The sequence below is a fragment of the Sphaerodactylus townsendi genome, linkage group LG06, assembly GCF_021028975.2.
Source record: "Sphaerodactylus townsendi isolate TG3544 linkage group LG06, MPM_Stown_v2.3, whole genome shotgun sequence".
Lineage (NCBI taxonomy): Eukaryota > Metazoa > Chordata > Lepidosauria > Squamata > Sphaerodactylidae > Sphaerodactylus > Sphaerodactylus townsendi.
This window is the reverse complement of record NC_059430.1, coordinates 74,295,368-74,411,340: the sequence shown is the minus strand read 5'-3', so window position 1 is coordinate 74,411,340 and position 115,973 is coordinate 74,295,368. Positions and strand designations below refer to the sequence as shown.

The following is a 115,973-nucleotide window of genomic DNA, read 5'->3' as shown; positions in this document are numbered from 1 at the left end:
AACCAACAAAAAGGGTGGCACCAACATGGGGTGATAAATTTGCTTCCATCTGAAATAATGTTTGTTTTTGGCCCAAAAATCTGTTGTGCAAAAAAGTGATCATTTGAAGTAGTCATTTGTATTGCAGTTGATGGTATAATGTGATCATTTAGTTGATTAATCAGATTTTAAGGTGCATTATTAATGAACAACTGATACTGATTTGTACCTATAGCCTGCAGGACTGAGATAAACCACAGACTAACAGAAAGCAGCTGGTTGCAAAATTGCTAATATATGACTAATGCTCTTCTTTTACTTTATTTTCCTCAATCATCAACATTTTCCTGGGCCTTCATCTGAATATTTTTATGTGAAATAAAGTAAAATGTTGACATGCAAGGAAAATGCAGTTTGGTATCTCGTGGCTGTGGAAAAATTAATATCCCTGTTGAAAAGCAACTGCATAGATTTCCATTTATATACTGCTCTGAAGTTAGCTGTTTGTCCTGAAATGGGGGAAATAATCATAATGTCTTTAGATTACAAGAACTTAAAGTTCTGATGATGTTTAAGATGATTTTCTTCATGGATGAAAAGAACCCATGAAGCTGCCTTATATTGAATCAGTGTAAACATGAGGAGGGGCTCCAAAAATATAAAGTCAGAGCAGAGGAGAAAAATGACGGTGCAGTTGGATTTTTAAATCTCTCTCTCTATATATATATATTCCACACAAAGAGCCCTATATATTTTGCATGCTGCTTCATCAAGGAATCTGTAAATCAATCTTCTGAGGGATGTTCCCAGAGAAATTCTTATTCTTCTTATACTGAATCAGACCATTGGTCCATCAAGATCAGTGTTGGAAATACATGGCAATGTACCTACTTTTGTCCTCAGAAGACAACTATGCAAGGTCTTTTTAAGCATGCAATGCCCCTCACAAGTACCATACATCTCACCAAGCTGCTTTACACTGAATCAGACTGTTGGTCCATTTTGGTGAGTACTGTCTACTCAGAGTGACAGCTGCTATCCAGGGTATCAGATGAGGCTCTTTCACATCCTGCTTCATCCTTTAATTGGAGATACCAGGAACTGAACCTGGGATTGCTGCATGCCAAGTAAAGGCTTGGCCCCAAAAAGAGAGAACCAAACCAATAGCTAAAGTAGCCAAAGATTCAAGCTTAGACACATGTATCAAACAATTTAAAATTATACCAGCTTTCTACAGAAAACGGGATCGAATTCCCACATTCTTCTCCAAATAGCTGGCAGATAGAACCATCTTGACTGCTTATTCTGGGGACAAATTGCCAGCATAGCATCCATCTCCCTCCCTCCCTCCCTCCCTCCCTCCCTCCCTCCCTCCCTCCCTCCCTCCGTGTGTATCTAGATGCAGATACATACACAAACATTAAATGCCTGTTTCCATGTACTCAGGGAAAATGTGATTCTTTCCTCTGAGTTATAGAATGGCTTATAATTTATTCCCGCTGCTCAAGTTTGGGGGCAAGCAGCCACCAGTAGATCTAAAAAAATAGATCTTAAAATATTAAGTGGTTTAATCAGTAATCAACAAAATATTTTATTGGTTAATTGGTAGGGTTTCACTGATGTCAAAATATAGTTGGTTGGTTGCAAATTAAAAGCATTTTTGTTTTCTGTTAAAGTTATTAATGAATGCAAATATTAATGTTTTTCCTTTTTTAATAAAGCAATAATTTTTGTGCATTTATTCATAAATTATCTGTCCAGTATTTTTACAATCTATACTGAAGTTTTGATCGTGAACAAAAAAAAATCACAAGGCAAAAGATTGACCAGAACACCAACCTGAAAATCCAATTAGTAAAGAATAAAACTAATTGGACAGAGCTCTGGCCTGGAATTTGGAAGGGATGGCCATTTTGACCATGTGCTCACCAGCAGGCTTTTATGCTGGCTAGCTTCCTACAACTGTCTTCTCAGGAAGGTTCCAGAATGTCCATTGGCTTTGTCCTTGCAAGAACAGTTGTATTGATTCTATTTCCTATGCAGTGGCGTAGCTAATGGGGTACCTTTTCAAATACACCCCCACCCTGCTTCTAGCCCAAGCCCCACCTTGGGCTCTTTTTCCCCAGGCTCTGGCCTGTGCTGCCACTTGGTATGTGTCATGATAACTGTTTAATGTTCTTACTCCCCCTAACTTTAGACCATGGCTACGTCCCTGTTCATATGTTCTCTTGGACTATGTTCTCTATGTTAATGGACATGATTTCTATATCAGCCTTTCCTTCATAAATTGAGAGGATTCCCTGCTGGAAAATGGGCATCTAGAATCTACACATGACCAATTCGGTTGCTAGATTTCTCCTTATAGCCATGAGGATCTGAGACCATAGGACAGAAAACATTTATTAAAAAATATGTTCTGTGTCTTCAAAGTTTTGAACTTGACTTATGCCAATAAAGACTGACTGACAGACTGACTGCATTCTAGTTTTCGGTCATCATGCCAGATGTTGAGATGACTGAAAATGCAGAGTTCTTCTGAGTGTATGTTCAACCCACCACAAACAGACTGCATAGATCCCTCCCCTCCCTTGCGTGCCACCCTCACTCTCTGTCCCCTCCCTCACTTCTCTTCCCTTGCATGCCTCCTCCTCCATCCCTTCCCTCTCCCTCCGCTGAATGTGTATGAAAGTAGGTATGTTGTGTGGTAGTAGTGGGTGAGGCACAGAGAGTGAAAGGTACCTGCGTGTGAGAGGGGGGAACCCCATTATTCACTCAATTTATTATTTTGCATATTTAAAATACTTGTATGTTGCTCTTCCAAACAATCAAAACAGCTCACAAAACTCAAAACATGATTAAGATAACCAAGTTTTGATATGAAAATAATGCAAACATGTCAAATGCAGCCAACGTGTTAAAAATACAACCACCTTTTAGAATAAACTAAATTTGTACTGTAAAGGTATTACAGTTATTTACAAAAAGGATTGTAAATACCCCATTATTTTCTACCAGGAGCCCTGTGGTACAGAGTGGTAAGCTGCCAAACTATAGTAAAAAAAAATCTTCTCACAACCCAAGTTTGATCGCAACAGAAGTCTGTTTCAGGTAGCCGGTAGGCAGACATCTTAAATTGGACTTAGGAGCACATAGTGCAGTTAACCTAATATGAGTAAAATATGATGATCATGTGAAGAAGGATCTGAGTGGTTCATACGTGTGAACCACATTTTTGGTCACAACTAACTTAACACTGGATTATACACATTCTCACTGTCTTTGGATCGATATGGACAAATTGAATACTCAAATGTTACTTTATGAATAATTACTCAAAATGATGTTGTAAAGAAAGTTCCTCTAGAACATCTTGAGCATGCTTCCTTGAAAATATGTTTTACTGAATTAATGGGAACTATCACCGATTTATTACTTTTAGCATTCATGTGGGCAAAGATAATAATAAAATGTAGACATCATAAATGTGGATTGGTGCCATTGAAAAAGACATTAACTTTTTCCAATCTAAAAAAACTGAAATCCAAGAGACACAGTTAAGTGGTCAGTTCATCTGAGCTATGTATTTAGTGTATTCATATATCAGCATACAAAAGAAAGAATGTTACTAAATAATATTTTGCATCATGTGCTACGATAATCTACTTCTTTATTCTATAGGTTTGCCTTGCTGTTACCTATCTGAGGATCTGATCTTGGAAACTGTTGGTCCATGTTACCTGTTAAATTAAACATTCATTGGTTTGGATGTTACAATGATAACTTTATATAAAATGTAACTATAAAATATAACATGGAAAAATTGTTTTCAGAATAGCAACATCTGAGAAATATTAAAAAACACAATGAATAATAGCATAGAAAACTCATTTCATAGTGAATATGCACACACTTAATTGCACATTTGCCAGAGTGAACTAGCACATGACCAGAATTTGACCTGTTTTTTAAATTAATACTCAAGCTCTTTGTACAAAGGTATTAACAAAGTCAGCCCTTCTCCATTTCTAATTTTATCACAAGGACATCCAGCATACAGAAAACTAAACAATATTCAATAGGAAAACCTTAAACAAACTAGTACAATTAGAATGTAGAAATACTGAAGCATTATAAAAAATAGTGACTTTAAGACTTCAATAAAACATCATACCTTTGATACCACAGAATCCGTCACTTTTAGTACACATACATGAGACCAATGTAAACCATTGTTGAAAAATCATTGGAAAACACCTACCCAGAAGGGATACAAGGGCACACTTTGTTACAGGAAGTCGACAGATTGGGCAAGACAAATTTTGAAATCATCCCAGGAAAATGAAAATATTACCCTCTTTCTGTGCATGACTATTGATGTCACATATTTTACAGGCTACTAGTGAGAAATTTACAAATATCCATTAAAAATCTAAACCCAATCTGAGCAGATGTTGAAATCCCAAAAAGTTGTCCAGTGAGCTCTGCAGGTGGCCATCTGGGCTTCTAGGATATCTAGCATGCTGCTTCTGACCTTTGGGACTGACTTCTGATGCTTCAGAAGAAGCTGCAGTCAGAAACAAAATGGAGTGCTGAATGTAGCATCTAATAGTGAGAACCTAGAACTGCGTGGTTTGGATCACAGCTATGAACTTGCTTCAAGCAAGCTGATCTCCTTCTCAGCTTTTAGTTCATGTGCAATTCAAAATGTGCCCACATTCCCTCTCTTATTTTAAAGTTTTTGTTGGGCCCAATAAAATTTGTGGCTTGGGTAACAGCACACATTAAGTAAATTTAAAAAAAAATAGCCCTGACCCTATCCTAAGAAGAAGAAGCATGTATGCCCAGCAAATGCACAAACTGAAGTGCTGAGGAGAAATGCCAAAGGCAGAGGAAGCAGCAGTGTAACAATGGAACGACACTTGTGTGATTGTCTTCCATCATGCAAAGGTCAAAAGTACAAATCTGGTATTATGGCTGACATCCTAATACCTTCTTTCAAGTGCATATTCTTATTTTGCTATATCAGAAAGTGGAATGAAGTTTTTATTTACAGATGATGTCATATTATATACTGTAGCCATACTTGAGTAGTTTCTGCAAAATTTATACATACACACATGCATAGTAGTTTTTTTATTTTTCCAATCATATACATATGCTTAAGTTACAATGATTTTAATTTTGGAAATATTTCAAGCAACTCTTTCTCCTTCCTCTTTTTTAAATTCTCTGTCTCCCATTCTGAAACCACAGATGCATGGGACACATCTTGATTTTATAAGGCTTTGTGGAAACTGCCACATGTCTTTAGTTATGCTGGTATGTTTACCCACTAAGAGAAGTATGTAATAAATCTGGTATGGCCTTTGGATTGCCATACAGGAAAGTTTGCAGTCTGTAAGTCTATGTTTCTGCCAAATGAAGCTATATTCCAACAACTTTCCTATGATTTGCACAGATCCTGTTGAGAAGGATTTCAGAATAAACTTGGTTTACTGGACCTCTCACATGATAAGGGGATTGAGAATTTGATGAGTAGGCTTGCAGCTGCATCAAACTGCTTTGGTTGCTGAAATATTTTCCCAGTGTATAGGGCTTTGATAATGTCATTGTCATAGGGGAGCTTCCTTCAGATGTTTTGGATTTCACCACCTGAAAAAAAATGCTTGTGAAATTATCCTATTGACACTTAGGTGTAACAAAAATAGGTTTTCCAGTCAAACTGTACATGTTGTAGTGACAAGTAGGGTATAAAAACCAACTCTTCTTCCATATCACATAGATTTCCATCATTCAAGCATGCTATCTAAAACCAGTGCCAGGGGAAGAGAGGCAACTGGCTACTAGATTGCTATCTCTCCAGGAGAGCAGAAGTGCAGCAAGCCATTCCCATGGTAACCAGTAGTTGTATAGTAGGAGCCAGGGGCACTGGGCTGAAACTTTAAATGACATTGCAGATAGAGTGCTGGGAATGCTGGCACTCTTAGCATGTGACTGGCTGATGGCAGTAGAAATACCAAAATGCAGCCAGAAAACTTATCTGAGAATTGGGCAGACTTGAGAGAGCGATGCATTGCCAGGCAGGGACTTGGAATGATCACTAAGTTCTAGATGCACCAGAGGACTGAAAGAGGATGGGCCATTTTGCAACAAGTCTCATTATATGTTACACAACTGTGATGTCTGCCTTGTCCTTTGTAACTATGTGGCGGGGCCTAGTAACCTGTGTTTAAGAAATTAATGAGTGAAAAAAACGATTTGTGTTTTTCTGAAACTGAATTATAATTGCAAAGGGGTAGCTGTCTCAGTCTGCTATAACAAAATAAAACAAAGTCCAATGGCAACTTAAACGAGTAATATTGAAATAAATGCTATTAGTTTATTAAGGTGCCACTGAATTTTTGTTTAATTGGTGTTGCCACTATTTTAACTACCCTCTAGTTATTGGTGGTTCATACAGCAATTAAATCCATTATCTTGTTACAACAGCTGCTGGAAGTCTTACTTAGGGCATCCAAACATCATCTTCCATAATAAGAATAGCATTTTAAAATATTTAAAGTCATGATGTGATATGATGCTAAAATCATAGAAGAAAATAATTACTATTTTGATGTACTACCCTTTTGACTCTGGTTTGGCTAGTGATTTCCTCATCCATCACATGAAACAATAGGAAGAATAGCCTCCCTCCTGTTGCCACCTTCTCATATGTGACTCTTCTGTTCTCTTCCTCATTAGGGCCATAAAAGAAACAGGATCCAACAGAAATCACATTTACTGTGCAATGAGACCATAAGATGAGCAGATGGAGAGCAAACAGAGCACTGCCCATATCTAGGGCTGTTGCAGCCAGAGGGAAAGATTCCTGCCAGTTTCTCTTTCCCATGGAAGAAAGAAAGTATTTATTATGTATACTTAAGGTTCAGTAGGATTACTTTCGAAGCTGCTTCCAAAACTTGAATGCAAATTCCTTTGTTTTTCAGCAACTGGAAACTGAAAATGCCACCTTAATTTCTACCTTAGTGTCACCTTAATGCCACTGCATATTGCTATTCTTCAAAACACAAAGATCTGTTGATGTTATTTCCTTTTCACTGAGGATCCACCTAAGCATTTTTTTACATTGCTGCAAATTGATTAATCTCCTCTGATCCCAAAAAGTTTGTTCTTGAAATGGCTCAAAACTGATCATCTCTGAGTGCATCTTGCTTATCTCATTAGGAATCATTCTGGATTGAAGTCAAACACCTGAAACCAAACAAGCTGATGCAGCTGCCTTTTCTCTTCAATGCCTTGCATCAGATTCAGACAAAGCAATCCGCTGAAATGCTTTGAAGTGGTATCATATATTCCTCACTAAGGCTCTTTTAAGAAGCACAATGTTTCCATGGAATGTTAACTACACATGTTGAGGATGCACACATTCTCTGGGCACCAACATATTTTAGAAGGCTTAACTGCTTCAAATAGTAGTCAACTCTTCTGTGCTGATTTCTGCTTTCTTTTGAGACAGCCACTCTATTCTTCTGAATTTGACCAACCCTATCTCTCACTGGAATAGTGGTCAGAGTCTGTAATAAACTGGGTACTATCCCAATAAAGGATTTCAAGGAACTCAATCATCCCATTTGCTCTCTTTTGTAGTGTATTGATTGTTTTGAATTTATAGGGGGGCGTTTAAAATTTATTAGATCTTGATTATGCTTTTATTCCCCCTGTGAAAATTATTGTTTTATTGACTTTATTGTTTTTACTGTGCTGATTATTGTAAGCCATCTTAGTGAAGGGTGGTTTATAACCTACACAAACAGATACAAAATAAAATTAAGAGATGTAACAGTAAAGATATAATAGTAATTTATCATGGTTTATTATTGATACTGTTATTATCATGGCATTGACAATTTCATAGTTAATTTTTCTTTTACTTTGTAAGTCAGGCCAGGCTCCAAGGGCTGGTCAAAAATGGGTGATCCACCTTAGCCCCTCACTGGGAGGGCAGCCCAGATAGCCTGTATAAGAAGTCCCCCTGGTCTTGAAGCCGGGTCCTTGGGACGGGCCTTCTAAGTTACTTCACTTGTCCCCTGGCTCCTCCAAAGTTGGCAGAGGTCCAGCAGGACCTACATATCAACATTTGGCACGCAGGGGACATGCCCATTGGTACCGCCCATGGGGACATGGGGTATAATATGTTTCCGGGTACATGCCATGTAATCATGCGGGGGGGGGGGTGCTGGGCCTGGGCTACGCTAGCCAGCTCTGGGAGATAGACCTGGGTGCTGCCACCGGCTCTGGGAGGTGGACCTGGGTGCTGCCACCGGCTCTGGGAGGTAGACCTGGGTGCTGCTGCCAGCTCTAGGCGGTAGACCTGGGCGCCATCACCGGCTTTGGGCAGTAGACCTGGGCGCCATTGGGGGGGGGGGGAGTGGAAAGATTTTGCCCCGAGCTCCATTTTCCCTAGATATGCCTCTGTCAGCACCTCTTCCTGAAAAGCCAAAAAGCATATGAGGATTCCTACTTGGGAGGGTTTCCAGGGCCACCCAATCACTGCTGAGCAGGCATCACTCCAGGCTCTCTGGGTGGAAAGCAAAGTATATTTCATGGTGCCTTTTTAAATGTGCTTGCTTCCCTAAATTTAGAACCTAGCTAAGCCCCTGTTTCTAGCGCTAATGAGGACACTGGTAATGGCAGGTAGTTCAATTACACTCAGTGAAACCAGTGGACATGGACTTGATCTGGGAATCTACACAGCAGCTACTAGCCACTGAGAAGATTCAGTGGAAGCTCTCTAAATGTCTTTCTGTTGGGACCCAAAGGGGGCCACACACCCATTTCCAAAATGCCCCAAATCGCTATTTAGTAGTTTTCATACTGGCTGATCCCACCAGTATAGTTAGGTTGCAAATATTTTAACTAATGCATGACAACTCAGAGACTCTTTGAATTATTCTCCAAAACAAGCATTAACAATCACCTCATGAAAATGGCATCCACACTTCCCTTGCAAAAATTCCTTGTACCGTCCCATAGTAATAATGAAAGTGTCAACCACTTCATAGCCATATTGTTTTGCCATCTTCAAAATAGCCTGGTTCTCGTTCCACAGTTTTTGTACTTGTGCCTGAAAATTACATACAAGAAATCAGGTTATTTTATCTAATTTACTGATTTTACAATTTTTGCCAAAATAAAGTTATGTTATTTATAGAGCAGTAAAATATGAATAAATATAAATACAAAAATTAGACCAGAAAATAAAATCTCCAATTTTTTCAAGAACTAGGCAAATTTTTCAATGGTGGCCATTCTGGCACAATTCTGTTGAGGTATTCTGTTCTAATATGCTGACCAACGGTGATTTATCACGGATAGATTATATTCTAGTATATCACCATGCTCCTCCCTCTTTATTGCATTTTTTGATTCATGGGTTTGTATTTTAAATTTTGTTGTATTTGTGTACTTACTTGCTTTGGGGATCACACTAGTCCATTCTGCACAACACAAATAAAAAGTCCTACTGGCATTTTAAAAAGAACTGTTTTGGCTTTTTGTCTGCTTAGCATGGACAAATAAAGCATTTCACCCCAAAATGGTTCTTTCTACCCACCTCCCACCCCCGTTAGAGCTCTCACTTCCGCTTTGTGAGTAGTTTGCACCTGCTTCAACATTGTCCATGCTACCCACCATTTGCAAAAGGTTCCCACTGCTTGTCACTCATCCGCTGACAATTTCCATGTAAAAAGTACATTCACTGCTGATTCAGCACAACTGTTGTTTTTTATTTTGTTTTGAAGGAAGTGTCTTTGAATCTATGACGATGTGATATGAAAACCAGCGGCATATGCATATTTCGAATAATCATATCTTTGAAGATACCTCCCTCAAAGCCAGCAAACAAAAACAGGAAACATGAATTGTGCACCAAATTGGCAGAGAAAACTAACTTTATGCATGTACTTTTTACATGGAAATTGCAGGTGGATATTCTGAAAGCCGAGGAAAAGTCTGTGGGAACCTTCTACAAATGGTAAAAAGCACGAAGAATCCCGCAGCAGCAGAAAATGGTGAACACAAGCCAAGGACGTAGGTAAGGGTTGTTTTTTTCCAGGTTCAACCCCCCCCCCCCATAACATGTCTGAAGCTCCACCCCCGTTTGTGGTTTTTTTGTATTTGTTAGTGTGTTTTTTCAGTTTTTGGCCTGCAGGGGGTGCAGTTTTTAGGCTAGCAGCACCACAATTTCAGGGATTTTTTTGGGAGACTCTCCTGATGATACCACCCAGGTTTGGTGAGGTTTGGTTTAGGGGGTCCCAAAGGGAGTGCCCCATCCCCCATTGTTTCCAATGGGAGCTAATAGAAGATGGGGTCTACACATTTGAGGGTCCATAACTTTGGATCCCCTGAACCAAACTTCACCAAACCTGGGTGGTATCATCAGGAAAGTCTCCTAAAGATACCCTGAAAGTTTGGTACTGCTAGCTTAACAATTACATCCCTGACAGCAGGCACCTTCCAAATTTCCCCAGATTCTCTTTTTAAATCCACCCCCTTCAGTATGGATTTAAAGGGAGAATCTGAGGTCCCCAGTTTAAACATTGAAAGTGATACTGCTTCAGGGTGGGGGATAATCCACTCCCAAACAGCATCACTTTTAGTGTTTTTTTAACTGGGGAACCCAGATTTTCCCTTTCAGGTGGATTTAAAAGGATAATCTGGGCCCCCTGGTTTAAACACCATTGAAAATGATGCTACTTTGGGGGTGGATTCCAGCATCACCTCAATCGCACATGGGGGGCACAAAACTCAGAGTTTGCATCGGGCTCCATTTTCCCTAGCTATGCCTCTGCCCAGAGGGGAGGGCAGAAGGGACTGCTGGCTGCTGGCTGGGAGGCCAGCCAGTGGGTGGGGGGGCAGAGCAGGGGAGTCTTCTGTCCTTGGCCTTGGAGAGCTGCTTTTATAAGCACTGAGGCCGGGGGTGGGGCTTGGGGAGGCATGGCCACACCACTGGGGCAGGTGGGGGTGTAGCCCCACCCTTCGAACCCACCCCATAAAAAATCTATACCTACGTCCCTGTGATAGATGCTTCCATTCTGGGCAGCCCAGGATGCTTGCGGGAAGACAGGGCTGGATCTGGGGAAATCTGCAAAGTGCCCAGTCTCCACAGCTGCCAACACCAGGTAAAAGAGGATTCCCCCCCCCCCCCAGCTCCCTCTCTTGATATAGGAAAGGAGTGGCTTGCAGCAGAATAACCTTTCTTGCTCATTCTGTTGTATCCAGCTGTGAGAAGATGATGAGCAGCTGTAGCTGAAGCTAGGCTCTGAGATCTCACTCAGAGATATCCCAATGATACAAAAAACACATGCCAAGCATACCAACTTTGTACATATTATGCACAGCTGCAGAGCAGACAAAACTTCAGTCTGTCGTTTCAGTTACAGTTGGAATAAATGTAATTTCTCAACAGTTTCAAGCAACCATTTAGGACTCAAATGTAGAAGCTCATTCCAATACCCTTTCCTGACCAAGCACTACGATTTAGAGCCTGATACACAAGAGATTAGTAGCTTCACCCCAAATTTTTGCAATTAACCTTGTTGTATTTCGGATATGGGGCTTATCAATAGAGCCTGACATTTATCTTGGGTGGACACAGTAGAAGTATGTTCCATAGATCAGCACAATTCTTAAGATACCAACTAAAAACATTAAGGCCTGAAAACATTTCCAGAGTCAAAAGGTGTCTTACCAGCGACAAAGAATGCACTCCATCCACTGGGAGATGAAAGCCCATTCCCAGAGATTTTATCACTACTAGGATATTTGAGAGATTCGCTCTGTGGATAGGTATATTTTAGAATAAGCACATCTTATAGATAGATTTAAAAATGACCAGAAACATTTTTACTGTTGTATTGATGCAGAAGAAGAAAAAATCATCAAGGAAGCTGCCAGTTTAAATACCAAGTGAGAATTCAAGACATCAGAGGATTTATGCTTCAGCATATTTTAATCTAGCACTGCCTCTATCACAAGCATAGTGGAAATTCAGGAACCACACCTCCCAACAGCCCTGATTCTGACTAATGAAATGGAAATAGAGAGAGAAAGGCATGGAAAGGAGAAAGTGAAGGTATGAAAGAAAACTGCAATGAGGAACAGGTCTTTGAGAGCTGGCAGTGAGGTTGTAGAGGTTAGGGGAAAGATTGAACTCTTTACTTAATATTGGTTTTATTAGGAGAATCCTGAGAAATAAGTCTAAGTTAAAAAAAACTCTAAGCATAAAAGCCTTAGTTAAAGACTTATTCTTACTATTCCCTGCCTTAGATACAGAATCCCTGTTACGAATTTTTTCCCTCAGTTTACTTTTTGTATTTATAATCAAGTAATGTTGGTATTAATATATAATGAAATTCAGAATAGACTAAGGTTAACAAAAACCGTAGGAATAAAATACACAAACTGTGATGCCTTCTTCATGGGTCTGGAAGTGAATTCATCTTGAGCATAATATTATAAATTGCTTCCAGGGCTAATGCATATGAGGTATGCAAAAAACAACAATAACCTGTCAGGTTAAAGCTTACCGCTTTAGCACCTTTTGAATAATAGCCAAATGATTAAAATTAAGCCAGTGGACACCACCAACAACTAATACAGTCTGTCTTGTATTCGTGAGTGGCTGTGATCTGAAATAAAAAAGAAAGCCAAAACCAATTCTGCCTCAGAACAGATGTAAACTTTTTAAACAAAATTACATTACACTTCAGTCAACCATATTGGTCATTTCTGGCCATCAAGGCCTAGCTGTGTATATTTTTTTTAAATGTGTATTAATTATTTTACTCACTTTAATGTCACAAATGTAATAGATATATGAGGTCATATGCTATGCCAATAAAACAGAGGACCACTGTAGCATCAGAGAAGGCTATCTTCATTGTACAGGCATGCGGTGGGTAGGGGAGGTTTACAGAATTATTGTGTGTGTTGGAGGGGTGGAGGAGGAACTCGTGCACCTTTTTCTGTTTAATTCCCTATATCCACAATGCTCAGAGAATGTTTCTGAATGACAAATTTGGACATGGAGAAAAAGATGTGTCCTAGATTTTTAAAAAAATATATAGGTATAGAATGCTGTAAACTGCATTATTTTGTATGAAATCCCACAAGGAACACTGATTCTCACACAAAGTCCTTTCCACTTTTGGCTAACATGGAGCATGCAATAGATCAGTAAGAGACAGTGTTCTATAATGGTTAGATTTTTAAAGAAAGACAAAGCAGACCTGGGCTGAAATCCCTATTTGCCATAAATTTATTAAGATAATTTGGGCCAGTCTTATCATCCCTTACAGGGATGCTATAAGGATAAAATGGGGGAGAGGAAAACCATAGTTATTACCTTAAGCTGCTTAGAGGCAGGTAGAACAAAAATGCAGTAAATAAATTAACTACTGTGAAAAGTGCAAAAATATTCCAGGAGTAGGAGTCCTTCCATACCTGCGTAGCAGCTGTTCTAGCGCTTCTTCAAAAGTTGGTCTTTGGGTTCCACTGATCCAAAATTGGGGATAATATGAATAACTGATAAATGTGTTTCTATTATTTATATTATAATAAAACTTCATATCATGAGTCTTTTGCCACTCTTGAAGGGTCTTGTTCACTCTTTCTATCAGGTAATACATCATCCCTCTGTTAGTTGAATCACCAATGAAAAGAACCTTTAAAGGAAAAACCAGGCAGCTTTTAATTACTGTTAAACATCTTGTCTATTGTCAAGTCCTGAAGTAGCTTAATATCTATGCATGATAATTTCATTGAAACAAATTACACGTTAAATTTAGCATGGGATCTGCATGGGGACTGGAGATCGGATGATTTCCTTATGGGAACTCAATTTTCAAACATGTGGACCCATGATTCAGACTGAGACCCCAACAAGTGGGAACACACATTATTTTTGTAACCCAATACAGCTCCAGAGGGTGATATTTCCATGTTGGCTGTACATGTACTAAGGTGCTACCTGTGCAATGGCACACAGGCTAGGTAACATCCCTTGGGACTGTTTTGGATTGGGGAAATGAACCAGGGAGAAGTTACAAACCTTTTCCCCTGTACAACATGATCAAAGTCTGAATCAAGGACCTGCACACTTGAGAATGGAGTTCCCGAGGAGATCCTGCAGCTTGACTGTAAGTCCTCATGGTGGTCATGCGTCAACTGTAACATGTAGTTTGACGCTAGATATACAAATACATGTAAGTGCTATTGCTTAACTGAGTTTTGCATCTTGCTGATATGCTATAAATAAATGATGTTAACTTTTCTGGTGTTCTGCCACATGTAGCATAAATATGCATACCGTATTTGCATTCAGTTTCTAATACAAACGAAGCGTAAAGACCCTCAGTGCATATGATCTGTGATCTATGTACTTTATCCTTAACACTTGCTTGGTTTGAAATAACAGAATATGCTACTTAAGTGAAATAAAAGAGTAGATAAATTCAGTAGATAAATTCAGTGATATAATGACACATAGGATTCCACAGTCATACTGAATATGTGCAACAATGATATGGGTAGATTCATGTACATGGAAGCTGCTGTAGTCACTTAAATGCTTAATATATGGAGAATACATAATATATTGTTCTAGTCAAATGGTTAAATCAATGTTTACTACTGCTCTATTCTGAACCTCTTGATAAGGAGAGTTGTAACACCAGGTTTAAGTGCACAGTCAGAGACTTCGTTTTCATACAGCTTCAGGTACTGTACAAGATAATATTATTACTTTATAAAATTGTGTCTTCTCCGTACATTTAGTAAATGGAGCAGAGGTTTAGTGCTTCTTGTTATAAACACTGACCATGAGATATCACTTGGAAAATGTGCCTTGGTTACAAAATTACAATGGACTTCACTTGCTTAGCCAGAATCTGTTGCTATAAATTAGTTATTATGAGGAAACTGAAACACCCTTAACTCCCACTCATGTAGGAAAAATAATGCAAGTTCCTGTTTTAACAGGTGAAATTTAAATACTTCAGCAAATTTTATATTTAAATTTTTTTCCTGTTCTTAATCATGAGAGGCATTTTATTACTCTATTAAAATGTAAATTGCTTTTTAGAGGGAAAAATAAAATGTATGTTTTGTCACTTTCACTTCTACTGCAGTTGTGTAATGATATATGCCCAGCTATATGAAAAACTACTTACAATTTAAAACCAGTTTCCCATTACCATTTTCTGAAAAATTTCCTTCTATAATAAGTAAAGTGTTATGCTTCAGCAAAGTCACAGATGCATTACAGTAAAAGTTAATTAACCATAAAGTTGTATGAGGTTTTGTCATGCAGATGTAAAACAAATCAAGCCACTTTTTATTTGGATTTCACATCTTTTTGATACAGTTAAACCCATGTCATTTCCCAAGCGGTTATCATCTAACAAGTGCAATACAGTTTCCCTTAGTAAGGAGTTCAAAGTCAAGTTGTTACATGAAACTAACTTTCAGAACTGTGCTGTGGCAACCAGAGGTGGCGCAGTGAAGGCAGCACTGAACCGTCTCCAGAGAGGCTTTGGGCAACACAGAAGGGAGGGAAAACAAAAAACCTTCCCACTGACCGAATTGCCCCAGAGGCCAAACAGTCTGCGATCTAGGGGCTAGTATTCCTGAGCTAGAATGTCAGTGGAAACCAAACTAATATCAGCTCCACACCTGGGAACCCCCCCTCCCATGTTGGCATCCAAGCAGATGGCAGCATTGTTCTGTGGCAACCTAGACATCTGGATTTTGCCTCCATGGAACGAAAGGGTGGCTGGCTGCCAGTGCCTTTGCTCCCTCCTTCACTCCACATAAGCATTCACCCCCACCCCCCATCTGGATTGGGCTGCCCATAAAAAAAACTTTCCAGCCTTAAATCTCCTGCAGTCACCACATATGACTGACTTTGCTAACACACCATAAACCCAAATAGATCCATCTATAAAATGCTGTGGGGAATTTGTATCCCCGTTTTCATGTCTCAGCCAATCTGGATCTATTCTTCCACCTCAGGTGGTTCAAAATTAGTCCCATCAGAAATAATTTAGTCTACTGTAAGATCACTCTCACATGCATGAAAGTAAAAAGCAGTTTGGATAAAAGTAGTTACAACTATTAGTGAGAAACAAAATGGTGCTGAGCTGTCCCTACAATCCTGAATGTACTCCTTGATTCCTACAGAACTTAATTTTTCATTCACTGGGAAGCTATTTTCTGTTATGTGTGATATAGGCTCATTCCGCACATGCAGAATAATGCTGTGCGGAATAGCAAAATACACTTGCAAACAGTTGTGAAAGTGGTTTGAAAAAGCATTATTTTGCGTGTGCAGAAGGGGCCATAAACAATTTAAATGGGTTTTGTTTGCTCCTCTCAGTATTATACTATACAGTCTATATGCAAATGCTATTTTCTCAAGTGGAACAGGGACAATGGTGGCAGGGAAAATGGTGCCAGGGTCAGGCTCTCAAATTGTGCCCTTCCCCAAACAATTGGTGGGGAATTGGCCTGAAAGTGCTGGCCTTTCCTGATTTCTCCTGGGTGACAGGAGAGAAACCGTCACAAACAAATTGTGATGCAAGTTATGCTGCCTGGCTATGAGCTCTGGGCTGGCCTCTCCACCCCTGCTTCCACATCAGTCAGGTTTCATTTTTCAAGGGTTTTTTTTAGGGGGTGGCTATTTAACCAGTTGAGTGGGAAAAGGGAGCCAAGAACCCCTCCAGCTGACTGTTGCTGCCTCCTATGGCAAGAGCCCCAATCCAGGGCAGGGGTGGGAATGGAGCTGTTTGACCAAAAGCAAGTAGGAGTGTGCCAGTTCATGCAAATGAGAGAGTGTCTGTTTCTACACACAGCTGGTTTGACTTGAAGGTGGTAGCAACATGATTGGCTGCTGGCTTGGCGGTGCTATGACTCTCTTACACCCGCAGCACAAAACTCAGCTCTGGAGCCCATGAGGCAGGGGGCAACAGACGGCACTCACCTGGGTCCAGCTGCTGGGAGAAGTGTGGGGAGACAGCATCATGTGCACAGTGTTTTCATTGCATTCCTGGGAGTCACTGCCGCTCTGATCACTTGGACCATCACCTCTTCATGAGTGGCCCATGCCTGGCCCCACATGTCAGAGCCTTGCCCACTCTAGGAGGCAGGAAAAGCCCTCCCAGTTGGAAGTGACCTTGGAACCTTGGGGAACGGCTGTGAGGGGACGATCTGACATGTGAGTGGATTGCGAGTGGGATGCTGCTCCCTGCTGGGCAAGGGAACAGTCTGGGTTGGTGCGGCCAGAGTCAGGGCCCACTTGGAGCCTTCTGATGGGGGGATGAGGAGGAGGTGGCAAAATGCACCCCCATGTGACTATTCATGTGGCACCTGGGTTGTTTACCCCCGTATCCCCCCTAAATACACCCTTGCAGGGGAACTTATCTGTATAGTTTGGAAGTCAATTGGCACTCCAGGAAAACTCTAGGCCCACCGGGAGGTTGGCAACCCTACCATGTATTTGAATTGGGCTATTTTTCCCTTTCCCTTTCCTTTCGCCTTTTATATCATGTCTTAGTCTCTCTCTCTCTCTCTCTCTCTCTCTCTCTCTCTCTCTCTCTCTCTGTGTGTGTGTGTGTGTGTGTGTGTGTGTGTGTGTGTGTGTGTGTGTAAAACAACTGAAAAAGAAGGAAGGAGAGGTATATGTATCTATATCACGTATTTATAGCAGCATGCTCGTTTCAGTTGTTCATTTACTAGATAGATTTGGTCCTAAGTATATTTTTAATCATGGGGACAGTATAGAGCAAACGTTTTCTAATGTTTTCTTACTTCTTCTGGAAACTCATATCAACAGAAATTGTAACTGAGTCACTGACCTCTGTCAATTGTTAGACAGTCACACCATGCCTACTAAGAAGAAATGTGTTTCCAAGCAACCATCTTAGACTCTTCACTATCAGAAAACTCAGCCTAGTGAGGTCCGTCTGAGACCTGCACAAGAATGTGAAAGAAGAGTTGGTTTGATTAGTGGGCAGAAGCATTGCCATGCATTAGGTATACAGCAAAAGAAACAGAGTGCATGCAGAGTTTGTTTCAAGCTGTTACAGACAGAAACGTTTTTCATATGAAACACATTATATACAGTACATAGATACAACTGACTCATTTTAGAATTAGATATTAGAATACTGCCATTTGAAAAGCTGTTTAGAGTGGGGAGGGCAGGCACAGAAAGTTCCAACAAAAGTTGATAGGGCTGGTACTTTCTGTGCCTACCATGGTGACCTCAGGTAGCAGAGAATCAGGGGCCATTTCCCCACTCACCTTTTGTTGCACAGTACTTGCAGCAAATAATCCAGGGGCCTGCTGAATTCCCCACTACCCCAGCGGTGACAACGCAGCGACCTCGATTCTGCCGCTCTCCTTCCTCCTTTGTGTGCATCATTTCTGTTGCTGGATGGCCAAGCACCTTTTTGAAAACCCCGCACCAAGCGCAGGGGCAGCAGGGGAGCGGGGAAGCCCGGGGGGTGACTCCGGGTTTAAGTTTCCCGCTGTTGCTGATGACATAAAGCCATCCATCCATCCGCAACGGCTGGTTGTGCATGCAGCCTGGGTTTTCTTTTTTTATTTGTAATGCTAAAAATCCACATCTCCATGTCGTTTTGAGTGCTCAAATAGTGGATTTGAGTGCTTTCCTCAAACGGATTGCTTTCAAAGCAATGGTGCATCTCCCTTGGCAAAGGGAGTGTGAAGGCGATGGATTCATCCTTTAGTGAACACTGAAAAAAATCCTTCGCCTCAGAGCAGCAAGCAGCGAAAGCCAATCAGGACAGCCCCCCCTGAGGAGGGATGGTAGTGGGAGTCCTGTGTAGCCAGGCTCTTGCTGACTGACAGCATTCATTTGAACAAAGGGAAGCTGCAGTTCAGGGACTCATGGAGCTCATGCGTTCAAAAGGTCCCGCAGCAAAGGAAACCGCAGCGTATCATCCACCATTTTGTAAGTGGGGAAGCGGCCAGAGTTCGATTCTAGAGAGAGAGCCTGAGAAACAACTACATTGGTGTATCTAGATAACAATGGGCAAGGCTACAGTTAAATAGGGCTAATTTAGATGCAAAAATAAAAACACTGCCTTATGTTTCCAGAGTTTCCTCCCTCCCATGGCAGCCTGAAATGCTCCTGAAATCTTTTTCCTGGGAGAGATACAGGTACCCAGGATCGGGGAAGTGCATTTTAGGATGCTGCAGAAAGTGGGAGGTAAATAAGTTGCCCTCCGTGATTGGATATCCTTCTGCCCATAGAAAATTCCAACAGAACTAGCAATATCTAGTGAAGTTACTATTCTAATCTATTGCTAAACTACAGCAAATATAGGTGTTCCCTCATATATATATGCAAAATAAATTCAAGACGATTCCATGGTGTGGAAAATCTAGTTTCCTATTAATACATGTATTTTATACCAAGCATATGTACCTTTTTGTTTTCCAGACACTGCTGAAGTTCCGGCTTGTTAATGACAGGATACTGACAATTGTGAGGCTGCCATGCTATTTGTCTCCAGTCACAGGTTCTGTTGTCAGAACAACTAAGACAAGGGACAATCCATTGTCCTGGAAAACAGACCACCACCATGGGTTTTTTTGTTTATTTTCATTTGAGTATTTATTAGTAACATATATATTTGTTGTTAACATGAAGGGCATGGAGAATTTCATGAGTATAGAAAGCATGGATATGAAGGTGTCCTCTTTGGGAAGAAATTTGCATATGTGCATGGACTGTATAACTATGTGCTTGGCAAAGAAGAATGTTCCCTTCCTCCCAAACAGGAAGGTAATATTTGAAAACACTGGGGAATGTTCCTCAGTGTAATAAACAGAAAAAAGAACTTTTCTGCATTATTTGTTTACAAGATATCTTGCTGCCAAATGCTATAATTTTTTCTCTTTTAATTCTGCATGTTTTTCTTTTGTTTATTTTCAGAAACATTTTACCTTCATTGCATTAGCAATGTAATGTTGGGGCATTGACATAATCTAGATAGATTGTATCAGATTTGTCAATTTCATCTTGAAGTAGTGATATAACATGAAGGCGAAGAAACACTCCCCCTCAGCCATTTTCTCTTCCCCCTTCCCTTTTGAATTTTTCCCCTGTTTCTCATATCCATGTTGAGGTAGAAATACAAACTAGCAGGGTTGATTGGATCAGCTTTGCCAATTTCATATCAAACTACTGATGTAACTTTAGGGCAGAGAATAATTTTGAAGCCAGGGGTGATTACATCAGCGATAAAATTTGAGATGCTGGGGTAATTGAAAGTACTAGCAATAATTTCTGAATATAATCAGGGACAGCTGCACTAACAGTCATGTGTTTCTACAGGCCAAATTTTGCCAAAGAAAATGTGGTTCTTGTGGGAGTGGGTGCAGGCTATGTGTTTATGTTCCTTCAGGTAATAGTGCCTACTCCAAGGGTTGTTTGAGCTTCCATTTTGGATCGGTAGTTCTCAATAGTAGAAATAGAGATGGAAACATTTTTGAATTGCTCCTTCAAAATGTAACTGAGCAGTAACACTAGAGCATCTATGCAAAAGAAAAAAATGAAGTGTGTTGTTCTTTTGCATCATGGATAACATCCCATTACCATCAGGAATAATATGTTTTCAGAAGTAGCATGTGGAATAAATGCAACTGAAGAGACAAGGGGGAAGAACGCCCAAAACAATGGGGAGGGGGAGAAAAGGTGTGCAGAATGATTTCACAGAAAACATTTTCAAGACAAATGATTTGACCACTGAGAATTATCGTGGTAAGCAGTGCATATAAAAAGGCACATATTTCATGTTTACTACTCTAAGTATTTATGGATCTTTTACACAGTTGCAAGTGTATTGATTTCATTAGTAGAAAAGATTATCTAATCTTAGTAAATGCAATATTAAAAACATAATTATATATGACATTCTCATTTATGTTGTGATTAAACATAAACACATTTTGTTTATTTTTTTGTTTTGACCTAATGGTGTCACATCTTAAGAATCAGTGTCATTACGGTATCTGTCGTTGTGATCTTTTTTTTAAACTTAACACAGGTTCCTCTAGCAAGCTCAAGAATCTCCGTTCTTGGATAGACAGGGAAGAATGAAACTCTGGCAAGTAGCAATCAAGGAGGAGGGAAAAATGTTATGTGACGCTTGTATCATCAGATGGCTGCAATTTTAAAACAACAGTTAACAAAGGAAGGGGAACACTTGAAGAGTATAACAACTTTTGAGCAGTTATTACTGGCAATACAAGACACTTGCTAGGGAAATTTTACAGATTGTTTTTACAATATGACACAGAAACAGAACAAGTAGAAGACTAGTTATCCAAACTAATTGTTTACAAGGACTATATGGATAGGGAAAATTATTGAGCCTGTATTTGAATTTCTTGAGCCCAGAAAATTGTGATTGAAATTTAAGATGTAAAATCAGATAATACATAAGTACCGGTAAGTATGCAGGCATCACAATAATTGCTATGTTTTATTTTAATTCCTTGTAAAAATTAACTATAAACAGAATATCTATTCTAGTTGGAATAGAATGTATTTTCAAACAGGTAGAAAATGTATCAGGCACAAACCTTGTGTGTCCCCCGTTTCACAGGTTTTCAGCTGTGGCTGTGATATGGTTGACAAGTATTCAGCAGACAAAGGCTGCAACCCACAGGATTCCTCAGGATGAATCAGCAAGCCACATTCCTAATGTAAAAAAAATATATAAACATGTTGATTAATTTAATGTCCATTAGTCAGTCACACAGAAAATATGCAGGACAACACAAGAGGTTGTAAAAGAAGAATGGGACAGGGAAGTTGTTTTAAATCCATGTTGTTGTTGTTTGGTTCCTGCTGTCCTGCATACATTTGTTTTAACTTAGGTAGCCCTGAGAACATAACTTGATGAAATTTTAGGGATCTATTAGATCAGCCATCTTATTAAACTTCTTTAGGCAGCAGTCATAGAGGAAAGGAAGGGTCTACTTTGGATTGAGACTGTGATGATCAGTTTAGCCCCTTTTCTCTCCCCCCTCTTTATGATTAAAGTCAAATAGCACCTGGTGGGGGTGGTTCCCTCTATTTTTTTCCCTGCTGGGGCAAATAATACTTCAATCAGAACAAGACATGGAAGGGCAAAAACTTCATCACCCCAGTTGCTATTTACCGAAGTTTAATGAGACAGGGGATTCAGTCACAGATATCCTATGTCTCATCTAGTTTGACTTTGAATCATAACCAAAATCAAATATGACTGGTTGATTTCGGATGGGATTCCAGGGGGCTCCAGGTGTGCACTGGGCGTTGGCTCCCTGCTGCGCACCAGGAGCAGAAGAACATCAGGGTAAGATTTCTTGTCCCTACGTCCTTCCTCCCTGCCGCAGGCCAAGAGAGGAAGTATGTTGGGGCAAGATTTCTTGTCCTGATATACTTCCTCTTGTCTTGCTGGTGCTTCTCACTTTCCCCACAGAAAGCGAGAGCACTTCTAGCATGACTCTTCACGCTAGAGTTGGGCAAGAGCTGACTGTGGGTAATTGGCCACAGTTTTCCAGATCAGCATCAAAACAATTTTCTATCAAGGTCCATTCTGTGTATCCAGTCATAATTCTGTTGCTAAGGTAAATTGCCAAGGATCCATTATAGAACACAGACAGTCTTTCCTTGTGGTTTACAAATGCCTTCTCAAGATGAAGAAAGCCATCAAAGGACAGGATCTTTGAAAGGGTGATTCAACATTTTCCCAAGGGAAAAGAAACAATTCTATTGATTTCCTAAGTAGAACATTATTATGAAAATTGCTTTAAGAGGACAGGGAGCATTTCAAGATTTTTACCTGTTTAAAACAGAATGCTCATGAAAAATACGTTATACTAGCAGCATAGCCCATTGCAAAGGGTGGGAGAGAAAGCATTTCCCCCTGCAATGGGCTTTACTGGGGCTGTAGCCAGTGGCGTAACGAGGCAGCCCTGGGCAAACTGTAGCCCTGGGCAAAACCTGAGTTGGATGCCCCCCCCCCCATGGGCGGCCACTCCACCACGACCAATTTTTTTTTGCACCAGGACATTGGTGCCTGCAGGGGGCACAGTTTTTAGGCTAGCAGCACCAAATTTTCAGAGTGTCATCAGGAGACTGTCCTTATGCTACCTCCCAAGTTTGGTGAGTTTTGGTTCAGGGAGTCCAAAGTTATGGACTCCCAAATGGGGTTCCCCATCCCCCATTGTTTCCAATGGGAGCTAATAGGAGATGGGGGCTACAGTTTTGAGGGTCCATAACTTTGGCCCCCCTGAACCAAACTGCACCAAACCTGGGGGGTATCATCAGGACAGTCTCCTAATGAGACCCTGAACATTTTGAGACTGTGCCTTCAGAAATGTGCCCCCCCAGCCTACAACCCCCATGGACAGCAATACAGAAAACTCAATGCAGAACAAAGATTCTTGGGAAAATTTCTGGGATGTTCCTGCAGGGGGCGAATTTTTGGATATATCGGCACCAGAATTTCAGGGTATCATCTGGAAACTGTCCTTATGGTACCCCCAAAGTTTGGTGCAGTTTGGTTTAGGGGGTCCAAAGTTATGGACCCTCAAAGGGGGTGCCCCATCCTCCATTCTTTGCTAAGGAGATAGGGGCTACCCTTTGAGGGTCCATAACTTTGGACCTCCTGAACCAAACTGCACCAAACTTGGGGGGTGACATCATCTCCAGATGATACCCTGAAATTTTGGTGCCGATACATCCAAAAATGCACCCCCTGCAGGAACATCCCAGAAATTTTGCCCAAGAATCTTTTGTTCTACATTGAGTTTTCTGCATTGCTGTGCAATGAGGTATTACAGGCTTCAGGGGCATTTGACCTCTGAGAAGAGCACAGTCTCACAACCTGCTCAGGGATACTCATCGTGGGAGACTGCCCTAATGATACCCCCCCAGAGCTTCTTTGAGATTGCAGTTTGGTTCAGGGGGGGGGGGGCCAAAGTTATGGACTCTCAAAACTGTAGCCCCCATCTCCTATTAGCTCTCCCATTGGAAACAATGGGGGATAGGGGCACCCTCTTTGGGAGTCCATAACTTTGGACTCCCTGAACCAAAACTCACCAAACTTGGGGGGTAGCATAAGGACAGTCTCCTGATGATACGCTGAAAATTTGGTGCTGCTAGCAGCTAGCCTAAAAACTGCGCCCCGTGCAGGCCAAAAAAGGAAAACCACTAAAAATACCCAAAAACGAACCCAGCATTTTGATGCCCCCCACAAGGTGATGCCCTGGGCAGCTGCCCACCTTGCCCAATGGGCATTACGCCAGTGGCTGTAGTGCCCCCTCCCTGGGTGACAGTTCCCAAATACATGGCTATGAGAAGTTGGAAAGGTGTGACTTGGGGTAGCTGGGAAGTTAAGAATTGGGGATGGGTGGAAAGTGGAGAGGGGGAGAGTTGAGGAAAGTGGGGTGGGGTAGGGAAGAGCAGAAAGGTGAGAGTTAGGGTGGGGGAGGGTGGAAAGGTGAGGCTTAGGGTGAAGGTGGGTTGAAAGGTATGGCTTGCGGTAGGGGAGAGTTGGAATGTGAATATTGGGGTGGAGGAGGGTGGAATAGGGATGCTTGGGGTGGGGGGGGAGGAGAGCTGGCAGAGCACTATGTATCCAGATGCCGCTGCTTCTTCAGCTGGGATGGGCTATTGGGGTTGGGAGTAAAGTGAGAGTGCTTTGTAGGGCCAGTAGAGCAGCATGTGGCCAAGCGCCACTGCTCCGTTGGCTGGGATGAGCTCCTGGGGGTGGGGAGGCGGGAAGGCTTTGGCAGACCAGCAGAGTAGTGTGCCTCCAGGCACTGCTACTCCACCAGTCAGGTTGTGTTGGGGGAGGGTGGGCAGGGGAGGTGATGGAATATCGCCCACTAATTAGTGAGCAAAACTCACAGACTGGTGGAGGGTCCACCGTCGTGACATTCCATTGCTTAGCCATTTATTGGTTAATATAAAACTCATAAATACAATATAAAACTCATAAGATTTTTGATCTATGCTGTTCCAATTGAGATTTGGCCCAATAATAGTTTGTTCTCTGTCTTTTTAAAATTATATGGATAAGAGAATGCTGCAGTGTGGTATCGGACAGTTGATGTTTCTGTGGCAGACTGAGCCCAGCAGTATCATCAAAAGACTTCTACCCTGCAGCATAACAATTTGCACAAGGCTTCACAGGAAAATTCCAAATTCCTGAATGAACTGCAACTGCTGTCAACAAAGTGCCAAAAAATAACTGAACAGGGATTTTCTTCTTCATTTCTAGTGAACAGTGCGGGCATTTATGTAATGTGAAATAATCTTTGTTTTCAACTGGATTCACGACCAACACCATTATTAAGAGTGTATTTGTGAAAATATCCTCAATTTGCTTCCAAAACAAATGAAATAATTTTTGAAGATTATCTGAGTTCCAATCTCCTGCAGAAGATGAATGTGAAAGTATGCAGTACACAAGGGAAGATCAGTGTTTTATGATCAAAGGCAGTTTTAATATTGCCTAGCAAAATAAATTGGCCAAAGGTCAGACACTCACATTTACTTTAGCTTCACTTAAGATACTTCAAGGATTTTATTAACAGTGTGTGGACTCGTCAAGTTCCTCAGAGGTTCTTGTGGTACTGCCATTACCCTAAATATCTAAAGATGAAAGTTGACAAAACTTCACAGAAGTATCAATCACTCTAAGGAGAAGAGGCAAACAAAGGATATTTCTTCCTTTGGGCCGGTCGTTAAGGAACCTTTGAGATGGCTGGGCAATGGAAAAAAAATGGAATTCAAGTCATAGTGAAAAAATCGCTTCAGTAAACTTTGTATTGTTTAGATAATTACACAATATGCTGGATGTGCATCTGTGTAACTGGAAGGATTAGGATTTATGCTTGCTTAATCATGCTGGGACTGGTTCTGAAGACTAAGCAAACTGGACATGCCCTGTTTCAGTTTCTCCTCACCCCCAGTTTATGTTCTAAAGCACTGGGGTCAGGATGGATTAGTGTGGGAGATACAAAAAGGAAACTATCAAGTCTGATGAGGATATCCACGTATTGTTTCACTGGATTAAGGCAACTGATTTTAGCAGGACCCAAATTAGTAATGAAAAGGACTTTGATTTAACTGTGTAGGAATTTGGGTTTTAAAAAGGCTTACTTTTATTTCTGGTAGCATTTATGAAGATCACTTAAAAACAGTTCTGGTGAATTGAAGGGATAGTATAAAAAAGGCAAGCAAATCATTCTAGGTTGCCTAGCATGATTTCAACCACGCCTTTCATTTATGAGTTAAATAGAATGGAAACCTGATTGTTCAGTCTTGGCATGAATTTTCAGGTAGGTGTGGGGGATGTGGTATCTGGGCCTGACCTGACTGCTCTCAGCCTGCTTACTTTCGATTTTCTATCTCTGCTGCTTTGGCAAAATATGCTTGCTTCAAATGGCCTTCCCATGGGATCTTCTGAGACAGTGGTTATCTGGTCTTGGGAGAAACTGTTGCTGGCTAATTAGGCCTGGGGAGAGGGGCTGTTGTAATTTTTGTTGGAAGTTCCCTGCTTGAATTCAGAATGGACAATGATCCTTTTCCACTGTACATCTCTACAGATTCTCTGTCAATAAAGAAGGTTTTGTTCACACTTGAGTCTGCTTTATTGAAAGATTTAGAGGACGTGACAGGAAACCAAAATGATTGTTTCTTGAGATCCACAGATGATAGGCCAGCATTCATATGTTCTCCTTTCTAATCCACCACAGTTGTTTTCATGGTTCAAGGATGCTGTCTGAACAATATCAGCACCCTTCAGGTCAATCCAAGACTTGTTCTTCAAGGCAGAATATGACCAAAAAAATCAAGAAGTATGTAAAATAATAAAAGACTTAATGTAAGATAGACCATGGAAAGCCTTATTGGGGGAAAATGGCTATGTGCTTTTTTGCTTTGTTTCTTAACAATATGGTGTTAGCAAGAATGGGTAGCAGCTGCAAATACTAACTGAAGTTGTCCATACTTTCTTGATAGTGAATCTCTGACTCTGACATAACTTCAAATCAAAACACATGCATGTAATCACATTATCAAAATGGGATTTGAAAGCACTAATAAAAACAGGAACAACACCAAGGAAAATATTTGGATAAACATTCATAATAAGCACTAAGTGCTTTTTGATCTGACCTTGATAGCTCGGGCTAGCCTGATCTCATTAGATCTCAGAAGCTAAGCAGAGTCAACCTTGGCAAATATTTGGATGTGAACGTGACACCTCCAGGAATTCCAGGGTCATGATACAGAGGTAGGCAACGGCAACCACCTTTGTAAGTCTCTTGTCTTGAAAAGCCTACAGGGTTGCCATAAGTCAGCCTCTAATCATGAACTACTATATTAGGTACTGCATTTTGGATGAGGTCCTGCTATCTCATTGGTTTGTGTCAGTGACCTTTTGTACTGGGGGTGACCTGACAGGCTTGATTCAAATTCTTAGTTGGGTCAATGTTTGGATGGAGGCCACCTGAGTACCTTATGCATATCACTGAGAGTTCACAGAGGAAAAGTGAAAATAGGTAATTGAGAGCCTGATGTTAGCATAATAAATTAAAACAGCCACTTGATATTCTTATGCCCTCAAATCTTGATAAGGTAAAGACACATAATTACAAAAGAGTACTCTAATTTCATGGGATCAGAAAGTTACTCACGTTAAACACAAACAACAGTTTTAACACAGTTGCAGATGACATAATATGCCCTCTCCTCTGGTATTTAAAGTTTCTAATGAATGACAACATGAGCGAGAAATCGGAGTGTATGGTGTGAAGTGCGATAGCTCCATAATGTTTCATTAAATTTTCTGGAGGGAAATAAGTATTCTAGCTAGAGATGCCGACTGCAGATCTGAAAATTCCTGGAAATTTGATGGTGAAGCCTTGGGAGGGCAGCATTTAAGGAAGAAAAAGAGCTCAGGATGCTCAGGATGCCATATAGTCCACCCTCCACATCTGCCATTTTCTCCTGCCATTTTCCAAGGTGGAGAAGACTTGTTGGCAATGACAACACAAATTACATTTGATGGTAAATTGCTGGCTATAGCTTTTTTAATGATACAATAGGTCATAGGAGCAAAGATGCAACATGGGGATGGATCTAAAGCCCACGCTATCACCCCCAGCATGCCTGCTTAGGGGGACACACAGGGGTGGCAAGTGCCTGGGAGTCCATGTGGGTGCTGGCTTCTACTTGGCACTTTCCTTACCACCGGGGGGATTTAGGTCATTTACCTGCCCATGCTTGGGCCTGTTACTTAGAGGTCTCACCCAAGTCCCCTATGGGAGCCCCAGACTGATGGGGAGGCAGGCACACAGGCACCACCTCCCCCCAAAAGGATCCATCCCCATGACCAGTCCACCAAGCTATGACAAATTGAAACAACATAACAGCTGCAACTGTTCCATACAATGCTTTCAAATGACAACTGAAAGAAGAGGGAAGGGTGGGTGGGAAAGTGAGTAGCAGACTGCAAAAGAGGCTGGGAAGCAGCGCAACTCACTTTTTAAAGGCTACGCTGGGCTGCCTGTGGGCCCGCCTCCTGGCAGCTACCACAACCAGGCATCCTCAAACCAGCCTCCTCACAGTTTGCCCCAAGGGCAACATGTGGCCACTTGGGGCCACCTTGCCCTCTCCCATACCTTCCAAGTGGCAACCTGCAACTGCAGGTAAGTCTGTGCCATATTTATCTGTAGTCTGGAGACAGCTGTACTTCTGGAAGTGTTCCATAGACTGGCAACCCTGATTCTAGCCTCAGTGTAATGGGGTGCAGGTATTATCATTCTCTGTCTCTTTACAGTTTAACATGTAAGGTTTCTAAGCCAACCTGGCATGCTAGTTATAGCTAAAGATTAGAGGAATGTTATTATAATTTGCACACTTGAATTGTGAATGTACAACCCTATCTCACTTATTCAAGGATGAATTAAATCACCAAGTATTTCACTGCAACCTCTGTAAATAATTGTATCTTTAGGACAAAAAATGGATCTGCATTGCTCATTAAGTCATTTCAGTGTTTTTAGTCAATCTCTGTTTCATATGTAGCTCAAGTATGATGAAAAGTGATAAAAAGGCCTATGAAAATTATACTAATAAAATTAGTCAGTGAGCTCATAAAAGAGCAAAATGGTATCACATCACAATGAAACAAATTATGAGCAGATGGATTAGCTCCAGTCTATCAAAATGACTAATGCAATATAGCAAATGAGAAGCAAATGCCACCTCAGTCAGCAAGATGGCTTTTACTCAGCTCCTTTTGGCACTGTGGTGCCTTGGAGTTTGTTTGAGTGAAAATGTTTTCCAATTATATTTCGGATTTTTCATAATTATTTCACAAATCCCTATCCAAAAACAAGCAGTATGATATATATTCCCAAACTGAAGACATATAAGCTGTACTGCTGTTTGCCCCTTTTCAAAGGAAAACAAATTAAAACAGGTATGAGCCCCAGCACTAAAAAGGTAAGAACATGGCCATAAAAAAATAAAGAAAAATAGCTACTTAAAAGGAGGTAAGTTTTGAAAAGATGAGGTATTCTGGAGTAGATGAACATAAGAACATAAGAACAAGCCAGCTGGATCAGACCAAAGTCCATCTAGTCCAGCTCTCTACTACTCGCAGTGGCCCACCAGGTGCCTTGGGGAGCTCACATGCAGGATGTGAAAGCAATGGCCTTCTGCGGCTGTTGCTCCCGATCACCTGGTCTGTTAAGGCATTTGCAATCTCAGATCAAGGAGGATCAAGATTGGTAGCCATAAATCGACTTCTCCTCCATAAATCTGTCCAAGCCCCTTTTAAAGCTATCCAGGTTAGTGGCCATCACCACCTCCTGTGGCAGCATATTCCAAACACCAATCACACGTTGCGTGAAGAAGTGTTTCCTTTTATTAGTCCTAATTCTTCCCCCCAGCATTTTCAATGAATGGCCCCTGGTTCTAGTATTGTGAGAAAGAGAGAAAAATTTCTCTCTGCCAATATTTTCTACCCCATGCATAATTTTGTAGACTTCAATCATATCCCCCCTTAGCCAGCCTCTCCAAACTAAAAGAGTCCCAAACGCTGCAGCCTCTCCTCATAGGGAAGGTGCTCCAGTCCCTCAATCATCCTTGTTGCCCTTCTCTTCTGCACTTTTCTATCTCCTCAATATCCTTTTTGAGATGCGGCGACCATTGGTGAACTGGACACAGTGTACTCCAAGTGCGGTCAGCACTCACTACCGTTTATATAAGGGCATGACAATCTTTGCAGTTTTATTATCAATTCCTTTTCTAATGATCCCCAGCATAGAGTTTGCCTTTTTTACAGCTGCCATGCATTGAGTTGACATTCCCATGGAACTATCAACTAAGACGCCTAAATCCCTTTCCTGGTCTGTGACTGATAGCACTGACCCCTGTAGCGTGTATGTGAAGTTTGGATTTTTTGCTCCTATGTGCATCACTTTACATTTTGCTACATTGAACTGCATTTGCCATTTCTGAGCCCACTCACCTAATTTATCAAGGTCCGCTTGGAGCTCTTCGCAATCCTTTGTGGTTCTCACCACCCTACATAATTTGGTATCATCTGCAAATCCTTACAATTACACTAATGCCTTACCCTCCCCTACTTCCAGGTCATTTATGAATAGGTTAAAGAGCACTGGTCCCAAAATGGATCCTTGGGGGACACCACTCCCGACATCTTTCCATTGTGAGAACTTCCCATTTACACCCACTCTTTGCTTCCTGTTTCTCAACCAGTTTTTAATCCATAGGAGGACTTCCCCTCTTATTCCTTCATTGCTGAGTTTTCTCAACAGTCTCTGGTGGTAGGTGGTAGCCTAGCTAGGTGGTAGCCTAGCTGGCTCCAGCCAAGATGTTTTCCAAGATTATGATGCTACCAATTTTTCATAGTTAGTTACACATTCTTGTCAATTCATAATAACTCTGACTATTGTAATCTTTGGACATTCCAGGGCCAAATTACAACTTTTCTGGGGGAAAACAACACAGACAACTCTGAGGAGCTTCAGTAAGCAACAAGCCAACGTGCCTGACAACTTGATACATTCAAACAGGGTTGAGGGAGATAAAAGCACTGTAGTTCAGAATAAGCCTGAAAAGGGTTCTATAAACATTTAACAGGCCTATTGTTTTCAGTTTTGTGGTTTGCAGTACACAATAATAGGCAGTAGTCAATACCCAAAAGCCTTCAACAATACCATACACAAAATGTTTGGAGGGATAAGTAGATAATACAAATTAGAACATTTTATGTATTTATTTGGAAAATGTGTCTGCTTTCTCTCCAGAGTCCTGTTCACAGCACCCAATGAGGTTAAAAAAACACCAGTACAATAAAATCATTACAAAACCCCCAGTCATGTCCACAAAGCAGCATCTAATGCTTTTTGTCGCGTGGGTTTGTCCTAAACTGCAGAGGACTTCATAAAATGAGTCCTTTGCAGAACAAGATGTCTTAGATCCCACTTTATTTCAGTGCAAAGCCAGCCATAGAAGTTGAATGCTGATGCTAATATCTTGGTGACTTCTTGGGAAACAAGCAGGAGTTAACTGTTTATTAGATCATTCTGATTAATTACAATTGTATCTTTAATTGTGCATTTTTTAAAATTGTTTCATTTATACACAACTGTTAGCAGACTGCTAGTACCTTGGTGTAGCAATCTGCACTGCAACAACTTTCAACCCATTTTAAAAGTTCTGGTGGCCATGCCTTTATAGGTTTTGATGTTCCACAGTCTGCTAAGCCAGTAGCTTGCAGCATCTCATTGTGAACCATGTTAATTCTACATCTGGGAAAATGCTTGCTGTCTGACAACCAGATATTATTTAAATAATGTCTTGTTTTGGTGAGCTCCTGTACAACCAGTTAAAAGGATATTTGGGTTATTCCTCTGGGCTTGTTAGCATCTGGGATATTTCCTTTGAACTGAAAATGTTCTGCTAAAAGTTGAAGAGGAAGCACATAAAATGTTGAAAACATTAATGGGATCAGGCTGCTCTGAAGTTGTTTTCCCACACAATGCTACAAACCCAGTTATGTTCCATCCCTTCATGCAAAGGCGGAGGTTATATATGTGTTGAGAAAATAATACTAATGAAAAACATACTTGACTCATAATCTACAGCAGGCATTTCCCTTTGTTCACGTTGACAGTCTGCACTCAAATATGCCCTGAACAGATCCAAACCAGGGTTCTTTGATGTTTTTAATTTTATTAATATCATAAAGGAAAGGAAAGTCTGATACCAAACACAGTGATGGTATATGAAAAACCCAACTGCACAGAATTAAGCCATATGTTTTTTTCCATTTTGGAACATTTAATAAGTCACATGTAAATACCTGGTTGGTGACAGCACACACATGCTTGTACTGGAGTCCTAAGTCAGCTTCAACCCCTCAGAGAAAAGTGACCAGGAACTGCATAGCTAAACACGTGCTGTTATACTTGTACTATTTAGGGCAGTGAACTAGGAGGCACAGTGGCTCAGTAACAAAACATTTGTATGGAGGAAGTACCAGGCTTAACCATGGGCATCTTTGGGTAAAATGATCAAATATTAAGGGTGGATAAATACCATCAAGTCCCAGCTAACATATAGCAACCCCATGGATTTTTCAAGGCTAGAGATGGTTTGTCATTGTCGGCTCGGAGTAACAATCCTGGGCTTCTTTGGTTATCTCCTGTACAAGAGCCAACCAGAGCCAATTCTGTTTAGCTGCTGAGATCTGATGAGATCAGGCTAGCCTGGGCCATCTGGGTCATGGAATAAGAGGTGAAAGGATTAGATGTTAGATGATATGAAAGACTTCCACCTGGAGACCCCCAGATAATAGTTGCCAATCACAGCAAAGAATACTCTCCTTGACAACGTATGGTCTGATTCAGACCCCTTCTGCGAAGCATATGTATAATGGGTTGCAGTTAGGAAAAATAACTCCTTTTCCTGTGTTCACATGAATCCGTGAAGGCAGTGATTGGAGCCCACGGAAACAATCTGGGTTGCTGTTGCGCATTCGCATGTAGATGTGACTATTTTTTAAATTTACTTCCCACTGATGCTTAGCTACACAGGCATGCACAAATGAACCCCCACAGCCATGCTGATGTCTCATGATACAGCTGTCTGGACCTGTGCAGCTATGCAGATATAAGCCACAACATTTTTAAAAAGGAAAATGGAGGTGAATAAAATGCCTCCTGCCCAGCTGTCCTCTCATGAGTGGCTGCAACCCGGGATTTTAAAAATGATTCACTAGTAGTGCGATTCTCAAAAAAGCCAGTTTGGGGAAAATAGCACAGGGCAGACTGATTTTAGGGGTCTGTGCAAAGTACCTCCCCGCCCCCCCCACGAACGGGTTTTTTTTTACTGTCCTATGCCCATGTTTATTGTCCCGTGTGGAATAGGCCTCAGTTAATACAAGCCAACTTCAAAGCTGATTTGAGATTTTTTTTGTGTTGCTAGAGCTGACAATATAAGGAACTGGAGTAAGTCTTGATTAAGCATGCTCAAAATTATAGATGAGCTTTTGAGTGCTTTGTTGAACAGATGATATTTTACAGGGTTAACATATTTTGTTTAATAAAAGCAGCCTCAGTAGACTGTGAAGTCAATGGAGATACTGTGGTGTTGGATGTCAAGTGCACTGAGGAACCAATGAACACATAGAAAGTGGCTTTGGGGAACAATTTTGAAGGGGAAAGCACCTGGTAGGAAAAAGCATCTAGGGGGGCAATTTGTGCAGTTCATTTCCTTGAGCACTCTATTGGGAAAGTTCCCAGCAGATTGCGCCCTTTGCTACTAGACTGAATACCAGAGACCTCCTCCTGGACCAACCATTTCATCAAGCCATTCCATTCATGCTGTTCATGATTACCATGATCTTTGGAATAAGAGCATTTTCCTTCAAAGACTATAAGCTATCTCAAGCGCTTCCATCTCAAGGTTATTGAAAGATAAAAGCATTTTTCCCCATCATATGTTTGTGTGTGGCTGCCCAAGACAACCATCTGACCTACATGCAGAACAACTTCTGCATAAACATTCCTCTGTTAATGACCTCTGGTTCAATACCTTGATTGGGTGACAAAGATTGGTTGTTGTATATATGATCCAAACAGACAAAGTATCTTACAGCAACACCTTTGAAAAAAAAAGTTTCATTTCCCCAAAAGAATTCAAACCTGAGCAAAAGTTGAGTGGAATTCTAAAGATAACTCAGTGTACTGTCATATTTAGTTAGTCTTAACAAAGGTACAGTACCATCACATTGGATGGATGATCAAAAGAGGTGCTTTAATACATTGATCCCTTGCAATAATATTGGTGGGTATTTTTTTCTTGGTAAAAAGAGCCAATAAAAAGTAATGCCAGCCCCTTACATTTGATCAAACTGGTAGGGATGGTGGCATTGTAGTAGGGATGCTAGATGGGTCATGTTTTGCTTGCTTATCTCAAGCATAGAGCCAGTTCTTGGACAGTTCAGCAGTTCATGAGCAACTCAGGGCACTTTCACAGATGCACTTTTAATCCACTTTACAGCTGGATTTTACTGTGCGAAATAGCAAAATCCACTTGCAGACAATTGTGAAAGAGGATTGAAAGTGCATTATTCTGTATGTGTGAAAGTCTCCCCAGCAGGTTACAGTCATATATTTAAAAGTACAGTGCAAGTGAAATGGCAGCATTCCATACATAATCACAGTCTGGTGGGAGTCCTACTCCTCATGTCTCACAGACTGATAGTTACTGCACACCTCTCAGCAGTGAATTATTTAAATAAAGTGTGAAGAAGCCAGCTGGCCAGTAACTTGAAAAGAAACACTGTGTTTTGCTCCTGAAGTCTTGCAGTTTGGGTAGATTGTCTGTATGTGTGTGATTAAAGTAATTTTGCACAAGCTAATTTTTTTGTACTTAAGGGAGCCACTGTCCCACCCGCATCACAGCTGAAGCTGGGTTGATCAACCAAAGAGGACTGTCACACCCATGGCAAAATCCAACTCTCTGTTAGCATGTACAGTGTTAGCATGCACTACTCTTAATATGTACAGTGACCATGCTTCACATATCAAATAGGATGCTTAAAGTGAGGCTGTACAATGTTACCAATGAACAAGTGTAGCACTCTATGCAAGATTCTCACATCCTGACACAAGATCAGTTGCATTTCAAAGGAAAAAAAATCACAGGAATTGATATATAGCTGGTCCAAGTCACCAAAGCAATTATTGCAGATTTCCTCAGTGCCACATTCCTCTTGCTTTCTCTCCTGTGGAAACTGATTTATTTCACTAATAAGACCTACAGCCCACAAGAGGGAAAGCATTTCCATATGGGAAATGCCTGCTTCTAGAAGGATAAAGTTTATTGTCATTGCAATAATAATTAACTCTAAATGTCAAAAAGAAAAAAGTGCTGTAGAAATGATGACTTCAAAAATAATTTTCCCCTACTGTATAAAATGGCCTCAAGCTAATTTTCAGGCATTCAGCTTGTAGGAAGCAAACTGGGGGAAGATTCATTCATTTCTAACACTAAAATAAGTGTTGGAAAGCTACTCTGTTTTCAATGGCTTTAAAAGGCTCCCGCGTCGCAAATGCTGGTCTTCTTGCACATGCATGTATTTTTATATATTCTTTCTTTAGTTTACCATGAATTCCAGATTTTCCTGATAGAATTAGAATTGTAAACCACAGTGGGGCAATCTTCTAACTGATCTGCCCAGATAAGCATTTTATCATAAACATTTTTCTTTTACAATTATACGTCATCAATGCAATGATCGAGAAAGTGATATTTTTTATGGAAGTCACTGAATGCTGTTTTGTTTGTGTTGCATTTGAGTACTCTGAAATATGCATTTGCTATCTAAAGTCATACTGAGAGAGGATCCTGTGGTTTGCATGCAGGCATACATTTCCTGTAGAATATATGGTCCCTGTTGCTATTTATTTCACACTGTGTATTTTTATTCCATCTTCTGTGAAAATCATTCCCTGCTGCTTTATACCAGTTTTAAGCACAGTATGACTCCTGATGGTTTGCTGGAATAAAGTTATATTGGGGGTAAGAAATCATATTATTCATTGTGGGAAACTCAATATCTCTGTACTGAACATATTTGGTTGAAAGCAAGTTTCATTTATTTAAACGGGACTTGCTTCTAAGGAAGAGTGGTTAGAGTCCCCGTCCGCCCCGGGTGTTATTTGGGAAGCAAAATCATAGAGGCTGAAACAAATTAGATCTCCTGCTTGATTGGATTAATTTCTCGCATAACTGGTTGATAACTCAGCATTAGTATGATTGGGATTCCCACTCCCCTGCCCCCCATTTTAGTTTCCAGACACATCCACGTAGGAAGTTTTCCTCAGCTCTTTATTATCCTTTTTGCTGCTCTCTTATTTCATGACCTCTCCACTAATCCTGCTATTGTTCCTATTAGCAAGTTTAAGCAGGCAGGCTTCAAACAGACTAGTGGTGGGTCACAAGGTTTAATGGGCACCCATATAATCATCTAAATTACATTTCTAGGCCTGATGGACCAGACAGGCTTAGAGAGTAACTTAACCAGCTTTCACTGTTAATCAGAACAGATTGTGTGCCTCAGTGTGATTCTGCCTTTGCCTGCCTCCCAGAGGGTCTGAGCCACAAGTGACTGATTAGCAAAGGCAGCTGCATTCACTTTCTTCTCTCCTGAAATTCAGTCAGGAGGCCTGAATGGCATAAAAAGCAAAATGCAGCCACAGTTCAAACACCAAGCATTCATCACTGTGAAATTATCCACCCTTGGCTCACACAGGACTATACTCAGCAAAAGCAGTTGTTGCCAATTTTCAGGATCTGTTAACACTTAGGAACTTGCCTACTGATGGATCCTCTTTCACGTTTATTGTGCATATCATCAAGGGGAAAGTGCCGTGGCTACTTCATATTGTCTATTGAATTCAAGAGCTATGATTTGGGACAGACTCAAAAGGTTTCAATGACTCCACATTCTAATTAATAGAAACAGCTTTTATTTCTTGAGAGACCAAGCCAAAAGGATGATATAAGTGCAGTTCAGACACTCTACAAACGATCACATTTGTTTCTTGCTAATTGCTTCTGAAAATGTTAAATAAAAGCTAAAATGCCCCAATGATGTTGAACCCCAATAGTCCAAATCTCCACTCTCACATTTTATTACTAGTTACCTTTTCCTGTTCACATTATGCCCAGAAAGGTTATTAATACACCTTGCAATCCATTTAGAGGCCATGAAAACTATGCGGAGTTTTTCCTCATCTTCTCTGGATTTTTCATTTATTTACTGCAATAAATCCTTTTGATCTGTTCAAGCTACTGTAAACAAAATGATAATTCTATGGGTCATATGGATGCCATTGTGCTTTCTTTTGGTTTGTCTCTAGATCTATCACACTGTCCCTGCTTCAGCCAATAAGATGTTCCAAGGAACGGTCCATCAGTGCAAACTTAAACTAAGTTGCACTCTTCTAAGCCAAATGACATCAATGGACCAAGAAGTATGTAGCTCTGGTCAGGATTCTGCTGCATATCCTGTTAATGAGCTTCTTATAGTCTGCCGTAGTGATGTCTGGATTGACACTTTCCACTCTACCAGTTTCCAGTCCTTTCTTATTTGTTTTCATACCACAGGAGTAGTTTTATGCTTTGTACAATGCCCTGTTGTTCCAGCAGACATCTAGTGCATAAGATCCAGCATGGCACAGCAGATGGATAGTTGGACTAGGATCCCTACTTCTTTCATGGAAGTTTGTTGTGTGACCTTGGGCCAATCACGTGGTCTCAGCCTGCACTACCTTTTACCAGGCGTTTCAGAAAATGCAGTAAGGGAGAATTACGTTCTCTAAGTTGCTTTGAAGTTGTGCGAGAAAAAGAGTTTGAACTTATAATTCTGCCTTTATACTTCGTATATTCTTTCAAGATGACTTACAAACTCAATTTCTTTTCCTCTCCCCACAACAGACACTTTGTAACATAAGTGCAGCTGAGAAAGTTCTGAAGAACTGTGACTAGCCCAAGGTCACCCAGAAGGTTTCATGTGTAGAAGTGGGGAAACAAATCCAGTTCATCAAATAAGAGTCCGCAGCTCATGTGAAGGACAGGGGAATTAAACCCGGTTCTCCAGATTAGTCCAACTGCTTTTAACCATTATACCATGCTGGGTTTGAGTTACAGCTGGCAAGAAAAGTGGGATTTCTATAAATACAAATGCATGTGAAACATGTGGAAATCCTCACACTAACTTTACATTTCAAACATAACTACTTTTCCCAAAAGTAATATGGAAGCCTAGGGCTTATTCTGAATATAGGCAACTACATTCAGTTAGGTCTTAGAGGTCATTAGACCTCTTTTAGTACAAGCATACAAAAAAAGCAGCCAAGATTAGGAAATATTCAGGGGAAATGACAGATGTAAGGTACTGAATCCCAGCATGATTAGGACTCCATTATCATTGTTTACTGTTGTATGCTACCATTGTTTACTAAGCTCTGCCTTCCCTGCTCCCCTAGTGGCTGCAGAACTGAACTACATTAAAAGTTTTAAAAATGAAAAGCCTTGCACAGGATTGTTGCTGGCTTCAGGAATCTTCCAGCTGAATTGGGCCTCAATAATTTTGTCTCCCCAGTTTTCCCATCACCTCACACCAATTGGCCCTGGAAATATTCCTCCAAATTGAGTCACTTTTCATCCAATAGAAGAATCACAAGCTAGAGAAAGGCTTCTTAGACTGGAAGAAGAAGTCCAAGCTAAGGTAGAATATACATGCCACTTATTCTGAAAGAAATTTCAAAACTGCAGCCTTACAATCTGCTTGGATGTGTTTGATACAATGACTTGCCTTATGGCAGGGTGAGCTAATCATGCTTGCCAAGCTGAATCCAGGACACAAGAAAAGGATGAGCAGCAGCTCTCACCCATAGTAGAGTTCCAAGTCCCCATTTAACACTTTCTCTCGGTCATAGCAGGAGGAAGCCAATTTAGAGGAGTGGGGAACAGAATAGGGATGCATGTCTGATTAACTGGAGTAACATTTAGATCATTTGTAAGTTATTTCATAAATCAATTGATCAAATGTTGCAGCCCTATCATTCATTCATTCATTCATTCATTCATTCATTCATTCATTCATTCATTCATTCATTCATTCATTCATTCATTCATTGTTTCGATTTCTATACCGCCCGATCCCCGAAGGGCACATATAGGTGTGTGTTAAGCACTGTCAAGTCATTTCTGACTCATGGTGACCCTATGACATCCTCCAAAATGTCCTATTGTTAACAGAAGGCCAAGACTTCCTTTTTAAAGACAATTCATTTCATGTTGGGTCTTCTTCTTTCTCTGCTGTCTTCAATTTTCCTAGCCTTATTATCTTTTCCAGAAGACTCTTGCCTTCTCATGAGGTGACCAAAGTACAATAAGTCTCAGTTTACTCATTTTAGCTTCTACAGACATACTGAAGGTTAATATTGGTTTTTAATGATCAATTGTCCTCAGCGGCTTTTATAAAAGGGATCTGAATTTCACCATTATATTAAATTATACTTTCAAATTATAAAAATGCAACTTGGTTTTTATTTTTATGTTACAGAAAAAATGTAATTAATCTCAACTTCTCCAAATGGAACCATACTTTATACTGGACAATCATTACTTTCCTGAGTTAACATATAATTCAGAATTTGTTCATCATGCATTGAGAACAAAGGATATGTTCGTGTTTCTGAATATGTAAACAGTTTAGCATGATAGTTAACATGAATACCTCCCATTTGTTACCACGTTTTGTTCATCCTGTATTTAGCTTTTAAAAAATTATCTGGAGGGCTAGTGAAATTGGGTCTAAATTGTTATTGCAATTGTACTTCCTTCCTGCCTCAGGAAAACACATTTTAATTGCAGCCCTTTCAATCTCAAACAGAATAAATATAAAGCCCACAACCTCTTAATTTATAGGAAATGCAGTACGACAAAATAGTATAATGGAAACCCAAGCCTCTTAACATGCCATCATGGCTCAACAGTTTATCCCTTGACTAATTTGGTTTTAATGAGGATATTATGGGCATCATGAAAAAGAGAAAGGGAGAGAAAATAACAATAATTTGGGACCCAGAGGGGCTGCAAGGGTTTAGAGCTACACACTCCTTTGCTGAATAGCCTTGAACTTAATCCAGGATTACTCAAAAGCATAAGAATCATTGGCAGACTGGAAACAACATCCCTGGCTCTTTCTTTGTATTGTAATCTTCATCGTGGTATCAGCTTGCAGTGAAACTTGAATATCCTAACGGGATTAGACATGAAAGAAAAAAGTCTCTGGATTAGGCTTTCAACTGAAGTCCCACTGTGAGAAAGACCATGCCGCTGTCTTTGACCTTTTTCGTCCAATGCATGCGCCCAGTTGTGCCTAGTCAAGTGTCTAGAGAAGAGCCTCTCACTTTGTTTTATCCTTTGCTCCTTGAACAGGTGTCTGGTTACTAAAGAGTATAAGCATGGAAGCCTCTGATCTCCAGCACAGGCAAACTCAGCTGGCACAAATAATGTACTTTAATACCCAAAATACTGTCGCTACAATAGTCAAGATTTTCTTTTGTGACCAGCTAATTACCAGCTGCTGTTTCTGTAAACTCTGACTGGAAGCAAAACTTAAAGCCTTTTCAAAAACTTAAAAAAAATATTATGGCATATTGGTCTTTGGAAGAGTATGCCTTAGTTGGAATTAATACAAAATCCTACTGTTTTAATTGAGTCCCAAAGCTTTAGAGTCCAGTCGGATTTTCAAGAGCAGCCCACTGTGCCATACTGTAAATTGCTTGTACAAATTTTCACAGCAACACGGCACAGGAGATTGTTTTTGAAGAAGCACAAAGAAAGCATGGAAACACTTAAGCTGTTCTGTAAAATCTCAGCCATTTTGTTGAGAGGGAGATGGAATGATACAGTGATTACAGAGTAGGAATCGAGGACACCTAAGTTCAAACCCCATCTCAGTTGTGAAGCTCACTAGACAATCATGGGTTCGTCTTTTTTTCTCAATGTAACACACCTCAGAAGGTTATTGTGAAGATAAAAGGGGATGAATCATGTAGATCACTCTCAATTCCCATAAAGAAGGGCATGATTGAAATGGAACGAGCAAATGAAAATGGTGTGTTGGAAGTAGAGTTTCCAAACTCAAATTGGGGACAGGAGACCTCCTGGACTTATAACTGATTTCCAGACTGCAGAGATCAGTTCCCCTGGAGCAAATGGCATCTTCAGGGGGCAGAATCCACAGTATACCATAGAGTTTAGGAAAAACAGAAGTTCTAGATTGACATCTTACCCCTGCCGACTCCGCTCTATTCCCCAAACTCCATTGTCCCCAGGCATCAACCCAAGTTTGCAGGAATTTCCCAAGTTGAAATTGATAATTCTAGCTGCAAGTTCCCAGTGCAGCCACAAGTTCTTACTTTTTCCCCACTTCTCTTAAACATTTTCCTAAATCAGAATACTAAGAAAGCAACTTGTTCGAACAGTAAACTGCATCTCAATCAAAAGCCTGTTCAAACAGTCTACAGTTCAAACACTCTAGAAAGTTCAGCTTGTCCTTGCTTTCCTGTGCAAGGAGATTTTGTAATGGTGTTTAATTCATACACATATAGTTATTCATATGGATATGGATGTTGTGAAGTCTGCACTTCATGTGCTGAAATGGGACATCAAAATAAGGAAAACACAGTGGAAGAAAGAAAAACACAGCAGAATAGATGAATGAAAAATAATTGGGAGAAATGTAGTCTTCTGAGGAAAAATAAAACTATGCAGAGAGGTTTACACATTTCAGTTGACCTTTTCATTGTAGATAATGCAAAGAGTCCAAAGTGGCATATAGAGACAATATTATAACAAAAAATTACCTGGGCAAAACCACACATTGTGAAGTCTTCAAACAGTGGCATACTTGGACGATCTTCTCGATAGATGACGATTTTATAGATGCTCACAACCTCATGAAGTGAATGATATGTACTTGTTACCAGAATATTGACTCTGTTTATTCCTAGGCCAAGTGGGTAATTTGCAGTACTGTTAGAAAAAGAAGACAGGAACAAACTAAACAAACAAATTAAAATAAAAAACCTAAAGCCAGTCTTTGAGTACAGAAATTTTGATATCCTGCAACCATTTATAGGCGGATTCTGCACGGGCCCAGGGAGTGGTGGAGCACTGGTGTGCATGACACTGGTGCAGCCCCGAGGCCCTTCTGCATGAAGCATGCTGCTTTAAAAAAAAACTTACCTCCTTGTCCCTTTGTAGCTCCATCAGGATGAGGGGACATGCACGCCTCTGTGACCCTGGCAATGGCCCAGGTGTTGGAGGGCAGGAAGCATGTCCCCTCATCCTGACGGAGCTACGCAGGGACGAGGAGATAAGTTTTTATTAAAAAGCGGCGTGCAGGAAAACAGCAGCATCCACCTGGTACCATTCAATCAGCACCGTGTGACCAATGTTTTTCAATAGACTCACTCATTTAGTGAGTCAAGGAAACGCCGTTTGGGGGGAAGAACAGTGCTGCCTCAATGTGGAGGCAGCAGTCGTGGGAAGTTCCCCCCCGCAAAAACGGTGTTTTTACTGGGCTGACAATGGCGATTTTGGCCCATGCAGAATCCGCCATAGTTATCACAGCTCAGATTTTCAGCAAAATGTTTTTATTTAAACCAAAAATATGACAGGCAAACTCAGATTATACATATTTGGCATAGATACTTCACAAGGAGTATAAAAAGTTTGTAAATCTTTTCTTCCTAACATTTATCACTTCATATTTTTATTTATATATGTTTTAAAAAAATTTCTCGGTCAACTTCCTACTCAAAAGTGTTCCCTAAGCAGTAAGTATCAAACATTAAAACTCTTCAATATTGAAAACATTAAAAATAAATTAAGATAGGCAATAATTCAATAAAAACATATAAACAGACATGACATTAATACACAGGAAGGAGGCCAATAACAGTAATTGATTGTGTACCAAACAAAACAAAACAGTTCTCACCCACTGACAAAAATCAAACATCAACAATTGAGGGAGCAAGTTCCAAAGTTTTAGCACCACTACCATGTATTATCCTACAATGAAGAAGAAATCAGTGGTTCCATAGTGTAAAACCCCTTCATTTTGTTTCACTAAGGGTATTGGGGGATCAATCTGACCCCAATTGTGGGGAACTGAGAAAATGAAACACTGAGCATCCAAGGTGTAAGGGTTTAAGTGCCCCCATCAGGGTGAAAACTCTCTTTTTATAATGCAAAACATACTTCATGCTGATTCTACAGGTAAGAAGGGTTTTTTTTCCATGTGTACTTCATGAAAGTGTTGAGATGAAGAGAAAAGTGCATGAGATCTGTGTAACTTTATAGAAATCAAGAATTATTACAAAACCCAGATGTATCTTAGTTCTACCAATGTATTATCGATAAACAGACTTTAACATAATTTAATACCTTTAATATTAAACCAATTTAACTGTAACATACAATTAGTGCAGGCTGTTTGCAAGCATGGGGTCAGCAGAGGTTAAAATTAATTAGAAAGACACTAAAACATAAATCTAATATAATAAGTGTGCATAGTAGCTTGTAGGATTCAGATGGTATAGCTCATATGACACACTTAAACACTGGATTCAGCCTTAGAATGGGCAGGTATCTGAAAAGATTGCTGTGAATATTGCTGCAAGGTGCTTAAGTCAAATAAGATTACAAGTATTAGCTGGCCCTGGAAATTACTTGCTACCCAAGCATGAAAGAATTTCAAACAGAACTTGAGCCTACAATTTGTGAAGCCCTCTTTGCTCCAAAGTGAGGTTTGAATAGTTGAGAGTAAAAGAATTGGAAAGTGTATCTCAAACATAACAAGCTTGTAATGCCTCCAACAAAGCAAACCACTCTAAATATGTCAGTTGGTATTTTAACACTGATTTTATGGGTGACAGCCAGCTTCTAGGGAAAAAAGACACATGATATTTTTTCAACAAAGGCATTATATAAAAATTTTATATTGCTCTGGGTGCCAAGAACAGCAGCCACAATTTTATCCCAGCCTTAACTGTTATGGGTTGCAGAAAAGCCATCCTCTTCATATTATGAAGAATGGTGGGGTGTAAGTTATGCCAATAGCACTACCCAATGGAACTACTGGAAAAAAAATAGTCCCTTTTATGTAACAGGTGGTTCAAGAGTCTTTGGATTGTGCTTGTACATGGGCCTCTCTGTTTACATTATTGAAGTTTTGGCAGAAAGGTTTATTTTGGTTCAGAAAACTTTGGAGCAGAGCACACTGGCAATTGTAGTACAAAGTGCAATCAAAATGCAGTTTACGTACCATATATACTCGCGTATAAGTCGAGTTTTTCAGCCCTTTTTTAAAGCTGAAAAATGCCCCCCTCGACTTGTACGCAAGTCAGTGATTTTTCACACACACCCCTGTGACACAGCCCCTCCCCCCCCCACACACTTACTTTAACAAAAGGAGCAGGCTTGTGAAGAGACCTGCCTGTGTTCCCTTCCAGGCTGCAAACGGCCTGCTGGGAACTTCATTTCTGCATTTCCCACCCTTGACTTATACACGAGTCAATAAGTTTTCCCAGTTTTTTGTGATAAAACTAGGTGCCTTGACTTATACTCGGGTCGACTTATACACAAGTATATACGGTATGTGTTTTCAAGATAAGAGACAAACAGAAAATGGTGTGCCTTCCTGGATATAGCATATCTGGGCTTGCTTAGATCTTCTCCCATCCATGTACCAACCAGGAGTGACCTTGATGGCTAGCTGAGGCCATCCGTGTCAGGGCAGTTGATTTGTTCCTTTAGTAATATGAACAGTTCTGCTTATGAGCAAAGGGCAACAGATGTAGCTGCTTAAAAAAGCAACACATAGATATTTCTTCACATGACAAATTGCACACATGCAGCAACCCGCTTTTCTCCATGCTGTCACATCACAGGTAACCATAATTTGTAGCCACTTGCAATCTGAAGGGTTCATGTGCTGAGCACAGACATAAACCTTGCTTTAGAAAACAGCTTGCATGTCGGGACATATTTAAGTAACAACCAAATGATAGTATCTCAGGTGAATCAATGTTAAGTCACTTTTTGTTTTACCAAGGCCATCTCAAATACCTGGGTCCTTTCTTCTCATCCAAATGAACTTCACCATGACAATTCACTGGTTCTGCTCTAATCTTTACTGTTACCACATCAAATGGCACTTCAGTGTAGTACTCTTTGATATTTGGATCAAATTTTGGATTTAGATCTAAACGGGGATTGGTGAAGATCTGCCTGATGTGAGTTAGTGCATCTTTATCTGTAAGAAAAAGAAAAGAAAAAGAAATAATGCACAGATCCTTAGACCTTATCAAATGCTGACTAGACCAGGGCTGGAGGGACACGCCCACGCAACCTGCGGCTCCGGAGCCGCATGCGGCTCTTTCAGTCTTATATTGCGGCTCTATGTGACCTGGAGGTCAGAGGATAGCATGGGCGTGTCCCTCCAGCCCTCCAGAGCAGCGCTGGAAGGGAAGGTGATTGGAGGGGCTGAACCGGAGACGGCTCCATGCATGAGGGCTCCGTGCATGAGGGATGGCGGCTGCTCTGTAGGGTTGGAGGGACGCGCCCACACTGCCCTCTGACCCCTGGAGGTCAGAGGGTAGCATGGGCGTGGCCCTCCAGAGCAGCCGGTATCCCCCCTCTGCCATCCCCGCAGCCACCATCCCCCCTCTGTCCTCACAGCCACCTGCTCCATTAGGCAGAGGGGGATTCCCTGCCTGGCAGCTGTGTCGGCTTCCCGCAGGCCCGGCTGAGAGGGTGTTAAGCGGACACCAGTGTGGTGGCGAGCTGCGCGACGCCATCTCCCCTCTGCCCCATGGAGCATGTGGCTGCCTGCTCCGTTGGGCAGAGGGGGTTTCCCTGCCTGGCGCCTCCGCTTCCCAGCGCTGGAAGGAAAGGTGAGTGGAGGGGCTGTGGAAAACAGGTCCAAATGGCTCTTTGGATGGTAAAGGTTGCTGACCCCTGAACTAGACTATTTTTGACTATATTCTATTTGTTGTCCCTTTGTAAAGAGACTATGATCAATATTCAAGGGTTTTAAATTTGAACGTATCAGGCAGCTTGGTAATTCTTCTTCCCAAAGCCACATGTAAACTGGATCTACATAAGAAAGACTAGGAGTAGGCAGGGAAGTTTAAATGGCCCATGAACAGGACAAACTGAATGCCCTGTGAGGTGCTGTGAACTAGCATCATGTGGGTCATGTCAACAGCGTTGTCAATGGTCACTGGTTCACCCATTTCCCCTCCTGGTGTTGTGAGAGGAGGAAAATAGTGAGCTGACTGATCATTGGTGCAGCTAAAGGTCCTGAGCCAAGTGACTCCTGCAGTACTGGTGGAACTGATGGAGGTTGGCTTGGCTTGTTTGAAGCCACCAGCAAGAACTTTCCCAGTAGATTAAAGGGGCAGTCCTCCCCTGAAAAAGACTTTGCTGGGGATTAACTGAAATATTCACAATAATTGTGATGATGAAGGTGACAATGTTGATGATGATGGTAGTACTGGTAGTGAATCAAGTCTGTAAAGAGAGAATTGAGGTTTGGGTGGGTGTAAGGAATTCAGTTAGAGATTCAGTTACAGATGTCAAAAGATGCTGGGATTCACTAAGAAACTGTCTTCTCTCATCCTATATACTGTTACCCCTTTCCATTACCTGCACAGCAATCATTTACCAACAGTAAAGTAGCTTTATTTTCTGAAGAAAGCCATACAAATATCAGATGCAATTCTGTAGGATTAGTGCCACCTATTGCCTAGAAAATAAGGTGCTGGAAGTAGACTGGACTTACCATGACTGCAGTGTGCATCCTCAGCCTGATTTAAAAAATGCAAATCTAAAGCAAAAACAAATACAATTTATGATGGTCAGTGTTATATACCTTTGTTATATACCTTTAAGAAACAGGTTTCTGCCCTAAACAATAATAAGGCATTACGGATTTCTGCTCTTAAATTAGTGATAGAGGCATGACAGTTGTTTTCGGGGTACCTTATAGTCTGGAAAACCCTATTTTTGGATCAGTGCAAATTATCAGACTTTTCCTATAATTTTTGTCCAGTTGTTATTAAGGAAAGTCTGGAAATAATTATCAGGAAAACAAAGCTGTTTTGAGCCAGCCTAAAGAAAACACTCAAGAATCTCTAGCATGTAATCTACTAGTATATAACCTAGTCAAGACTTCTCACTTAGTAATACACTCTTCACACTGAATTAATTAAACACTAGATACTTTTGGGTTGATATCAAATACTATTTGATCTCCAAGCCAGCTCTTAGCTTAAGCTGCTGAGTTACTCAGTAGTAGCCAACTTCTACTCTACCAGCCACTGATAAGAACATAAGAACATAAGAACAAGCCAGCTGGATCAGACCAGAGTCCATCTAGTCCAGCTCTCTGCTACTCGCAGTGGCCCACCAGGTGCCTTTGGGAGCTCACATTCAGGATGTGAAAGCAATGGCCTTCTGTGGCTGTTGCTCCTGAGCACCTGGTCTGTTAAGGCATTTGCAATCTCAGATCAAGGAGGATCAAGATTGGTAGTCATGGATCGACTTCTCCTCCATTAATCTGTCTAAGCCCTTTTTAAAGCTATCCAGGTTAGTGGCCATCACCACCTCCTGTGGCAGCATATTCCAAACACCAATCACATGCTGTATGAAAAAAATGTTTCCGTTTATTAGTCCTTATTCTTCCCCCCAGCATTTTCAATGGATGCCCCCTGGTTCCAGTATTGTGAGAAAGAGAGAAAAAATTGGGAATAATGGGAAGGTTTTACAGGGCCTTGCAATTGCACAACCCCTTTAGATAACTAATGTTTCATACCATGCAGGTTTATAGAGTCATTGGGGAACACAATGTGTTTGAATAATTAGCAGTTACGGTTAATGTCTGGATACTAATCAATCCATAAAATAATAGTTTTTTTCAGCAAACATATAGAGAAAAATGAATGTTACCTTTACTTTTTGCTGTAAGTGTGGAAGAAACTCCTTTAATGCTACCCTTTCCTGAATAAGAATTCCTAAAATGAAAAAAATGGGGCTATTACTGAATTGCCAAAAAGAAGGCTCAGGAACAAGTCTTTGTGAAGGCTACTGTCCCACCAATGTCATTAAAATAGACTAATCGTTCAGTTGTGTTGATTTATGTACCACCATTGGTGTGCATAGCAGTTTACAGTGTAATTGTGAAATATTTTCTGGGACTTCCAATGCAGATTTGATAGTGTTAAATTACTATTTCCAGTTCAAGAAAGGGATATAATTTTTTTATTCAAATTTAAGATTGTGCCTTTTTATATTTTGATTTCTGGAGCAATCTGATTGTTGAATCAGATAATGGCCCCAAATAACCGTTAGTAATTTTTTAAAAAAACATAAAGATGAATTTAAGAAATTGCAGGGGTGTAATGCCCTTTGGTCAAGGTGGGCAGCTGCCCAGGGCACCACCTTGTGGGGGGCATCAAAATGCAGGGTTTGTTTTTGGGCATTTTTAGTGGTTTTCCATTTTTGGCCTGCAGGGGGCGCAGTTTTTAGGCTAGCGGCACCAAAATTTCAGCGTATCATCAGTAGGATCCCCTAAACCAAACTGCACCAAACTTGGGGGGTCCCATCAGCACAGTTTCCACATGATACCCTGAAAGTTTGGTGCCGATACATCCAAAAATGTGCCCCCTGCAGGAACATCCCAGAAATTTGCCCAAGAATCTTTGTTCTGCATTGGAAAGGTTTTTTCTGTGATTTCTACTCTCAATGGGGTTGCATGGGCTGGGGGGGGGCACATTTCTAAAGTCACAGTCTCAAAACTTTCAGGATCTCATTAAGAGACTGCCCTAATGATATCCCCCAGGTTTGGTGCAGTTTGGTTCAGGGGGGGGCAAAGTTATGGACTCTCAAAACTGTAGCCCCATCTCCTATTAGCTCCCTTTGGAATCAATGGGGGATGGGGCACCCCCTTTGGGAGTCCATATAACTTTGGACTCCTTGAACCAAACCTCACCAAACCTGGGAGGTAGCATAAGGACAGTCTCCTGATGATATGCTAAAATTCTGGTGCTGATATGTCTAAAAATGCACCCCCTGCAGGCACCAATGTCCTGGTGCAAAAATTTTTTGGTCATGATGGAGTGGTCGCCCATGGGGGGGGGGGGGCATCCAACTCAGGTGTTGCCCAGAGCTACAGTTTGCCTCGTTACGCCCCTGAGAAATTGTATCTTTATTTGCAGTGTTAGAATAATTGAAACAAGACTATGCGGAAATGAAGTAAGAAAAATGATTTACTTTATATTAGAATTATGATTAACGAATACTACAAATAATAATTTGATAACTGTATAACCTTATGATTAAGAATTTAGGTAAGTTATATACAGAGGAGAATTTGTAACTAAATTAAGGCGAAAGCAACTGAAGGTAAGTGGAAGTCACTTAAAACTAGTCTATTCTTTTCTTTCCTCTTTTATCTTTCTTTCTTCATATTTCCTTTCTTTTTGTGTGATTGGAAGATGATAGTAATTATGTGTAATTGTTTACTGTTCTATTGTATGGATATATGTATCATTTGTATTATTGTTTGATTTTTAATGTTTATATGAAATTAATAAAGCTTTATTTTTTTAAAAAGGGGAAAAAAAGATAATGGTCCCAAATGAATTTTGGTAATAAACTCTTGTTTTGGGTCCTGTGTTTGGTACATGTGAATAAACAATTCTGCACCATATATATAATCTCTGTATGCCATTAAAGGTTGAAATTGAAATTGATATATATAATCTCAAATAGTTCATATTTACATTTGACGCAATTTATCAAATGTAATCCAACCCACAAACTGGACTCCATCTTCCTTCCAGTATATAAATGTGACTAATCAATTAGTTCTATTCTGTGACCAAAGCAGCACTAATATTAATTATAGAGTTCTGTTATCTAGGACCAGGGGTACTGAGTGAGGTATTCCTGTGTGATTTAAACACAACATGTTATTTTTTATTTATGAAAGATATCCATGGGAGTTTTGCTACACACTAGAGATTAATATGGACAGAGTAATAATAGTTAAATCAGAGTTTCTTAGTGGCTAACAATGTAATCCCAAGTAGAGGACACTTTTGGGGCACTGCAATCCCAAGGGGGGGAATAGTTGCTCCAGCTATGTCACCTATAAAGAGACTTGCTGTGTCACAGCTGCCAAGCCAACAGGGACACTCCCCTAACCCCCATGGTAATATTCAGGCAAGCCATAGTCAGACATGGGAGCCATTTCCACTGGGACCAACTGAGTGCCCTGCCAGTCATAATCTTGATTGTTTGGAGGTTCTAGCAAGGGAGTGCAGCTAATGTCCACCCTTGCTCAAAAAACAGTACACTCCTTCTATCTGAGATGGCTGAGACCACAGCTTCGGGAGGGATGAACATGGAGTAGTGAAGGAAATAGGGGAAAACCACCTAGTCAGCCATATCAACCATATCAACCCTGATGATCAGTGAGGGTTACAGATGTTACAATCAGGTTGCCCTCACAGCCAATATTCTTTGAAAAATACACTTGGATTAGTTCTTTCTCCTCCCACTTTTCTGTTTAATTTTCTCCTTTGCTTTCAGATAGCAAACATTACTGATTTTGTGAAACCTTAGAGAAATTCCACTTAAGCATGATTTAAAATTCATGCTCATGATTTAATATTCAAAAGCATGTAATGCAATTTATTACAAACTGAGCCAAATACAATATCAGGCACTATATATCTGGATGATTATTGTGAGCTATAATTGGATTTATAATGGGAACTGAATCATAATCTTTGTTCATAGAATCAAGCGTATAGCTGCTGAAGCTCTGAACACAAAGATATCATCATCTTACCATCCTGCAAAGCGTGTGTGTTTTCTTTTCTTAATGATTTGCAGCTGTTCAAGTAAATTTGAAAGAAGCCAATGTATAGTCAGAACTGAGCCAAGCTTTTTCTTTGGCTTCACCAGGCGATAAAGGTCATGCAGCAAAAAATGGATCTTGGGATCAGCAGATGGGAAAAGCTGAAAGGAAAGACAGTTAATGTGCACCAAATTAGTCACAAATGATAAACAGATAAGCATTTGTACCTTTATGGGTATGGTCTTCAAACCACTGATCAATGGAGGCCAATGGATTATGGAAGCCAATGTCTGGGTTGCAAATCTCATAGAACATGCAGGAAATTTTTCATTGCACAGAGAAGAGAGGAGGAGGGTGGAGAGGATTTGTTTTTAACTTATTCTCATTAAAGTTTACCACCGGGCACTCTATGTATATTTCCTGTCTCTAGGTCCTGTGGTCCTGGACTTGACTTTAGTCATAAACCTGGCTTCTCCTCTTTCTGTCATGTGATTTCTTATCAGGTGCTTTCAACTCTATGCATTTTATGATGCTGCCTGTGGTTAAAGGTGGATTCCAGATCTGGAAGGGTAGAAGCAGCAGTGGCGTAGTGGTTCAGAGCAGGTGTACTCTAATCTGGAGGTGTATTCTAACTGGGTTTGATTCCCCGCTCTGCCACTTGAGCTGTGGAGGCTTACCTGGGGAATTCAGATTAGCCTGTGCCCTCCAACAGACGCCAGCTGGGTGACTTGGGCTAGTCACAGTTCTTCTGAGCTCTCTCTGCCCCACCTACCTCACAGGGTGTTTGTTGTGGGGTGGGGAGGGAGAGGAGTCAGCCTCATTGAGTCTCCTTACAGGAGAGAAAGGGGGATATAAATCCAACTCTTCTTCTTCTTCTTCTTCTTCTTCTTCTTCTTCTTCTTCTTCTTCTTCTTCTTCTTCTTCTTCTTCTTCTTCTTCTTCTTCTTCTTCTTCTTCTTCTTCTTCTTCTTCTTCTTCTTCTTCTTCTTCTTCTTCTTCTTCTTCTTCTTCTTCTTCTTCTTCTTCTTCTTCTTCTTCTTCTTCAAGACTATTTGCTTTATGGCTTATTTCAAACATTACGTTAAACCAGTTTAATTAAACTAACTATAGTTGACCGTCTGAATGTAGGATACACCACTGTGTTCAGTTGGGATCCATCTAACCAAGATCTTAAGCTGGTACATGAAGTTGGTTCAGTCATAACAATGGTTTTGTTTGAATTATGAACATAGACATCTTTACTTAACACTGGTTGAATCTTGGCTTCTTCTCCAGAAATGCTATCTCTGATTATAGCAATTAAACTGGAAGTTGCCAAGATAAATTAGGATACTAATCATCTGTAAACTGAATCCCAGTGTCATAAACTAAGCACAGTTAAAATAAGCTGTAGTTTCTCCTGGTGATTTCATTGTGGCTAAATTTCTTATCAGTTAAATTCCTTAACTGGATTGAAGTTACTTGATCCGTCAGATCCCCTTCGACCCCACTCCGCCGGCATAGATCCAAGAAATCAACTGGTGCAGCGGCCGGTAAAACATACCCAGCAATGAGGAGGGAGAACTCCCTGCATGCACCTGCCACCGCACCTCTGAAACAAGGCAGCACTGTGCTTTCTCCTCCCAACTGCCAGAGAGCCTTTTGGGAAACACCGTTTTGCACATGGTGTGGAACAAACGGTACTGGGTCAGAGGCACCACTTTTTAGCGCCTCCGTTTTGTCTGTAAACTTTTCTTCCCTTCACCTGCAGAGCTCTGCACAGACGAGGGGACATGCCTCCTGGCCTTCGACCCCAAGGCATTGTCATGACTACAGGGGCGTGCCCCTCATCCCTGCAGAGCTCCACAGGGGAAGGGAAGGTAAGTTTACAGACAAAACAGAAGAGCCTCCGTGCAAAGGTGCTTCTGCAGGCTGCAGCAGCTCCAGGGCTGCCCACATGGGAGCATGCAAATGGTCCCAGGGCTCCACTGATATCATTTATACCAGTGGGCTGCTACTTCAAAGGCCTGTGCAGAACAGGCCTAATACAGTAAATCACAGTAAATGTGGAAAACATTTAAGTAACAAACAAAGGCTTATTACAAAGCAACACAATTCTTGTAACTTACCAATTCAAATTGTCCTTGATTTTGAAGCTCTTTTACAAAACTGCTCAATGAAATTAGTTCTTCCAAAGTCAGACACTGATCAGATTCCTTCAGGTAATGCTCATCCTGTAAAAAGGAAAGCAGAACTCCTCAATAAAACATTCACAGATCACCAAACTCTTCACCATTTGCTGACCTAACTTTATGTGTCTGATTCTCAGAAGTGAAATTTCTTCTTGTGATGAATGTGATGATTCTTTCAGTTTTTAAAACAGAAATGAAGCGGCACCTTTAAGGTTAAGTTTATTCAAGTATATGATTTTGCAAGTCAGACTTCTTTATATGCTTAGAAATGGAAATACCACACAAACTTTTGTAATCAAAAGGGAGAGGTGGAGATGTGGCAGAGAAAGATCTGTTGTAAATCTTTCAGGTGTGAATCCCTGTGTAAACGATTGGAACAGATCTGGCTGTTACATTTAATGAATGATAGGTCATAGGTTCAAGCATTCTATAGGGTTCTGTTACAGAAAGATCAGCAAAATCATAAAGTTTGATTCAGGAAGATTCAATGTGAAGCATAAGAAAAGCAGTTATTTCTTGAACTACACTTGGTATCCACACATACCTTGATTTCTGCTGATCGATATACACTCCATAAAGCCTCAAAGAAAGTAGAGTAGGAGGATTTATTTGATAAGAGAATTCTGAAAGTATCTTTGAGAAGGGTTTCTTTAACAATTTGGTCCTCATAACCTGTTCCATCATCAGCTTGAAAGTCAAAATGTTCATGTATCTGGAAAAATTACAAATATTAGAACAAAAATATCGATATGCATGCTGGCTTGAATCCAGCCAATTTTCCTGCTGGTAAAAAAAGTTATGCCGGGGATCATTGGACATCATGGGCAAAAATCTTGTGAGACCAGGTCTGTGGTAGGAAAGGCAGTATGGTGCATGAGTGAAAATACTGGTTGGATCCAACTCTCTAGTAGGTGATCATAAAAATAGACTGTGAATACAGAAGCCCGCTGCATCTATTTATCTAAAGAGAGTATGGGACCCAAAGAGACCCATTTGTCCCATGCACACTGTGCAAATGTTATCATTTTCTGCTCCCACCTGCATCCCCACAATGGTGCTGGTGCTGGGTGGCAGCCAGTCACCAAACTTGGATGCTCGTGGTCCTCAAGCTGAGTGGCAGTCGACTGTTGGTAGCCGCCTGTAAGATCTGCATTGAAGGTTCCAGCTTGAGTGGCAGGTGGAGCTGGGAACCTTTGCCAGGCAGTCCTATATCCAACAGTGGTCCTTTCTGCACATGCAGAATAATGCACTTTCAATCCACTTTCAATGCACTTTGCAGCTGGATTTTACTGCGTGGAATAGCAAAATCCATTTGCAAACAATTGTGAAAGTGGATTGAAAGTGCATTATTCTGCATGTGCGGAAGGGGCCAGTAGAACATTGGCATGTGGATGGAATGCAGATTGTGATTTTAGCGATTTTTGAAAAACCCGGGATGAAGGAAATATTGCGGGACAAACCCGCTTTAGGACCGGGAAACGTGTGAACTTCTTGGCCAAACCAAGATATTTCCCTTGCTCAACCGGCGATGTGGAATCGACCATGAACATACATCCTGGAATGAAATGGAGGGTGAATCAAAGCTACTGAGTTTTCAAGGCATATTCCTAAGCAAATCAGAAGCAGTTTATTTTTGATAAACAATCTTGGACAGCTGCTAGTGTTTCCTAATTTGGTTATTGGTTCAAAATTAATTTGTATTAAGCTCTGAACTTTCAAGCATACATTTAGCTATTAGCTCAAATTGTGGGATTGTGATCTGTGAGTAATTTGGGAATATCCTGATTCATAGAGTAACAGAATCACAGTTGTAAAAGACATCGATATCTATAGAGTTATTTACCTATTAACAACTATCTACATATTAACAACTGTACCATTTCAATCCCCAGTGTTCACTTATGAAAGCTTCACATCTGGTGCTTTCACACATCCATTTTCATTGTGGTGTTTAGGGTTTTTGGAGAATCTGGAAATAACCAATATTTTAACTGGCTTCTTTGGTAAAAGGAAATTTTCCTTCCTCAGAAAAATCTACACATAGTTTCTTCTTAACAGCCTAGATAATATTGTTACACTAGCTTAACAGTAAGAAACGTTTTAAAATAGCGATGGGGAATAACTCAGCTTGGCAGCGTAACAATACTTGTAGCTTGTTGCTTCTATTTAAGTCTTACTTCAGGATACAAATTGTTTGCTTACCTCTAGAATGACAGGATACATAGAGAGGTTGAACCCAATGTCAAAGGTTAGCATCTGAAAGCATAAGCTGCATCTGAAATAAAATGACAAGTCTACATGTGTAGATTTAAAAATCCATCATGTCTATCTAGAGATGGGGGGTGGGGGGGTGGGGTGGCACTGGAGTTCTTCAGAATTACACTGATCTCCAGAATACAATTTCCACTTAGTGAAAATGAGCATCTCTTCTGAGCTCCCTCTCATTCCCAAACTCTGCTCTCTCTAGGCTTCATCACCAAATTGCAAGGAATTTCCCAACCCAGAGTAGGCAACACTAATTCTATGGTATTCCAACTCTGGAAGCTTAGCCAGAATAGCTCTAAAAAGATACTTACTGAGTGAAGGCCTTTGGTCTAGATGCAAATTCATCACTGAAAACTTCAGCTATAAGTAGGAGTTTGATTATTGCTTCTTTCATGTCATCAAAGGCTTGCTGTGGGGAGTTGGCTTTCAAAAAGTTCTCAAAAAAGGTTTGCAGCTACCAAAAAAACAGAATCATAAACAAGTTTGGAAAACTCTACACTATACTGAATTTAACATAAGCAGAGAATAATCGACAGATGAAAATATTTTCATAACCAGGGTTGCTGTGGTCTTCCTGGATCCTCTTTCCTCTTTGGCATTAAATACCTTAAGTACTGCAGGGATGTACCTATTGCCTAAGTTGTAAAAGAAACCGGAGATTGCTCTGGAGCTGTTGGAGGCCATGGTTAAAGCCAGGTTGTGATCCATGCACCAAAAGAGGTTATAAGAGAATGTGATTCCTAAATATTTGAATTGCTTAACCTGCTCGAGACTAATATTATTGACTTCCCACTTGTGGATCTTCAGCCACTTGGAAAAAACTAGGATTTTTAATTTATTGTAATTAATCTCCAACTTATTTGATTCCAGGCGCAAGTACTCTCCCATGGCTAGCAATCTTAACCTTTATCAGGACGCCGGAGAAGGCTCAGCATTTTTTTGGAATGCGTGACAGTAAGCAGACAGAATGCGATCACAGCATATAGCATTAATGGTATTGATAGTGAGTTCAATTTGGGGGTGTGTGACTATTTCTGACAAGGCAGAAGCTGAGTCGTTCAGGAAAATATTAAATAAAATGGGGGCTAGAACGCAGCCTTGCTTAACTCCTTTCATGATGGTAATCTTTTCCGTTAATAGGCCCTCTTGGGAGCATTGGATTTGACAAGTTGTATCTGAATGGAGTTGTTTAATCATATGGAGGAGTCTCAGATCAATTTTTAAAGCAAGGAGTTTCTGCCACAGTAGTTTTCTAGAGATGGAGTCAAAGGCTCCTTTGAGATCGATGAAAGCTGCATATAGCTTGTTCTTTCCCATAGTTACATACTTGTACACTAAGTGGGATAAAATAAGGTCGTGGTCTAGGGTCGTATTCCCTTTGCGAAAGCCAATTTGCTCAGCTCCAAGGATTTTGTTCTGGGCTAGCTGGAGTTCTTTTGTTTAGCAAAAATTTAGCGTAGATCTTTCCGGCCACTGATAGGAGAGTGATTGGATGGAAATTTGTTGGATCATTTGGATCTCCTTTTTTATATATTGGCAGAGAGGCCAGGATTTTGGGATTAGGCTTGAATAATTTATTTGAGCGAAATGAGCTGCTAGAAATTGGGCCCACCAATCTGTATTTGACTTAAAGATTTCTGCCATTAGTGCATCCGGCCCTGGGGCTTTCCCCTCTTTCAGATTTTACTGCATCACTGTGGAGGCTGCACTGGGGCAGCAGAGTTCAGCTGGGAAGGCAATTTCAATGCTTGCCCCAGGTGCCATTTTCTGCAGATACACCCCTGCTTAGGTGCCCATATCCATGCTTACTGACTTGGCAACGACCAGTAAGAGATGACTGTGATGTTCAGGGAATTGTTTGTATGTGGAGTGTGGAAACCAGCACAGATACAGTAATATGATAGTAACACACAATTTGATCAATCCATTGATCTTTGCCTGATCTGCCTGCTGGGGTGTGGCATTCCTTGTCTCTAAAGAAGGTGTCACAATATGGGATAGGATAGCTTTGTTTAATGGTACATGCTGTAAGCATCATAATGCAAGGGGATTTCCTTGCACTACTGATGCTGTGCCTATGACTACAGTTAGCGACAGTTAACTACACTACAGCTCACACTTCATGGCTTTTAAATCATTCTTTTAACAAGCAACACATTTCTTTTCCATCACTGTCCCACTGACCAAAAATGGTGCCTCTTAATTATACTGACTGGTTATCTAGCATTCAAAGCTCAATGTAAGCTAGTGCACCCATAGCACAAAGGGGAAAATTACACTGAAAATAGACATGTGGAGTGGAAGATATTCCTTGGTTCATCTGCAGCAAACCGTATCAAAGGAGAACAGGCTCTTGCCCATCTACCATTTGTGTGGAAGAGAGAATTTTTAAAGATTTTCATGTTCTCAAAATGTATACATGATTTATTTTAGGTATTTCTAACCACATGCTTATCCACACAAGGAAACAACCTAGCTGAAATAAAGAATCCAACACACTAACTCCATCTGCTGGTCAGTTAAATAACTACCAGTACCAATCTGAACTTGTTTAAGGCAGAAAAAAAATTAACATAAGGATAACAAGCAAAGGCTGCAATCCTAAGAACACTTTCCTGGGAGTAAGCCCCACTAGATGAAATAGTATTCATTTTTGAGACTTGCACCCCAGAATATTGGCACTATGAAAAGAAGGGTATTCTGCTATACTTTCAACCCTTCTATTTTCATTTGCCTTGATCTGGATAACACAGGCTAGCCTGATTTTGACAGATTTCAGAAGCTAAGCAGGATCGACGCTGGCAAGTATTTGGATGGGAGACCTCCCAAGAATATCAGGGTTGTGATGCAGAGGCAGGCAATGGCAAAACCACCTCTGAACATCTCTTGCCTTGAAAACCTCAGGAACCACCATATGTCAGATGTGACTTGGTAACAACCAAACTTGCATTCACCAAAATGTGAAATCATACTGAGCTCATAAGCTGAATAGACTGCACACATGCGTGCAAGTGCACACACACAGATTCTCTTTCACACATACAAACAAAGCTATACATATACACGAAGCTACCTTTAAAAGTGTAGAGCGGGGGTGAGAAGTCAAGCCGTGTTTACCTCTTACAAATACATGTATTTTAATTGAAAATTACACAGGCTGTCTACAATCAGAATGAATCAATCTTGTGAACAGCTAAAGGGAACAGTTAGTCTTGAAGTGAAACTATACTGATAAAACCCCAAACTAATAATGGTATTCTAGTAGTGGCAGCTGTTAAGTATATCTGAGTGAAGAATGTCCAGGATCAACACTCTTAACACAGCAGAAGCGTGCAGCACTGGAACCCCATGGTGGTTGGGAGGAGTGGCCACTTAAGGTTGGGAGGAGTGGCCACATAAGGCAGATCCTGTGACTCATGGAACCCTGGAAAATGTACTTCCCAGGTTCCTGAGTCTATTTCACTGGATTTCAATTTAGACGTACTTTTTTCTAAGTTTCCTTGAGAGCATTTAAAAGCTCTCAAGTGTATGTGTACATGTATGTGTGCGTGTTGAGTGTTCACATGGAAAACTCACAAAACGTGTGTGGAACTTGATGCAAGCCCATCATTTCCTCTCAGTCAAATCTGGAACTCTGCCCATCACCACTTATAAACTGAATGTGTTCTATCAGCCATATATTATCTTGTCCATGACACTTGAGAACCTTCTTCAACCTCTTGGGGTACAGTTGTACAACCAAGCAGGCAGCAAACCCTGCAGGGTTTTTTTTTAAGCAGATGGTTGACTGCCATCCATCACTAATGAGCTATGCCCAGCTTGGTGGAGCACAAATAGTGCGGGTCTAATTTAGAAGTAAGACATGAGAGAGAAAATGCTACTGGGAAGAAAAAAACAGAACAAAAACATTTTCCATATCAGTAGCATTTTGAAAGAAGCTGACATGGTAAAGGGAACATTTTACCTTGACTGAAAAGTGTTTCTTTTTGGATGGATACAAGACAATCCCTGTTGAATGAAGGAATGCTCGCAAAGGTGTTAAAGATGTGACCAGTACATAAGCTTTGATGATGACAGACAGGTCTTGAATTTTAAAAGACTCCTTACGTTCAGCTGAAGCATATGTTGAATGCCTAGGAAATAACACAACGTTATGAAAAGTGTTGCTTCCTCTGACCCAAAACATCTTATTGACTTTGCCAATAAGTTCACGCCAAAGATGATCACAAGAAGAAGGATGATTTATATAGATGTATCATGCCACTTGACAGAATACAAAGTGCGAAATCTGCGTACGATATTTGTATATGATAGATCAAATTTGTGATTATTTTTTTCTTCATACTTTTTAATACTTGGCAATTATGCCCTATATTAATAAGTATTGGGATAAGTACAGTAATTGACTCATTGGCATATTCTATTCTCACAAATACTAATTCAACAATCTAACCATTACATTACACAGGCCCTCTGGTTATCTATCTACTGATCCCCACTTTTTGTATCCTGATCTTCCTCCAGGCAGCGTACAGTCATTTACACGTTTCTTCTCCTCCATTTTCTCCTTGCAACAAATATGAGTTCACAACGAGAGAGAGAGAGAAAAATACCTCAAGGAGACCCTATGAGTACCATGACAGAGTAGGATATAAGAAATATGGAGGAGAAACAGACAACATCTTAACATCTTAATGGAACAGAGGTCAATCATTTGCAGAGATAATTTGGAGTTCAGGAGAGGATCAGCAGGTGGGAAGAACAGGATATTTAACTGGTCTCATGCCTACCAATTCTGTTCTCCAAATTCTTACAAATTTCCAAGACTGCATTATTCCCACAGTTGGACTCATTTCAGTTTCATCCCCACCTCCTGATTCTTTCCTTAAAAATCCTTTGATCACTCCATTAATCCAGTAAGGGGAATACAATGAATGTTTTGTTCTGCATACAAGAATTTGGTTCATAAAATAACCAAACTAAGACTTACTGCTGCATATTCTCAGTTGGCAAATCTGACCCCTGGACAAGACGTGACCTTCCATGGTTGTTATGTGATTTCACAGCTTGAAGATATCCAGGTGCAATGATTGAATCTGAAGCCAAAAACAGATCAGGGCAGGCAGAAAGAGCAACTGGAAGATGCAACTCTGAAAAGACATTCAACATGGGGAGGGAATTAGATTGCTGAGGTTAACTTCAAGAACTGCAATAAAACCAAAAACTATACCATTCATACATGGCCAAAACATGCATTTGTGTATGTATAAATATTTTTTGCACTGAAACGATTTTCAGCATACAGAGGCTGATTCCGCATGGGCCAAAAACAGTAGTGTGAAAATGGTGTGAAAATGGTGTAAAAGGGTTTAAAACGGTGTAAAAGGGTTTATACTGTTTATACTGTTTTCACACCACTGTTTTTGGTCCATGCAGAATCAGCCAGAGTGTTTTCAGTTGTTATTTCTTCTTCTTACTTTATTACATTTATATTCTATTATTCTTTTAGACGTTTGAAGGAGATTACTTGAGCATCCCAGTGACATCCCATTGAATGTGGTGTTTATTTTTCGGATGTTCTCAGTTTATTGAACCTGTTAATCATGAAGTACACTTTTAAACTAAATAACTGTTATTTTTGTCAGTCTGTCCAATACTAATATTTCTATGTAATACAGAGATTTAAAGTTTCTCAATAACTGTTTTAAAAAATGAAACAAAACTTTTTCAAGGAAAAAGGAAGAGGGAAAAATTGGATTATGAGGGAAAATTAAGGGTAAAAATAATACAATCTGGTAAGTAAAGGAAAATGTATGGTAAAAATACTAGGAGAAATTTTAGGTATATTTTGGCAAAAAAAATTTAGACAAACCTTTAAAGAGAAAATATAGTTACTGAGGTTCTGAGTACTTTGTACCTGTCACCACATGATATAATTAGAACAATTCCTCTCAGCAACAATTCAATGGAAAGATGCATAGATGAAATAACTGAAAACGTGGAAGATAAATTGTGCAGCTTATGAAGGACAACAGAATTTGCACTGGAGCTGGTTGAGTCAACTTTGGCAGTGTCAGGGGCTGGAAGCCTCCCCCAACTCAGGCCAACCTGGGGAAGACAGACAGAGTGAGAGGAGAGGCTCTGCTCAGTTTACTCTGGTAGTCCTGAAGCTGGTGACAGTCAGGCCTGGATCCTGCTGGAAGCTCAGCCCCCAATGCATGGAGGAGGCTGCTGTAGATGTGGGTATGGTAGACCAAAGAAGCCTGGGACTAGCCAAGCAAAAGCATTCAATGGGGCCTGGTGGGCAGTTGTCTGGGGCTAGGAAGGGGTCAGAGTTCCTTGGCAGCACATTGGAAGCCCTCCATGGGTCAGGGCATGGAGGTTGAAACATGTCAGAGATGAAATAGTGCAGGACTGGAGAAGCCCAGGATGTGTGAGAGTGCAGGGCTGGAGAAGCCCAGGATGTGTGAGAGATGTCAGGTGGGAGCCTGGGAAGGAAGGACTTGCAGTTTAGAGAGGGAAAGGCAGGTATTTCCTCAGTCTTTGTACCCTCCCATGAGGAGTGAAGGGAATTGAACCTAGATGGGCAAGGGGAGGGACCAGTGGAGTATTGACAGAAAATGGATCCAAGGGCAAAAATTGAGTTTTCCGGGGGGGGGGGCAATCTAGGGAATATGTAGCCCTAGAGACAGTGGCATACCGCAGCACTCCTGGCAAAGAAGCGCTGGGCCTGCAGGAGATGACCTCCCCCCCCCGGTCAGCAGGGTAGGCTGCCAGTGAAGTCCAGTGATGTAAGGACTGTGGGGAGGAGGGAACCTCCCCTCACCCCCAGAAAGGTGCTTCAGCCCAGCAATGCCTGGGTGTCGCCCCCCCTGCTGGACCCTAACCCTGCTGCCTTTTAGTGGACTGGAGGTGGGGGTAGTGCTCCATCAGGCGACCAGCCCCAGTCTGGACCCTGGGCAGGCTGCTCTGGAGCTCCACCTCCCGGACACCCCGTCCCACGTTCCCAGGCCTCTTTTTTGTCCTCTTGGCCAAAGGGGGGTGGGCGGTGCTGGGGAAGGGGCAGTCCCCACTGAGGCCTCCCAAGAACCAGCCCTCCTGTTCTTTCCACCAGAGAGGTGGCAGTGGCAGGGAGGTGACTTGCTAGAGATGGCTGCCCTTCCCTGGTCTGGCTGAGCATCATGACCGCCAGAGGCTTCACCAGAAAGCAGCCACAATGCTCTGGAGCCAACCTCTGGTGGTGCTGGAGCAGTGTAGCAGGTTGCCCACCTCCCGTTCCTCAAGGGGTTTGGGATACCCAGAGCTTGCGCCTCCACCTGGGAATGGACCAGCCATGGCAGGCGGAGGCAGGTGTGGGCCCCCGGTGTAGGCAGCAGGAGCAGGCCAGAGGGGCGGAGGAGCGGAAGCAATGGTGGGATTCAGCAGGTTCGCACCACTTCGGAAGAACCAGTTGTTAAAATTGTGCTTGTATACAATCAGTTGTTAAATTATCTAAATCCCACCACAGGAACCGGTTGTTAAATCCTTTGAATCCCACCACTGTGTGGAAGGCACTGCGGGCCTCGCTTGGACTCTCAGTGCTGCTGCTGCTCTTGACAACAGCGGGCATGGCAAGGGCACCGCCAGGTAAGGGGCTAGAGCCAAGCCTGGAGGCCCTCTTGGGACTGTGGTGCGGTGGCTACAGGGTGGTTGACAAGTGAGCAAGGAGCCGGGATGCAGCACAGGGGGCCCAGTTAGCGGTGGGGGTCTCCAGATGGCAGGGGGCCATGCAAAGAGATCTCTCAACCCTCCTTCTGAGACATGGGTGAGGGGGGATGTATGGACCTGGGAAGAAAGAAGAGGGGTGTGGGGGTGATTTTTCCACCCCTGCATGATTAAATGGCCTCCGCCTAGGGACATTTGTTCCATATGTCCCCCTGGGTGGTACGCCCTTGGGAAGGACTAAAGGAAACTTTATGATAAATCCATGTACCCGTGGGTAACAAGGAAAATATACAAATTATGCCCTGACCAGTGGGTCAGAGAGTGAATCAGAGAGAGATTTGGAGTGAGCCCAAGGGAAAGCAGTAGAACTAAATTACTTAATCTCCCACTCCTACTCCCAATTCTGAGGCTAAAGGGCGCCTGCAACCCAGATAAAGAAGGTGGCGGAAGGTAAAAATAGAGAAATCTCACAGCCAGGCAATGAATCTTTGAGGAAAGTTTAGCTCAGGAATTATATACAAGGCAACTAAGAACAGAGAAAGGTAGCATACAAGATGATTTTTTGTGACCATTTGGATGTACTGCCAGAAGATATACTTAAGCAAGCTGAGGCTCTTCTTTCAACATAAATTCCAGATTGGGAGGAAGACCTACGTGAGCTATAAAATGGCATTCAGCTAAACCCCAAGTTTAAGAAATTGTGCCAAGAGTTTTGGTTACAGAAAGAAAATTTTGATTGCTATCCTTCACTGCAGGCAGTTGTTATATTTCCAACACTTGGCCGCTTTATGTCAATTCTGCTTCAGGATAGAGTCTGTGATCTCTGCCCGAATCAGCTGGAATCAATCAGCCATATTTTATTTGATTTCCCGAAATTCAAAAAAGTTAGAGGTCCCCTGCCTTGCAGTGTATCCGCTGACAAATCTGGGGTCATAGTAGCATCTAACTTGGCTTTCTTTCTCAATAGTAGTGATGCTGAGATTCTTGAAGAAGTTGCGAAGTTTCTTTTACAGGTATTTGAACATTCATCAAAAGACATATAACCATGGGCCTTTTAACACATATTTATACTTTTAGCATTGTAAAACCATGCTTTTATCCATTTTTAATATAAAATATTTTATAGAAGATTTAACTTTTATTTTCTTTTGATAATTTGTTTAACTTCTGACAATTTACTGCCACCTCTGATTAAAGATTTCTGGTTAGATATGACTAACAAAGGTTATGGTATTGTATATTTCCAACACCATATTTGGTGGAAAGTAGTTTTAGTGTGACTATTCAACTTCTCTCCAAGTGAAGAAATCGACTCCAGATTACTAAATGTGGTGATTTAAGATTCTTGGTAAGTGACTTCAAACCAGACATTGGGAAATTGGTATCACAGCTTCAAGCTTATCTATCGCATTGAGAATGTACTGAACAATAAATTAGTTAATAATGTTTTTTGCTAAATAACTCAGTTTTTGAAAAGCTTTGTTGAATAAATTAAATTGAAACTAAACTAAAAAAGTTTTAATTTGATTTTGGATCAATTTTCAATTAATTGTTATTGCTTTGAATTTTATTGTAATCTTGTTTAGTGGATTCTGCAAACTGCTATTTTGAATAATGCTAGCATGGGGAGCAGTGCAGATGAGTTCATAGAGCCAAGGGGACAGATGTCCCCAAAGGTTTGGAAATGATTAGGGCAGAGCTTCATCAGTGGTAAATTGCACTGACTTCAGTGAGGATAGCACAAATATACTCCATATCCTTCTTCTAAGCCCAGAGGTGTAATTCTATTGAGGATGGTACTATTAAGTACAGAGAAAGTGTGATACCCTTGCAGTAGATTATGTCCTTGTCCCATTAGTTTCAGTAAACTTAAGACAGTTTGCCTGTGACACAAAAGACCAAAAGAGAATGCTCAACGTCTTATTTGTAGTAAAATCTATGGGAAATCAGTCTGGTGCAAATAAGATGTAGCATTACTTTCCAGTTTTGACCCATTATTTCATAGAATCAATGAGTACAACTATTATGAGATCTGCCAGTAGAGGGTGTTCTTCTTCTTTCCTTTCTGCCAGTCACAAAGCCTTGTATTTTTTTGTTCATATGCAGCATGGTTTTTATTAACTACAGCAAAGTCCATTTTTAGACATTTCCAAATGCTTAAGTAAGGGAGAAGTCAAGCTGTTCTTTTATTCCCAGATCCCATTACTTAGCAAGAGACCACACACTGCTAAGCTTATTAAGTGATTAGTACAACTTCTCCTGAAAACAGATTCACTTTATTTCAGAGTGTCAAGCTAAAAGCATAATTGAGGCTTTTCTAATGATCATACAAGGAAAGGGCCCTGTGACAAAAATCACTGTTCAGAAATAAGCACACTGCTAACCATACCAATTGTTTACTGTATCACTCTAGACAATGGAATTCAGCAGAATAACAAGAATGTATCTCTGCCTAGGATGGGGGTGTTAACATGTGTATGCAGCTTGATTATATATTTTATCAAATGGTGCATTTTGCTTTATCTGTGAAGAAATTTTGGTGAGGAATACAACTCTCTGTATCTCTGATCTGCACAATTGTTTCAGATGGGTTTTTGCAGACATTTTTGTACCCCTTCCCCACTATGTTCTTCAAATCCTTCTGTATTTGAACTCTGAACTGGTTGGTACACTATGGTCCAGACTCAGAAGGACTTCCAAATGATGCAATGTATATGGAAGAATGGAACTGCATGAACAGTTTCAGAGTCTTTCAGTAGAACCAAATCACACTTGCTGCTTATTATGAAGCTCATCTGCACTGGCTGATGGAGCTTGAGGGAGGAGGTGGCGCCACAGTAGCTGGAGCCTCCCCCATTCCCGGCTGACTCCACCCCACCCCCCAAGCACTTCCTGGTTTTGGAAGTCTCCTTCCTGGCTGGGGAGCCCAGGGCAGGGAGGAGGGCTGAGCCGGAGCTTTCATCCCTGCTCTCGGCTGGCACTAAAAGCCCCATCATCGCTCCCTCTCTCAGAGTAGGGAGAGCAAGAGGACTTTTAACAACCAGTTCGGCTGAACCGAGCTGAACTGTCTGAATCCCACCTCTGGTTAGACCTCACCTGGAATATTGTGTACAGTTCTTGGCATCGCAATTCAAGAAGGATATTGACAAGCTGGAATGGATCCAGAAAATGGTAAAAGGTCTGGAGTTCATGCCCTATGAAGAGAGGCTTAGGGAGCTGAGGATATTTAGTCTGGAGAAGCAACAGTTAAGGGAGGACATGATAGCTATGTTAAAATAGTTGAAGGGACGTCATGTCGAAGAGGGAGCAAGCTTGTTTTCTGCTGCCCCAGAAACTAGGACATGGAGTAATCGATTCAAGGTGCTGGAAAAGAGATTCCACCTAAACATTAGAAAGAACTTCCTGACCATCAGGGCTGTTCAACAGTGGAATTCATTGCCTTGGAAGGTTGTGGAATTTCCTTCTTTGGAGGTTTTTAAATAGAGGCTGGATGAATGTATGTCGGGAGTGCTTCGATTGTTTGTTCCTAAATTACAGGGGGTTGGACTTGATGGCCCTTGGAGTCTCTTCCAACTCTATGATTCTAGGTCCAGAGTTCTGGTGAAGGACAGCTATACACTTTTCTGGCCAGGGATCACCAGCAAGTTCTCTCCTGATGAGCAAAGTGCTCTTTGTGGAGGGTGGTGGTGGCATATCAAGAGATATGATCTTACAGATGTGAGGGTCACAGATCATTGTGTTCATGCTCCCAATATGTGGGATGCCTCATCTCATTTTATCACATTAGAAAAGGTACATGTTCCTCTCCCTTTCTAAAAATGCTGCTTGCCACATTATTAAAACATGTCACTGCCCTTAATAAGCCTTGCAAGGTCAGATGATTAATTTAGGAAAGTGCTTGACTAAGATGAACTAACAGCTTGAATCCTTAGAGCTGGAAAATTCTTAATGATTTTGGAGGGTTTCTAAGTCATTGACTGCATTCCCACATCATTGGATATTATGCTAACATTGATCTGTAGCAATTGGGCTCCTGTGTTGGGGGAAGCAGAAGCCATTCAATAGAACTAACCATAGAGAATGCTTTCATGACTACAAGGGAAAGTCATGGAATACCCAGTCTGAAAGAAGGATTCTCTACCAGATACAATGACCAGTGAATGGAACAAGACATGGGATTGCCTTTAAAAATTTCTATCATTTTCAGTTGCAGCAAGGGAGCTTGCTAGAACATTCCAATAGGATGACTCTAGCAACCAATGGAAATCTATCTCTTTCCTTCCTACTCAGAAAACACCTCACCAGCATGGTATAGTAGTTAGGGCTCTGAGAAACCCAAGTTCAAATCCCTGTTCTGCTGTGAAACATGTTGAGTGACCTTGGGCAGTCACTTCAGCCTAACTTACCTCAGATATGTGAAGAGAAAATAGAAGAACAGTCAGTGATGCACTGAGTACCTTGGTGGGAGGGTGGGATTAAAATGGATTGAATAAATAAGAGGTACAAGTGTAGTGCTAGCTAAAGGGAGAATGGGGCTCTTCACAAACATATCATGTAAAACATACCTCTTTATAAACTGTCAATAGGCAGCAAAATAAAATAAGAACTCAATTAAACAATCACAGGAAAACAATGATTTAAAATAGTGGCATGCAATATTGATGGTGCCTTTTCAATTATTAGTTTTAATTGGTTTTAATTGCTGATTCTTTGGCCAGACTGATCATGATGTTGCTAGCTCACATCCCATCTCATAAATTGTTTTTAAAAGAAAGAACAAGAACAGACCTAATGTCAGCCTCTATGTCTTACAAATGAATTATGACTTCTCTAGTAGAAGAGGCTTGTTGTTTACATTTGGTTAAGGACATACAGTATACATGAGTGAATTGGTGCTGGACTCTTTAAAAGCCACATTCCTCACGTAGCTAAGCTATTTGCCAGTGAACACACTCCTTCAAATACAAAAAGCAAGTGTGATTAAACAACTGCAAAATAATTCAAAACAGTAGACAGTGACTTCAATAGAACCATGAAGTACAGCAGCTCTCTTTTATAGTAGCTTTCATGGGATTTTAGGGATCAACCTTCCCCCATCTCACTGTAGAAGAAGCATTCTCTTTCCTATTTTTTCTCTCATATTTGGGATATCTGTCCAAGGTATTTCAGTAAGTTGGGAAGCTTTCTCTGCAAAATAGGTCTGCCTAATTGGCAGAGTAGAGAATGAATGCTTGAAGGATTTTTGTCTTATTGAAAGATGTGTAAGAAGAAAATAATTGAACCTGGAGGAAATAATGGTGTCAGGTCCCAGAAGGCTGATAGTGTAATCAGATTCAGAATTCATACATGTCACTAAAAATGCTTCTGAACTTCTCCCCAGTAGTTGCTATGCCTGTGTGAAATACAGACAAGTCTTAAATTTGGGTAGGTCAAGATGCTAAAGAAATTGCTGGTTGTGCAAGAAAACCAATGGACAACCATCCTTCAATTTTGTGTCATCTGTGAAAAACTGAGGACTGCCAAGCCCCTGCTGCAGGTGGGGTGGGGTGGCACCCCATGCCCACAGCTCCTATTGCCTGCTGCTGTTCCAAGCTGTGGCAGACAAAACCTTTTAGTGACACTGACTTGATAACATCACCTCCAGGAAAAAGCTGGATATGACAGCAGGTAGCTCTAGAAATAGTTTCCAGGTTTTCCCGAGAAGTGATGTCATGCCACTGAAGCCACACATACCCCATGTCTCCATCCCAACTCTCCTGCCAATTCCCAGGACTGGCCTGGCACAACCCTAGAACTCTCAATAGATTTATTACTATTTCTGACTTTTTTTGCAGATAAAGCAAAATGGAAGAAAATCTCTAAGTGCTTCCTTGCACATTTAATCCTGTAGGAGACCAATTGGTGTCAATAAAGCATATATAATAAACAAAACGCACCAAAGTTGCCTGAAATCTCTTCTTGTTAGAGTTATTTTGTCCCACCATTTCTCAAAAAATGTCTGGGTGGCATTCATAGGTCTCCTGCTTTCTATTTTATCCTTACAATAACCCTATGAAGTAGGTTAGGATTTAAGGGAATGAACAGGGATTTAAATGTGAGCCTCCTCAGTCCTAGTCCAACTCTCTAATCACTACACAACACTGCCTGTCATGTTTGATGCAATCATATGCATAGTTGTAATTCAGTATGGTATAATGGTTATGAGGTTCAACTGGGATCTGGAAGAGAGAGATTCAAATCCCCATTCTGTCATAAAAGCTTGCTGAATAACTTTGGGCCAATAACACACTCACAGCCTAACCTCCCTTACAGGGTTGCTGTGAGGATAACATGGAAGACAAGGGAACAAGGCAAGTAACTTTAGGCTCCAATGGAGAAAAAGGTGGGATATAAATAAAAAATAATACATTCTTCCTCCAAAGGGGTGACATAAACATCTCATCAGCATTTCTGGGAAGGGCAGAAAGGTTAGACAGAGGTCATTTGTGCACTTGAGTTCTGCCTTGCAGTGAGCTTACCTTTCCTCTGCTGTAGACTTTCCTTTTTGTATTGTTTCTTGCCCTTTTCAAAGACACTGCAAGCCAGAGCAGAGAAGCTGCATGGTTTTCAAATGCTGGCAAAATGCGACTTTTCCTGTTGTTTTGCTTTTACCTGGGAAGCAAAACCACTAAACAAGAAGTATAATTCTTTATCAAGGTTTTGTTGCTCTTTCTGCATTTTCCCTGCTTTTCTGGCCACCATTTCTGAACAATCAGAAGGGCTTTGTTTTCTTGGTGATTAAAAAAAAACACTGTAGATCTACTGCTGCAACAAGGGACTGGTCTATTGAGCTATCAGATGTCAGGGGGGAAAGGGGGGAATGCATCCTCCTGAATGAAGTTTGCAAGAAAACAAGACATACAGGAATTAAACTTTTGCCCCTGTTGGACTGGCAGAAGTAATTTAGATAATAAGGAAAGGATCCTTTTAAAATACAACTGATGTAGGTAAAAAGGATCTGCTAGTGTGGTAAATTTATTGTATATATATGTATACTCCTCCCCTATTAACTGTGGGATGTAGTTTGGTCCTTCTTGGTAGAATTCTTGGTTTCAGTTTCTAATTCTTGTATGATAGCTAATGCTGATGGTTGTAAGAGGTTCCTTCCCTGTAAATAAAAAGCTGTTATTTTGGAACAGTCTCTGCTAAATGGAGCTAAAAAGAGGTGCCGAAGTGAGTATTCCAACCTAATCTCTTATGTAAACAGAAAACTGTGGGAAAACCCCACGGCAAACAGCCTTGAGGCAAGCACAGAGGTGTACAGGGAGAAGATGGCACTCGGGGTAAAACCTGATTTTTCCAACGGGCCCCCCTCCTGGAAAGGTTGCTGCTGATGGCAAGCACCCCCCACAGTTGCTGCTGCTACCCTCCGCCCATGGTTGCTGCTGCTGCCTCCATGCTTGTGCAAGGCTGCATCACACTAATCCAAGGCTTCTTCCTCTGCAGGGCACCTGGCTGCCCCTGAGGGGTGGGGGAGACTGGCTGCGAAATGTGTGGAGGGCAGCTGGTGTGCCTCTCCCTGGGCCACCAGGGTGCCCTTGGTGTCGGCGGCACACATGGTGGTGTGGTGCGGAGGAGCCTGGGCACCCTCCAATTGATGGCTGAGTGGGCTTAGCAGCTCCTCAACTGGGCCCGGGCGCTCACCAGCCAGTCCCCCCCCCCGGTGGTTGCTGCTGCTGGTGCCTGGTGGCTCTCTCTGTGAAGGCAACTGCAGCCACCAGCAGCGGGTCTGAAGTCGGTGAGCGCAGCGCCGGCACAGAGGGAGCCATGCCACAGGAGAAGCTGGGCACAAGGACCCAGGTGGCACCCGGCGTCTCTCTCTGTGCTCGGGCCATTCTCGCCAGCTTTGGGCCCGCTGCAGGCCTGCTGGCAGCTGCAGTTCTTGTTGCCTTCATGGACAGAGCCTCCAGGCACCGGCAGCAGCAACCACCGGGGGGCGGGGGAAGGGTGCCCTGGCCTGGCTAAGCAGCCACTAAGCCCACTCTGCAATTGGTGGGCGCCCAGGCTCCCCTGCACCGCACCACCACATGCGCCGCCGTTGCCGGCACCAAGGGCTGCTACTGTGTGGGGGTGAATTTGTGTCCCCACACATGACAGGATGGCATGTGCCTGGGGCCATGTGACCCCACATGTCCCTGTGGGAGGTACATCCCCGAGCAAGCAGTAAGTGCACAAAAGCCCGGAATGATTAGCTCACGCCCATGGCACACTGGAGAATTGAACTCGGCTCTTGCCAGTTTTAGGCCAACACAATCACTATCCTGTAATCGCTATCTCTAGTAATTGGTTAGAAGAGGTGTCCCCAATGCACATCTGAGGGTGTCATAGTGCTAACCAACACCATCCCTGGTGCCTGAGTTTTTAGAAAGGAGATCTGAACAGATTAAAAAGAAAATTGGTTCTGGGGGTTTTTCCGGGCTGTGTGGCCATGGTCTGGTGGATCTTGTTTTTAATGTTTCGCCTGCATCTGTGGTTGGCATCTTCAGAGGTGTATCACAAAGGGAAGTCTGTTACACACTGTGTCCAGAGAGAGGGAAATGTTTGGGGTATATATTGTCCATGTCCCAGGGTGGGGAACCAATCAGTAAGTGTTTGTTATGCAAAGATAGTAATACAAATTTTGAAGAATTACTATTAGACTTATGCATAACCATAACTCCCTGTCATTTGGTGGTTGACTGTACCTTCTATAGTAGCCACTTTGTGGTTGGCTCTGCTTATCATGGCTACCATTTTCTAGTTACTCCCACCACTCTTTCAGAATTGCAGAGGAGTCTACAGACTGAATAAGAGTGTGGTGGGGACCCCTGGACTAGAGAATATAAGGAAAACAACCAGCAGTGGGCAAATCTGCCTGAAACTGGTTAGAATGCTGCCTATATCACATTTGAAATGTTGCTGGAAATGGGGAGCATAGGCTTGTAATCAGGCAGACTTTCTTGACTGACCTTTCTGGTGGCATCAGAGGTATTATGGCCTTGCATCAAAAATTTGTTGTACATAAAGCCAGCATTCAGAGGACGCCAGGAAAAGGAGTCTGCTCCCATGCATCCTAGAGAGATGCCTGGAACATTTAAAAGCATTATGTCATAGTGATAGTAGAAAATTCTTAAGTGATTATTAATATAAGTGAAACCGCTGGGTGAGGTCATCAGGGGGTTTGGAGTTGGGTGCCATCAATACACCGATGACATCAGTTCTATCTCTCTATTCCATCTGAGTCAGGTGAAGCTCTTCCTGTGCTGGATGCTTCCCTGGAAGTGGTGACAGACTAATTAGGACCAATAAACTGAAGGTGAATCCAAATAAGATGGAAGTTCTGTGGGTAGCAGCTCCTGAGATCATGGGGCACCCAGTGCTGGATAGGGAGGCATTGGCTCTGATGGATGGATGTGAGATCTGAGGGTACTCTTGGACTCAGTCCTGTCTCTCGAATCACAGGTGGCAGCAGTGGCTAGGAGCACCTACCAGCCGCAGCGGTTGGTTTGCTGGCTTTGTCTGTATTTGGACAGAGGGGACTTAGCTAAGATACTTCACTTTCTGGTAACTTCTTGTCTTGACTACTGCAATGCTCTCTACATGAAACTCCTCTTGAAGATAATCCAGAAGCTGGAGCTGGTACAGAATGCTGCAGCTAAACAGCTGACAGGTCATCCTGGCTGTGCACACATAAATCCACTCTTGAAAGATTTGCACTGGCTTCCTATTTGCTACTGGGCCCAATTCAAGATTTCGACATTGATGTTTGTGAGTGCCCCCTGCCAGCTACCCTTGCAAAGTAGGCCATCTTGGCCTCATAGAAGCTCAACTACCCTTTTGGACCAAACAGGACATGACTCCAGCTTCAGTTCATAAGCTCTTTACTTACATCAGGTAGTTAACTGCACTTCTGCAAGCTTGAGCTCCTACCCCACATCAACCCCTCCCCTCTTGTCCTGCCTCCCTTTTATCCCTCTCAGGAGGTTTCCTCTTGGCAGCTCCCTACTCCAGCCTCGTAGTGGCTGGCAAGCTGTCTGTCTTGCCTTGCTGGCCTGAGATTGGCTCTTCAGCCTTCCTGGCCCTCCTCTGCCACTAGGCCTCCTGAGAGGTTCTATTTTGCTCCATTAAGCGCACTGTCTGTGCATGTGCAAGTGTATTTGGGGAAATTTAACAACCCCTCCCCCCAATATTTTATTGTTGTTTTGAATTTTTTCTGCAAACATTGGTATTTTCTCCCAGTATGAAGAAAAATCTGTTTGGAGTCATAGTAAACCCAATCTGTTGACTTAGGTATCTGCAGATAAGAGAGTCAAGTCGCTACAGATACATAGACTTTATATAATCATGTATTTGAAACAAGAAGAATACAAACAAACTTGATACTATTTTTTTTAAAAAAATGGAACAGAATGGAAAGAACTACATGACTATATCAAAGAAATTTCTTTTTCCAACCGGATTGACCAGCATATCTGAAAAGTTTAACATACCAGTCCAACTGCCTTCTGAATAAGCCAACTGCTTTAAACCACAGCTCTGTAATTTTCCATGGTTTTCAAAGTGGTTAAAATGAGAAAAACCTTCATTAAGAGAGAAACTGTAGACCATTCAGAAACAATGTTAGGGCACAAGCTTCTGGAAAAACAAAGCCTATTTGCCCAATAGTCCACATTTCTAGAAGCCTCCTTGCTATCAAATTTCTGCACAATTTGTAGTTTATTTCTTAACTGAAGACATTTTTTTCTGGCTTGCTCATATGATCATATTGAAACCATTATTTTAAAACATTAGAGTTTCTCTTTTCCATTTTTCATCTAAAGATTACCAGATAAATGTTCAAGTATATAGCAGTACAATGATTACAGTTACACCCTTCCAAATCAGATTCCGACTGACTTAGAAGGGTATAACTTTAGTTTGGATTGCACTCAGTATACTAGTTAGGTGGGCTACAAGACATGCCAAGCACATAATGCCCTTTCAGCCGTGTAGACTCATGGTTTTGTACATACAGGTAGATATGTATGTTTAGAGTAAGAAACCAAATTCAAATTTTTTCTAAGTTCATAGGCTGAGGGGCTCAGTGAGTGATCTTCGATGAGTTATTGTTGGGTTGGTCTATTCAGACCTTCAAAATTGAATTAGTTGCATGTATGAGGTGATAGTATTGGGACCTTGTCTGTTGCCTCGACCACTAACCTCAGCCCTTACAGTGGAAAGTCTTACAAACCCCAAATCTGTACACAGATACCTATTCGATGTGAGGCCATGAACATGCACATAAAGCCTATACATATTTAATTTATTTTATCCACAACTCTGTACATATATTTTCTAAATGCAGGTTGAACTTTCATAGCCTTCCATGGTTCATACCCCAGTAGTCCATGATGTAGCTGATGCAGTGATAACATTTTTCTATTTAAGGAACCATAAGAGGTCCACATTTGTGCTACCTGCATTCAGGGTTCTCAAAACTGCTTCAACAAATACCGGGATATTTTGGAAGAGGTGTCTGGGGATGGTAAAGTTTGGGTAGGATGCAATATCACTTCCAGGTGATGCACCAGGATACCTCACCTAGTCTCGATGGTTTTTTATCATAAAAACTAGGGAGAATTCCTGGAGCATCACTTCATGAAGGGTGTTTTATGTTCTAAACTTCATCTCCTTGAAGGCAGGAAATTGGGACTGAGTGCAGGTAATTCCATGTCCTTAACAGAATGTCTATGAACTGATCTACTACGACTTTTCTGAATTATAGTACAACCCCCTAAATTAAGGTGACCAGACGTCCCGCTTTTGGCGGGACAGTCCCGCCTTAAACCAATCTGTCCCGCATCCTGCAGGGTTTTTTTAATTGTCCCGATTTTGCCTTCTGGGGCACTCCCCTTTTCCGCCCCGTCATAGGCCGGGAAACAGGGGAGCGCCCCAGAAGGCAGTGCGGCAGCCTAACGCGCACGCAGCCGCAGGAGCACACTGCCTTTTGGGGCGCTCCCCATTTTCCCGCCATGTCACAGGGCAGGAAACCGGGGAGCGCCCCAAAAGGCAGTGCGCTCCTGCGGCTGCGCGCACATGCGCATGTGCGTGCTCCCCGTCCCGGTTTAAAAAGGTGACAATCTGGTCACCTTACCCTAAATTTATATACAGAAATTACTTCAATATGATGGCAAAAGTGATTCTTCGCTGAGCAAAACAGGTACAACAGAAGAGTTGGTAACTCCCTAGCCAAGGAATATTTGTGGGCTTCCTGTTTTCCTTACCACAATTACAGGCAATCATAAACATCTAGGATGCTGCTGATCCCTTTTTCCTGTAACAGCTTCTTTTTCTGGAATGTGTTCACTACAGTGTCCTATAAATGAAAATTGTTTGCAATGACTGCATGCTTTGTTGAATACCAAAGGGAAATTTTACTTTCTAAGATTTCTCCCTCTTCCACCAACATCTACCCCCCACCCCCATACTCCTATACCTGAGATATAAGATGGACAGTTACAACTTGGACTATTTTTGTAATGTTGAAACTATCATACCCTGTGAAGTAAAACCCAGAGGTACACAATTGCCTTTTGTGGTAAGGCCCAAACAGGTGAGAATTCCCCTGTCAACCAGTAAAGGTCTGTAAACCACTGGTTGAGAACTATGGAGCTGGGTATTTATCAAGTTATGAATGAAAGAGCTTTCTTGCTGTGCTTATTTACTGACTTCATTTCATGTGGAAGATAGAAACATGCGTGTGTCCTTGAATAACCTTCGATCTTTCTGTTTTCAATTTCATCTCTTAGCATTTAGTGAAAAAGCCAGATGTATGTTCCCAAAAGACAAAGATTGAGTATGTATATGTGTATATATTATCATAGCAGGCCAAAGGCAACAAACAATGCTTGAATAACGCAAAAAACAGACTACCAACATATGCTAAAGTGCCACATACCAAATGCAGAAAAATAAGTGGTTGGTTTCCAAATAAATGCCTGTTCCTATGTGTATAGAAGTAAGTTCCAGTGATTTCAACAGAATTTATCTTTTAAATGTGTTTATGATTCCAGCCAATTTACAGTCCCAGTTTTCTGTAGGCAAAAATCCAAAATATTTCTCTTTATCACTCTGACTTGTATAGCCCAGACTGGCCTGAACTCATCAGATCTTGAAAGCTAAGTAGGCAGGGGCATAACGAGGCAAACTGTAGCCCTGGGCAAAACCTGAGTTGGATGCCCCCCTTCCCATGGGCAGCCACTCCACCATGACCAATTTTTTTTGCACCATTGGTGCCTGCAGGGGGTGCATTTTTAGACATATCAGCACCAAATTTTCAGCGTATCATCAGGAGACTGTCCTTATGCTACCCCCCAAGGTTTGGTGAGGTTTGGTTCAAGGAGTCCAAAGTTATAGACTCCCAAACGGGGTGCCCCATCCCCCATTGTTTTCTCATGAGATCCTGAAAGTGTTGAGACTGTGCCTTCAGAAATGTGCCCCCAGCGTGCAACCCCCATTGACAGCAATACAGAAAACTCAATGCAGAACAAAGATTCTTGGGCAAATTTCTGGGATGTTCCTGGGATGTTCCTGCATTTTTGGATGTATCGGCACCAAAATTTCAGGGTATCATCTGGAAAATGTCCTGATGGGACCCCCCAAATTTGGTGCAGTTTGGTTTAGGGGGTCCAAAGTTATGGACCCTCAAAGGGGGTGCCCCATCCCCCATTCTTTTCTAAGGAGATGGGGGCTACCCTTTTGAAGGTCCATAACTTTGGACCTCCTGAACCAAACTGCACCAAACTTGGGGGGTGCCATCATGACAGTCTGAAGATAATACCCTGACATTTTGGTGCTGATATGTCCAAAAGTGCACCCCCTGCAGGAACATCCCAGAAATTTGCCAAGAATCTTTGTTCTGCATTGAGTTTTCTGCATTGCTGTCAATAGGGGTTGCAGGCTTGGGGGGCACATTTCTGAAGGCACAGTCTCAAAACTTTCATGTTCTCATCAGGAGACTGCCCTAATGATACCCCCCAGGTTTGGTGCAGTTTGGTTCAGGGGGGCCAAAGTTATGGACCCTCAAAACTGTAGCCCCCATCTCCTATTAGCTCCCATTGGAAACAATGGGGGATGGGGGCACCCCCTTTGGGAGTCCATAACCTTGGACTCCTTGAACCAAACCTCACCAAACTTGGGGGGTAGCATAAGGACAGTCTCCTGATGATACGCTGAAAATTTGGTGCTGCACCCCCTGCAGGCAAAAAATGGAAAACCACTAAAAATACCCAAAAACGAACCCAGCATTTTGATGCCCCCCACAAGGTGGTGCCTTGGGCAGCTACCCACCTTGCCCAATGGGCATTTTGCCCCTGTAAGTAGGGTCAGCTCTGGTTAGTACTTGGATGGAAAAACCACCAAATAATACCAGGGTCGTGACACAGAGGCCGACAGTGCCGACCCATCTCTGAATGTCTCTTGCATTGAAAACCGTAAAGAGTTGCCATAAGTCAGTTACAAACTGATGACCAAAAAACAAAACAAACAAAAAGCACCCTGTCCTTATCTCCATCACAAGATCTGTATACCCTTATGATGTCTGGTTGCATAATACAACTTTATGAGGATCTCATAAACTTCCATTGTGGGCTTCAAATTCACAGGCACTGAACAAAGCCTGCAGGGGAGTGGCAGCTTTGACAAGCCCTCAAATCCAGGTCACCCCTTGCCAAATACGTGAAAACACTTACGGTATCATGTAAAGGAACAAAGTGCATAAGTATGAGGGTAAGATCTTTTTCATGCTTTTTCACACCAAAGCACAAGTACCCTTGCCCATGTAATACAAGGCTGACTTGGTTCCACATATTTGTCAGGGAGACTGGATAACAGCAGTTTCCAGTGAACAATGGTAAAAAATGGCATAGTGTTGTTGGATGGACAGGGAATCAGTCTTCCCTGCTCTCTAATTAGGTTCAAGCTGCATGGTTCCCTATACCCTCAAAATACACAGCAGCCAGAGCATCATGTGGCAGAAGGTATTTCCTTCCGTCTCTATTTTTCCAAGTGGATCCTGAATGACTTTCCTCCTCTATCACTCTTCAATTTGGCAGCATATTCCGAATTTTGAAAGGGATTTTCCATGAGTGTCATACTACTATAACCAGAAGTAATTTTGGAAGACAGCTTAGACAGCTTTGCAACCACTATTGAATAAATCTGCCTCTAAGGTTGCAATTCTAAAGACACTTTCCTGGAAGTAAGCCCACCAGGATTTACTTCTTAGTACACATATTAGAATTGCTCTCTCCCAGCAGCAGTTCCACCTTTCTAAGGCTGGTGACTATAATCCAGTTTAAAATTTTATTTATTTATTTAAAATATTCACATGTCACTGCACAATATAAAAATATAAAAAAGCACAAAATCACTGCACTGTAGCTCTCGTGCAAGAGAAAGCGTGAATGTGTGCATATATGTCTCTTTTAAAAATTATTTCTTAAAAATAGGTATTTGGATTCAGGCCCAGTGCAGAGAGAGGGTGCAAATACTAAAAGCAGCTGGTGATGACTCAACCCCCTGAAGGAATACAGCTGAAGAAGACACACCTCACAGCTAATAGTTTTGGCACACCATCTGCTACTGTGCAAATGTAGCTAGGACCCAAAAGATCATGTAATATGAGGAACTTTCCCCCGCTTTCTTGAAGAAACCCAGAATTCAAATCTGTCAAGTTGGTCATATTCAGAAGCAAATTATGAATTGGGGAGTGGGGGGGGGGTGAAGGGGTGGGGGGGAGCGGGGGGGAGAACAAGAAACAGTGCCTCATAAATAGCTGCTCCTACAAGAAATGGAAGTCAGATACATAGTCCCACAACAGATGCCCTCCCCAATGTTTTGGGTGTTGATTTCTTTAGCCTTATCAAGAAACTACATTTTTTCTACTGAAGAGACCACAAGGAAAATTAAGAGAAACACTGTATCCATGGCAGTTTTCCAAGCTCTGCAGACTTTGCCACATGATGCAATGAAGATCCCAGAACCACAGCCGGATTTCTGTAGGCCAGAAACTAAGGGAGTATACAGTGGCTATCTGCCAACTAAGCATCAGGCTCACCACATGCGTCCATCAGCTCAGAGAATGGAATGAAAATAAATTTGCTCCTGGCAAAATTGTTTCTTCACAATAATTCAAAAATATAGAGAGAGCATTCAGCTGGCTGTAAACAGAAAAGTGAGGTTTAGCCTTAAAATTCACATGGAACATTAAATTAGTAACATTAAATTAGAAAATTCTTCCAGAAAAGAAGAAATCAAACTGGCCCAGCAGACAATGAAGAGGATATCCTGATGAAGAGCGAAGACAGTAAAACAATAGAAAGGTGCTTTATTTAGATTTTAAAATGTCATTCTGTGTGACTGTGAAAGATACACCCTTGAGGAATCTATAACCTTTTATAGTTAGACACTGATTCTGTGACAGCAGACCATTCAGTGTTCATCTGACTTTATTTACAGGACTTAACAGACTATGTACTCCCATATGAACCTACCCAGCCTCTATGGTCATCATCAGAAACCTTGCTTTGGGTGCCACTACCAACTGAAACCAGATTGTTGCCAAACCAATCTATGGTGGGCTAGGGAACCCTGTTTGAAGGACAGTGGTGTTGCTACCCATCTCTGCCAATCCTTTGGGTGTCTAGCAATGCAGTGCCAAAATGGCGAACCCATTCTTTACATTGGCTCAGTGTACCCACAAGGAAAAAGAACCATGTCTGGACTTGTCCCCCTTCAAATTATCCTTGTATAATGCCTCTCGCACACCCTTTCTGAATTAAGTGAACACAATGACTGCCCTGGGAAGCATTCCCATCTCCAGTTCTGGACTATACACCCCTGTGAAGACAATGGATGTGTTAATGTGCTTGCCTGTCCACTGTTATTCTAACTCAATGCTATTTCCTCTGACTAATACCTTTAATGACCACCTCATTTGCATTGTCATTGTCCCTTAGCTGTAATTTTATCAGCTACCTCCCCCCTTGGAGGCACTCCTGAGCTTGGAACATCAAGCTGATACCTCAACCCATTAGATCAACAACCCAATCATTAAGGGTCTGTCTCCTGTCCCCGGAAATTAAGGGTCACTCTGCATAATCTTGAGGGTCCTTTTTTCTTCCAGTAGCCAGTGTTCAATATCTCTGGACACCTCTCTATCTGTGATATTGTTGCACAATGCATTATTCTTCCTCAGCTGTGCTCATCAGACCATTCTGTTCCAAAATCAAGCGATTATAATCCTTATTTCCCCAACTCTCTCATCTATTCCAGATCTATCCCCTCACAACTACTTATGCCCTAGCACTGTATGTGTGTTCTACTGCTTTGGTTATTGTTTGCTTGTGTATCCCCAATATCCCTTAACAAAAATTGATAAACTTTATTCACTCTCCTGCAAGTTTCTTGCAAAAGCTGATTTCTGTATAAATAGGTAATCAAGGTCTCGATCTTGCCTGACCTTTTGTGAAACCAAGAGTCTGCTCTTGCTAATTCCCCATTCTAAAATGGGGAGACATTCACCACTTCGGGTAACAAGATGATTGGCTACCTGAGAAAAGACTCTCAGTCATGGCACCAAATTATGGAATTCCTTCCCCAGGGAAATCTGACTATCTCCTTCTATCATTGCCTTCCAGAAGAGGCTGAATACTTTTTATTTTGTCTGCTGTTCCCTCACTGATTTTCATTGACCTTCCTTCCTATTCATGTGTCTACAGTTGCTTTAATCATTTTGTTTTGTGTATATCTATGTATGCTTGTAACTTGTTTTTACTTGATTTTGCTCAACATCTTGAGGACCCTAAGTGCTTGGAAAGGCAGCATAAATAAATAAGACTAAGGCAGAACTCTCACATTTTCCTTCTGTTTTTGTTGTAACTTTATTTTATTTTAGATTTTTTTTACCACTGAACAATGCTCCCCTCATTTTCTTGAAGACACTGTCTAATTCTAAATCTGAGGCCACTAGAATTATCACCCTTTCAAAATCAATAGACTTAGAAGAGTGTAACACTGTTTAGGATTGCACTGTTAATCCGGTAACAAAAGTGGAATGTATAGGCATGACAATATCAATATGCAATGCTGAATAAAGATATTATGCAGAGGTTCTCTCTGGAAGAGACAGCTATCCTAGTACACATGATGATAGGAATCCATATTTATTTATTTATTTATTTAGATTTATTCCCTGGCATATACTGCAGTCTCAGGGTGTGTTACAATAAAAGCATCAGTTACAAAAAAAAAAGATTTCCTAGATGTAATTTAGCTGGAAAAGGTCACTGGAGGGGTGAGATAGGTGAAGTTTTGACAGTGAAAAAGAAAAAGGGATTAACCCTGATCCTTTGTTGATTGCCTGATTTAAAAAATGGTTGCCCTAGGTTCTTTTGTGCCCTCATGTGGGAGTGGAACAGGTATACACAGTGAAGTTAACTAGGCCCTTTAAAAAAAATCCCCTCTATAATACCCGAATCAATATCATTTGTTGCAACTACTTTTTGCAGCTAAAGTATGCATCAGAAGATCTGACATCATGTGTAGCTTCACAAAGTATGTCACTCATATTTACAGGCATTTTTGTTATTATTTCAGATGTTTCTGGGTTGACTCCCAACTCAGGCTGAAAATTGATAATTGTCCTTTCAATTGTCCTTTCAATTCTCACATTTATAGGGAATTGGCTAATATCAGAAGCAAATGTGCCAAAAATTCTTTTGCAAATAGCAGTTATCTCATTTTGTCCAGTTACTCCCCTTTCTGTCCCCAATGTACTAGTATAATTGCATAATGCAAAAACTCAATTGGACCACATTAAGTTAGGCAGGAAAATGAACCAGTACACTACTTTCATTCTTTCTCCATAATAATTATCTATAAAACAGATTTTCATGTCAGCATTTTTATTCAGTTGTATGCCAGTATACAGAAGTCAAAGTTGATCTCATGAAGTAATTTGTGGAAGAAAATCAGAATTTTTACCTGGAAATGTTCTCAGTATCTGGCATAGTCCTTCTTTTCTGCAAAGGAGATGTCCTATTTGAGGGAGAACATTTGCCTAAAAATAATGAGAAAAATTGTGGTTATTTTCCTTCTTAAACTTAGCATTCATTTTCATTCAGCCTGTGCCAAGATGCTGGTAAACTGTGGGAAGAACTAGGATAAAGAGAGAGAAGATGTACAGGAAATAAATAGCCTCCACACTGTTCAATCACACAGTGTGATGCCACAGAAAAATACACCGGAAAAATATTTCTACCATACATCAAGGGAATCACAGATCAAATAGGGAAACTGATGAAAAAGCATTACCTACAGACCATCTTCAAACCCACCAGGAAAATACACAAATGCTACGCTCAGCAAAGGACAAAAGAAACACACACACACACACACCCAACTTCTGCAGGAGTATATCACATACCCTGTAGCTGTGGAAAGGTCTACATAGGAACCACAAAACGCAGCATTCGGACCCATATTAAGGAACACGAAAGACACTGTCAGCTTAACCATCCTGAAAAATCTGCAGTTGCAGAACATGTGTTAAACAAAACTGGACAGAATATTTTATTTGAGAACACTGAACAATTCAGAAGCTTACTATGTTAGACTGCACAGGGAGGCCATTGAAATTCACAAACACCAGGACAACTTCAATAAGAAAGAAGAGATGTTAAAAATTAACAAAGCCTGGCTCCCAGTACTTAAAATATGGACTAATAACCCCACCCGCAATACAGTGCACTCAACCACACCTTTGCGTAGCAAGTTCCACCCAAACGCTTAATGATTGGTTCCCCACCCTGGGACATGGACAATATACCCCACTAAACTTTCCCTTCTCACTTAGACACAGTGTGAAACAGACTTTTCTCTGTGATACACCTCTGAAGATGCCAGCCACAGATGCAGGCGAAACGTTAGGAACAAAATCCACCAGACCACGGCCACAAAGCCTAGAAAACCCACCAGAACCAAACTATTTCAAGTTCAGAAGAAGGGAAATATTGACTACGATTTTGAAATGTACAGTCTCTCTTTCCCTCTCTGGCATTCATTCAAAAACATTACTGATTGTCATTTGCTTTTCATGGGTGTAGCTTCTGACAATCCTGACCACATAAATCTAGGAAAGATTTTTGTAAAAGGGCACGAAGAAAACAAAATTATTAAGCCAAGCCTGTTCAGGAAAAGAAAATATATGACTCCCACTTAACACTAAGAAGAACTGGCCCGTGTTCCCTTTAAAATGCTGAGTGTATGTTCCACACTATGTTTTGTATTATTGCCAAGCATTCTTCACTCAATGAGACACTTGTGTAAATTTCTTTGGAATTCTATATTTTCCTGCAATGTGTGACAGCTGAATTCCAGTTGTGGGTGGCATAACTACAGAGATTCACTTGAGGTAACAACAAAATGACTCACAACAAAACAGTTGAAAGCCATCTGGGAGCTAATTTTGGAGAGGAAAGAAAGAAAGAAAGAAAGAAAGAAAGAAAGAAAGAAAGAAAGAAAGAAAGAAAGAAAGAAAGAAAGAAAGAAAGAAAGAAAGAAAGAAAGAAAGAACATTTTTTGCACAAACCTTTTAAAACCTTTTAAGGCAGGAAATAAAATGTTTCCTTTGTGGAGTTCCACATTGTTTTTTCCCCTTTTGGTTCTACAAACATTTTATTTACAGCCTGGAAATGTTTTATTTGAATCCCCTTTTAAAACAATTATTTGTTGAAATATTTTCAAGACATCTTCCATCACTGTGTGGGCATATTTAAAAGGTTTCAGCTTTCCTGTTGCCATTTTTCATGCCTCGGTGCCATCCCTGAATGTTTTCCTTGGTGCCATTTTATTGCATCCTTGAACATACCTAGTTACCTATCGCTTCTTTATTCATAATTTCTGTGATTTTTCTCCTGGGGGGTGGGTGGGTAAATCTTCAAACCATCAAATACACATAGCTACAGAGAATTGCAGCCAAGAAGCATTGAAGCAATGAAGCATCAATTCTACAAATAACCCAAAAAGGGGGGGGGGACTACCTCAAAGTGACCATGAATCATTTCAAGGTGGTGAGTGTGGACAAACATCGTGATAGGGGGGGTGGGATCAAGATGTTTTGCAAATGTTTTAGGTGATTTGTGCGGGCGGGCAGGCGGGAGGGAGGGAAGGAAGGAAGGAAATTGGTTGGTTGTGGCATCACACTGACTTTTCAGTTAGCATCAGACAGAACTAAGCACATCTTCGACTTTCCACAAAACCACTTTATACCAAGTCAGATATTGCCACATCTAGCCCAGTGTCTGCCAGTTAAGATCTGCCATACACACCTTGGTCTCTCTGCTCTTGCCTCCACAGGTGAGGCTGGTGGCAACCAGAAACAGGCCCTTTTTATTCTTTAAATATCTTTACATTTATTAGCTTCCCTCCCCCCAAGGGCTCAGGGTGGTGTACAGCAAAATAATATAAGATACAGTAGTAGTAGCACATAATATATGATACAGTAGTAGCAGCACATAATTTGTGGGATGTTGCGACGAAGCCCCCCCCCCCCCCCCCCACACACACACCTTCTTATCTTCTTCAGGCATGGAACTGATCACTTACTTGTCCTGTCAATTTTTCCTGCCTTTTTCCTGCCTTTTCCCCTTCAGAATGATGGTATTGGAAGGTAGGAAGTGCTTTCCCTGAGCCCTGTGACACAGCCTGAATGTGAGGGATGCCCTCTGACTTTTATTTTCCTTTCCTGGCACATCCCGCACTAAGGCACACTAAAATAAATATTCTGAGGCAGAAGTACACTTTAAAAGTAACACAGATTTTTTTAAACAGAGTAGATGGGAAATTGAGGAATATAAACTTGGAGATGGATAGATGATGCAAATAAGGCAGAAGGCAAGAGAAATATATACACTAATTACATAAGAGTTTGGCACAGAGGTTTAGAGTTTTTGGTTTCTTCAGTACAGCACTTAAGATTATTCAGTTATAGTTCACTTTAGATGTTGTCTCCATAGATATTACTATGCTGGATTTTAATTAATATCTTTTAATGTTTTGTTTCTGTTATTTTTTAATTTGGACAGGTTCCTGGAGAAGCAGTGTAAAGTTTTTCTAAACAAAAATAAATAATAGTCTGACAAGATATGGCCACTAACTGGCCCTTCAGAGGTGCAGAGAGAAATGATCATTTCTAGTTCTTGAGGCGCCTAGTCAAAATTAAAAATGACAAGGCATGATGCCCATAAAAACAAGTTGAGAAACTTGCCAAATGCCAAAAAATTCTTGTGTCTAAATGTGAGGCACACTTTGAGCTCAAGACACAGGCCAAATTGCCACCAACTGGCCCTACAACCAGTTGGCCCTGATCCTCCAGAGTCTCTGGTTCAATGATCTTTCCCTATTATAATTTAACCAGGGACAACTAGAACTGCACACAGAAAGGCCTGGGTTAACTTATACTGAGAGCAGGACTGGTCAAGACATTTAAAACCTATGACCAGATCTCTCATTCCTTTAGTAGCAGCCCCAGAAAGAGGATTAAACCGAATAAAGTCTGTTTAATAAAGTAACACTCTCTGTTCAAGATGCTTTCCTCACATAAGTTACTAATTACTGAAGCTGCTTTTTCATTTAATGGAAAGCTACACAAAGGTCTTCCCAGCGGAACAATCCCTGACCCAAATGATTCATAATGTCTCATGTACAGACCATTGGTTTATCCTGCTGTGTTGCCTATTCTGACCAACAGCAGCATTCCAAGGTCATAAGCCTAAAAACCAAAAACCATTAAATTCTGGCGATTGAATCTGGGACCTTATGCATGCAATGGATGTGTTCCATTTTCTAACAATTAACACACACTTGTAGTAGATGTAGTAAGAGTGAAAATATATCTTAATGTTGGCATCAAGTAATGTGCATGGTAGAGCTGTGAAATAAATATCTAAATCAAAAAGTCCAATATTTTTTAAATTGATAATTACTTAAGGCAATGGTTCCTAACATTGTATGTGTCCTCCAGTGTTTTTCCTGGCACCCGATTGCTTCTTTCCCAAAGTGAAGAACCAATCCAGATGCTTCAGAAGAGCCTAGGAGGCATTATTTTTCCATCTACAGGGAGTCCATTTGGAAACAGTTGCATCCAATGTAGAACCTCCTTATATTTTGTGATTGGTCTCAAACCCCATGGTAGCCATTTTCTTATGGGGCCCACAACCTGTGTTCAAAATTCCAAAAGAGCCTACAGATGCAACAACATTGGGGACTTGTGATTTAAGGCAATGCCAATAACCATGACTCTTTGGAACCATACCTTCTGCAATAACATTGTCTGATGTGAGTCCAATGTAGCTAAGCAGTTTTCATATTCAGCTTTGCTGGAGGACAAGCAAATCATAAGTTCCCAGGAGTTTAATTCATCTGTAAAAAATAAAAGAAAGAGATGCACAATGAAAAAGAATTATGAAGACATTCTAGTCTGAGAAAAACGTGAACTGGGGCATTCCAGAAAAACATGAACTGGGGCTATTCTGTTGGTGTCAGAATCCCAAAAACTGAAACAAACTCATGTATAAGAACAGTAGTTTATGTAAGTAACAGTGAGAACTACAGTTAGAATTCTGTATTCTTAAGAGTCCTTCATCCACTGGAGAAATAATGTGAAATTGTAGTGGTGCTTGAAGTGATACCATATTTTGGGTGTTTTACGTCTAGGAGTTATATAATGTACTTGCACTAACATGCAGAGCAAAACAGAGAGGAATTGGTTTATTTAGAAATGAGAGGCAATTCTGCTTTTTTTGTTCTGTCATACATAATTCTATTTGGACGCACAAATATATTAAATATATTTATTCACAAAATACCTTTTCCAGAGTCTTTTGTTGGCTACCCAAATGTCAATATGGCAGAAAAAGAATATACTCACATTAAAAAAACTACCAAGATTTAACACAAAAACAGCCAGCCAGTGATAGGTTCATTTCTTTTACTATGCAATCAGAATCCTCATAGTAAAACTGGCTATGCTCATGGCATAGGAGAGCGAATTTCTCACTTGGTCCCTAGTGACCTATCTCTGTATTTCATTTTTTTACTAGCATGGCTAGAACTTTAATTGATTCTTAAGCCAAGTATCATTGTGACTACACCTTTCTCAGAGGCTCCGAACAACAATTACTCTTTCTTTTCAGTCGGAAGCATGACATAGCCTTATACGAAACCACACAGCCCAAGTGACATCACTTGGAAAAAGTGCTATTCTGTTGGAGTCAGAATCCCAAAAACTGAAACAAACTCATGTATAAGAACAGTAGTTTATTGAGTATTGAGGATCTTCTCTGGTCATGCCAGAACTGAGGTTTGCCCGTGCAAAACCCAGTAGTTAAAGTAGCTTGCACCCCCCATCCTGGGAAAGCATGCCCAAAAGGAACTGTGAAAGAGATAACAGTAGAAATGGCCAGGCACTGACCTTGAGCAGCACCTGGTACACTATAACATCATACAGAAGACAGTTGAAAGTCAGTTAGAAATGCAATTAACCACCCCCAGCATACAGAAAGCAGCAATAGCAAAATCCCCATAATAACAGGCCTCCTGACAGTTGGGCCCTTTGAATCCATTGAGAGATGGTTGGTTCAGCCCCATTTTGTTCTTGTTGAAGGCTAGAACTGCAGCTACATTAAGCAAAAGAAATAGGTGGGGCTCAGCCCTGTACATCAGCTGGTGCTAGGATCTTTACCCCTTTCTCATCCACCCCCATATTAATAGTACTTCATAGGATCTGTTTCCAAGTATTCATATTCTTGGTGGCCTGCGGTACAAGTTAAGCCGAATATTTATAAATGGGATCTCAGAGTCCAACCAGATATTCCAGTTCCTTCAGCTCCCAATTATCTTGCAGAGATTATCAAGCCAATTCAAAATTAAACCCAAGGGAAAGGTTTAAATCTCACCACACTTTTCCTGTTCTGAAGTGGCCCCAGTGGGGAAATTTTAGTACAGCTCTATCAATACACATAAGTTCCTGCAACCCCCTCCTGAATCATTTCAGATAGCATAGGTTCTGATATGAACTGAGCCTTGAGCATGGTTATGGAAATAAAAGGTTAGCCTTTTATTCTTACATAGATCAAAACTTTTACCAAGATAGCAGATGAAAATAAAATTATATTATTTTCATATATTGTACTTTCCATTTGGATTGTTTAAGGACTATTAAGTATTGATAGATAAATAATTAGTTGGCATAGAATTGACAAACTTTTTTTCATCTGAAGAACTTTTGGAGATAATATTTTACTAATGGAGACACCAAAGCAGAAAACCAGCAGGATAGACTGGCTTGAAAACAACCCCAGGAACTACATTAACATTTGAAGACTGAGGAAAGAATTTCTTTGAAGAAGTTGTTGCATAAAATATACTTTTTATTTTTTTTAATGAATTCATTGAATGGATTTCGTGACATATATTTTTGACAACAGTCTTAAAAACTTCCTACCAGTTATTAATAGTGAGGCATAATGGATAGTGGGTCACACTAGAGTTCAAATCTTTGGTCAGCTGGGAATCCTCTCCCTGGGTTCTTTATTTAGTTATTTATACCCTGTTTTTCTCCTCGATGGGGACCCAAAGTAGCATACAACATCAGCTTTCCTTCATCCATTTTATTCTCACAACAGCCAACTGGTGAGATAAGTTAGGCTATGTCAGAGTGACTGGCAAACTTCCACAGAAGGGTACGACTTTAAACCTGGGTCATTTCAGATCCTAGTTTCACACTCGGTCTAACCATTACACCACAGTGATGTTGTAAGGGCAAACTGGGAGCAGGAGAAATGCCAGCTAACTTAAAAGGCTGTATCTGCTTAAAATGGCACTGAATGTACATCCTGAGCTTCTTAGAGGAACAGTGGTTAAAAAAATGATAAACAAACCTATAATTGAGCTACTGTTCAGCCAGCCCTGCAGCAATATCTTTAATAGCAATGTAACATGCATATTAGCAGATGATAATGTTTGCCTGCCCTTAGCTGGATACCCCAGGCTAGCCCAATCTCATCAGATCTCAGAAACTAAGCCCTGGCCAGTACTTGGATGGGAGATCCCCATGCAGGGGTGAAGCAAGGGGTCACTACGCCCAGGGCACACATGCGCCCTGTGCCCCTGCTGCAGTACTGCCCGCCTCCGCCCAGTGGTAGGATTTAAATAATTTAACAACCGGTTCTGAAAGGACTCAGTGGTGGGATTACAACCATTCTCTGAATTAGACAAAAAATTAGCTACCGGTTCTACCGAATAGGTGCAAATAGGCTGAATCCCACCATTGCCTCCACCCCGAAATGCCCCCTCTATGCCCCCTGCTGCAGTGTGTGCTCAGGGCATCAAGGCCCCCCTGCCCCATTGGTGGTATGCCACTGCCACCATGAAAGGTCTGGGCTGCTACACAGAGGGAGGCAATGTTAAGTCTCCTCTGTTTGTCGCTTGTTCTGAAAATCCTGCAGGGTCACCATAACTCAGCTGCAATTTGACAGTACTTTTCACCACCAATGTTTTCCTTCATACTATGAAAACCTTCATTTAATTCTGCACAACAGCAGACTAGGCTTTTGTTGTTTCAGGTCACACAGCAACTCAACCAGGATGTTGGCTGGAAACAAAATTCTGGGAATGAGACCAACTTCAATTTGATTATTGCAATGAGAAAGAAGCTGTGCGGGACTGTTTCTGTTTATGACAACAATTTTCTAAGGAGAGGAAGAAGTTCTGTTTAATGATTATTTATTAGCAGGTTTGTGCCAGTTGTTAGCATAGCTCCATGCAAGCCATTTTCACAGCTTCTGGCCAAGTAAACTGTATGACTTCTGAAGGCTGGTTTTTAAGAATGCAATATTTTTGTACAACTGATAGTGGATAAAACAGCTGATTAGTGCCATCTGTTCTTTGAAGTTTAAGACTCTTTGTGTAATTTATATTCTGCAAACTAGGGTATGAAGGGAAAACATACTTGATGAGGTTACCAAGCTAATCTACAATTTAATTTATGCCATTATGTTCCCATGTTATGTTCTGTAGGCAGAAAGCTCTTTGCATTTGGAGGGGCGCTCTATGGTTACTGGAACAGAATCACAGCATTAAAGCCAGATACTTTGGCTTTAGTTGGTTTTTGAATCAGGATGTCAGACACCAAGCAATGTTATATTGAAAATTCTTTGATGCTTTTATGCACAGAGGAATAAGGATAATTTTTAGAAAACAAATAAATGGCAAACTGCACTAGTAAGATGCCATGAATAACATCCATAATGAGGAGAAAAATACATGGCAACTCTTCTTTAATGACAAACATACCATACCAAGAAAGAGCAAACAGATCACAGAAATCCAGACACTTCATGATGTTTTTCTAGTGTGCTGAGCCTTGGCACTTTGGATGAAGCCACAGGTGTTCTTAGAATGTGTACTGGCATTCCAAGGCCTACTTCCTAAACACTGGATGCATACGTCAGGGCACGTTCTGAGCCAGGTTCTCTGAACTATTCTTTACTGTGGAAAAAATCCTTGACATCCAATGAGACTATGCCAGATCATTATAAGACAAAAAAGCAGCTCTGGCCTGTAGGTACAAAACCTCTCATTGCATTGTATGCAGCCCTTAGAATCCCTCTAAAACCATCACTGGTTAAAGTTCCATGCTCAGGTCTCTCCTTAGCTCTTGTCAGGCCCACTCTGAAATTCTCCTCATATACTATGGGTTCTCAGGAACTTTACTTCCCTCCAATACTGTAGGAATAGGTATGACTGAATATTCACTGCTTTGCTACATCTGAGAGAATTGTAACTAGCCCAAGGTTACCCAGCAGGCTTCATGTGTAGGAGGGGAAAACAAACTCAATTCAGCAGAGGCTGTTGTTCATGTAAAAGAGCAAGGAATCAAACCCAATTCTCGAGATTATAGTCCACCTGCTTTTAATCACTATATCACACTGGCTCTCAGAAGAAATTGCTACAGTAGGGAAATTAGTGAAATCCAAGGCATTTCTATGACATTTTCCATCCCTTTGTCTCAGATACAAACTCAGATATCCTTGCAAGCCTAAACCAAATGAGTATTGGATTGTGCATTCTAATGCAAATGCTTGTTTTTGCTTTCAGCAGGATGTGCTATCAGATGTCCATTTCCATTCTTAAACCTCCAGCTGGTTAGATTCATTAAAGGATTTAGGACTGGAAACTAATGTCAGAAAAACCTCTTTTGTGCAACTTTTTAAAAATATGCATTTGATTTTACTGTGATAAAGTTATTTTGCATGGCTGTGTCCATTCATGGAAGTATCCCATGTTTATACTTGGTTCGTTTTATCTTGAAATCAGATCTCCTTCCTTGTTACTCCACCATACTTAAGTTTCACAAACTTTTCACAGGAAATCAAAACAAATAACTTCAAACATTCTAAACTAAATATTCAAATCTTGTTAAACTTTTAAAAAAATCAAAATCACAACTCTATAAATTTGATCTTAAATGGAAGTGTTTTGCCAAACAACAGGACTAAAGGATGCAATGGAAATGTCCATTTTGCTTACCAAACCAAAAAAAAAATGCATACAATGTATGTTTCAAATTGAGAAATGATGTTTTGTACATATATGTGGTGGTTGCATCCTATTTTTAAGGGAAAATATGGCAAGGGTGAATGCACATTTTAATAAATGTATTTCATAATACTTTTATTCTGTGATTCATTTTTACTATGTTTCTTTAGCAAGAATTAAAACAAGGTTATTAAAGTCTCAAGGAATTTTGTGCTTGAATTAGCATCAATGTGGTCCCTAGTCATGTTTATTTAACCTTTTCTCTGTTGGATTGTTTATGCTGCTTGAACTTGAATTCAATTTACTTAAATTTTTCAAAGTTGTGTATTTATAAAAACTGAGTTTCTTGTTACCTCTTGATTCATAATATTTCCTTTAAACCTCCCCAACCACCAGTAATGGAAAGAACAAAAGACCCAGTGTTTTATTTATTTTTATAAACATCTTTCATTCACTTGAATAGGTGGGTTCTTTCATCAGAAAATGGTAACCAGATGTTAACTGAATACACTAGCATTTCCCCTCATGCTTTCATTTTCATTAGTAATTTTTTCTAAAATGACGGAACACTTGTATAGCTTGCATTCAACAAGAATTAGTTTCCTAGCTGCCACTGGAAATTACCTTTCTCTTCCAACTGAAAGATTACTTTTTAAAAACTTGAGGGGGAAAGTTCCATAATGGCTACCTTCACTGAAGGAGATCTTGCAGCTTCATCCCAAGCCCACCAGACAATTTGTTCTTTAGTCAGTTGTCCTTGAATGAAGAAAGCTTTCTTATGTTAGATTCTAATGAAGTTGGCAAATCTGATGGTATTCAAATCCAGTGAGCTGTGAATGAGCAAGAGAGATGTTTCTACAAACCTGAAAAACATTCCAAGTTTGCAGAAAAATGTGAAATAAAAATGGGGAGGGGAATAAAGAGACCACAAGGGTCATCAAGTCCAGCCTCCTGCCATGCAGGAATATGCAATCAAAGCACCCTTGACAGATGGCCCTCCAGACTCTGTTTAAAAACCTCCAAAGAAGGTGACTCTCCCACACTCCAAGGCAGTGTATTCCATTGTCGAAAAGCCCTCACTGTTGAGAAGTTCTTTTTAATGTTTAGGTGGAATCTCTTTTCATGCACCTTGAATCCATTACTTCTTGTCCTAGTCTTTGGAGCAGCAGAAAACAAGCTTGCTTCATCTTCAACATGACATTCCTTCAACTATTTAAACATGGCTATCCTGTCAACCTTCTCTTCTCCAGACAAGACATATCTAGCTCCCTAAGCCATTCCTCATAGGGAATGGAATCCAGACCTTTTACCATTTTGGTCACCCTCCTCTGGATCTGTTCCAGTTTGTCAATATCCTTCTTGAATTACAGCACCCAGAACTGGACACTACATTTCAGGTGAAATCTGACCAATGCAGAATAAAGTGGTACTATTATGTTCCTCGATCTAGACACTATACTCCTATTGATGCAGCCCAGAATTGCATTGACTTTCTTGGCTGCCACATCACACTGCTGACTCATGTTCAGTTTGTGGTCTATTAAGGTTCCCAGATCCTGTTCACATGTACTGTTGTCAAGCCAGGTGTCACCCATCTTATATCTGTGTATTTCATTTTTTTCTGCCTAAGTATAATATCTTACATTTATCTCTGCTGAAATTCATTTTGTTAGTTTTGGCCCATCTCTCTAATCTGTCCAGGTCATTTTTAATTCTGATTCTGTCCTGTGGGGTATCAGCTATCCCTGCTAATTTGGTGTCATCTGCAAATCTGATTAGCATGCCTCTTTTCCATTATCCAAGGCCCACTCTGCACGAACCAAAAACAGCACCCCTCGAATGGTAAAAACACCATTCCAGGGGCGCTGTTCACACAGCTGCTACCTCTGCAATGAGGCGGCGCCGTGCAAACAGCACTGGGTTGGAGGTGCTGCTTTTAGGCACCACCTGTTTTTTCCTCACAGGGTGTTTGTTTGGGGGGGAAGGAGATTGTAAGCCCCTTTGAGTTTCCTACAGGAGAGAAAGGAGGGATATAAATCCAAACTCTTCTTCATCATCTAGCCCATGTTTTACTAGCTTGCTTGCAAGAATGTCATGGGGGACCTTGTCAAAGGCCTTACTGAAGTCACATCCACAGCATTTCCTGCATATATCAAACTTGTCACTCTATCAAAAAAGAGATACAATTAGTGTGGCATGATTTGTTTTTGAGAAACTCATGTTGACTTTTAGGGACCATGGCATTCCCTTCTAAGAGCTTACAGACTGTCTGGTTAATGAACTGCTCTACAATCTTTCCTGGAATTGATGTCAGGCTGACTGGGCATTTAGGTTCTCTATTTTCCCCCTTTTTGAAGATGAGGACAACATTAGACCTCCTCCAGTCTTCTGGGACTTTTCCTATTCTTCAGGAATTCTCAAAGATTATAGCAAGATTACTTCTGCCAGTGTTTTTAATACCCTGGGATATAGTTCATTAGGCCCTGGAGGTTTGAATTTATTTACAGTAAGGTTGTCAGGCCTGGATTTTGTGGGTTTTGTTCTGTGTGAATTCCTCTGCTTGCTCACTCGCTGCCTGCCAAACGCCAGGTGTTTTATCTGCTTTCCCTGGCGCCAGTCTCTCTAGTGAAGGCCACTTTCCCAAAGCTACTTTCACTCTGTTGCCCGCTATCTGGATGGAAGGGGGAGTGGGAAGTTTTGCTTATATGATTCGCAGCTCTGCCCGAAACTGCACTTGATCTGATTTATGCCTGCAATAAAGAAATCTTTGTGATTCTACAAGTGTCTTGTTGTCTGGTCAAGGGTATCTTGACATTAAGACAGCTCTCCCTTTTCATCTCATACTCCATGTGGCCATCTCTGGATGAAATTGCAAAATTGTTGCCTGCTTTCACCGCCTTTTATCAAGGACTTTCAGGGCACCTCCTGACTGTGGGGCAGCTCCCACCATCGGAGATGTCTCACACTGAACGTTCTTTGTTGGACTGTGATGCTGAGGAGTTGGAAAGGACCTTGAGGTTCACTGATGCTGATGCTGAACCGATGGCCCCTCTGTTATCTGAGACCACTCCTCAGAACGTCCTGGCTAGAACTCAGGCTGCTCGCTGGCTGCAGTTTGGTCCCTCATGGCAAACAGCAGCGCAGGGCCCAAGCCGTGACTCCTTTGGGTGCTACCCGATAACCTGGTCTGAGCCTGGGCAGGACATCCTGTCAGACTGGGATCATGATGCACCATGGGAGCGATGTGCAGCTACCTTGCCAGTGAATTACAAATTGCCCGACCCCGGTGGGGGTGACGCGGGCAATGAATTCCATATCTCGGACCTTGGGGCTGCTGCTCCTCGGCAGCTCATGGATTAGAGTGCTTATCATTCTTTGAGCCTAGGACCTGCCACATCTCAACGGCTCCCAGATTACAATGGTTCCCGACCATCAGACCTAAGGATCTCTGCCCCACAACGTTCCACAGATTACAAACAAGCGAGTGTCTGCTTTTCCCGTGATTGACCTGGGGGTGCTTGGCTGAAAACTACTATCTATAGTACCATTGAAGTTGAGGGAAAAGTGGATGAACCTAAAGTCGAGCGTCCTCGGCCTTATTGGATCACGGGGCTGGTGAAGACTTCCTCAGATTCTGACACTTCTTCTGTGAGGTCCTCAGACCGGAGACACAAGGAGGAGGACTTGGAACTCTGTCTTCAAATTATTTAAGATCGCCTGGAATGGATGCAGACCTGCGCGGTTGAGACCGAATCCAAGCTACACAAATATATTTTCCTATATGACCCGGTGAACCAACGTCAGTGTCCACTGCCTCAGCAGATGCCTCAACCGCCCCAGCAGCCTACTCTGGCTACCCGACCTGTTCAGCTGGTCCCTCGCCCGCCTTTGCAGCCCACTCCGGCGGGTCATCCCCCGTCTGTTCTGCCACTCCAGCAAATGGCTCAACCTCCAGTACAGCCACCTGCTCCATTGCTTCAGGTTCCAGTCCCAGCGCCTCCTCCAGTACAGGCTCCTGTAATGCCTCTTGTTGGGGCTCGTCCTAAGCTCTCTGTCTGCTTTGACGGTACCTCCAAGAAGCTCCCATTTTTTTTCATTCAAGTGGATTCTCACATGCATGACTATCGCCAACACCATCACAATGAATTGGAACATGTTCACGATGTCGGGGCTGCGTTGGAAGGGGACGCAGCCGAATGGTACATAGAGCTATTCTGCCATGCAGCGGGGGAACTCAACACCCTCCCCAGGTTCATCACTGCCCTCCTCCATCAATTTGAGAACCCCCATATGGGTGAACAGGCTAAACGGGACCTTCTCCATTTGCACCAAGGGTCTAAATTGTTTGTGGAGTTTTCCAGCCAATCTTGACAAAGGTATTCCTGTATGACCTCTTTATTTATTTGGTGCTAAACTTCCCCTACTGTATCTTCTGTTCCATTTTTCCCTGTTTGAGCACTGTTTTCCTTTTGGGAGAAGACCTAGGCAAAAAAAAAGGTGTTTAGTAGTTCTATCTTTTCTCAGTTCTTCGTTAGTGGCACTCATACCACTTCTTGAAATTATTTTTCTGAGGCTTACTATGTAGAACCACCAGGATATGGAGGTTTTAAAGCATCCGACAAGGATCTAGGACAGTGTTTTTCAAACCTTTTCGATGTCACGGTACCCTTGACCTCACTCTTCATATATCATGGTACCCCTGCCATCCTCCCCCCCCCCATCTTCCCTTCCCAGTTCCTCTGCTTGCCACCCCCCCTACCTTCCCCTCCCAGGGTGAAGGGAAGCACGGGGGTGGGAAGTGGCTGCTGACCTTGTGGCAGGCTCTGCCCCCTGGGCCAGCTCCATATTCTTGCTGGGGCTACCAGGAGACACCGCAAAACTGAGGGGGGCTGGTAGTGTGGCCGCGGTACCCCTGGGACATGCTCACGGCACCCTAGGGTACCACGGAACCCTGGTTGGGAATCACTGATCTAGGAGATCCAGGTTCAACCCTCCATTTTATCATAGAATCATTCTATCATAGAATCTCTCTGAATGACCTTAAGCCTATCACATTATCTCGCCTTAGCTACTTCACAACACTGCTGCTGTAAAGATAAAATAAGAGAACTATGTAAGTTGCTTTGGGTCCTTATTAGGGTTGCGAACCTCCAAGTAGTGATTGGAGATCCCCTGGGGATTACAACTCATTGCCAGACAACAAAGATAAGTTTACCTGGAGAAAATAGCTGCTCTGGGAAAAGTGGACTCTAGGACATTATCATCCATTTAAATCCCTCCCTTCCCTGAGCTCCACCTTCCCCAGATTCCATCCCCAAAATCTCTGGGTATTTCCCAACCCATAGCTGCCAACACTAGTTTGGGAAGTAAAGAATGGTATAAATATCAAAATTAATTAATTTTAAGATTTACCAATATGTTTTGAATTTTCTATCCTTTTTTGTCTTTGCCTTTTCTGAATCTTTTCTAACCTCTTTGTAGCATTTGTAAAAGATTTCAGGGAATAAATGGAGACACCCAGAAGTCTAAGCACTGCTAACAACACTGACATAGAATAAGGACAAAAAAGAGTTTTTTTTAAAAAAATCACTGTCTTGATACTGTAGCTCACAGTAGTAGTTGTATTGTTTTGGAAAGTAGACATTTTACTGAGTATGTTTAGTCTGTGACTTACTATAATTTTCATGGTCCTAAAATAGGCCACTTCTGATTCTTTTCCCTGCACCAGCTGCAGATGACCACAATAGCAGTGCTGTGCCAAGAACTACATAGGGAATTTATGCTCCCCATTGGATTCTGAGATTGACTTCTGTGCCATTCATAAACACTCATACAAGTCTTTGTTCATAAAAAGAGGAAGGTTTATCAATGAATCATATATTATATGTTTATAATGTTGCCAGAAAAAAGGGGAAGTTATGGTGAAGAGAGGTAGAAGCCCCCCCCCCCCGCCAAAAGCCCCAGTGAAGAAATAATCTGAAATACCACCACAAGAGTTGGGATCTCTTTTTTCATTTATGGGAACTGAACACATGAAGCTATCTTCTACTGACTCCCACACCATTTTTCTATGAAGGTCCATATTGTCTAGCCCAGTGGTTCTCAACCTGTGGGTCATGACACCTTTGGGGGTCGAACGACCCTTTCACAGGGGTCGCCTAAGACTCTCTGCATCAGTGTTCTCCATCTGTAAAATCGATAAATGTTAGGGTTAGGGGTCGCCATAGTATGAGGAACTATATTAAAGGGTCACGGCATTAGAAAGGTTGAGAACCACTGGCCTAGCCTGACTAGCAGCTTTCCAGGGACTCTAGCGGAGAACTGTCATATTACCTGCTACCTGATCCATTGAATTGGAGTTGCTCAGGATTGAACTTTGTATCTTCTGTGCACCAAAGAGATACTCGGCCACTGAACCATAGCCTTGACCTATAGCTCTGTATTCACTTGAACAATGTGAAGTGTGTTCATTTAGACACTTGTGGTCTGCCCCATAGTGAGCATACATTTCCTTCAGTCAGATTCTTGGTTGCACACATGGTTTTCCCCCTCCCAAACTTACCACAATTCAGGTCAGAGAAGCCCCATGGTTTTTGAAACCTAGCAAAATGTGAATTTCTCTCCCCCTCCTGCTTTCGCAGGGAAAGTGAAGGAAATTAGCATGTATTTTGCTTTCTTCAAGTTTCTTCACTCCTTCCAGTTTTTCCCGCCCACACAACAGCAGTTTTTCCCTGACATGGATAGAACAAGGAAGTGGAGGACAGACAAAAGGACAGATTGGCTTACTGGTGTTTGAAACAGAAAACTGCAGGGAAAACCCACTGTGAAGCACACAGCCATGAGGTAAACACTGCATGAATAAATGGCCCTACTCATGCACCTCTTGCTATCTGATTTCCTGCTTTACAGGACAATCCTAAAGACACTTCTCTTAGATTAAGACCCATTGATCTTACAGGACAATCCTACAGACAATTACAGGACAATCCTTACAGGACAATTACAGGACAATCCTAAAGACACTTCTCTTAGATTAAGACCCATTGAATAAAATGAGGCTTGCATATGACCAGAATTGCTTAGGACTGCTCCCTTAGTCATTTATATACAGATTACTTTCATGGGAGCAAGTCCTGCTGAGTGGGATTCTGAGTAGACCTAGTTACAATCACTGTCTTAATGTAAAGTGGCTCAAATTAACAAGATGTTCTTAGGATTAGGCCATGAAGTGAAAGACTACATGGAAAATAATTTGCCTTAGAGCTAAGAAGAATTTAGGAACAGAAGGGAGGGTAAAAAACATTTCATTTTTTCCAATTATGTCATTAGCCTTGTCCTTTGCTTCAGAGCCAGCTTCCTACAAATCTTCACAATATCCATCTTAACTTGGAGAGGAACATGAAGCTCTAAGACTTTTGAAAACCTGAAGAAAATTGTTCAGAAGCTACTAAATTAAAACTGGCAAGGACAAGGAACTTTAGTCTGTTTATCTGACTATTTTCATTTCATATGTATTAGCCTATATTGCCTAAACATTTTAGGTACTGCCTCCAAAGGAGTTTTTTTGAATAATAGTTTAGAATAGTTCTACCAGAAAAAATGTTATAATGCAATGTCAAGAAAGTACCCATCTTAAGAGAATCTTCTGGACCTAACTAGCCGCAAGTTCGGCCAGGTGCAAGGTGTTGCTTGGTAACTGCTCATCTTTCTCAAGGACACTTTCCCAGGCCAATTTTAATTAAGAACATTCACTACAGCTGGAGAAGCTTCTAGCTGCAGGGGAGGGATGGGTAAACTACTCATTCCAATTGGGAGGGGGCAACTTGCTCTAAGCCAGGGGTAGGGAACCTGCGGCTCTCCAGATGTTCAGGAACTACAATTCCCATCAGCCTCTGTCAGCATGGCCAATTGGCCATGCTGGTAGGGGCTGATGGGAATTGTAGTTCCTGAACATCTGGAGAGCCGCAGGTTCCCTAAGCCTAGAAGGTTTGATCAGGACAGTCCCAGGATTGGTTGGCAGGGGTCACCAGGGTTTTCCAAAAAGGCCAGCATTTTCCAAAAAGAGTCAACATGTAACAGCTAAGCACTCCTGTCCCACTCACCCTTTGCTGTCAGAGAGAACTTTGCTTATGCTTGGCAGTGAGGCTATAAGACCAACTACTATGTTGTATAGGACTTCTGTGAATATGCAGTGAGTTAACTATTTTCTGTGTACCTATCATTGCCAAATTGTAGTTCTGTTGTTTTTAACCATCTCTCTAATTTTTCCAGTAAAGCTCTATTTTGCTTTTTAAAGTAATGTGTATTCACTTGCCAAATCCAAAGTGCTTGGTTACATTTCTAACAGCAGCAGGGGCTTGTGCCACTATATACAACATAAACTATATGTCTTCAGAAACTAATACATCAAGTATCACAGTTAAAAAAACATACAAAAGTGTAGCCTAGCAAGGGGAGAAATAATCTTTCTCCATCTGTTTTCAAGAAAGATCATAGGTCTGGTATGTAAGCAAGTTACTTCACTTCTTGAATTTATTTGAAAAGCTTATTCTAAAAGGCTGGGAAGCAGATCAAGCTGCAAAACACTTAAACACATGTAATAGAATTAGCAGCGGGATTTTTTCTTTAAAAATGACATCTGTTGAAAGTTTCTGATATAATTCTTTTATGGGGAAAGTTACAGGTACATCTGGATATTGACAGAAAGCACTTAAAAGACATCTTGTAAAGTTCTAATTTCTTGATGGGGAAGGGGGTTGGAATGTAAGGCCTGAAAACATGTATCGGTGTTATCTAAAACTGTGAACTGTGTAGTTCACTAGTGTATTTGGTTAAAAAGATTAACAGTGCAGTCCTAATTAAAATTACACATTTCTAAACTTATTGATGACAAGGTCACAATGAGCATGAGGCAAGGGAGGGCTCTTGCCCCAGGTGCCAGTTGCTGGGAGCACCTTGGCCACCACTGCCATTGCTGCAAAAAAAGAGCCCCTGGTTGATTTAAAATTAAGCTTAATTTACTTCTGCATGAGCAGTGCTGTAGCCAGGAGAAGACTGGGTTCAGGGACAGACCAAGGAAGGCACTCTTTCCCTGGCCTTCTCCTTGCCTCCAGTCTCTTCTCAACAGCCACTTGCCTGGAAATAAGTTAATCTTAATTGTAAAACAACCATAGCTTTTGTAGTGGTGGCAGGAGGGAAGGGAGAACAGTGGTCCACGTTCTCCGCCCCCCCCCCCTCTGCCGCCAGAGGCGTAGATTGGGAAAATGGAGCCCGGTACAAAATCTGAGTTTTGCACCCACCCCCCACCCCCCGTGGGCAGTTGCTGTGATGCTGGAATCCACCCCCAAACAGCATCACTTTCAATGGTGTTTAAGCTAGGGAGCCCAGATTCTCCTTTTAAATCCAAAAATTGATCACACACTATCTTGCACAAGTAAGGAATAAGGCTGACTTGGTCAAGTAGCTACCAGAGTCTTTTGTTTACATTACTGCTTGCAGGAGATCTCTATATCCCACCTTTCTGTCCTCACAACGGCCACCAAAGTGGCTAACAGTTTAAAACATACATGATAAAATCATATTGTAAAACCATTAAAACTGACCCTTCCAAAAACACATACTTCATAAAGCGAATTAAAAGCATGCACAAAGACATGAAAAGAACAATTAAAACATTGGATGAGATCAATTGAGGGAATTGGATCACTGAGGGAATGCCAAACTGGGGGAATGCCAAACACACTTCAAAAATGTTCAGCTGCTGGCAGAAGATGACAATAGACAATTCTGTCTGGGGAGAGAGTTCTAGAGCTTTGATACCATGACCAAGAAGGCCTTCTCTCATGGGGCCACCCACGTATTCACTGAAGGTAGTGCATCCAAAGCAGGACCTCTGGAAATAACTGTAGTGTTGGACAGGTTCATAAAGGAATAGGTGGTTTTTCAGGAATGCTGGTCCTAAACCATATAGGACTTTGAGATCAACATTTTCTGCTTGATCCAACCCAACATTAAATAAAGCATTGTATTCGTCACAATGATTGCAGATGCTATTTAACCACAAAATACAACACAAAACCAAGCATGGTTATCCCAACAGGCTTAAACAGTTTAGTATCATGTACCTTCCCTACTCTTGCCGTCATTGCCCCATTCCTATCTTAAACAACTTTTCCTATCTCGTTTTAGAGGTGCAAACTGACATTCTGCTAATGTATGGTATTAGTGGGGTCCAGGGCATTGTGGTTAGGGGGCAACCAGCTTTGGTTTCCTGCTGCTACACTGGACAGCAGCAGAAAAAGCTTGGACAAAAGTAATGTTGCAAGTCACTTCTACTTGCATAACCAGAAGTGATTCAGGAATCACTAGAACAATCTAGCAATCTCTCCTGAACTCTGTAGTTTAATCACCGCGTTCAGGGTAATTGCTAGAGTGCTCAAGCAATGTGTGCTGTTATTTCCCATTACTTGACTGGGAGTTATACTGCAGAGTTATGCCACATTACGCAACACTGAACAATGTCCAGTCTTGCTTCCAGAAGTTTCAAGGAACTGCCAGCCATTTGAAGTTTGATGACAAATAGTGAGCTTGCAGGATCCGCCTGACAGAAACAAGGCATTACAGCCATGGAAAATTCATTAATAACATATATTGTAGTGGATCCAACCATACTCCAAGGAGCCTTTCTGCAACCTAAGAAATCTTCCTCCTTGTGGCTCGTCTTTTAAAAAAAGAGTCTTTTATTACTTATAGGCTGCAAAATGGCTTCAGACTTGAGCCGAAATGAAAACAGGAGTGCAAAATAAAAAAACACATACATACCACTGGTGGGGGAATGGGGAGTAGGATTGCAAGATCTAGGTTGGGAAACTCTTGGAGATTTGGGGGTGAAGCCTGGAAAGAACGAAGACCTCAGTGGGGTATAATGCCATAGCATCAACCATTCATTTTCTCCAAGGTAACTGATCTCTGTGATCCAAAGATGACCTGTAATTCTGGAAGATCCTCAGGCCCCACCTGGAGGCTGGCATCCCCACTGGTATGGCATTGAGTTTTCTCACCTGGGTGGAGCTTTTTCTGTCCATTCAGTTTCCTGTCTTCAAGGACTGTAACTGCAAAGCTGTGCTGTGTAAGGATGTGTTGATATAACTGAAGGTCTTCTTTATTGCTGGAAGATGGGATGTAAAGTATCACAGAGTTTGCCTGGCTTCTGATATACTTAGAAATTGCATCCTTAATCTAAAAGAGAAGAGACAAGATTATATTCCTGTATAGGATAGCTGTGTTTGTCTGTGGTAGAACAATAGCATCTTAGAGACCAACAAGACTTTGGTGGGTGTAAACTTTCAAGAGTCAACGCACACAATCAGATACAGGTTGGAATGGAAATTCCTGAGATATTCCAGTCAAAAGGTGGGAGAGGGAATTGGAAAGAAGTTGCTCAGCAGGCAAATGTACAATGCATATTGTAATCAGCTTGATTAGCACAGAGGATAAATGCTTAGGGGTGGAAAAGTAACATCTGTAGTGAGATAAGTATTCTAGGTCCCTATTCACCCTTTGTGGGATATTGTTTTGAATTTGTAAATGAACTCAAGTTCAGCAATCTCCCATTGAAACCTCTCTTTAGGGTTGCCAGCCTCCAGGTGAGACTTTGTGATCCCTCCAAAATTTCCTACCTCTTTGTAGCAGCCCTGGCTTTCTTTGGTGGTCTCCCACTCAACAACTAACAAGACCCAACCTTAAGAACATAAGAAAGAGTCTGCTGGATCAGACCAGAGTCCATCTAGTCCAGCACTCTGCTACTCGCAATGGCCTACCAGATACCTTTGGGAGCTCACATGCAGGATGTGAAAGCAATGGCCTTCTGCTGCTGCTGCTGCTGCTCCCGAGCACCTGGTCTGCTAAGGCATTTGCAATCTCAGATCAAGGAGGATCAAGATTGGTAGCCATAGATTGACTTCTCCTCCATAAATTTGTCCAAGCCCCTTTTAAAGCTATCCAGGTTGGTGACCATCACTATCGCTTGTGGCAACATATTCCAAACACCAATCATGTGTTGCATGAAGAAATGATTCCTTTTATTAGTCCTAATTCTCCCCCCCAGCATTTTCAATGTATGCCCCCTGGTTCTAGTATTGTGAGAAAGAGAGAAAAATTTCTCTGTCAACATTTTCTACCCCATGTATAATTTTATAGACTTCAATCATATCCCCCCTCAGACGTCTCCTCTCCAAACTAGAGTCCCAAACGCTGCAGCTTCTCCTCATAAGGAAGGTGCTCCAATCCCTCAATCATCCTTGTTGCCCTCCTCTGCCCTTTTTCTATCTCTTCGATATCCTTTTTGAGATGTGGTGAATGGCTCTCTCTCTCATACACTCACACACAATATAAACAACTTTTGTTTTCATAAAAGGTATTACATGAATTTTGTTTTTTGGATTTCACCATTTAAAGCTTTATCAAGAATATTTTGGTATGAAAAACAACACATTAGGTCAGATATGTAATAATTTATAATGTTTCTTTTTTTAAGTTGCTCATAAAATATACATTATTTTTAGAGAAACAAAAAAGTGTGGGGTGGGGAGGTTGAAAAGGCAAAAAGTGGATAGACAGTCTTCATAGTTACCAAATTTATGGTTGGCATGCTTATATAAGGAAGGATTATGTAAACAAGCCATTCCGGGTCTTCCAATGGCTGTCTGTTTCAGTGCAAACAAATGCCATTGAAAGTGTTTCCAGTTGTTGATGAGTCTGGTAGCTAGCTATAAAATGATTCCCACAGCAGTCTTTCCTGCAGTCTCAGGAAGTAGCCTTATGTTACGCTTGGCTCAAGTATGAGATTCTTTGCAGGAGGGAGACACATAATTGCGCTAGACCTTTGATGAATGGCTAATACCTCTCTGGTATCTTTCCCTGGCTGCAGCCAATACAAAGGACACCTGTTAAAACATTTGCTTCATATTTTATTGAATACATTGAACAAATGTATAAGGCAAAAAGATTTGAAATATTCCAGCAGCTAAACTTAAGAACAGGAGTAAATAGGAAGTGATCATCTCATAGGAGTTGTATTACACAATCTTGTAATTCAACCTCTCCCTATCCTGGTTGTATTTATATCCTAATAGTGAGAGAGGAAGTACGGGCTTACCTCAGAATACCCCTTCCTTCTATATCCCCTGTGTCCTTTTTTACCCTTTCATCCAGTATCCTCTTCCTTACCCTCTCCTTCTTGTATTATGCTCAATCAATCTTCGAGGTTACTAGAACTTTCTTTGAATTTCCTTTTTTCTGTGAATTTACTATTAGCAGTGCAGTGAACTGGAGATAAGCCTCGACAATCTTATTTCAAGAGATGCAGCTGGATCAACACTGTATAGGAACATAAAGGGCCAGTGATGTAAGTGGTGGCCACTGCGAAGTCACTGGTTTTTGCCTTCTTCTGCTTCCGCAGCAATAATGGTAAAACTGATGTGGGGTTCCCACTTCGGTTGTTACTCAAGGATCAAATCCTAATTCTATTCCTGGACACTGCTGCTTACCTCCTCCTAAGAATATTATTTGTCATCCCCTCATCCAGTGGGGAGTAGTGGTTATTTTACAAGACTGATGTGTGCGAGGGCAAGTTCAGGTGGGTTTTATTGTCCTCATGGGTAACTCTGAGCTGATGCAGAGGATGGCATTCATCTTGGTGCTGCATCACTAGGCCACCCTGCAAGGTTGGTGGAATGGGTAAGTACACATACTTTGAAGCAAAGCCTCCCACCACCCCATAATTTGCCTAATATTTGATAGAATGGATTTGGTAAAAAGGATTTCAATAGTATGAAGAATATGTTTAGACTATGGAAGTGTCATTTATCCTTTTTTGTTTTGAGGGGGATGTCTGTGAAGCTATGGCAACACAACACAAAAATCTGCAATATTCACACATTTGTGTCAGCATAGCTTTGCAGACACCCCCCCTCAAAACAAAAAAAAGGAAAAACAATACATGTGCAGGATCGCCAGGCAAGACAAACTTTATTCATGTACTTTTAAAAGTGAAATCACGTGTGGATGAGCACATGTGGAAGAGTTCTGTTGGGCAGCAGGTGGGAAAAAGAACCGTTTTGGCTGGCAATGCTTGTGTCGTCCATACAGAGTGAATTCAAAAAGCCAAAACAGTATGTTTCATTTCTGCTGTGCAGACAAGGCCCTTCTTGTGAACCACTACTACTAAACCTTGATCTACACTATATATAAAATGTAACCATCACTATGTATTTGTCAGAATTTCCAGTGTTATGGAAACAATATTCCAATTTATGTATAGCTTTGCCAATCATGCATCTTCAAAGGCCTTTTTACTGCCATAAAGGTTTACCTCAGGCTAAGACTTGGCATGAAAAGACTCAGTATCAACAGATGAAAAGAATCTGTTCTAATAATTGACCCCCTTGGTAATCTTTATTCAGTTTATATTCCTTTAGCTAATGTGGGAGGGTGACCTTAGGTTTCTGAGAGGTAAATTTGCCATATTCAAGAGCAATTTTCAAACTAAGTATGTGTAAAACATTAACAGAGAATATCAATCTTTCTAAAAATGTTGAACAAATAAACACATAGGTGTGGTATAAATTCAAAGTTATGTACCGGTATTTAATTGTAGATGTACCGACACACACACATGTACATAAAATAACTCATTTGTATGTCTGGCACAAAATGGTTGTTTAATTAGAAAGGTTGCAATTTTGCAAGACTGGAACTGAATCCATATGCAGTCAGATATTATATTATTGTAGTCATTCACTTCCATGATTTTGCTATGCAATATTCCAGGATATGGCAGTGAAATATTCCAGGATATGTAGATGCAGGGCAAATCCAATTACATAGGTGAAATAGGCAGTTGCCTAAACTTTAAAGAGTGCCAAATAAAATGGAAGTGAATTTCTAGGATTAGTAAAACTTATTTGAAAAATGCAAATTGTTCATTTTGAATGCCAAGATCACAAAGATAGAAGTTCACTTTCTACTTTTTCTGTACACATTGTGGGTATATAGGAGAAGTCAAAGTTATAGTTTGCCAAGGACACTCTAAACCCTTGGGTCAGCCCTGGTGGATTCTCCTGGAGTTATAACTGCAAACATATTACATCCCTTTCTTTCATATTAGTGCCACGCCACATCACATGGGGAGTATACTGCTACCATATTCCTCAGCAGTTTCTCCAGATAGCAGCATCTCTGCCTTTCTGCACACCCAACTTTATTTCAAGGGGCTCCCTTCCCCTGCGAATCTCAAAGAAGAAAGCAGCTACAAATTACCCTAAAGGATAGTAAGTGTAGGAAAGCCCTCTCAAACTTTAATTATACCGATGATACAAATGCTGTTGCAGCAGAGAAAAAGCAATCTGCCAGCAGCTGGGACAACTGCACAAGGGAAGAGAACCCCTACATTCTCCAAGTCATCCATCCCACCCACAAATAAATTCCACCTCACGCACTAGAATGCAAGGTACAGCTACAATGCTGCAAATTACTGGGCACCTAATGTAAGTTGTACTGATCAAGACTGAATTCTCATATTCATCCAATAATGTAAAAGCCAGCATGATGTAGCAGTTAAGAGCATGTGGACTCTAATCTGGAGAACCAGGTTTGATTCCCCACTCCTTCACATCAGCGGCCAATTCTTATCTTATCCCCCCACCCTACATTTTTGGTGGGTGACCTTGGGCTATTCACAGTTTCTTCAAAACTCTCTCAGCCCCACCTAACACACAAGATGTCTGTTGTGAGGAGAGGAAGGGAAAGAAGTTTGTAAGCCACCTTGAGTCTCCTTTCAAAAGAGAAAAGTAGGGTATAAATCCAAACTCTTACTCTTCTGAAAAGTCTCATACCTGCATGCAGTGGTGGGATCCAACCAGTTCTCACCACTTCTCTAGAAGTGGTTACTAATTTTTTCTGAGTGCCGAGAAGGGGTTACTAAAGCAACCTCCCTGCCCAATAGGGACTGGAGGTGCGTGTGTGCGGCAACGCCACTGTTTGAATCCCACCACCATCGGAACCTGTTATTAAAATTTTTGGATCCCACCACTGCCTGCATGGACATCCCCAGCTGTGTACACACAGATGAAACTTCTTGCTTCATATGCTATGCTGATCACTTTTTGCTCTGAAAAGGACATTTATTTTTGCCTTTCCCAGGGTGCACCACGCCACAATTTAGTACATTTTATCAGATTTAGCACTTCATAAATTGGGTTGAATACAGTCATATGACAACTATGCAGATCTGGCATTTTTATGTTGATTATATTTCTTTTTATCTTCTTCACAACTTTTCATAGAAGCAGATTAAAACTCCTGGGCAGGAAAATGTAAAGGCATATCCATGACCACTGGTGGTACGTGGAGGCATTTCTTTGTAGCGGGGACTTTCACAAGGCTGTGCAGCTCAAGGGTATAGCTGCTTTGGTGGAACTTAAACCAACTTTCTCCCCAGTCAGCATGTTAGTACAGCCACTCAAGTCTCAGCTAACTGTTGCTTGATAAAACTCTGTCCTTCAATTCTCTGATCTAGTCTCTGCCTCTTTTTTTAGCTTATTGCAGGAAGTCTCAAGTTGCTTCTGGGAGTTTTCCAAGCACAGCCTTAAGTACACCCCCGATAGTTTACTCTCTATGTATCTGGGCTGTTTGCACCTGCCAAATGTCACAAGGTGACTAGCTTTGCACAACTGAAAGGTCCTGAACAGAGCCTTATCATTTGATAGATCTTTTCAATATGGTCCAAGGTGGATTTTAGAGCATTTAATCGCTTTTTCATAATGGTTTGCTTAAATGCATCCATTGAATAATTTGTTTCTGACTGATTAGCATATTTTGGAAATTTCTCTTAGGTCCTTGGACTGCAAACTAATCAACTGAAGTTTTAGTTGATTAATTAGTGAGAACCAATCTAAAGTAATGATTCCCCATTTCTCCACATGAGTGATGGACCCTTATCTGATGAACCAGAATGGTTTCCCCATTCCTACACATGAACTCTGCTGGGTGACCTTGGGCTAGTTACAATTCTCTCAAAACTCTCAACCCCACCTATGTATGTGTTGTAGGGAAAGAAAGAGAAGAAGTTTGAGAGTGCTTACAGTTGAGAAAAGGGAGGTATACATCTAAAACTTGTCTTCTTCTGTTTTAAATCCTTCATAAAATCAAGGTTCTAAATTGAACATATGCCACTGTTCACTGAAAAATGCTGCTGTTTTCTTCATTAAAAAAATAAAAACTATATGCAGGAAGAAGTACTGTCGTTTCATTTAATTTTTTAGATGCAAGACTTTTTGCTGGCCTCTGTTGCTTTCTGTCACTTATATAACTTCAAAGCATTCTCTATTTAAGTATGAAATTGGCTCAAGCACATAATCACTGTTCCATTGGCCAAAAACAAGAATAAATGGCTGAATATTTAAATGGCTGAATATTTCAATGCGATAAAAAGGAGCAGGAACTTGCTCTTTAAAAATGTCTCGGCACACAATGCAGATTCAGTAGTCCTGCCTCAGCTATGTCTGACTGATTTAGGAACACAATCCACAATGGCAAATCATGCTGAAGGAGAACTTCCTGAAGCCAGCCTAGACTTCACTCAACCCACCCACATTTTCAACACAGCAAGTTGGTCATGTGAATTGACTCTTAGGAATGATAATTTCACTCATGGGTTCATCACTGTTAATGGGGAGTAAGTTTACATTGGAAACTAATGTAGGCAGAAGAATGCTTTTAACTTGTGTTTTAACTATGAGTTGTATGTAAACCCTAAATAAATAATAGGAAGGGGAAAATGTATGTTGGAGCATTTCATGTGAATGAGCACCTTACTGAAGAATGGCACAGCAGATCTTCTGTGTCTAGTATACTCTGCCCATAGACTTTGGGTATGGCAAGGGAATTTTTGGAACATACGCAAGATAAATTGATTGGGACCACCAAGAATATTAAGGAGCTATAGCAGGCTGTTAGTGAATGGTTGTTGTACACCTCTTGAGACCAAGTTGGCTAAAGGCCAAGAAACCCAAAGGAAAAAGAACCACTCAACTTAGCTCAGCTTCATTATTTACAGCACTACAAATTAGCTGCTAACCACGTTCCCAATGCTGTATTTAACTTTACAATAAACTTCATTGTTTCCAAAACAAGTCTTTTTTGTGTGCTAGGATATAAACTTCCCATATAGTTGTATGCCAAACCCCAACTTTTTGCGGGTCTGGTTTATTTTATGTTTACACTTGGAGGGTTTATGCATTGCTAGAAAGAAGTTAATTTCCTGCCTTGGTTTTTTTCACTGGAGTTTTAAAATATTATTGGCTTTTACCTCTCTAGTAGTTTTGTTTAGGAAGGAGTGGATTCTCATCTAAAATATCTGGAAAGTTTCTCTGATTCCCATTGTTTCCTATCTAAATATAGAGCAAACCACTAAATCACTGAAATAGGCTTTGATTGTTTAGTTCTGGTGCCACAGCAGGGTGAAAGACTTATGTGGTCAGTCAGCTGTACCTTGAGGTGGGAGGTGGATAGTGGTAAAATTCAGAAGCCCTTTACTTAATTATTTTACATATTTACCCAAAGATACAGAATATAGTTCATTAAGTATGAATACTTTCATACAGGCAAAAGGTTTTAGAGGTTCTCTCTTTCACTAGTCATGAAAGCTCTACTTCCAGAAGTTCCTCTTCCTCTGTAAAACAGATAAAAATGCAGTGAAAATGAATAATTTTCACTGGTCATTTCCTCATGTCACATATTCTGCCAGTCTTCTGACTGGGAATTCAGTTCAAATTTAATTTCAAAGTGTTCCCGAAACCAGACACCCTGAGTTTAATCGAACAACATTTTACCGAGTGGGTCAGTCCAGGATAACCATGTAAGTCTGTGGATGAGTTCAGCTCACTGGCTCATTCCGCACATGCAGAATAATGCACTTTCAAACTGCTTTCAGTGCTCTTTGAAGCTGTGCGGAATGGCAAAATCCACTTGCAAACAGTTGTGAAAGTGGTTTGAAAACGCATTATTTTGCGTGTGCGGAAGGGGCCACTGCTTACTTAAACTAATATTCATACTACATCAACAGGGTAAACCATGCCATACAAATCTATCCGGAATCATTTTCATCTCGTACATAGTGTAAGCCACAGAGAACTAAGAAGCTTTGGGGAATTTGGGGGATTTCTACTGCAGTAGAGTTGCCAGTTCCTGCTTCAGAAATTCCTGGGAGTGAGCTCCGTAGGGAATACGATGCCATAAAACTAGGACTGGTAATCTCCTGGTGGGGTCTGGAGATCTCTCAGAAGTGTAACTGATCTCCAGACTACAGAGATATACCCCAATGTCATCATTCCACTCCCTAAGGCCCACCCACCCCAGGCTCCACCCCAAAATATTCAGGAATTTCGAAACCTGGAGCTGGGATCCAACTTCTGAAGTTGCAACTTCTTTAATAGGAACTGATCTCTGTAGTCTAGAGATTAATTGTAAATCCAAAAGAACTCCTGAGTGCACCTGGAGGTTTGCAACCCTGATAGAAGATCCTAGAGAACTACAGAATTTTCTGAAGTATCTGAAATAGTGATTGGAATTTTCTTCCATTCTTGCTCCTGCATCTATAGACAACTGTAGTGCAAGAATTATATCCAGCATGGTGACTTACCTGACAAATCCCCAGCTCCAATCCTTGAGGAGATAAGCAGATCCCCTTACTTCAGGGAGCCTACATCTTGACCCAAGCTCAATGAAACATGTATCTATACATTCCTGAGATATACAGCAGCTAAAAATAAGGTCCTGAAAATTTTACCCTTCCAGAATTATACCTTGCTAAATCTTCTAAAGTCAATGGCTACCCTGCTGAGGATTCCATTGCAGAAACTACAAAAAAGAATACAAACATACTATTGGGTCAGATTACTTTGTGTCCTTTACAGCTACTGTCTTCAAACTCTAAACTATTGTCATTAGCTAACTATCTAAAAGCTATCTGAATTTCCAACATTAGAAATGCTATCTAGACTGCAAAGCCCTGTTGAGGTGCCCCATAATTAGGGATCTCAGGGAATGCCTTATTTATAGTCAGGACATCATTTTGTTTGTAATAAGAGAGTTGGCCTGGAGGACATTTAATTTAAATAGCCATCCACATGTTTTATGGAACATTCTTTTCCTGAGAAATTAATAAAATCTTATGCAGTTAAGTCCATGCTAATCACAAATGCCATAATAAAAATAGCTGATACGGCTACATTGATTTACATGTCATCAACAACTATCAAACAAATGACCAAAGTTTACAGAGTTGCAGCCAGCAGAGTATGGCACAGCTGGAAAGCAGGTAACTCAAGGACAAATTAAAATTTCTAGCATATAATATCTAGTGCATGCTATTGTGCATTAAACTACACAAAGCAAAGAAAAAGCATTCAGAAATATCTGAGCCAAAATTACACTTGAAACTGGCAAATGTTAAAATATGTACTTTTCTTATGTTGGTATTACTGGGACATAACATTGCTTAACTTTGTATGATCACAACCATGAAATATTCTTTTTGAAATGAGGTATATTTTGACAGCTTCCCAGGTGATTGTTCAGTGAGCTAAAAAACTGTCATTTCTTTTAAATATTGCAGATACCACTGGATACCAGTGAGGGCTCTTTGATCTCCGAAGGCTGTGCAGATTAACCAAGTGATTTTAATGCAACTCTGACACTCTGACATGTTTTTCTTTAAAAAGTAAAGATCATTTAGGGCAAATCTGAAATGAATCTACCCAGTGGATCTATTCTCTGATGCTTACTGTCAGGGGAAAAAATCCTTTAAAATTACAGCTGTATGTTTTCATAGCTTCAGAACAGATTGTTGAGGACAGTTCCCTTTTAAATGCTCAAATCCTTACATAATAAATAAAAGGTTATGAATCCATGAATACCTGACATTTCCCAGCAGGATGAACAGCCTTCTATCACCACATATACATTCAGACTACTTGAACATGTACATATGGGGCTGCCATACATTGAATCAGATCATTGATCCATCTTGGTCAGCACAGTCTAGGTCTGCAAGTGGCTCTTCAGGGTCACCAGTAGTGGTCTTTCATATCACCTACTACCTGATCCTTTCAATTGGAGATGCCAGGGTTACAATCTGGGACTTTCTGCATGCCAAGTAGATGCTTTACCACAGCATTGTTTGTGTCCAGACTGCCCACTGCATTACAACAAGAAAACCATAACAACACAGCTCTTAGTGCATGCACCCTTTTTCATTCCTGCTTTTTCTCGGTTTGTCAGCAGTGACACAACTTCGTGCTTTTTTATAGATGCACTACAATTTACAAAGCCCATTCGAGCAAATCTGGGTGACATGCTGGAAACACTTGTGTCTTCCCTATCCACAGCTATGATATGACTCAGGGCCAGTCACACGGTCTCAGCTTAACCTTTCTCATAACGATGCAAATGATGCAAGCCTCTTTGGGGCTCCATGGTAGAGGAAAGTAAGGTATAAATAAAGTAACTAGGTCAATAAAACCACAGTGAACAGGACAGGAAATGCAGTTCAAATGATGTAAGATACCCACATCAAATGATTTGGAGCCAGTGCAGTACTTTTGAAAATAATCCAGCATGGAAAGTATTTTTAATTCCTGCACAGCTGCATCTAATTTTTTATGCACCTGGAAATTCTGGGTCCACAGATATTTTTTTTAGCTCTCTATGAGTGTGTGTGTGCACATATGTGCATGAAAAGTTTTTTGGGTTGTATCCACAGATATGTTCTGCATAGAATCAAAGATCAGGGATCTTGAACTAAAAAGGAAAGGTTTTCCAGTCATAAGCATATCGGTCTATCCCTGTGTTGTCTATATAGACCCATGAAAAGAAGGATATAGGTTAAGGACAAAGTCTGCGGGATATTCACCCACTAAGCATTTACTGGAAGAATCCTCTGGCAGACAAACTTTTCCAGTTTTATGGTTATGGAGAAACGTTTGAAAAATTTGCAGCTAGTGGCTAGTAAAAGCTCAAAAATGCTATTATTTTTGAAAACTTCCAGTAGCCAGAGAATGCGTCTTTTACAGTGCAATACTGTGCAGAGTTGCTCCATGCCTAGCCCACTGAAATCAACTGGCTTAAGCTGGGGGAACTCTGCAGAAGATTGTAATATTAACAGCCTGTGTGGTTCATTTGATAACTACTGTTATTCTCTACCTTCTCTACCTCTTTCATATTACAGTGTTAATTAACCTATTTCCCTTCAATTTCCCCATAACATGGTTTGAATATTCTTGGACTCCAGGAAGATATCACTTTGGATACAGTCACGTAGGCAATTTAACTCAGCCAATGAACTTATACTAAAATGTTTTCAAATTGTTCACTATTCTTGCCTCACTATGCACACTAGACAGATTATCATCAGTGAATATGAAAAAAAAGTTTTGAGTCCACAGGCACCTTTAATACCAAAAAAGTTTTACTCTTGGTATAAACTTTCATGTGCAAGCACTTCTTAGTGCACAGGCACATGAAAGCTTATACCAAGAATAAATATTTGGTCTTAAAAAGGTGCCACTGGACTCAAATATTTGGTCTTAAAAAGGTGCCACTGGACTCAAACATTTTTCTGCTCCTTCAGACCCATAAGGCTACCCACCTGATTACATATGAAGATTATTTTTAGCCAGACAGGCTACTCTAGTTTGTCAGTCAAGTGTCTCATTCAAAACTTATTGGTTTTCTTACCTCTTTCTGTAGTTGTAGGTTGCGAGAAGGAAAGACACAATAGAATTGCCTTGTAGGAACCTCCTTGTACACGCTCTGCTGTACCTCCTGTGTTGTTGATAGAACACCATTGTCAACTGCTGGGAGGTATCTTCTTGCCCTTAATGGAGTCAGGGTCTGGTAGAAAAGATAGGCGGCTAGCACCAGCACCAGAAGGAATGGACGGAGTCGACAGTACCTCCGGCAAGGCAGAATTTGCCTGCAAGCCATGGTCACCTCACAGTTTTAATTTTGCCCATCACTGTAATGATCTCTGGGGTTCCTTTCTATCAGCATGACATCCATGGATGCATTTACATTTTCCCATAGATACATCAAGTTCTCTCCATCATTTTTGGGCCTGTGTTTTCCCATGGCACAGTGTAGCAAAGAGACTTAGGTCTTCAGAGGAGAATAACAAACAGTCCCAATAGGAGTGGTAACAGATCTGTAGTGACGCTGGGAGAGAGTAACTACAAGAAGGAACACTGATGCAGCTACCAATGCTGAGCTGAAGAAAAATACAAAAGCTCTGCTCAGGACAGTAAAAAAGCTTTAGCAGTTCAATAGTATTTAAAAAAAACAATAAAAATGCATTCTGTGCCTTGTACAACTTAAGAACATCAAGGCTTTTCTAGCAGTTGCTTTGTTATTCTTCTTGTTTTTGTCCTCTTGCACTTCCAATCCCTATTTCTTTAACTGTTACTTTCATCCCGGATTTCTTAAAATGCCTTTTTCCTGTCAGCAAAAACACACTGCCTTCTCTGAATGAGTTTGTCAGGATTTTAACAAGCAGAAAACCTAGTTTTCTCCCGGTTGGTTTTTCCAGCTTTCCTGTTCAAAGTGATGTTTACTTACTCCGTTCTTATTCCTGTCAGACATTTTCCATTCTCCCCAAACGGGTCACTGATTAAAACCACTTGGAACAATCTAGCCTCAAGACTCCAGCTCATCTCGCACACACAGGCACAGGCACTGCATCTGAACTCCGTTGGCCCACAGACATATAAATAAAAAGCAGGACTGCCCTGAGGGGTGGGGTTAAGCTTAACAAGTTCTGAAAAAGGCACATACACAGACGCTGGAAACTGCAGGAGGAATGCTGGATCATTTTTTGAAAGTTTTTTTTCTCATATGTTCTACACTCCATAAGCAAAGTTCAAAAATGGGACTAGGATACAGAAAACTTAGCATGAAATGTAGCCAGAACTCAAAGAGGAAACAGAATAAAATGACT

The 115,973-nt window shown here is 41.1% G+C and overlaps 1 protein-coding gene across 2 annotated transcripts; it reads right to left on the bottom strand.

Moving 5' to 3' along the window:
• Positions 1–2,719: 2,719 nt before the first annotated feature.
• On the bottom strand, positions 2,720–115,721 carry CPED1 (cadherin like and PC-esterase domain containing 1). 2 transcript variants are annotated; one of them, XM_048500466.1, is made up of 22 exons: positions 114,719–115,721; positions 102,985–103,162; positions 86,640–86,746; positions 82,310–82,385; positions 60,555–60,714; positions 59,529–59,697; positions 55,876–56,018; positions 55,502–55,574; positions 53,844–54,011; positions 53,237–53,341; positions 51,120–51,289; positions 48,212–48,276; positions 47,046–47,090; positions 45,329–45,515; positions 42,058–42,226; positions 21,652–21,769; positions 19,490–19,626; positions 13,483–13,703; positions 12,567–12,668; positions 11,729–11,816; positions 8,957–9,103; positions 2,720–5,631 (listed from the first exon to the last, which is right to left on the bottom strand). In XM_048500466.1, exons 1-22 carry the CDS (start codon positions 114,965–114,967, stop codon positions 5,404–5,406), a joined length of 3,105 nt encoding a protein of 1,034 aa, XP_048356423.1. In that variant the 5' UTR covers positions 114,968–115,721; the 3' UTR covers positions 2,720–5,403. The 2 variants fall into 2 exon arrangements, with proteins under 2 accessions (XP_048356423.1, XP_048356424.1); XM_048500467.1 differs by lacking the exon at positions 12,567–12,668.
• Between the last annotated feature and the right edge of the window lie 252 nt (positions 115,722–115,973).

What these genes read in the sequence shown, in the direction of transcription:
- CPED1 (XM_048500466.1), bottom strand. Translation starts at nt 114,967, where the DNA reads ATGGCTTGCAGGCAAATTCTGCCTTGCCGGAGGTACTGTCGACTCCGT. An exon ending in GATACTGAGAACATTTCCAG is followed by an intron (nt 60,715 to 82,309) that starts GTAAAAATTCTG and finishes ATGTCTTTTCAG; the next exon opens with AGTTGCATCTTCCAGTTGCT. An exon ending in AGAAACACTTTTCAGTCAAG is followed by an intron (nt 56,019 to 59,528) that starts GTAAAATGTTCC and finishes TTTTTTTGGTAG; the next exon opens with CTGCAAACCTTTTTTGAGAA.